The following is a 144,179-nucleotide window of genomic DNA, read 5'->3' on the forward strand; positions in this document are numbered from 1 at the left end:
GGGTTGGAAAAACGTGGTCTGGCGGACATTGATATTTAGTGTTGTTAAGAGTTCATTAAAGGGTATTGATGGTAAATTCATATTGAATTAGATTCTTTACTCTCGCGGCCCGCCCGTCGTGCTCAAAGAGGTCCTGCCGGCAATTTTGCATTCTCCACGTAGTCTCACGATAGTGAGGGTGCCAGAGCGCTGGAATGGGCTGCCCAGGGAGGTTGTGGAGTCTCCTTCTCTGGAAACATTCAAAAGCCACCTAGACACATTCCTGTGTAGCCTCATCTAGGTGTTCCTGCTCTGGCAGGGGGATTGGACTAGGTGATCTTTCGAGGTCCCTTCCAATCCCTGACATTCGGTGATTCTGTGATGAAGTGGATATCTCAAGCTGTATCTGCATGGTGGGATCTGGGAACCTTGCCCAGCCGTTGTGTTGAGAGGGATGAGCTGTGGGCTTTCTACCTCCATGCTGGGATGACAGCCCAGCACACATCCCCTGCATTTGCACACCTTGACTTCAGCAGGGGCTGGCCAGGAGGGAGCTGCCAAGTACCTTTCTGGGTACCTGACCCCAACTATCAGGCACATCAATGGCATACGAGGGTCATCTGACCTGAAGCCTGAATAGATATTTCCTTCCTATTTCTGTGCTCTCTTCCAGCAAGGAGTTAAGTACATGAATGCCTTCAAATAGCTGTGGACTGCTGAACTGGTTTTCTGTATAAACATTCCCCATCCCTTTGTCAGCTGGAACAATGTTGCATGGGGAAGGAAGATAGTGTCCCATGCAGGGGGAAGGAACTAAGGGATGTTATCTGGTTCATGGTGTAAAATTTATAACATGATTTTGATTGGTTTGATTATAAATTGTCAAAAGATTTATTTAACTGGCTTAGGTCTCTTTGTTTTCTTGATCTAAACAAATTGTTTTCTTCTTATTTTAGTGGAAAATATGTGTTGAATAACCACCCATTTTTGTAGACAAAGAACTTATCAATGCTGCTTTATTTTTGGGAAAAGTTTTTAAAAAATCAAACATGGTATTTAATAAAAATATAATATTTAATAATATTATGTTAGAGGAAAACAAAAGCAAACAATACTGATCACCTCTGCTGAGATGTGATTCTTGGTGAGAAGATGAAGTGTTTTTTTCATGAGCATATTTATACTGATAATATTTGAACATAGCTCATTTCATAAAAGCAAACATTGAAGTCAATCATTAAAACTGAGTATCCCTCACCAAAACCCATGTCTGGAAAAAAGATAATCTACTGCAGGATCATTTGGAAGACAGTGTATAATGTAAGGAGTGTCATTCTTGTTACAACAACTCTTTATAGGAATATTTTAAAGATAGTTACTTCTGTTGGTAGTTACTGTGTCCCCTTTCACTACCAGGTGAAAGAGTCAGCTTCAGAAATGTAAAAAGTGGCGTATATATGTATTTATTCATCTTGAGGTTGCAACAGAAGTGGTACATAGCAGCTAGTTTATACTCTTTTGTGGGTGAAATTGATGGAAAGTGTGTTTAATGTGTATAATTGGATTGATTTGACATTTTAAAATATCTTGACTGATTTTTTTAATCTTTGTGGCAATTATAGGAAATAAATGACAAGCTGATATAAAAAATAATGCTTAAGGCAGAACCAAATAAACAATTAAAAGCTTGTTAAAGGAGAAGAAATTTGTTTACAAAACATGCCAGTTTTTTTAATTCAGTTTTTTTTTGCTGTCTGTTCTCTCCTCAAGTGTAATCTAAGTATTGAATTCTGCTCTGCTTCTGTTGCTTTTACAATTGTTTTTTAATGCAGTACCTATAAAGGTACACATTTATCTTACAGGGGATTAACAAAAAATATAACAAAAGGCAAAAAGCAGTAATTTGTGTAGTCATTTCATTTTGCCCAATAGAGCAAAATGGAATTACTCAAAAATCCTATATAATTTGTGGTGTGTATCACAAGAATAGTATGCATCACCATTGCTACATAATAGGTAACGCTCTGGTATTGTCATGTTGTAACTATCAGCTTTTATATAACCCTCAGTTTGTTTAGTCTGTTGCTCCAAGTCATGAATTATTTGTTCTAAAAAAAAAAATTATTTTGTTTTAATTGTCAAAGCAGAGCACACACCAAAAATTGCCTTTTTTTTTTTTTAACTGAGGAAATGGCATAGCAGGAACCAATCTAATACTTATGCAGAACAGCATCTATTTTTAGTAAAGCAGTTTTCACTAGATATAATTTGGGCATTCTGAATAGAATATGTGAACCATTGCAAATTTAACTCCTCTGGGTTAGGAAATAAAGCCCATGATGTGACTAATGTGATTTTCCAAGTTTAGGGTATGATCTTGCTTTCGACCTGTTGTTGCAAGGTCACAAATTATAAGAGACTCCTGTAAAAGCAGCCAAACACAATATTCAGTTATATATCCTGTACAGGATAGATAATAAACTGGGTGACTCAAATTAATGCAAATTCATGTAACTTTTTTTCATTAGGATAGATTGACCCCAAATATCCATGGATGGAGAAGGCATCCCAGTAAAGCACAGGTGATTGTGTGAGTGTTCCATGTATTCCACATCTATTTCTTCCTTCCTCAAATACAGGGTAAAAGAAGTGATTTGTGTTTGTCTGTTTTGAGTGCAGCCTATTAACTCTTATCTATTTATTTTCCTGTATATGTAGATGTTTCATATGAAGCCTGTGGAAGTAGTATCTAAGCAACAGCCTGAACATTGCAGCTTTGTCCTGAGGACTGTATTCAGCATTTGGAATGGAGCATAAATGTAGGCAAGTTGTGATGACTATGAGGAGTTTAACCACTATGTTATCATCTTACCTCGGTTTATGCCAAGCAGCTGTAAGCAGTGTGTTATTTAAATGGTTACTATTTCCTGCTTGAAACAGCACTCTCACTGTTGTTACTACTAATGAAACTACCTCAGAGGTGCTCATCTAGAGAAATGTTCGGAGAAAGCTGAAACTAGAAGCAAAATCACACACACACACACAAAATCAATGCTATACTCCATTATAGTCTCTGCGTCTGGTTGAAGGCATGTGTGGGATTTAGCAGGATTTACTTTTCAGATATTCAAAGTAGACTAATAAATTGAGAGATTATGCTTGTATTTTGATTTTATTTTATTTCTATATATATTTCAAGGACCTGCTGTATTTTTTCATGTAAATGCCAGTGTGTTTCTTGGAAAGCTTCTCTAAGAGTTCCTGTTAAGTATGACCCTTCCCCACCAGTGCCAAGACAGCATGGTCCTCAGTACAGCAGTAGATTTGGTTCTCTCAGCTGGAAGGGTTATGTATGAAACATGAGCTCTTTTGGTTGGCCATATATCATGAGAAACTTGGCAGACCTATCCTGAATTTTCACTAATTGTGATAAAGCATATGGGGAAAAGTTTTTGTGAAAGACATCATGAAAATAACTACTAACTCTGACGTGCAAGACTGTGTTTTCTGTTGGCTGATTCAGTTGCCACTATTTTTGAAGCAAAGAAAAAACCTGCAGTCTCAATTGGACAAGCAGCAAAACAATTCCCTATATGTAGATCTCATCTTTATTAGAAAAATCATACTGATTGTATTGCAACTTTGATAGTGCTTCCACGATTTTTGCTGCAAAATGTGGGGACATCAGATGTGAAATATTTCCAGTTTAGAGAAGATAGAATATAATATAAAATAAAATATAAATAAATAAATAGAATATATAATATAATATAATATAATATAATATAATATAATATAATATAATATAATATAAATATACAGAATATAATATAAAATAAAAACTTGCCTTAAGGTAAAGCAAAGCTGAAGTTTAACAATATTAAAAATGAGGGCATGAACTTAGGGACTTTCTTCTATAAAGAGAGGGCTTTTCTGGTTGAAATGACAGAGTAGTGGAAATACTTGTTTTTCTATTAAATAACTCATTGCGTGCCATCAGATAAATATAAGATGCCAATGTAATACTGCCATAAAAAAGAAATAGAGGATTTATCTAGGAGAGGAATCTAGAAGACTTGGTTTGATGTTTTTGCCTGTAATAATGAGCAACTAGAACTGATGTCCTGGGAATTTTCACCTAACAAATTCCCAGTCACTACAAGCCTCTGGGACATAGGTTCTTTAGAGTCTCCATTTTCGCCCTTATGATACAAATTCTGAGTTTCTATATACCCTACATACGTACTACATTTTGTAGTTTTGTGGTGACAAAGCAGTACAGACGTACATGCCCACTTCTGAACTTAATCTTTATAACAGTTTTTTACAAAATTGTCTGAGAGAAGAAGAAAATTGCTTATGAATAACAAAAATTTTCATGGCCATAATGTCATCCTTGTGTGTGGGAGTACAAAAAACATTTCAACAAAGCAGAGAGAACTTAAGGATACTTAAGAGAAAAAAAGCTTGGAAAATTACTCTTGAATATCTTGACAAAGGTCTACATTTTTACTATACTTAATAATGCCTTTATATATATTGACAATTTTGGATTATAGCTACACACCCCTGTAATAATTAATACTTTTACAGAAGAGGTTTGATTCAGGATTATTGCCCATTTTTGACTGTCGTGTACTTAAATTCCTAGATTAACAAAGTAAACTTTGTTATCATTTCAGATATTGAAAGGCAAGCTAATCACTAGTAATTCTCACTTCATCTGAAATACAGATTGTTATTTTTTTAGTCCTCATGTACTCTTCGAGTTCCTGTTATTATTTGTCATCTCTTTGAACAGGAAAAAATATCACTTTAAAAAAATGATGTATTAAAATTGATGATCATACTAGATAGCCAAATAGGGTGGCTATGGTATAATGAATAAATCACTACACTGATGCATAATAAAGGTTGATGCACTGTATTAAGAAAGTAGTAGTGAGGGGATACCCCAACAGTGTAGAAAAACACTGCTTAAGATACCTGGCTAAAAAGGAAAAAGGAAGTTACTCACACACACACGCACACACACACACACACACACAAAGTGCGGCAAAGAATACCAAGGAATAGAGAAAAAAAGGCTGACCAGCTTTTCTTATCTTTTTGTCTTTCTGGCAATTTTATTCAAACATTACATTACTTTAGGATTAAAAAAAAAAAAAAGAAATCCCCATTTTTTCACCAACAATTTGCATTTTAAGAATTTTTTCTTTTGCTTCCTAATGTCTTATTTATTCTCCTGTGCTCTTGCCATATTTCTTTCCTTCTTTTCTATTTCATTATTTCCTACTTTATTTATCTTCTCAGTTTCTTTCCCTTACTCCCATATATATATATATTTTTTTTTTTTTTGGCTGGCCTCCATAGAAAATACTGCAGTATTTTTTTTTTTTTTTCATATTACTCTTGCCAGTAAAACACTATCCTTGACAAAGAGAAAAAAAAAAAAAAGCTGCTGCTCTGGAGGTGGCTAGAAAACTGGCATAATATCAGTGAACATAATCCAAGCCTGGCATGGGACAGACTAGATGACCTAAAAATTTCCTTAAATCAAACTTCAAGGTTTTTGTGGAAGCACTAAGGGAAAGGGACTGATTCCAAAACACTAACATTTGTCATGATGTTTTAATTGTGAAGGGCTTAATGGGCTCCAGAGAGACTCTGTCCTAAGACAGACATTTCACTCTCAGTGTTTATTTTGTATTTCATCATGCTTTAAATTATAATAAATAATGATAAGATGCCTACTTTAGCTACTTCAGCTCAACCCTTTACTTTTTCTAAGCAGATGAGAAGAGTTTCATGCTAGGCTGGAGATAACCACTCTTAAGTGGGCTGTCCTCAGGAAAAGAGCAGTCTAAGTCCTGGATCAGCACTACAGTGCAATGCACATGGATGAGCCTTCTGGCAACACACCTGAGGTGGAGGGAGGTCAGAATCAAAGATCAAGGCACAGCCCAAAGACGTTAATACCCTGGGGACTATAGCACATCCATAAATTTCTTTCCTTCCTTGTTCGCCTGTTGTTAAGCTTAGCTGCCTATGCCAAGCAACAACTTCAAGATGGTAGGCCTGTGTAGAGGGGTCTGAGGGATTTCTTCTTCTTTTGTTTTCTGGATTCATGATTTGTCTAGCCTTCAAGAAAAAGTACCTATGCATGTTTGGATATGTGTATTTAACGATTTAAATTCTTGTTTCCAATACTTTGAAACTCACACTTCTGAAAGACTGTAGAGATATGCCATAAATATCTTCCATCATCCAAGGTCATACTCTGTCAATCCCACAGGAGACCTCAAGGTCATTTATTAGTACTGGAAGCAGATAAATACATGATGGAAGACACCACTGACACTGGCACGTTAAACACTTGCATGAAAGTTCGACAAACTTTCAGACACAGTAATCCGACATCATATTTTTCTTCCTCCTTGGTCAGCTATTCATCTCTATGTAACTCAAGTATAAAATAATTGTTTTATTAAGAACTCTTATTAAAAGAAAATCAAGACTAGAAACTGCAGAAATAAAACTAACAGCATTTGTAAAAGTGAAGGATTCATCCCAGATTTGGAGCTAGTTTGCATTACAATTTCTAACACATAGGACTTAGCCTTTTATTTTCATATCTTGCTGTAAGTCTTTGCCAGCCTGCTTATATTCCCCAAATAGCTTCTGCTTCACTACATTTCCATCTGTACAGAAAGGGCATGAACATAAACACTGATAAACAGTGAATGAAATCTTCCCTACCTCCCAGCTAAGGCAGGATACTGGCAGGCCATATTTTTCTTTTCAGAAAGTATTATGCTGGGATTGAGTCTTTTATTGTGATTTAAGAGGGATTTTTACCAGGAAGCTGGCAGCATCAAGCATTTTTTGCTAGATGTTGCACTGTGCTATGATATATAGGTGTGTTTCTTTTGGCTGCTGTAACAACCTTCCTCAAACGTAACAAAGTACCATTAACTATATGCTCACCATTTAATATCTGTAGTAGATTAAAGTAGATTTTTGTCTTGCATTTTTTGTCTGAGTTCTCCTCTGATTAAAAACAAGATGGAAGATAGTTTTATATGTGCTTGCATTAAGGAGAGACCAATTCCACCAGGAAGATCTCAGCTGGCTGTGAGTACAAAACAGATCTAATGGAGATGTTATTTCCCATGCTAAATAAGCAAGCAATGCTTGGAAGGTTTGTGTTTGGTGGAATCCTGACTTCCTTTGCCCATACATACCATTACTATACTGGTAACAGCCGGTAGAAACTAATCTAAGCCTCTTCAACAATTTACACAGTTATCCTCCCATCTACAGAAGAAATGGAGCTCCTAAATTAGCAGAATTTTAGGACAACACAGTTACAAAATGTGATTTGGGAGTTATAACTCTGGGTGATAAAATTCGATACAGAGTTTTCAAAATCAGTAGAAATAGATAAGTCACTAAAAAAACACTTTGCATCTGTAGTTCTGTTTCCTATTGGAGGAAATTTTCAATATGAGATAATTCCAGTAATGTACAGGTGTATCACATATTCATAATCAAGCTATTCCAAGTGATAAGAATAACAAGGAATTAAGGATAGTCCATATTGTGTGTTGAAATAAATCTCGTATTTAGCAAGTGTTAGTGCAAAACACAGGAACATCCATTGATGAAAAAAGGTACAAGTGTGTCCTAGAAAACTACAGTTAGATCACTCAGAAAAGAGAAATATTTTTGATAACTAAATTAGCATCATCATAACTAAGCTCACATAATTCTCGTTAATATGAGTAGAAAGCTCATGCCTAGAAAGAAGATAATAGAATTCTCATGCACTTCTAAGAAGCAGTTTTGCAGTTGATTAATTAATAAAAATGATTAAGCTTGCTTTTATCCTCTGATCCTACACAACACGCTTGCAAATGCATATACAGCCTGTGCCTTGTGTTCTCACAAATCAGCATCTATTCCTGGGCGCTGAACCCTCTTGTGACGTAGTCTAATGGTAGAGAACTATGAAGAAGGGCAAATAATATTCTTCTTCATTTAACTGTTTCCCTTTCACGTTCAGCCTGTCCATCAGAGTTGCTCAAGTTTGCAGGTGCTTCCCTACATGTTCTTCAGGGTCATGTTCAGACCAGCCCTCCAAGAGTCCCCATGATGAATGGTGAAGTCAATTGCAGGAACACACACCAGAATGCGCTGAGGGGGTCTGCAAGAATGGGAAGACTGGACAAAACTGCAGTTAAACAGTGATTGAGAAAATTATTCTCTTAGTTACTGTAATGAAGAAAAAACACACTGAGGAGCAAGAAAGAATTGTATCATTTAGTGACAGATGCATGAAACTGAAAAATATCTGGACTTCAACTCTGATTTTGAATGAAAATGAAATTGTAAGTGATTGGAGAGGCTAAGAGTGATAGTTATGGTGAAGGTTTTAAATTGTCTGAAAGACAGATGCCTGAACTATTGCTGCTGTTTGCCATGACCTTATGATGGTATATGAAGGAAAAGACTATAAGCACTTTAGACATATTATCTTAGTACTGTCCATTTTTCAAAACCATGGTGACCATAAATCCCCATACCAAAAATCAATGTGGCTCAACCTATCCTTTGGATGTGATTTGTAGTTATTGGAGGTACCTGAATCGCCTTGAAACAGGGCTCTGGCGTGCAAGCACACATTGCCTCACTTTATCTGAGTGTGATGTCCTTGTGCAGCTGCACAAGAACAGAGTGCACACGATACACATTGCAACATGTCATGTGGTGGCTTGCCCTTGTGAGGAACAGTGTGACAAGATTTTTGTCACATAGCCATGAATCCGCAGACTGTTGAAGCTAAAGAACTCAAGAGTGATCAAAACGCTTCAAGAGATGAAGAAAGTAGAAATCTCCCCACCTCCCATGAAATTTTGCATGCTTCACTCTTTGGTGAAGTGCCAGACAAAGTGATTCCAAAAGTAAGAGCACTGGGAGGTTTCTGTGGAGGTTTTGGCATCTCAGACTTCCTATGCATATGTTGTGAAACAATAGTTTGCGCTAAGAGGGTTTTCTTAATTTTTTCTAGGAAAACTGTCTGTCCTTCTGTGGTTCCTCCTGCTAGGCAGGTCCAAAAGGAGGTGGAGAGACTGAGGAAGAGGAAGGACTTGCCCTTCTTACAAACATTTCCTCCAATTCTTGAAGCAAAGCAGCTGGAAAAATAACATTTTCACCTGTTGCTCCTACAGAAAGTCTACTAACACTCCCATAGAAAAGGGGAAGGTCCTTGAAACTTAAAGAGGGTCAAACAGTAAGGAGGAGGGACAGGAGACAGAAGTGTGGAATTGGAGAACAGGTAAGGCAGGAACCAGAGAAAATGCAGAAAGGATCTTCTTATGCATTATATCATGCATCCTCTTGTAGGTTACAATCTTTCAACATTCATTCATCACTTGCTAATTAATTATTTACTTTACTGATATACTAAACATGCACACAGGGTCTGCTCATTGGACAGAATATATTCAGTTTGTATTATTATCTGTAAGTGCCATATTTGGACTTAAGTTGATTCTCTTTCATACACTACAATATATGTATAATAATTACACATTTTATTTTTAAGAGTTTACAGCAAGCTATATCCTGCACTAGGAAAAATTTAAAAAGATAGGAAGAAATGGACAGAAAGAGGAAACATAAATTGGAATGATTTACTCAAAAAACCTGGAGGACAAATGCTAACCAAAATAGAGATTTAATTGCCAGATAGAAAGCCTGATGGCAAAATTTGTTGACAAAATATACCTGATCAATATTGTTCACATTTCTGTGGAGGAAAGCAGGTGACAGAGTCTGGCCATTTCCGGTAGATGAATAAAGAAATAGTTATTGATGCACACAAAGCAAAGGAAACCTTTTGAAGGCTAATTATATTCAGGTTTTATTTTTTATAAAATCTTTTTCCTATACTATCTTAAAATCTCTCAAAATTCAGGAAATTGCACTGCACTTACAAGAATACCTAAATACAGCTAAGACAATTTTGCTTCCTAGTTTATCATAACATTTGTTTTTGTAACAGCAATAAGGAAGATGGACATATCTGTAGTACTTTTAATCTGATTTTCTAGATTGCTATTTAATTAAATCTGCTAAATAAATTGACTGAAAAGGGCTATTTTTCTGTACAAATGTTGAAGTTCCACACTTCCACTTTTATGAAGAGAATGTAGATTGCCTGTTTGTTTGTTTGTTTTGTTGTTTGGTTGGTTTTTTGGTTGTATTTTTCTTATTTCTTCATGTTTGTTTTTTGTTTTGTTTTTGTTTGGTTGGTTGGTTTGGGGTGGTTTTTTTTTGTTTGTTTATTTTCCTAAATGGCTTTGTAAAAGGAAATTGGGCAAACTGGGTCAAATAGGATTTTGAAATTAAATATCCATGGAAGTACATTACTTTTGTTTCATTTAATTGCTCTTTAGATTAATATTACTGTTTAAAATATCCCCACTGCTTGGTGATATGCTGTTGTTTTAGATGTCTTTGGTTGATAGCATTCTGGACCATGCCTAAATTAATCCTGACTCTGCATTTGTAGTTTTGAGAGCCAGTCTAGGTGTTTTTTGTAATTAGACCCTGCCAGGTAGCAGGAAGCTAGAGCTTTGGTTCCTTGGTTAGCAGCTGTGCTCCCAGCTGGGTGTGTTTATTACCAATGAAAAAGACTCCTCAAATTTCCATTCTCAGCATGACCATGCTTGGCTTCAGTCTCTGTTTCTGGACGTCACTGAAGATAAACATTAAAGGCAGTCTGAATGCTGCCTCATAAAGATTTGGTTGACATAATGTACCATAATGATATATTTCTAATCAGGCTATTTAGTGCTATCAAAGGATCTTTTAAAAAATGAATCATGACTTATCATTTGAATATAAATGTAACCTAACTCAGACAACTCTCTATATAACAAGCCATGCAGTATAGCAACTGAATATGAAATGAAATATTTGCCTAAAGTATGCAGGTGATAACAAAACAATGGGTCATTGTTGACCCACGTTGAGAGTATTTCTCTGCTCATTTGAAGAAAAAATGACTTGTATTTCAATCTCATTATGAAAACTAGAAAATGTGTTCTATGGCATTATTCACAATAGTGCACAGCATTTTATTGTCTCGCTTACACCCTATTGGAAAAGTTTAAGTGAGATTTAAAGAGTAGATAGGCCCAGTACTGGTTCGTGACATGGGAGGATTTCATCATTAATAACTACAGATCAGATATAAGCCTCTATAAAAGCAAGACACGGAAAGACAGCATTTAAGATCAGTTTTCCCTAGCGTCACTAGAATATATTTTGTAGAGTTGGAGGTTTTTGTTTCAGGTGATATTTTTATGTGTTCAAAAAATGATTCCTTTCCTTTCTCCCTTCTATTTAATGCTCTAACAGACAATCTTTTCCTCTGCACCTCCTAGCACTTTCACTGCTCTTTTGCATGATTCATTGAGCTTTTTGTCTCACATACTTCATCCAAGTGTAACAAATCCTCTCAAGCCAGCACTGGGCTAGAAAAGGCTGAGAATGGAAAAGCAAGTTAGTTCATATCAGGGTTAAAGTCTTCAGATTATTATTCAACATTATAAGAACTATGATTTTTTCTACTTAGATTTTTTTTTTTCTTCTAATCAGAGTTTGAGTTGAGTTACACTCTAGAATTCTTAGGCAAAACCCTATCAGGTTAAATGAGAGATTTGCAGATGATTTCAGGGAGGCTAGTTTTTCATACAATTTCTTTGCTTTTCAGGTCTCTGAGAGAGAAATCTCTGTTCTGCTGTCCTGTTCTACTGCATTCTCCTTTTCTGTCGCTGCACTGTTCTTATAGATCAGTGGAACACAGAAGTGTGTCCTTCCAAGGTGATTTCCATGCTATTGAAAGCAATCACTTTCTTCCCTAGAAATAAACCTCCCAATGACCAGATAGTCTCAATCAGCTATTTAGGAAGCATTATTACCCATCAGTATAAAAATGCATCTGATACACTGCTCTATTAGGAATGGATATGGTCCACCACATAATTTATTACCTATCCTCACGAGTAGGCTCCTCTGGCCAGTGTCTGTTCTGATCTATGTCATGAGCCTATTATCACTAAACTAATAGAGGTAACACTAAGCATAAACATGAGAAAACTAAACTGGGAAACTTTCAAGAAGACCAACGGTATTTCGACTTCACCTCTTTCTAAAAATGTAAAGGTGTTGGTCCTTTGGTCATGACACCATTAAAATGTAGAGTTATGTGCTCCTAGGTAGGACACTCTCAACCAGAGATATTATGAGTATGAATTTGACACTATCGACAAATTTTCTTTTAATGCAGTAAAAATGTATGGATATAAGCCAGCCTTCCTATTTCATCTCAAACCAACTTCTATGATTAGCTGTGTAGCAGAAATCTAATTATATGTTACAGCATAATGCCTAAAGAATGAATAAACCAGTTGAGACCATATTCCTTCCACACATGCAAAGTTTGGCCACACTCATTCCTTGCTTAACGTTACTGAAAAAGGTATGCATTTTCTCCCGGAGATAAACATGACCTTGTAGGCCAAATTCTCCTCTGATTAACATGTGATGCAGTCTCTCTGGGCTAAATATTTAGAATATGCTTCTTTATTTTTTTGTGCCTTAGCACAATTCTCTTTTTCTATCATGCATCTTAGAAATAAGATATTCACTTTGGAAAGGTGAAGTTGCTCTTGTGTGTGCCAGCAAAAGCTGTCATCAGCTTCACAGATAGGAATTAGACCAAGAAAAAGCATGTAAGTATTCATGCAGGTCACAGTCTGAAAAATTAATCCACAAAATTATACCCAAGGTATTTTTGCTTCCATTTCAGTTGCAAAGGTGTTTTCAGTAATTTGTTGCACCACACTAAACCACGTGAGAACCCAAGTTAGTTTAGGTTAATGTAGGAAACCACATGACTTTAAACAGCCTCTGGACTACTTTGAATTATGCATAGGGTTCCCACAGTTGTTGGTACAGTACCTTTCGTTACCCAAGTGGTGCAAACATCCCACAGTGTAACTGAGGACCTTACTTGATAATTTTACATTATAAAAAGCTCTGAGATTATAAAAATAGGCCACTTACACCTGTTTTGTGGAAGATGATAAATGTTATATTCAGCTAAGATAGTGATTTCAACTTTTTTATTAACATCCCCTGCAAGGGGGCATGAACTACCATGTAGTAAACTTCAACCTCATAGCATTAATTCTGCTTACCTTAAACAACTTTTGGTGACCCCGAGAGCTGACAGAGCACAGGATGCCCAATACAGGTCTAAGATGCATTTGCAAAATACATAAAGAATAAATAAATAAAGCATTTTAAAAAGTCAGTTTGAAGATTTGAATGTTTTGTGAATTTTAGGAATAAGATACTTCAATTCCTGATTTCCAGCAGATGGAAATATAAGCAACACCTACGATGTTTCATAATTTACAGTATGAAGTGCACTTTGTAAATCTGAAACCAAGGTTAATATAAGGTTTATTAGTCAACTCCAAAATTAGTCGGCCATGTTCTTAATTCTGTGTTAATATTTTATTAATGCTTTATGTACAGGTGTTTATATTACATTTATTACCTTCTTGAAGCACAAAGTACCTTTAGTGTGCACAATAATAATATTGAAATCTCTGTATTCCCTAGTACCTCAGCCCATTGGATTGTAATTATAAGTTCCTGAAACACGCTTGTTTGATGTTTAACAGGATACACCTCTGTTTCACATCTATTTTTTCTTTTAATTTCAGGTTTATGCTTGACATCCTTTATACTTACTTCTCCATATTTCTGGGTTTTGTCATTCTCAGCAGTATTTGTGCTGGAATTATTTCGAAACTTATTATTTAGAAAATAGCATATATATATACATAAATACCACCAGCTTCATTTCTTCCACTTGATTATCTCAAATCTATGACTAGGTTAAGAAAATCTCCCATTACTCCTACAGCTCTCTTGACCTTTCCATATGCCTTTTCAGTTACTCAGTCATTTCACACTTGAGCTGTTGTTTCTGGAGAAGGCTCAGTAGAGAATATTCTTGTAACTAGTTTATTCTTTGGGACTGATTCAAATTCTACCCTGAATGACACTGCAGCCTTAGGAATGACCAGGTTGCCACTGTTCTTTGCTCAAGGAACAAGTAAATTGGTGCCTGTACAAACATCTGCCATGGGAAAACATCCAGAAGGGAACCCTTTGACTCCCCTCTGCCTTTTCTCACAGCATGGAGTGGACCAGCTGGAAGAAAAACCCAAACATCTCTTCTCCATATTGAATTTACTGGCTGATTTAAGCTGGTATTACAACATTATTTTACCTTTCTCCAGGTTCTCTGCCCCAAATAAAGCAATCTCATTCCTAAGGTCTGTTGCTTATAGGGAAGGCACAGGCTTTCCATTTCACAACCTTTCTGTTCCACATTTCTGCTGGCTTAGTCTAATCTATATCTTTTATTGTTAATAGCCCAGTTAAAGCAATAGTAAGCCAGATTTAAGTTAGGCCCATAATATCCTACTTTTCTTCATATGACTAGCTCTCTCATTTTCCTAGCTGCTTTGTTAGACTTCTTTCCATTTGTATATAGATATTGTAAGTCTTTTATTATTGAGCTTACATTATTGTATTTTAATGTCTATAAATTCCCCATTAATCTCTTATATAGCACATTTCCACCACAAAAATACATTTCCCTGCTAGCACTTAATCTATCTTTTTGTTTTCATCTTCTCTATGTACATATTTGTTAGAGAAGCCACATTCAGGAAAGATTTGGGTTTGCTTGAATCGGTTCAGCTGACTATAAGATACTACCTTATTGATCATTAGATGTACATGTAACAATAGAATACAAAAAAAAAACAAACCCTGAGCACTCAGATAATTTCTAGAATTCTTTCCTCCCCTATTCAATATGTTAAATCAAAGGAATTGAAGGAGCAATTCACAGTAGACAGGGAAGTTGAGTGACTTATAATTTCTTATACATATAACATAATTGCCTACTTTGATATAAAGTCCTGGAATGGTGAAGTAGTTATTTACAGATCATCAACAGTATTTTACATCACATACTTTAATGTAAGTAATATATATTTATAAATATATACCTGTTAATTTGGTTGATCCTTAGTCCATCAATCACAACACAGGACAATCAACATGACAGCAAGGGAAAAAACATGCTACAGTGTTTCAACTGAAATATGCCTTTTACAGTGTTATCATCCTCTTATACATGTGTGTTCGTGGGCTTGTTCTTGTCTATTTTCCCCTAGCAGCTGCTGTGAAAAGACTGACTTTTTTTTTTATTGTCTTCTTAGACATGGGGTGCAGCCATTACTAAATCCTGGGCAGTCCACCACTACAAATTTTACTTTATTATTTTTTCCTTTATAGGTTTTATTAATACTGGTTTGATGGTGGCAACAATTTGATTGGCTGCAAAATCAAATGCAGATTGTTATCAGTACTTAATACTGACTTTTTCATTCACATGTGTTAATTTACTGTGCTATTCTTTGGAGCCTTGTAATTTTCATAATTTTTTCTTTTAAAGCTATCATTAATTTATCATTATAATACCTTCTGCAGCTTTCTTTTGTGAATGCAGACCCTGCATGACCAGGAAATTCTGTCTTTACATTCACATTTAGTTCTTCAGTGGAACATCAGGAAGAAAACATAAAATACACAAAGAAAAAAAATATATGGAAATTGCAAACAAATGTTCATATTTCACTATGCTATTTTGTCTCTTGTAGAATGAAATGGGTAGACAGTAAGCTCTAAAGCATTATGAATTATTATTTTATGCTCTATATAAATATTGTTTCATACTAATGAAACGTCAATATAACAGACATAGAAGCAAAGACTTAGTATAATCTCCAATCCTGCATTGCATGTGAATACTTTTACATTGATCAGTACTCTTATCATACCCAATGGGGCTCTTCAAAGACTGCAGAAGTGTTTATGCATCCAGTGCCAAAATTATACTGAAGCACTTACCTCCTGTTTAGGCATTCCACTCATATTAATTTCAGTGAGTCAGGTTAGGTTCTTGTATTATATATCCTATTATAGATCTGGCCATAAGTGTTTTGCAGAATCAAAACCATGCCCGACATTCCCTCTTCCTTTTTCACTCAGCCAACAGAAATGTAGACGTACAATATAGCATGTTAGGATATTACCAGAAACGAGACATTTCTTGGTTTTGTGCATTTGAAGACTCAAGTGTAATCTTATATAGAAAAAAAAAAAAAGTCTATTATGATTTGTTTGATATTTTTTCTCCCTTAATGAAGAAGGAAAAGATCATTATAATAGTCCATTTCAATATTAGATAAACTATAGCAAACAGGAAAAATCTATACTGAGTTTAATGGACCCATAATTTGTACTACTGTAGGGAGTTCCTGAAATAAACACTGCTGCACTAATTTCTGTATGCTAGACTGTAGATATATACCCACTCAGATATTAAGTGCCTACTTATCAGAACTCCTGAATGCCACAAACACAACCTGAAGGTGAAGGGAGCTGTGATTACATAGGATCTATCAAAATACAGTAAAAATCAAAATCTTTATTGACACAACAGTTACAGTCAGACTGCAGCTGCTCCAGCACATGTATGTACGACCACATGGATGTGCTAGCAGTACCTGATGTTTCTGCATTTGATTCTGCTTGGGTTCATAAACAAGCCGTGGCGAGAGAATATGAGATTCCTTGTTCCAATTACAATAAAAAGGAGCATAGTTTCATGGAATCTGTTGCTATAGCAAGTGACCATATTACATTCTTAACTTTCAAGAGCCAGGTGCTAATGAAATATAACCTAACTTCACTATAAAGAAACAATATGGTATCAGATATATGTGCTTATTCTGTTGGGCTGCTGATTTTAGCAGGCTCTGGGAAATTGCTGCTTGAGAATAAGAAAGAAATGAGCAGCTGAGCGGAACATCAATGTGCAGTACTTCTATGGAGATCACTTCACATTGATCCACATTTAAAAGATGTTTTTTAAAAAGATAAATGAATGAAGAAGGAAAAAATAGTACATTCAAATGCTAAGTGCAGCCTACACTGCGAAAAGTGAGAAAAATGTCATTGTCATATTCAGGATACACTTGCATAACTGTTCAAACTATTAGGCCCAATTAAGAGAAAGCTAACAGATTCTTGCTATGGGGGTGTTAATATGCAGGATGTGCTAAATGTAGAGTTTGCTACACCGAAGTTAGAATTTAGTTAGATTTAGGTTAGTGTAAATTCACATAGAAGATGCATTTCTGCTCTGAAAATGAACTATGAGCCTAAGTACTTTGGGAATGTTAATTCAGAGTGCCAATCTTAATTATGAAAAAGAAATTGTGCATTCTTCATGGAACAAATCCAACAACATAAAATATCAAATTATTCTTATGCGTGTTTCAACAAAATAATATAATTGAAATGTTTTAATAAAGCTAGACTGGCTTATAATTCCTGCAGTTGTTATTTTGGTTTTGCTTTGGTATTGTAGCATAGTGTAGGGAATATGCCAAACAGCTACAATATGAAAGCTTTATTTTGACTTTCATAAACTACGTTAGACCTGAAGAACTCATCAGGTAAAGCTAATGCAGCTGTTGCTGTGATCAATTCAAAGAAATCCCTTCAGCCACAATATGACAGAGCTGCCTTCACAGTGGTAACTTCCTGAAATACTGTCAGAAAAGGTACACATTAGCTATTAGGGACCAAAACTTCCAGTCCTTGGGAAGCAAAACTTGCTAAATTATTTCTTGATTAACTCGACTGACAAAACTTGTCATCAAACCCTTTTTCCTGAAAATGCATCACCTGTGAAACTTTAATAACTACTTGCTATGTTTCAAATGCAACTTCAATTAGAGCAACGAGTTACTGTGCACCGTAAAGGAGAAAGTTCCCACATTCTCAATATCAAGCATGCAGGCTAGTTTCTTCTCATTTCAGCCCCAGCAGTGCAACTAAATAATCTATAATACTCATCTAAATGTATGCAATGTTGTTTAGGTCTTGAATGTACAAATTCCCACAGCATTAACTTTACATGTATGAGTGCTTCTGTTTAACTCTGAGAATTAATTAATTACATAAATTACAAAAACATCTCTAAATTCTTGTAGGACAGAGTTCCAATCATTTTGAAATACTGAAGTGTTAGAAACTTTAGAGGTTGAAAAGAGGCGAATTTGAGGACTAGGAGGAAAATATTGTATGGAGAAGAGCTAATATGGAACAAACATAACATATATATTGAAATGACCATTGTTAGGTGGATGGAAAATTGACAAACTAGAGTCTCTAGAAAAGCTGTTTCTTTGGAATGATGCCTTGTGGCCAACAGAGAATAAGATGTAAAGGAACAAGTAAGATCTAAGAACTCTTAACTGGAAAATATTGTAAATGGGAAAATGACAAAAATGACAAGCATAAGGAGGAGAGAATTGTGAAAGTGGCCAAGACTGGCTTATTGAACCAGAGTACAGCAGTGTTAGAAATATGATTCTGCTGTCAGTTTGTCACACTCTTGTCTACAATTTTAATGTCAGTTTTTGGCTAATGACTTTTTGAAAGACAACATAATCATCTTAAATGCTTATTAGGTGATATCTGTAATAATTGCAGACCTGCTCATAGTAATCGCCTGGAACAACTTCTGCATGATGAAGTGCTCTTGCTGCCTGATCCTGCAATTCAGGACAAAGGAACAATTCCCTTTGACTTCACTGAGAATCTTCTCCTTACTATAAAATTCACCTAATTTATTGACTTGATAGGATTACTGAATGTTCATCATTCTCTGAGAAGTTCCAATTAAGTGTCCACTTTCAGTGTTGCTTTTTTTCTCCTGCATGTTATCCTCTACTTTATTTATCATTTTCAGTAGAGAAATAAGAAGTATTTTACAATTTAATTTGAAAGGTAGTTATGTTTCCTTCATTTCATGTTATCCAATAACATTAAACAATAAGACTGTAATGGCAGGAATTACCCTGGATTGTATTAGTGACCACTTTTTTTTTTTTTTTTTTTTTTTTTTTTTAATTAATGCTGAAGTATATCTTTAAAACAAGTCTCTTGTGAAGAAAACTCTCACTTCCACCTCTCTCCTTCTCAGAAACCCTAAACATTTTATTTAACAGGTTTTACTAAATGTGATTTCACAAGAGATTAATTAAACATTTTTAAAATGTAAAAAAATTACTTTTTGCCAGGTATATCAGTTCAAAACCTGACTGACCCAAGTAAATGTCTTTAATTCCTGATATCCTAATTTTAATTTCAGAACTGGTCAGTCTGAGAAGCAGAAAATGCATACTTTTATCTACATGAATTTTTCATAAGGATGACCTGTTTGATCTACATGATGTGGTCTGGATGATCTTCCTGAACCTCCTTTCTGCTGTTCCCCCTTCCTCAGCATGATCTTCTCAGATAAATCTAGATTTATCGTGTAGCGTGGTCATACAAGCACACTGAATAACTCCAGGGCAAGAAGGACTACAGTGAAAAGAAGTTTTTTTTGCTGAGGAACATGTCCTGCTTGTGCCCCGCTAGGCTGTTTCCAAGGGGGCTGGTGAGAATTGCTGCCCGCTGCTTGCACCAGCATGCCTCCCTAAGGGAATCTCCAAAAGAAATTCTCCCTTACATGAAGTCTTCAGCTGTATCGCAAAACATTCCCACAGATAAAGAAACAGATCATGGCATATTTTCACCTGCATTTTTTTTTCTCTGCTTTAAGCATCAAAAGCTCTAGCATATCTGAAGCTTAAGGATATTCACTGATGTACTTGCAGATTTACTTGTTTCCATTGTACTGGCCTTAGACTTCACTCAAATGGCACTGTAGAATGCTGTTGCACTACACATAATGTAAGCATGTAAGAAGATGCTTCTTACCCCACAGAGCACAAATATGTTCTCTCTGCCTGTTCTCATGAAAACTTACCTTTGGAGTTTATATGAGCTTTTTCATCAACTCAGACAAAGATATTGTTTGGCCTGGCATATATTTATCCAGAGGAAACACAAGCTAACCAAATAAGAGGCAATATACAGGGGCTTAATATAAAATTGACTGCAAGCATTTGGTATAAGGATTTTTCAAGTGCTTCATGTGATGGCTGTTGAGCCTAGAAAGGATGAAGCACTGATTCTCCATTCTTTCCCTGATAATCCTGAAAAGAAATTCCTTCTTTCCCTGAGTAATAAGTTAACACTTATTTTATGCATGACTTCTGTGCAACCTGCCAAACTTGAGCAATCCTGTATGGTAAATGACCTCACTCTAACATTCATCAAGCTACATATCCATAGATTACATATCCTTACAAACGCAAGTCACTAGAGAGAAGGTTTTACATAAACATACAGTTCTGCTGTAACCGTAGGCTTCTGAAATTGAGAAAGAAATGCAATTGTCCCCTTGCTAATGGCACTGCACTGGGTATGGCAGAAGCTCAGTACTGCTCATCAGTGCGGTGCTGCAGTGTCACAGCGATGCAGTGCTCTGGCATGAGTTGTCTTAGACTTGGGCAAACTATTATTCTGTATTACACAGAAGAGTGTGGATGTGAAATCTGTCCTCTTAGAAAACAGCAGAAATATTTCAGCTGAATCCTCAGGAGAAACAATATCCCCTGCAGGCAAGAACAAGACAATGAATACTGTTTCCTCTCGTCCCTTAAGGATTTGAGCCTAAAGAAATATATCACAAAATGGCCAATAAACAACTGCTTTCTTGGTGCCTAGCAGTTTGAATTGTTTTTCTGACCTTTAAGAGCATTTCAAACAAAATAACCAAGGAAAGAGAGAGAATTTTGCTTGGTTTCTTACACACCTCCTGATTTTCAAAACTATTAATCAGTTTCAGTGAGTGGTCAAGAAGGAGCACTGCAGAAATGTTTTCTGCACATTTGTTTACTGTTACAAGTTCTTTCACTTCAACAAAATCCTTGTGTTTGAAGCACAACATATCTAGTTTTCTAGAAGTCTTTGCTCTTTCTTTCCAACACTCCCAACCCAATGAGTGGGTGGTGGTTATTCTTCCTCTTGCATAAGCCATGTAAAAGCTAGAAGTTCTCTCTAAACATAGATTTAGAGTTTGTCTATAGCAAATAGGGGGAAGAAGGCAGCACCATAGACAGATTCATCCCACCTTGAAAGAGGTGTCTAAGATAGGTGGGATGAAGTGCAGTAGAGATGCCTGTGTTACTGCTTTCATAGAATCACAGAATCACAGAATATTTTGGGTTGGAATGCAACAATCAGGGACATCTTTAACTAGAGCAGGTTGCTCAGAGCCCTGTCCAGCTTGGCCTTGAATTGCTCCAGGGATGGGGCATCCACCATGTATCTGGGTAATGTTTCAGTATTTTACCACCCTCATTGTAAAAAATTTCTTCCTCATGTCCAGCCTGAATCTCCCCTCCTTTAGTTCAAAACCATTACCCCTTGTCTTGTCATAACATACCCTTCTAAAAAGTCTGTCCCCATCTTTCTTATAGGCTCTTTTTAAACCCGAAAGGCTGCAATAAGGTCTCCCCAGAGCCTTCTCTTCTCCAGACTGCTTTAAAAGTGAGAAGCCTACATGAGTGCTTTAAAGAATGTGACTAAGCTTTGGATGACCAATGAAGGAAACTTTCTTAATCACTGCACACTACTAAGGAGGTAACACCGTAACAGGACTTGCCTGCTAACTGATGTCTTTTACCCGCAGGCATGAAGTGACATTGTTTACATGAAAAATAAGTCTGTCTCTATGTAGCACAATTAAGGGTTTAAACCTTAACTTTAAGGGATCATAAAAACGAAAGCTAAAGTGTTCCCATGCATGAACCATCAGCATAACAGAGTCACTGGAACTGGTAGTCAGAGAAGTGCAGCCAGGTTGAAACCACGAGTTCTACTGGCAAGAGCAATTATACATCTCTCTTCCAACACATGGGCACAAGTCTGTGCTCTAACACATTCCAGCAGCACAGCCTGAAAGTACATGCATCAGAAATCTGGATGCAGGTGACTTGCAGCTCCGCCTAAAAACAAATAAATAAAAATTTAAAAATATAATGCTAAGAGTACAAATGCAGTTGCTACATAACCAAGATTTCAGGCACTAACATGTTCCAAATCAAAATCTGTGTCTGGCATCTGCATTCTAATGGCAGCTGACTTGCTCTTCTGCTCTGAATCACCCCAGTTCCATTGTCAAGCTAGAGAGCACATAAAGCTTCTCTGAAAATCAAGAGCCCAGTGTGCCATGCCCCAGCGAAGCAGCAGGACATCACGTACAGCACTTGTGTCCCATCAGGGCCTGTTAGATTTGTACCACCACCACAGCTGAACTCTGGTTAAATTAAATTCCCCCCCTTCTGTCATGATAAAGGCATGCTGATATAGGGAAGATGATGAAAAATGCTGTCATATGCATCCTCCTGGATGCTGCTCTTGGCAGGACGACCACCATTCTAGCACTCTGCAAGTGCTGACCGGAGCTACAGTGTGAAGGAGGCAGGGGGACCTGGGGGAAGCTGGCAGGTTTTTAAAGGCAGGGCGGGGGGGGCGGGGGGGGGTGGTGGGGGGGGAGGCAATCCAAAGCGAACCAAAACAGCCACCCAGCCGAGACGAGGGGAGGAGCCGCGGTAGGGGCTTGGCTCTTCCCCGGTCCGAGGCTGGCAGCGCGGCAGCGCTTTGCCAAGTGGCAGCCGGCTCCGGCGGCCGCTCGGCTTTGAGGCCAGCGCGGCTGCAGGTCCCCGCGCCCCCACCCCCCCCCGGCTTGGCGGAGCTGGTCGAGGTGGGGCAGGGACAGCGCTCGGACCGGTCCGATCCAGCCCAGCCCAACCCAAGCCAACCCATAGCCCCCAGCTCAGCGCAGCTCGTCCCACTGCCTGGGCAGCGAGAGGGCGCCGCGGGGCAGGTGAGGGCCGGCGCCGCGCCTCGGGGCCGTGCCGCCCGCCGCCGTGCCGGAGGGTGGTGGGAACAGCGGCTCCGTCCAGGCGCTTCCGGGGGCGCCGGTGGAAGGAGGAGGAGGAGAAGGAGGGGTGGGGTGGGTAGAGGGGAGGGAGGCCGCCTTTTTTAGGAGGGAAACCCTCCTTCGCTGCCGCCCGCTCGCAACCATGGCTTTGAAGGAGGCGGGCGGCAGCATCCTGCCCATCAGCGACATGGTATCGGGGCCGTCGAGCTCGCCGTTTCCCGAGGTCGTGGAGCTGAACGTGGGGGGCCAGGTGTACGTGACGAGGCACTCCACGCTGCTCAGCGTCCCGGACAGCACGCTGGCTACCATGTTCTCCCCCGGCCGGGGCGGCCCGGCGGCGGCCCGGCAGTTGCCCAGGGACAGCCGGGCGCGCTTCTTCATCGACCGCGACGGCTTCCTCTTCAGGTATGTGCTGGATTACTTGCGGGACAAGCAGCTGGCGCTGCCCGAGCACTTCCCCGAGAAGGAGCGGCTCCTGCGGGAGGCCGAGTACTTCCAGTTGGGCGACCTGGTGAAGCTGCTCTCGCCCAAGGTCACGAAGCAGAGCTCGCTCAACGACGAGGGCTGCCAGAGCGACCTGGAGGACAGCAACTCGCAGGGCAGCAGCGACCGCCTGCAGCGGGCGGCGCTGGACAAGCGCTCGGGCTTCCTCACCGTGGGCTACCGCGGCTCCTACACCACGGTGCGGGACAACCAGGCGGACGCCAAGTTCCGCCGCGTCGCCCGCATCATGGTGTGCGGCAGGATCGCCCTGGCCAAGGAGGTCTTCGGCGAGACCCTCAACGAGAGCCGCGACCCTGACCGCCCCCCTGAGAAGTACACCTCCCGCTTCTACCTCAAATTCACCTACCTGGAGCAAGCTTTCGACCGGCTCTCTGAGGCGGGCTTCCACATGGTGGCTTGTAACTCCACCGGCACCGCCGCCTTCATCAACCAGTACAGGGACGACAAGATTTGGAGCAGCTACACCGAGTACATCTTCTTCAGTAAGTGTTGCCCGCGTTCCTGCCGCCCCCCCTCATCCCCGGGGAGAGCATGGCAGTGTGCACTTAAAAGTACATCTGCACCCCCCACACTCAAGCTTTGGTGTCCCAAAGCAACACGTAGCTCGAGAGAAACTGGGGCTGTCCCCGTTCCTCTCTCATTCGGCGCTGTCACCGCCACAATTCAAATTGTATTTTGTGCATTGCGGGATAGGGTTGCCTAATGCCCCGTCCGGAGCGCTGCGGGAGAGCAACTCCCCGCACTCCTTGGAGCAATCGGGGCTGGCCCCACATTTTGCTGCCGAGTGTGCCCCGGGAAGGACCAGCTCCCCGCCTGCCCCGTGTCGGGGTCCCCCAGTGGGGCGTCGCACCGATGCCGGGGCGTCCCAGAGCCGCTGGCCGGGCGGGGGTGCGGGCGCCGCACTGGCTCCGCCGCGCAGGGCTGCGGCGCTCCCTACCAGCGAGGCGGTGCGGAGGTTGCAACGGCGGAGCCCGGAGCAAGGAAGGGTTTTAATATTTTATCACTGCTTTTCCTTCCGAAGTGAATGCACTGCGCCTGGGCACGGTCACCGTGAGGGAAGGGGCAGCAAGGGCACAGTAAACTTACCGGGGAGCAAAAAACAGTCTGGTTCCCAGGAGAGGAAAAAAAAAAAGAAAAAAAAAAGAAAATAAACCACTCCCTAGTCAGTACGCCGCTCATAAGCAACTCTGCTAGTTGGCTGTGGATAGCCTTAAGGGTTTCAGGTCACTCGTAAATAGGAAAATTGAGCGATGACGAATGAGTTTCAATCTGGCAAAGTATGTAAGGCACTGGCTGGGCACTGGTTTCAGGTAATGAATCTGCAGCTGGAGGGGGAACACCAGCTCTTGGCAGAAAGCTGTCTTTGAAAGGTAGAGGCAGCCTTAAATGTTACAGACGTGTTTGAGAGCAGGGTAAGCCTGTGGAAGAGAAAAATGTTTTCCACTCACTTCTGCTTCTGCGTGGTCTCACGCTCCCTGAGCGCAGGAGGGATGCTTTGGTAGAGCATCTGCCTGCCTCTGTGGTGAGGTGGGAGATGCAGCCTCTAACTAACTTCACCAGTAGGGCAACTGCACAGAAACAACCTGTTTTGTGTACAAAACTGGACCTAGGTACAGTATTTAATAGAGGAGGGAAATGTGAACGGTTTTCTTCTCAGAGGAGAAATTAAATAGTTTACATTGATGTATATTATAGGTGGTGACCAACCTTTGCTGAGCAGGCTTAAGTACTTCAAGTCAATCTTCAAAATTATATTAAACCAGCTTTTGAAGACTCATTGCATAGCCTATGACCGGTCATATTTCATTAGGAAATGTAAAAACTGAGGTGTAGAGGAGCTCTACATTCTTCTGGGTGGACTTCTATCAAGTATTTTACATGACTATTAAATCTCCTTTCAGAGAAAAATGGAGGTATAATTTTCAAAATAGTAAAAAACTTCATTTTTATTATCAAGACTGTGAAGTAGCCTGTTCTCCTTGCTCACAAATAGATTTTTAGGTGCATAATTATTTGTGTGCATATGTGATGCTTATAAGATGCTCCTAATTTTTTTTTAATGTGTTATGATGAGGTTGCTGTATAGAACAGTGCTCTAATTCAGATCAGTGTTCCAAATTAATCCCTGGTGTAATACCACTGATTTACATGGAATAGTGCCAGGGATGGATTGGATGCTGTACATAATGATTTTTGGTTTGATTTTGAGTCTTTCAGCTTATGATGTTGTGAAAAGTAAAACAGTTAATTACTTAGATTGCTACAGTTAACTGAAAATTTGTGGTTTTGCCTATTTTTGGGGGGTGGTTTTTTGTTTCTTTGTTTTTGTTGGTTTGTTTGTTTGTTTGCAAAAAATGGCTGAGATTAAAGTAGGCTGGAAAGACGGGGAGCATATTTTAATTTTGGTTATTTGTTATGCATTTAGCAACTTTTTGTTTAACAATTTTATACATTTGAGTATGATTAGATAGGTTTTTCTGAAATATAGCAACATGGAAACAAAACTTAAAAAATCAGTGAAATTGGAAGAGAAACAAGCAAAACACAATGCCTGAAGTAATGCTTTAGATTTTTGAATGTTGTTTTTTGTGTGTGTCTGCTTGTTTGTTTGGTTTTTGTTTATTTTTTTTTAAACTGAATACATGTCTAATTGATGGAGACCGTTGATGAAACAATACTTTATTATTATTAAATGCCCTGGATGGACTGGATGCTTGCTATTACTTTGCTGGACTGCTGCACAATAATCCATCAAAGGAAGAGCAAACCTTGGAAGTCTTAGTGCTCTGCACAAGGGGTGAGGAGAGTGATCAGGGTGGAGTCTCCAACAGCATTAGCCAGGACCGTGTTCCTTCCTCACTCACGAACAGAGCCTAATACACTGAGAGAAGAACAGTCACTTTTCAATTTGTTCTTTGCCACATGTCCCCATGAACCCCAGAAAGGAGGCAGTTTTGATTGGGAGGTTGCTGATTTTAAGAGCTCTCATGAAGTATGTCCAACCCTGGACTGTACCTTACAGACAAAAAGAACTTTGGGATTTTTGGCCAGCACCTGAGACTTAAGAAACCTAGTTTTACATTCCACTCTAGCTGCATTTGCATTTGTTCACAACATGAACATCTGCAACCAGCAACTGTATTAGTTGTTCATCTGTGATTCCATAGCAGTCACATAAACTTCTCTTTCACCATTTCTTCTGAGGACCTGTGGACAAGTCTGTTTTCTAGTAATGGTAGATAGCGAAGTGATTGGAAAAATACATAAGGATTTATACATTCTGCCCATTTCCTTAGCTCATGAATACCTGAATGAGTTTCTCACCGAGAGCTATTGAGGAATGTTTGAAGGCTAAGGGTTTAATCTATGGTTTGTGGAACAGATTTCAAGTATGTTTCTACTATCTCTCAAACTTTGGTAGGCATTTTGAGTTGAAATTACCATCTATCACTTTTTTTTTTAAAAAAAAAAGGAAATTACTTCATATTCTTAAACATTTAGGCAGATGAAATTCACCTTGGATACTACACATATATTTAATTAATTTATGAATTGCTTAATATCTAGGGATAGATTAGCTGATGCAGATTAATTCTAATTGGAGACCCAGAAGTTGCTTGAAACTGCTTACCAGGAAATAATGCTTCAGCCTTTGGCAACATGTTCTGACAAGTACAGAAAGAGACTTTCCTTCTTTGTGTGTAATTCCTGTTAAAAACATTAGGTTATTTGCCCATACTGGTGTGCAGGCTATCATGTATGCAATGACAGCTTCATTTGTCTACACAGTTACTACACAGCCAGAATTTAATTCGCACCTTGCATTGGTAGCTTAGTCCTGAACAGCACTCACAGATCTGTTCCATGTGTCCATTGCAAATCCTGTCTCTTAATCATCAATAAAAGGAGTACCTTTTAATATGGCACTGAAGAGTCTCTACCAGAGTGTATCACAAAGTTTTTTTTCCAATAGCTTGGCTCTGTGCTGTTGAAGCTCCCACCTTAGTACAGGTAAGGATGACTTGGGTCAGATAATACAGCATGAAATGAATATACACTTTCGAAAAGAGGCTCGAACTCTTTTGCTGCTTGGTTTCAGGCCACCACAGAGCACCACTGATTAACACCTGTTAGTGTGCAATATGTGACAGTTTCCACAAAAGTTGCTTCTAATTGGAGACAGGAGACCAGAAACCAGGAGACCTTGCTTTGTGTGACTGCAGGCAATGCAACAGACCTTCTGTTAGCTGGTCTTTTTGTGAGGAAAGGGTGCAATTTACACCTTTTGCCTTTTTCTTGTGGTTCACTGTATCTCTCAGTACTGTTGTGTAATGCAGGATTGCCTGTGCATGCTATTACTATTTTTTTTTCTTCTGTAGAATCTAATTGGTCTTAATGGATTTTATATTTAACATCTGCTATGCAATCTGACTTACGGGTGTTGAGAGCATGGTGCTCAGCTGGAAGCTTTCTGTGCTGAACTGACATGTTTATTGTAAGAAGAATGCAGCAATGTTTAATGAAAAAACTTTGACGTGTATTCTATTTCAGCACTCCTGTTTCACATGTGACAATTTCTGTTTCCTTGTCTCTTGTTTTTGTATGTAGTAGGTGGCATTTTCATGAATTTATGGTGCTTATTTTCCACTTGAAGTCACAGCACTCTGAGATTATATTGGTTGCTGTGGAAATTGTCATAAACAAGTGATAATAATTTTGTAATCAGTGGGGAATAAGCAGTTGGAAGCAATGAACTTCAAGGAAATAATATGGTATTTTGAAAAACAATCAAACCAAACACCACCAGAAAACAAACTGAAAATCTGAACCTAAACAATATCACACCATCAAGTTCTTAAAAACCCCCATCCATAACAACAACAACAAAACCTGACATTGTTTGTGTCTTTGCAATAAAAAGGAAAATAAAACAGAAGGTTACACCTGAAACATGGGGAACAAACATGTATGTAAAATACTTTGAGGTGTTAGTTACCCTGTGAATGCCATCACTGCTTATTTGGTGGATTTGGTGGATTTTTTGCTGCATGAAGTGTGTCTGTGCTTTTTTTTAACGTAAAGCTAGACAATTTACTTTGAGCTTGAACCAGAGCCTCAAAGATTAGGGTACAGATTTTTGGTGGTACAGGCTGACATGAAGGATTAAATCAATATCATAAGTAGAATGTAGAAAAGCTTCAGATTTCTGATAGTATCAAGATCTAGGAATGTTGTTTCTGGCAGGACTATTGAGGAAAGAGCCCTGAAGAGAGATGCTGTAGGCAGTCCTGTGACTTTGAACAACTGACATAAGACTTCAGGATATTCTGCCTTATGCTTCCAATTCAACTCTAACCCAGTTTAAAAAAAATAATAATAATAGACTACTCTTGTCATTTTTCCAAAATATATGTCCCCGACAGAAAGGGATGAATCAAACTGCACAGTCATAAATTACTGATATAAGAATATCTTTCTTATGCCACCACTTGACATAATGTGTGATGAAACCGGTATTCTGATTGTAGTCATTATTTCAGCAAAAGAACTCTATTTGATAAAGATTTTAAAATGTGAAAGTAAAAAGAAGATTGAACAAATTAGGCTTTTTAATAAATAAATAATGAAAATAACTTGCATTCTTCTACAGCTGGTGTAAAGACACTGCTGCAGTAAACAGCTGTGCCAGGAACCTTTCGATTTTTTTTCTGACATTCAATAGAAATATGCAAGACTCAGTACAATGATTTGTGATCAGATTTTAATCTTCATATCCAGTTTCTGCTCTTATTACAATAAAATTATATTTTTAAGTACTGTAGAGCCACTTTAATATTTGGAGCTGGGGACTGGAACTGTTGTACATTATTTTACAAGTAAAATTAGAGATTAACTGAGAAAATGAACTAGTATGGATATTATCTACCAAGATCAATACTAGATAAGCAATAAGCACCTTGATACAAACATCTGTTAGTTCTGATGTTGAGAAATGGAAACATACTAGTTTTGATATTATCCCAGACTTGTAGTTCTTGTGGATTACTTGGGAATAAAGTAACAGTGTTGGAGAAGCTGACTTTGCTGGATTTTTAATATCTTGCAGAAAAACTGCTCCTTGGTGTCAGATCACTTTATACATTTCTATGGATTTATGACAGTAGTTGCAGGGAAATATTTACTTTTCCACAGTAGGATGAGCAAATCATATTTTATTTTTTTCTTCATTGTCAACATGAACTTCCAGTTATGTACTGTTAAAGCACAGAATTTATGTGCAAAAACTTCTCCACAAACTACAATTCCAGGCACGATTTAAAATTAAAACGTTATTGCTAATAAAATACATTTTGCAATGTATTTGCTTTCTCAGTATGATATGGCTAGTGTTTCACTAATGCTTTTCTCCTTTGCAGCAAATACTAAATTTGTTATACTATGGGGAGAATTCGAGTGGCCAGCAAAAATTGACTAAGCATTGCACTGAGAGGGAGTTCATTGATTCTCACATTATCCTCTTTCTGCCACAGTTCTGCCTTTGAATGTAGATCTCCAGAAATGAAGCACTGCTCAGGCAGCTCTCACACGTCAGAAGTAATGTGCTATGGCATATGCTATGAAGTGGCAAAAACTCTTCTTGGTTGACCACAACAGCAGCATGGCCCGAACAAAGTGATCACAGAATCATAGAATTAATCATAGAATGTCCTGAGTCGGAAGAGACCCACAAGGATCATGATGTCCAACTCCTGTCCCTGCATATGACAAGCCCACAGTTCACACCATGAGTCTGAGGCTGTTGTCTAGTCTCTTCTTGAATAGTATCAGGCTTGTGGCTGTGACACCTCCCTGGGGAGCCTGTTCCAGTGCTCCACCACCCTCTGAGTGAAGAACCTTTTCCTAAACCTCCCCTGGCACTTCTTCCTGCCATTCCCTTGGAATCTGTCATTGGTCACAAGAGAGAAGAGATCAGTGCCTGTCCTTCCTCCTCCCCTTGTGAGGAAGCTGTAGACCGTGACGAGGTCTGCTCTTAGTCTCCTCTTCACCAGGCTGAACAAACCAAGTGACTTCAGACGTTCCTCATACGACTTGCCATCCAAACCCTTCAACAACTTCATAGCCTTCTTCTGGATAAGAAGTAATCGGTCATGTTTTGGTGTGTTATTAGTTTAAGGGTGACATCTTTGGTGAGGCAAATACCTAGTTGGGCAAAGAAGGAAAGTGTGTAAGGTGGCATGCATCCATCTCATACCTCTCTGGTCCTGGGCTGCTTGAAATCATTGTGGTGCACCATGTAGCTTGCAGCCAGCTCAGCATTGCCCAATCTTGTCCCAGCAACTGGGCATATCCTGGGTGACACTGCAGGAGAAGTGAATAGCACCACCATGTTCTGGACTTTCCCTCTGATTTTCTTTCTCTAGTTTTGGATTGCTCTTCTGCCAGAGTTGTGTAAGAAGTCTGTTACAGAGTTAGGTTGAGCAAGGTCATGTCTGTAGGGCTTTTTCACTCCACAGACTGATTATTAGGTTGGTAGTTGGTTGAATAGGCATAATTATTGAAAAATTGTTGAAGTTACTATACTGGCTAACATTCTAACCTGGCAAGCAGATGTTATTTTTATATTCTAGGATGATTTTATTACATTTCTGCTCACAAGGCCTTTATTTCTTAAAGCAGGTGAAGTACTAACGGCACTCTCAAATCATGGCTCTTTTATAAACTGAGCCACTGGAAGTCCAGTGGAAAACCCTTAAAAAATTACTAGGCAAATTTCATTTTGGTTTAGCAAATCAAATGCTTCATGATGGATTTCCTAGGGAGTTTGTTCACTCCAGCTTGGTAAAACTGCATGGTCTTTTTGAGAAGAGGTAATTTATACTGTACTTAAAATTCATATATTGACTAAATGTTAGGAGAAGAAAGTGCTATGTCTAAAATGAAATTATAATTCTCAGTAGAGTTTAAGTACTTTTATTAAAATGTTTTGTATGATTTGTATTTTTTATTTTTAAACCAGTAATGTGCATTGCACATTTAGCTTTAGCCTCATATAAATTCAGGGCTACTCAGTGATTTTTTTTAATTGACCTATATGGAATTAATCATATAAATAGGAACTAACTGTGTGAAACACTCAAGTCCTATTCCCAGCTGCAAGACAGACCTTCACTGGAAATGAAGCAGCAAATAGTCTTGGGCTAGTCTTTCACGTAAAAGTGAACTTCAAACTACCTGACTGCCTATTTGGTGTCCTAATTGTTTCTATTAACAGTATTAATACACATAATCCTGGCAGGAGGTAAGCAGTGATGCTTTGTAATTTTCATGACACTTGTGGAAACTAATTGCATTCCGTTTTGGTTACATTGTATAAGATGATGGTAACAAAACTTATCATGTTTGTAACATTTTGACACCTTAGCTTTAGAAGACATTTAAGAAAACGTCACATCTCTAAATATTTTCAGGTCTTCACCACACATATGTAAAAATCCCAGTGCTGTTAATTAGAGTTTCACGTTTCTAGCAAAAAGATCAATACAATGCTTTAAAAACATTTATGCAAATATTATTTCTTCTTTGTGGAATGACTTCTATCTTGAAACTGTCTTCCTCAAAGTTGCTCAAGACAGGATTTAGAGCTAAGGAGCAGCATGTTTACCCGTTCTTTGCCCCATGGGGCCTGCCTGGCTGTAAGCAGCATCAGGACTGCTCCCAGTTACAGATGGAGCAATGACTCCTTCATCAACATTTTGCAGCTGAGAGCAGCTGAATCAAAATTTAGTTGTTCCCTTTCTCATTGCTCCTCATGTACCTGAACCCTGTGGCAGGGGCTCTGAGCAAATGGGGAGCAGAGCGAGGGGCCACTGCCTCCAGGCTGTATGTGTCAGGTTTGCTCTGCACTGCTCAAGCTGTGTACCCTGTGCCTGACCTGTTTTCTGCTCCAATGACATCACTTAGTGAATAAAGAAAACTAGAGTAGCTTATGGAATAAGGAAAAAAAAAAAAATAGTACTACTTAAGAAGGGAATACTACAACAGCTTTTAAAAAAATACTGTGAGTAACTCAATCCAGAGACAACTCAGTCACAAGTGCAAGTACACATGGCAAAAATAATGAAGTAGATATGCTGTACATGTCTTTGGGGGGAGAAGGGGTGGGCTGAGAAACTGAGGAGAGAAATCAACACCATCATTGACTTTTATTAATGAAATTAAATATTCTAGGTCTTTCCTTAGCGTACGTTCGATTGTATTACACTTAATACATACAGAGAGGTTCTCTTTGCATTAGCAGAAAGAGGTGATTCAGAAATGAAATCAGTCAGTATATTTTATTTTTTATATAAACAAAGAGCAATAACCTCGAGATGCATTTTTATCTTTTCTCTTTCATCCTTACTGAGTTTTTCCCTTTAGTAACATTAACAAATATTCCCAAAGAGAGTTGAGTCACTGCTCAGGGACTCCTGACACATTTTGTTGTAAACAGTCTCCTGCAACTTACGTTACTTGTGAAACTCCTTTATATTTTATTTAAAGTAGATGTTCAGAGGTTCCTATAAGGATTACAACTATGTCAGAGTATTCCACAGAAGTTTTTAAAAGTGTACCATCTTTCCAAAGGCTTTTTATCAGTGAATATTATATACATTTCTGAGGTATCTGTGGAGCTCTTTACAGTTTTTAAATAGTAGGAAGAAAAAAAGCCACAAATTGCATATATACATGATTATATAAATAAATCGTGTGCAAAACAGTTACTTGCATAACCTTGTACTAGCAGTTAATTGAACCAGATTTTTTTTTCCTGTCTATTAGTCAAATCCCCATTAAAACCACCATATCTGGAAAACTTTGAGAGTAATGACAAATATCTATTTTGTGTATGGAGAAGTACTGTCTAATGCTTCTGCTTCTTAATCGACAATTCTTTCATTCTCATTGAAACCCATGAATATGAAATAATATCAAAATAAACTACAAAAGGTTTAGAAGGCAGATAAAATAAATCAATAAGATAGAGTGCCAACAATTTAATCAGAGTAATGTGTAGATAATATAGTAGAGAAAGACGAAATCTAAACAACAGTTTTTGCTAGTTTTTCTTAATAAACACATATTCTTTCCCTTTCTTTTGTAGTCACCCATTTATAGCCAGTCACTTCTCAGTATTGTTCTCTTCAGACAGCTGTTACTATTTATGTTGTTAATGCGTACTGTGGCTTTTGAGCTGATCTGAAACAAAGCAGAGGCATGGCTACTCTTGCCTTTCCACCTATTTTTGTCACTTTCCAGTACCTGGGAATATAAATATCACTCACTCCGTCCTCCTAAAAATACCAATACACAACCTTATATAAGTGTGATCAATATTGCTGAAGCTATGTGGACTTTAGGGGAAAAAAAATATCACAATAATTCAGCTATTTGTGATGCAAGATAGAACGGGACCATTATTCAAGTAAGGTTGTGTCTGCTCTCTTCCAAAAGTTTGGCTTCAAATCCCACACCTACCTTTCCGAGTGACTAACCCATTCAAAGCACCAATTCTTCTTCAGAGCAGGAACTGTCAGCATCTGTATGTGTAGATAAGCTTTATCATATTAAGAAGTGTAAACCAAAATTACATGAGGAATATAACTAAGACCACTGTAATTCACTATCCTGCTTGGAATTTTTACTTTTCCAGCACCCATAGACTTTAATTTTCTCTTTAAGCAATCCCTCAGAAACCTGTGATTATTTACCTTTTTTAATGTTGTCATAGCTTGCAAATATAAAGTTCTGATAATTTTCTTTTTCCCATGACATTTCTTCACACTGTTGGTCTGTCTCTGGGGATGTGAAAAATGAATGTAATGTTTCTAAATGTCATAGACAGAAATAGACAAAATCTATGTGTTTTTGCTACCCAAAAAACATCTGGAGTAACAGATAGCAACATCTTTTGGCTTCAAAATAATCCTGTAATTATTTAGTAAAGCAGAGGCAAACTTCTCAGAAATGTTTGTTATTCACTATGTGATATTTTGAGGACTACTGAAATTTTTAAAGTTTTATCTCATAACCTGCTAAGTCTATATCTTCCTATGACTTTTAGCTGCCTCGTAATCTAGTCTCCAGTCATAACAATGCTCACATTTTCGTTCCTGTCTTTTCACTATTTACCTTTTCCACCTGCAGCTGAAGCAGTTCAGTGTCTGAATTGGTGGAATTATGCCCCTAAATAATTGCGTCTGTGATCACATTTAATTACAGGAAGAAGAATGTGCTTGTGGTAGAGGAGATTAGGTTAAATGCTGCCTGTCTAATCAGATCCCTGGTGACTGACTTCTGGCAGTGCTTTCTTCCTAAATCCCGTTGCTGTGGATGTGATGAATAAAAGCTGCACAGCCTGTGTGAGTCCACATCTTCAGGGGATGGCTGGCCCTGGGTGAATGGGCTGAAATGGGGTCCTGGGCAGGGTTGGAGGTGCCCAAGAGGTGGGTCAGGGCCAGTACAGCTGCTGGTGTCCCCTTGGGGCCTGGCACTGTGGTGGCCATGCCTGCTTTCTGTGAGTACCAGCAAATAAGCCAAGAGCTGCATCCTCCAAGGACCCTCTTGGCCAGGTGTCATAATCACAGGTCTGTGTCAGGGCCTCAAAATACCAGGGCAATAATTCACAGTGCAGTGTTTTTCCAAAATTCAATTAATTCTTGTAAAATAAAATACATGAGAAGTAACGCCTTGAGTTATTTTTATCCAGGAAAAGCAAGTGGTTTCTGGTCAAAGACACGAGTAAGGCAAGAGCTGCATCTAAATAATATTTATTCAGTCCCAGGGCACGTTATTTGTGTTTCTGTGACCATGCTGCTGAAGCGATGCAAACTTAATAGTAATCTTCAATTTAATACAGTTAATCTGAATATTCTTTACATTTGGCTGCAAAATATGGAGGGGAAAATGCACCTGTTATGAGCAATTGGTAACCTGGAAGGAAATACACCGGAAAAAATGTCTTATTTATAATTAATATTAATGATCTGACTATATTCAAGCCTTTCCATACTGTCATGTCTATGATGCATAAAATATACAAGGGAACTTTGGGGGTCACTTAGCTACTCTCTCTGAAAATGGTAAAAATATTCTGAAGTTTGAGAAGATGCACTATTTTGTTGTTGGTGGTGGTTTTTTTTACTATTTAAATACATGTTTTAGGAATCAGGGTTGTGCTCTATCATCAACAGTGAGACTACTAGCAAAAGTAGTTATGTTTTTTAGTGAACCATGTAACAAATCACATTTGAGAATTATATAAGCCTAAAATTGACCTCCAGATCAATGCTTGCAATCTTGAATGTATTTTCAGAAAATCCAGAGAAGTTCAGTGAGAATTTCCATCTGCACTTTGAGTACCAGGCAAGCAGCAGGGATAAACGAATTTAAATTTAGACTGTTGGTTTGGAAAATTTAGTTCTTATAATCTCTGTGACTGGCAATAAACTGCACTTGTTTAGCATCTTCCTTATCCTGTGGGTATGTTAGAGTTCTAGCAATACAGAAATTGACATTTTACCAAAGTCCACCTTGATTTCTAGCAGCAGTTAGCTCTCAGTCATTTGTTTACCCAATTAAATAAATTTATAACAGTGAAAACAACAGTGGTTAAGGCTATTTACTATATTATCAAGGAATCATAGCAAGAGTATTGCAAGTTACTGGATAATTACAGCTAGTTAAGGTTGGATTGCCGTGATTTCTATGTAAGAAAGAGTACGGTATTAGCCTGTGGATCAATAAATTAAGACTACTAAATGTTACATGTGGTAGTCATATGATGTTCTCAGCTTTCAAGCTTAATAGGTTTACGAGTTCCTTGATAAAAGGAAAAAACATTTCCACCATTGAGGCAGTCAGGCATTGGAACAGGCTGTGCAGTGATGCTGCATGCATTGTGCACCTTTGGAGCTTTTCAAGACTCATCTGGATCAAGGCCCTATAACCTGGTCTGACCTCATAGCTGACCATCCATTTGAGCAGGAGGTTGGACTAGAGACTTGCTAAAATATGCTGCGATTCTCTTCTCTGATGTGATTTAGCTTGGCATTGGCTATTTGATATAACTTCTCAGGAAAGGAAGAGTAAACTGCTGCAAGTAAATGAAATAGATGCTAGAGAGCTATAAATTGTGATTGTTCTGAAAATCACAAGCTTCAAAGCCTTAACTTTATGTTATCTTTTTACTTACTGTTGTGTGTCCTACTTGTAGTCAGAATTGAAACAAATGCTTCAGGAGGAAGTTTCTTACAGCACCTTGTGGCCAAAATTCAAAACCATAGACAGGCCATAGACAAGAAATTATCTGAAAATGTGTTCAAAATTAATTTTGGATAGCACTGCTGTTGTTGATTGCATGTTACCTGAAGAAAGAAATCTCAAAAAATTAACAAATCACTATTATTTGAACCTCTAACCATTGCAGTTCTTTAGATACATTCTATAGGTGCTATCTCTCACAAAGGTGTCAGACTACCTTGGATTTCTTTTTCTTTTTTTTTTTCTCTACACATTTGGATATTTGTTTTCATCAGTATTGAGTATCTTTCATGTGACTTTTTTTTTTTTTCCTTTTCTTGAGCTTGTCAGGCTCTGTTTTAGCCCCAGCTTAGCTTGAATCAATTTATGTAGCAACTGCAAAAATGCTGAATAGGGTTTTTTTGGTAGCCTGTAAAATGTAAAAAAAAAAAAATAAAATCATAAAGCAAACATGAACAATGCTGAATTACTTTATAGTAATTCAATGCTGGATGAATGCAGAATGTAACAGCAAGATAATTAATTCTTAGGATATTTAAACAACTTGGGATTTTTTCTTCTTCAAATTTTAATGTAAGAATAGAACATGGGGCACTAATAACTAGGATTATACAAAAAATGTTGGATGTTCCTCTTGCTTCTCCCACATTACTGACAAGATTGCAGAAGTGATGTGTCTGGAGGCTCTGTTAAAAATCCTCTTATGACAACAAACTAAACCAGAGGTATTGCTTGCATTGGTTGACACCTAATAGATAAATATACATGTCGTAGGGAGGAAGCATAACAGAAAGAACTTACGACAGGTCTTTTGTCAGTTGTATGTTGTCAAAGCACTTTTGATGTCCACAAAATTTTGTCAGTTATACCTGATAATGTGTTTTCTTCTCTAAAGTTATCCTCCTGGGCAAGGCATGTGTTGTTAAGAAATAGCGTGTTTCCGCTGACATTTATGGTGATAGAGCAATTGGGCAGATTGGTGGACTCACCTGCATCCTCTTAGAGAAAGTTCAGATGTCTTGGTGGTGTTAACAAGTCTGTTCCTTTATGTCCACATGAAATATGGTACACCATCTTTTCAGTGAACTCTTTCCACCCTTATTTGTAGACTACCACAGAGAGCTACTTTCACTTTATTGTTTTGTTCTCCAGATTAAGCAGTGTTTCTCCATCATTATTGGAGACGAGAATGACCATATTTTATCAGGATAAAGAACTTGCTCTACAGTCTTTCAGAGTCATCGATATAGCTTGTATTCCAAACAGGGTTTTGTTGTGATGAGGAGGAAAACAGATTATCTGCACCAGCCAAATAGTATCTAACACTATCTTGCTACAGTTCTGGAAAGAAGTAGACTACAGTGTTACCTGAGTACTTAAAAGCCTTGATTAGCACTGTAGTAGAAATAATAAATAATATAAAGTAAAATATTCATTTATCTTCATGACAGCTCTGCAAGTTTTGTAAAATTATCATATCTGTGCTCCATTCGCTCATGTCAAGTGTACTTCATCTCTGCAAAGTTGGTCCAAGCAAAACAGGTCAGATCCTTTGCATGTTGTTGAACAATTGTAAGTGATGGCACAGGCTACAAAACAATGGAAACTTGGGGCTGTATAGACAGGAATGTTATTGGAAGAGGAGAAAATCTTCAGCTAGTACAGATGCAGAGGCAAAACTCAAAAGTTCCTGATTTTCTGGTCCTGCAGACTGTTACGTTGCATTGCTTTTCATATAATGTGAATTAGAGAATAAAGTCTTGAAACTGTAAATTTGAAAAAAAATATGTGGTAATTAAGAAAAAGCTCTTTTCTGCCAAAAGACTCCTCCCATTAAACACTGTACAATTTTATGTTTAGTTTCACAGACTTGCTCCAGATGAGGCTACTGGCATGAAGGGCTCTGCTGAGCTTGTCTGACATGACACAGTACAATCTAATGGAAGCCACTGCAGACTATCTAGTCATGGAGTTTCCTGTAAAATGGAGGATTTAAGTGTGTTTTGATAAAGTAGAATGACTAATGTTCTGAATACGATGTGTAGGTGCTCAAAACGTTTGATGAAAGCCGACACAATTTAATCTGCCATGTTACTTCTTTTTTTCTTTTTTTCTTTTTTTTTTTTCCCCTCCTCTTTCTTTGTCATATTGATTTTCCACACTAGATGGCAGTGCCTTAGCACTAGTGCATGATAGGGGAATTGATTTAATTTGTCCAGGTGAGAAGCAATACTTCTGTTTCATATTTTCTTTTATATACATAGCTCAAAGAATAGCAGATAGATTAGGATTAGCTGCTTATGGATGGGCAAAAGAAAATGCCAATTACTTCCCCTCTTCCTTTGTAGCAATGAAAATCTGTTCAAGCTGATTGAACCAGGCTTGCATTGGCCGTAGGTGAGATGAACTGGCGCTATCTCTCTGTGCTATCCCTAAAGAATTGCTTTCATAGAAACTTCACATGGAACTCTGTATTGAGTTAGAGCTGAGGGTCCATCCAGACTATGAGCAGATTGCCTCACAGTTTTGAGCCATATGTTGTCTATACTGAGAAGTCAGTGAGAGAAAAACACAGCTTCCTTCTCTTTCCAAGAAAACTGGGTACTGGAGAGCTGGGGATGGGAAGCTGAGAGATGATGGGGTGCAGCTAGATATTGCTGTGTGAGAGCTAGGAGACACCTGTGAGCAGGAATACACTCCTGGATTGCATGTTAGGTGAAAGACTGGAAGTTGACTAACTTAAAGTATTTTAACTAGCCAACAAGTCTGTGAAACGCTGGTGAGAATTGAGGGGAGATCACAAATGGGTTCTGGAAGTGTAAATGTGGCAATAACAAGTGAAAACTAAAAGCTTGGTGTTGAACTTCAACATGAAGTTAAGATACAATAGTCAAAATTTATGGAGGAGTTCCTTAAAAACACAGGGTTATTAAAGCAAACAAACAAACAAATCTTCTTTTTTTTTTTTTTTTTTTTTTTTTAATGTCAAGTGTTTGTCTTTTTGATCTTGTGTGTACAAACTTGAAAGAAAACCTCCATCTAATCTTGTGAAAGGAGGAGACAGAAGTTTGAAAAACAGCAAATGTCAATAGACTCTGTAGTTAAAATAAATGAAATCACCACATAACATTATCGGGACAAATTAAATACCTAAAAAGAAAGTAACAGTAGGAAAAAGTATAGAAGCCTGACATAGGAACAACTGATTGTATGAGAAACAGCTGAAAGAAAGAAGGTGTAAGAGAGCCTGAAAAAAAAACCAAAACAACAATGATGTCAGGAAGTCAAGAGCTGCCAAAGAAATAACTTCCTCTACGTAAAATTCCTGAAGAGTCTCTTCATGGTAGAGTTTGCTCAAAAGTAAGATAATTGCTTTAAGTTTCAGTTCAATTTATACTTAACAAGATGTATATTTGATGCAACACCTTTATCTTACTGGAGTTAAAAAAAAAATTAAAATCCAGAAAACTCTTGCCTGAGGCTGGGAAGAACACAGCCATGAATACACTTTCTTGAAAAAAAATTAACTAAACATGGTGTCTCCTGGGACCTCACTGCATGCAGCTTCTGCCTTAGTTATTCAGTTTTATTTTATTTTTTGCTACATCCCTACTGAATGGGCTGGATAAAAACAAATTTAAATATAGGAAAACAAATTTTTTCTCACTCGTTTTTACTGAATCTGCCATAGTAGCTGAAATTTCATTAATACTGCTGGAAGGAAAGCAGGCCAACGGAATGTTTGCCTGTCTTATACCACAACATTCACAGAAATGAAATCTTTTTGCAAAATATGCTGTTGTTATTTGCTGTCATTTTTTGCATATCACAGAAAGTGATAGTCCTGGCTATAATTTATCACATAATTCTGCCAGAGCAGGAGATGCTATGAAAACTCAATGCAAATTATACTTGATGATACCACTCAGATGATTCCTTATTAGTTAGGGGAAGGAGAAAATAGTACTAAGTTGGAATTTGTCAGGAAATTGGTACTAGAGAGTGAGCATTATGCTTGGGGCAGTTAAGTGAGAGGTAGAAGTTGCCAGTTCTTCAAATCACACAGAACAAATGACTTCCCACCTCCCAGATGAATTTTTTAATCACCAGATTAGGTTGTCAAGGGAAATACCTATTCATTTTGCAACAACAATTTTTTTCTTTCTGGATTTGAATATATCTTGCCTTGAAGGTTTGCATGAAACAGAAGCGTGTTTTCCAATTAAGCTTCTTCACATCAATGGGAAGTGTGACACAGAGTTGTTTGAGGAAAAAGGTATGAGGTGTCTTGAGAAAAAATGAGTATTTATATGAACAATATTATGCAGAAATTTGAACTTGAGGAGGTTTGTTGATGGATTCGGAGGGGTTGTTTTTATGTTATGTCTTGGTTTGTTTCTCTTTCATGTTGTGGTTGGATGAGAAACTGGGATTTTCCCTTTGTACTGGAAAGTCTGAGAAAATGAAGTTATATGGAGAGTAAATGAATTCCTTCCAGAGTTTCAGTCTGAGCACACAGTTACACAGCCTGTATGATGTACAGTATTCAGAGATATAGGGTCCCTTTGGGTACCCTAGTGCTAGAATTTCTTTATCATTAATGTAATAGCATTTCAGAGACTCCTCTAATCAATCCACGTAGTATGCGGATCAAATTCCAGTTAAAAAAATGAAAGGTAATTTGTAAACTTTTAATGTAAGTACCGAGGGAACGTGACATCTATATTTTAAAAATAATTGGAGAGTCTCATTAAAAACTGATTATGTCATCAGTAATTCTGTTGCTATTTTCACTTTTTTTAACAACCATGCCCAGCACTTTGGGAAGCAACAGAATACCTCTTCTTTTTGTTCATGCAAGCCAAGAGCAACTCGCTCTAATGGGAGATTTTTATCTTGCTCACATGGCAATTCTGATTATGTCTGAAGAACAAATGAATGACAGGGTGCTTCTAACCACCCAAATGATTTGTCTTTACTCATATTTAGGATTTAATTGTAAGCAGTAGGTTTCCTTCAAAAATCAGGCTTTGTTAGCATAAGAACTACCCTTGTTTTTTAAATGTTAACACCCATAATTCCAACTTTTAATTCCTCAAAAAAGTTATATACTCTTCCAGACTGTTTTTCTTGGGTTTACAGTGGCTGTGTTTTTGAAAAACAAAACCAAATAAAATGTCAAGTCTGTCCAGTTTGAATACTCTGGCATTCAGGAAGAAAATATTCAAGGTGTTATCTTTAGACAAAGTCTTGCTTATGAGTTCGTACTACTGTTTCTCCTTCCCACTATTTTGCTTGCCTCCTTCTGATTCTGAAATGTCATCTCCAAAACAGGAGCACCAGAGTTGCTACTCTTGCTAAATTAATGTTAGCATTCAACATTGCAGCTTTTGTACCATCCAATCACTTATTAGTCAGGTTTTGTCGATTGCACTTGAATTACTCCAACTGTCATCTGGAAGAAACCCTTCTGACTCATTGGACTTGGAAAAAAGCATCCCATCTTAAATTCAGTTTTGATTGACTTTTCTTGTCATAGATACTCTTGCAAAGTACTCATTAAGCACTCTTGTTGTTCTACCAATTTCTGGCTCTTTCTTCCTTACTTCGACCTATATATATTTTTTTTCTCCTTTTGCCATCACCTTTCTCTTGAGAGGATTATAAATTCATTATCCTTTCCACTGTGATACAATTTTTCTTTAACCTTTCTTTTCTCGGTTTCAATTTTTGTGCTCATTTTTTTTTTTTTTTTTCTCTTACTATTAATGTTCACCAATGTTTTGTCCTTACTTTTTTTTTTGTTGTTGTTAATTTCTTTAATTACCTTTTAAGTTTTGGTGTTGTTGTTTTTAAATTTAAAAATCTGTTTCCTTATACAGTGTCTTATAAATGGAATACATTGCCCTACCAGCAATTGAAGACTGTGTATTCATGGATTTTTTTTTTTACATGTAGTCTATGCTATCTCATTTTATTTCATTTCTAGCAAAGTTAAAACCTTTAAAAGACAGCAGGTTTGGTTGTTTCTTAATTGTCTTTGTTTTCTCATCTCCATCCTGCCAGACATATGGAAAACAGCTGGTTCCCTTGTTTCCATTCCTTAACTATTACTTCCTATGGTCACATGCTGCTCCGAATCAGTCAAAGTTCTTTGGGTGGCATAATAGAAATAAGATATTGGTATTTTATTTATAAAGTGCTGTGCTTATTTTTTTTTTAATTATTTTTTAGTTTTTATTTTTCTTTCAATTTGTGTGTATTAAAATAGGGGCTGTAATACATAATTTCACTCTTTAACTCTTTCTTATTTTACTGCATTCATAAGTAGAATTCTGCAACATACTCAAAATCCTTCACTTCCATATACTCCTTTTGGTTGCTGCTGTAGATTCAAACCCTCAGTCTGGCTGAAAAACGAAGTTGGTTCAGATTCAAGCGGAGAAGTGAGAAACTTCTGCTGTAGTCTGTAGAGCTTCTGTGAACATAGAATCGTAGAATGTCCTGAGTTGGAAGGGACCCACAAGGATCATCAAGTCCAACTCCTGTCCCTGCATATCACAAGCCCACAGTTCACACCATTGTCTGAGGGTGTTGTTCTATTGCTTCTTGAATATTGCCAGGCTTGGGGCTGTGACTGTCTCTCTGAGGAGCTTGTTCCAGTGCTCCACCACTGTCTGGGTGAAGAACCTTTTCCTAATGTCCAACCCAAACCTCTCCTGGAACATCTGCTTGCCATTCCCTTGGTTTCTGTCATTGGTCACTAAAGAAAAGAGTTTAGCGCCTGCCCTTCCTCCTCCCCTTGTGAGGAAGCTGTACACCGCAATGAGGTCTCCTCTTCCCCAGGCTGAACAAACCAAGTGACTTTAACACTTTTCATACAGCCTCCCTTCCAGACCCTTCACCAACTTTGTAGCCCTCTTGTGGACACTCTCCAGTAGCTTTACATCCTTTTTATGCTGTGGCACCCAGAACTGCACACAGTGCTCCAGGTGAGGCCACAGTTTACTAGAACCCTTGGAGCCCAGCCTGTCAGCCAATTGCTCACCCACTGCATTGTGTGTTTACCCAGCTGTATGCTGAACATCTTGTACAGGATACTGTGAGAAACAGTATCAAAGGCTTTACTGAAATCCAAAAAGATCACATAAACAGGCTTTCCTTGGTAAACTAGGTGGGTAACCTTGTTGTAGAAAGAAATTGAAAGAAAAAATAGAAAGTTGGTCCAGCAGGACTTTCCCTTCACGAACTCATGCTGTCTGGGACCAATGACTGCGTTGTCATTCAGATGTTTTTCAATAACTCCTAGAATAATCTGCATAATTTTGCTGGGCATAGAAGTGAGACTGGCAGGCCTATAGGTGCCAGGGTCATCCCTGTTGCCATTCTTGAAAATTGGAACCTTTGCCAGGTTCCAATCAACTGGGACCTCTCCAGATTCCCAGGAGTGCTGAAAAATAAGAGAGAGGTCTCACTATGACATCAGCCAGCTCTTTAAAGCACCCTTTTATGATTCCCATCAGGCCTCACTGACTTGTAAGGACCTAGCTGGATTAGCAAATCCTCTACAAGTTCTGGATTGATTGGATTGATTCTGGATTGAACTCCCAGTTTGTCATTCTTGCAGCCATGGTTCTCTAGCTCAGCGTTCTGGAGGCCCCCGAGCCAACCTTCTGTTTTGAAGACCCAAGCTGAAGAAAGTATTAAACATCTCGGCTTTGTTTATGTCCCTGTTTATGCGGTGACTGTGCTCATCAAGTAAAGGGCCAGTGTTAATTCTGGCTTGCCTTTTGCCATTAATGTATTTTAAAAAGTCCTTTTTATTATCGCTCACAGTACTGGCCAACTGCAATTCTAACTGAGCTTTGGCCACACAAATTTCTTCCCTACAGTGGTGAGCAGCATATTGGTAGTCCTCCCGTGATGCCTGACCTTGCTTCTACTGACCATATACTTTCTTTTTACACTGTAACTCAAGAAGAAGATCCCTACTAACCAAGCTGGCTTTTTGCCTTGCCTGCTTGACTTTCAATATTTTGGAATTGCCTGGACCTGTGCTTTTAGTAGGTGATACTTAAAAAGCAACCAACAGTGATGGACTCCAGCACTTTCAAAAACTTCTTCCCAGGGGACCTTACTAAATAGTTCTCTGAACAACCAGAATTACGCTCTCTTTATATCCAGAGTTGAGGTCTTGCTGTCAGTTTTCCTCTTGTTAGCATAGATTTTAAACCTGAATGCCTCATGGTCACTGTGGCTCAGGCAGCCACTAATTGCCACTTCACCCTCAAAACCCTCTGTGTTAGTGAGCAGCAAATCTGGGAAGGCACCTTTCCTGGTCAGTTCCCTTAGTACCTGTACCACGAAGTTACCGCCCAGATGGTTTAGGAATCTTCTTGACCTGTTTGTACCAGCTGTATGATATTCCCAGTTAACATCTTGCAAGTTGAATTCCCCCATAAGGAAAAGGGCAGATGATTTAGATGCTTCCCTTAGTCCCTTAAAGAATAACTCATCAGTGTTGTCATCCTGGCTGGCTGACTTACATGTTCTACAGGAGGGATCTACAACAACAGCCAAATGAGCATTTTTCACATCATCATCTGAACTGAACACTGAGCCAGTACAATTAGTCAGTGACATGTGCAGATCCCTCACTGTGAGCAAAAGGACAATTTCTCATGGGATGCAACCTCTTTTCTATACCATTGAAGAATGGAGCTGATGGGCAGCAAGACTGCTCAAGATGTCTAAATTCCCACCAACCCAACTCTCCAGTGAATGTTTTCCCACTGTATAGGCAGATGCCAGAAGCAGGTCCAGCACGGAGTGTGTTTGTCCTTTTGAGGTCCCACACTTGCTGTGTCTACCCCCGTCATTTGGAAAGCCACTTTTATGTGTCCTTTATTTAGCAAATGACTGTTTCCTTCAGATGGAAAGCAGTTATGTCACCTTTCTGTGTGAAGACCTGAGCACTTATAGGACATGCTGCTCAAAGGCTGGTACACATGCTAAAATTGTGGCTGCTCTTACAGCACACAAGTAGTAAAACTTTATGCATTTTTATTTCTTAAGACAGACAGACAGACAGACACACACACACACACAAAAAAAAAAGAAAACAGGGCAAAAAGATGAAATAACAGCTAGAAAAGTTTTAGAGTCTATATTTGTGTCCATTTTGTTGTTGCAGTTTTTAATCGTTCTGCCTCATTTCAGAGATCCACCACAATTTATGTAAATGTACTATATAATAGTAACAGCTAAGGTAGTGGGACATATTTATGTCCTTCCCACTGTTAGAAGCAATAGCTTATAAAACTGAAATGTAATAATTTCTGTGCTAATATTACTACACAATTATATAATGATTTTTCTTCTCTTTAAAGAAGTCTCTAAGAAATTAAGGGGAAAATGTCTGATTTTACCCAACTTGAAAATTATTTTATTAAAAAAATCAGAAAAGAGCTATCCTAAAAATTAATGTCCATCAACTATTTTTAATCCCCATCCTGTACTCTGTAGATTTGATTTTCCATTTTTAGGTGTGTAATTTTAGCATTGCCTCACTGTCATTTTAACTTTATGAAATTTAATATTAAAGTGAGTGTTTATGGAAAATACTGTTCTCTATGAAGATGTCAAGAGAATCATGAAATATTAAAATTCAAGAGGAATTTTTTGAGTGGGAAGGGAACATCATATTTAATCACACCATTTTTTAAGAAGTCAACAACAAAATCTGGAATGATCACAGGACTGTATGCAGACAGGAGGCAAAACCAGAACTGACATTTTAATTTAAATATACACTATTGTTGGTTCTGTGGATCTCAGTTACCACTATTAAAATTGTTCTTTTTCCTACTTTGGATGCTCATTACTGATGGTCTCCAGTTTGGGATGGTGAGTGGTGTCATTGGCTGCACAGCTCACACCTCACCACTTCTCCATTTCTGACATCCAAATAATGATGGGCAGCTTGTGGCAGCACTGCTTCTCCTGGGGCTGGTATGGGCAAAGTGAGCCTGGTGTTTGCAGGAAGGCAGCTGAGATAGCTTTTAGAGATAAACATTCAGAGCAGACAAGAGGCTGAAAACAAGAGCAAGGCAAGATGAGAGAAAGCTTTTTTTCTAAGTGACTAAGAATGACTTAGTTGATCGACTGGTATTACAAACCCTGGAAAACAATGTATTTACATGTATGTTCCTGTTGGAATTGATGGATGTGCTTAATATTTTATCATTTTGGATCTAAGTGTACTTGGTTTGCTGTTTGATATTTAAAGTATCAGTTGAATTAAATCTCACAAAATGAAACATCTGCCCTAAAACTTTCCACTCTGTTAGCTCCAATCCATACTTTTTAGTACTAATCACTATTTGTTTACTGTATCAGAGAGACCAACTGAAAATCTCTCAAAACAGCTACAGATTTTTGTTTGACACAATGAAGTGACAAAATCCCAATTTCTGCATGTTCTTTCCAAATGATTTCAGTTTTCCTTCCATTTGCAAACCATGTATAGTATATTTTTCCTCCTTTCTGTTTACATGTTTTTAATTTGGGCCAGAGGAGATGTTAATTTTTATTTGAAGTGTTTAACCAAAAATCTTTAGGCAGAAGTTGCTGAACTTGTACTCTGAGTTTGTAATTCTCCTTTCCCTGGCTGGAGGGTCAAACTTATTTCCAAGTATGATGGTTTTAGCAAAAGGAAATCCAAAATGTTACTTCACTCGTCCTTCCAGCTTACAAAAGATTTTGGATCTTACTGAAGGACTTCAAAATATAGTTTTCTGGAAAATGAAAATGGACTGTCTAAAGACAGAAAAAGGAACTGCTTATTAGGTTTCCATAGTAACACCTATAGAATATTTGGAAAAATTTGATTTTATTACATGGTTCTGTTGTCTGGTATGAATACAGTTTGGCATCATGAGTTTTTTTGACATTTTACTGGGTTCTGACTCATCATGGCAATATAAACAACAGTCTGCGTGATGTGCAGATGAAGGCACTAGTGTTCAGTGTCAGTCTGTACAGACAATTCAACTTCTCATTGTCATAAAACTTGTATTCATCTGCTGTATTTCAGAGCCTAGTGCAGAAAGCTGAAGCTTTTAGCTTTGTTTTGTTAGACTCCTTATGAAAAACGTAGCATAGTATATAAGGTTTAAATCCTATTTCTTTTCCTTAATTATTGGTGTTGCATATCTTTATATTTCAACATTGCCAATACATGTTGCCTGTTTGGTGACATAAGGATGTACTTTATTGTTGTTCTGTAATACTTGTGGGCCTGCACTGCAGGAGAAAAGTCAGAGATCACTCAGAGATATCTGACCTAGTAGTTAGTTTATTGTGTTTTAATCAGTAAATTTATGTATATAAAATATTCACTAAGTTGAGTTGGATTGGTGGACAATAGTATTTAGTACTCTTAAAGTTAGTAAGTGATACAAAGATTATTCTTAAGCTTACTATAAGTATCTTTAATGTTACATGCATGCAAAAAATGTCACTTGACAACCCATGGATGTCTGGTGTCAGGTAAAGGATCCCTCAGCCTTGCAGGATAACCTTGAGAGGGGTCCTTGCTCAAGGGGAGTTCACTACCACACAGCCACCTGCTATGGAGGGAGAGCTCAACTGGCCCCGGTGGCTGCAGTTATTTGTGCTTGACTTGTAGTCAGATTTTCTACTTTGTTAATGTAGTTTTGGCCGCTCATCAGCCCAGTCTCCAGCCGAATCATTTGGGCAGGGGGTGTTGGTGCCTCACACGAAAGGATTAATTTAGATTGGGACTACTTGCTGAGCATCTGCCTGGACCAAAATTCAGTTAGTTCAAACAGGAGCACTGCATCCATCACAAGTAATTCCTGGAAAGACAGCAGTGGGCCCCAAACCTGCACATTTGCAATTGCTTAAGGAGTTCTGCTGTGAAGCAGTGTGAAGGACTGGATCCAGCTGAAGTCTGAGGAGGAATCAGTTGCAGTCTGATGCATTTTTTACATACTTTAAAGTGTTTGTAAATTGACGGGGTACAATAATCATACATGGGATACAAAAAATACTGTTGATCACACTTATTATGGTATAGTCTGCAGAGATTAGAGATTCTCAGTTCTTTCTAGTGCAGCTGTGTGGGAGTGGAGTGACAGTGCCTTTATTTCCTCTTGTTGCAGGATTAGTTTTCCTTCCCACAGGTTAGTAGAGAACCTTAACTTTTAGTATATGATCCTGCATCTCCTTTCGTAGGAAAGGTAAGGTAACCCAAATATTATCCAAACATTTCATTAAAGAATAAATATAATTAGTAATCAAATATCACCAAAAAAATTAAATGAAGTTGAATATTTGTTCTCTCAATCTTCATTTAGCAATACATTCTATATGTTAAGAAAAAATAACATATTTCCCCTAGTAACCTAGAGGCACCTTAAGCTTTCTGTTTTATTGCTCTCTCTGTGCAACTTTCAGACATACTGATTGACTTTTAGGAAAGTAGGACGTAAGCCTGAGGGTGACATTCCACATGGTCAGAACTAGTCCTTTGCCTTAATAAGTAAATGTACATCATTCTGTATCTGTATCAGTTTAAAACCTGTCACTGTATCACTACTTTTGTTGGTTAGAAACCACTTTAAAATGTCCAGCTTTAGTCATAGTCAATTTGTTCTTTTGTTATGTGTTGATATGGCTTTAGTGTAAATAGGTCTTGTTCCGTTATAAAGGACAATCATATTTTTCTGTGTGGTGGCTTGCTAGGATGAACAAGATATGATTTTGTAATGTACTATTATTTGATAATGTTGCCATTCCTGTGATATTTCTAGTAGCTTTATTTTCTGCATCTGATCCTGTTTAACTGTACAATTTTTGAAGAAAGATAGAATTGTATAAAGTACATTTGATGAGATTTTATCATTGCTGTGACATTTACACATTTTAGGATAACATTCGTTATTGTCACAAAGCAATATCATGCAGACATTAGTTTACCAGAGTAAGATAGTAATATCTTTTCCTTTGTTGTCTCCAACTGAGAAATTTCTTGTCATTAGCCTAGCAATCACTTTACTGGATAGTATAACGTCTCCCCATTACATTTCACTCTACTTCAGGTCTTCTTTTATGATATTCTGATTTTAGTTTATTGACTTGTCTGAACTCTGAACCCTCTATTGACTGGAAGGGTTTCCTTGACCTCTTCTGTTGTGTCTTTTTGCAACTATGTTGCAACCACACTGCAGCCCTCACAACCTGGAGATCCAATATAGAATGGCCAGAATAAAGGCACAGCTGGCTGTTTGTTTTTTAAATCCTTTCTAGAAAGTATTTCTTCCTAGTTCTAGTAGTTAGTTACATATTGCTTTAAATCCAGTCTTGTTTGTCATACTGTGTAGATGCTTTGACAGTCTTCATTTGTTTCTTGGCTTTATTTTTATAAGAATATAAACCAAACACTTTTGAAAAATATAGGGAACAAATTGGGGAATAGAGGCCTTTAATAATAACTTTTGGAAATGTTTTAAATGTATCTAGCTGATCTCAATGCGTGCTAAGATTACAAAAGGAATTTTGGGAAGAAGGATTCTATAAAAGTCAGCACAAAATCACTGACTGTGGTTTTTTTGTTGTGCAGCAAAACATCAATATGTTACAATACACAGGCTCTACTTTCTGTGGTGTGTTTATTCCATCAGCAAATAATACTGACAGGCAGAACAGCTGACACTCTGATTAATCTCACTTTATGTAGAATTAAAAGCAACTGTAGATAAGAGACGCTGACTGTGGGATTTCATAAGTTTCTTTTAGACTATTCTGATGCATAAACTGCTGAGCACTATGAAATCTCTGTCTTCGAAAGTGCCAAAGACACTTTAGAAACAAGGCACTTTAAAAAATCTAAATACTGTAAAACAAAGTTTCTTACAACATGATCATCATAAGTATCAGAGACAAAATCAGCAGTTTTCAAGGTCTGAGTGTAGTTTTGGTTTTTCTCTGGAAATGTCATTTTCCACTTTTTTCAGTACACTAAACCCCTGATCTTGATCTCAGGTGTTAATAGAAGGGGAAGAGGAGTCATTATGAATGCTAAAATGATGTTTATAGCAGCTTGCTAATTGAAAATGACGTTAGATATGGAAATCGCATTATAAATATGCTTTATTGTTTTTACAAGAGAATTCCTTGTTTATATAATTGGGAGTAATCTAGAAATTGAGCAGAGAGGTCTACTATACATCTGCGTTACATTCGATTTTCAGTCTGTTATCAAATAATGTGCATTGTCACAAAGAAAAGTTCTCATCTTGTTGTGTATTAAAGGTGTAGAGTGGTCATGTCAGGATAAGTGATGTTCAAAAGTGGAAGAAATAGCTGTGTCAGACACCCTTTCCTATTCAAAACAGCATTGTTTCTTGGATTAAAAAAATCCAGAAAGTGCTTAAGATTGTCAGTGATATATATTTTTATAGAGGACTTTGTTTTTAAAAAGTGAGTTATCTATAAGACCATAATATAGCATGAAATTTGACTTATAATCTCAGCATAAACTGAGCTCATACACAAAAATTATTTTTTTGGGGTTTTTTGCCTTTTTTCCCCCCCTCCTCAATTTTTATATGCTTATTTGTATATTACTGCCAGCTAAGAATCTTGCATCATACCATTACGTGTGGCTTGGATAATTTGCAACATTTATGCTTTTTGTAATTTAATATTTGCCGCTCTGTGGATTGTTTGTACTTTAGATTAATATAATAATTACTTTAATTGTATCTTGAACTCCACTTGTTCCTCTTATTTGAAGCAAAAGATATCCATTAGCAAGGAATGTTATATTTTCAACAAAAATTGAGCAACAAATTTGATACCTGCTGTGAGTGTTCAGAGAACTGCTCCCAACTGTGATATTAATATTGTATTGTTTATCAGGAAGGTAACTTGCTGAGTTATTTCAAGTTAAAGGCCAGGGTTATCTCCCACAGAGATAATAACAGCATATTTCTTTGTACAAAACTATTGGTCTAATTACATTTTTAACTGTGTTACTAACTATGGTACCATACAGCTACATACATTAGGGTTAAAATGTCTTTACATTGTACTTTTGGCCCTAAATGATCATGTTTTTAAAATATGTTTGTAAATTTTGACAAAGTAACTTGTTGCCTTGTTTTTCAATTTTATTGTTACTGAACTTCAATGTAGGGATTCAAGAAAATTTGCTGCATAGAATTCTTAAGCACTTGAACATTTTAAAAGTAAAGTCTATATCTATATCTATATCTATCTATCTGTCTATCTATATATATATATATGATGGGTGTTAAGGAATAGTACTAATTGTATAAATTTTTACACATTAATAATTTTAAGGTAAAGTTACAAATTTAGCATGTGCAAGAGTCAAAAGAGCATTCTTGATTGTATTCTACCAGAATTCTACAATTTTCAGGAGTAAATAAAAAGTAACATTAAAGCAATATTCATTCAACTAGGCAGTAAATTCAGCAGCACCCTTCAGTCATATGGTATGTTTGACAGCTGCTCTCAAAGTTTGTAGTAAAAATGTTTCTAGATCCTTTAACTGAAGGTAAACAAATGTTTTGCCAACATAGTTTGTCCTCCACCAGAGACAATGGCAGTATAATATTAGGAAGAGTTATAACAATTAGTCTTATGTACCTTTGTGAGTATTTGTAATAATATTTTAAACTTCTGTATTTCCTCTCACCTAGAGATTTTCGTGCACTTTAAATATATGATTTACTGGTCACATTTACTGCTAGGATATATGGGATTACCATTTCTTTTAAATATGCAATCAAAGAAAATATGAATCTGCAAGGCATATACAATGACTACACAAGCATATGAGTAACTAGAGATTGTAGTGCCTTGCAGAATTAAAACTATGGTGAGGAATTAAATGAATAAATTTAAGTATTTGAGATAGAAAGGAAGAAAATGAGAACAGAAAGAAAATACTTTTTGTCAATTCAGTGCAAACTACTCCATGCTGAGCTTATGTAAAAAATTAATAACTAATAGTAGCAAAATGACAGACTGAAGCAGCATCCATAATACTGGGTGAAAGTTTGTTATGTTAAATGTTAACTTAGTCTTTAAATTGAAGAAGCAGCTAATGCTCTGAAGATCTGAATATTTGAACCCCATTCAAGAGACAGCATATGGTAAGGGAAAACTTCCCTTTGCATGTTGTAGCCATGTTACTGATGACATTTAATAGATGGACTCAGATCATCCAGATACAGTTAACTCTTGATTGTCCGAGGGATGAATTATTGAATCTTGGGGCTAAGTGTGCTGGTGATGTGGACACACAGGAGGTGGCTGATTCCAGTGCAGCACGAGTGCTGGCGTGCCCAGGCTGAGCCCGCAGCGCTGTACCGATTGCTTGCCGGGCACCAGCTGAGGGATTTCCCTGCTCCACAATCAGCAGCAGCGCTGCCCTTTTCTCACTGCACCCTTGCTGTGTGTTCATATGGCCAAATTTCATGTGTATCTTGTAGTATGTGTGGTTTTGGGTTATCCAGGTTATCCAACCCCTTCAGAGTCTGAGAGCATATAATCCAGAGTTGATTGTTGCCTGCTTTTTTCTCTTTATATTTTTAATGTATCAATTTGCTAAGAAATCATATTAAAAGTAGGAATAAAGTTAAAAATGTTAATTTAAAAGTTATAACTTATATTTGACTTCAAAATTAGGCTTACTGCTGCCTTTTAGTAATAGGATTCATTATCTCTTCTACTGGCAAAAAGACATTCCTACTACTAACTTAGACATTTTGCTTGGCTTGAGCTTTTGGTGCAAAGTGAATTTAAGCCATTCCTGCAACATAATTCTTCTGCACAGAACTGATAAGACCACCCGCTCCAGAACTTTGTGTGAAGTAGATGCACTGTACAATAAAGAAGAAGTAGCATGAGATTTCAGTTTCACACGGTTTTATTTCAGATCCTTTTCGCAATAAGTATTAATTAATTCCCACTTTATGGTATTTTCACATCTACATGCAGAAGTTTAAAATTCACATTGGTTGTTTTAACTTCTTTGCCATAACATGACGCGTTTTAGAGTGACAGTTATACACATATATTCACATATGTAATTTTTGGCTGTGAACTTTATTTTATTCTAACAGAAGGCATCATTGACATTGTCAGGCCCATTGATTCTCAACCACGAAGTCAATCTGTGTCTTGTGAGCTGGCTTTTTATTTATGGACTATATTAGACACAGTCATTAGGGAATACTACTACATGATGGAAAAACACTCTGCCCAGGATGACTTTACCAACCTGGTTAAAACTTAGAAATCTTTCAGATTCTCTCTGTGAAGCCTGTAATTGAATTCTTGATCAATCAGTGGCATTACCTCTGTAATCATAAGATGCCATTTGTTTCATCAACATCATCAACTGCCTCACAAAGAAATATGACAGTGTAATATTATACTCAGGGAAATCATGTGAAGTCTGAAAGGTTAAAATCTACATTTTCACCATTTCTGCCAGGGAGTATCTGAGTAAGAAAAAAAAGAGAATTTTGAATAGTAATCTTTTCCTCTGGCCTTTAGTTCCACATAATATGCTAAAATGATAGCTACTTTTCAAATACCAAGCAACTTTTTCTTTGAAAGATTTCCAACTTTTTCATCTAATATGTAATATCAGGCTCTTGTTTAACTGGAAATAAGCTGGTATCAGTATTTTTGCCTATTAGTCTACCGGTAATGCAATCCACCTGTAATTCAACCCACCTGCATATGTCCCTCTGGACTTGGCTATAATGCGTAAGCTGCTCTTTTTGTTACAAGGCCAGGGCATTTTCTTATTATAATGTGTAACTGTGCTTGTGATATATTCCCAAAGACTTTGAAGAGCCTTTGTGGAAAATGTAAGACTTCCACAAAAATTTCAAAAGCTTTGATGTTGCTAGGAAGACCATAGGTAGCATTTGGTTTTGGAACATATGGCAATAAAGATAAGGAGGTGTTTCATATTTAAAGTGTAGTTTTCAGGGTTCCTCATTACCAGCACACAATTACCAGTATAGTCAGTAAAGTTTTTGCTTTTAAAATGAATGTTTTGTGTTCTATTTCCCAGACACTTTCAGTGTAATCTTAGTAAATGATTATATATAAAAGAAGAATGAAGGGAGGATATGTATACTCATTTCTGTTATGAGAACACTTCTCTAGTAATTCACACTCATACATCTGCTCAGATTTTAAACTTCTGACTCCTTGCGTCTCAGCAGAACGTGGTCTGCTTGCCTTTCCCATGCTATTTTGGGCTGTTGCCATTGTGACCTATTTTGGCACACTTGTTTCAAGCAACTTTTGTACAAATAATAAGTTCATTTGAGCTGTGTATTCACAAAGATTGTGTCTTGCTGAGGAATTCTCAGTCTTTGAATCATCGTCCTTCCCAAACGTAACCAGCTGCCTTTCATCTATGCTCATTTGTTTAATCTGCCTTTTTCATCCCTCCTTACAGCCTGTCAGAATTAGTGACTGCTCTTCAAACCTCAGCCTTCCCATGAACTGTTAGTAAAAAATATTGTTTTACTACATTTTATGTCTTCCTGTGCCCTTCCCTCCCATTAAGGTCAATCTACTATCACATCAACAGTACCCATCCAGCATGAGTATTTGCAACTCCTTATTGACTGTGTGTTGTAAGAGTTCCTCTATGTTCATTTTAAGAAGGTTTAAGTTGCTTCAGTCCAAAGGCAGAGAGCTAAGTGACTACATTTGATCATTGTGCAGCTGCTTCATGCTAGACGGGCTCGTTTCACAATATACAAGATGTACTTGAGAGACCCAGGCATCCACCTCAAGTAATACCACTTCCTTTAGGCTCACCAAAATGCACAAGCATCTACGAGCCTGTAAAGTGTGCACAAAACACACTTATTCCTGTGATGATCTCCTGCCTGCCAACAGCTGGTAGAGAGGTGTGCATTATACTCTACTCATCCCTCCTGGTTCCGAAACTTTATGAGGCTGAAATGTGTGTACCTCTCATCAGTGCAAGTTGGGCAGAGGCCACTTACTGAAAGAAAAAGTGGGTGGGAATTGGAAGAGATGGCATTCCCTCCTCACTTGCCCCAAGTATTCCCATGCTTAACACCGTAAGCACAGAAGAAGAGTATAAATGGTCTGGACAGTCTTTGGTTCCTCTAAACCAGAAAGAGTCACAATCTCTGTTTTCTAAATTTTTGGCCTGTGCTCCCAGATTCTTTGAAACCTGTGGTGTACACGCTAACAGGTTTCCTGCAGTAGTGTGAATGAAATCTCCCCATCTCTAGTCTCTCGTATCTTAGCTAGGACTTTGGCCATCCTGACCGGAGTGGCTCCACTGCAGATTCACAGAGCTGCTTTATTAGAGCAACTTGGTGATTAAATCACATGTGATGAAGCTCAAACATCTGCACAGGTTAATTCAATACATAGACAACCCTATACCACCACTGACATGTTCAGTAGTTGCACAATTGCCCACAGCAAGCAAAACTGGACATACTAGATATGTATGACTTCTGGTTTCCTGCATCTACTGCCTAGTCAATCTCAGTTTCTAGGACACTCTTTAAATCCAGTTTTACTGCTTCCATCTGCATTTTTATTATCTTCATACATGCTATGTAAACTTTCATTCTATCAACCAAAATTATAGTCTCTCTTGTACATAAATATTCCTCCTCTTCATATGAAATACCCATCTCTACAACATGGACATACAACACATATATGCTATGCTTCTACCTCCTTCAACTGGGCACATTTCTGGGTAGACTGCAATTCCCCATATACCCCAAGCACAGTAGCAGTGTGTCTCTTGAGTAGAGTAAGTAGAATAAGGAAAGTAGGGCTGTGAATCAGATCTGCTCAGTGGTACATTTAACAGTGATATAGATAGAGTCTGCCTTGTAGCACTGCTGCTCAGAGATTGTTCTTGCCCAGCTGTGGACATGAGCTGCTGTGGGTGAGGGATCTGACAAGCCTTCTTGGCTTGTTTCCCTCAGAAGTTCTTTATAAGGCAGTTTTAACTCTCTGCATCATTTATTCAGCCAGATTGTTTGATGGTGATATCTTAAATGAGTGAGGTTTTTGGCAAAGTCCTCAAATCATTAGAAATGTAGGTCTGTTACTAGATATGACAGGACCTGGTAACTCATTAGTCACACCTGACAGGGAAGAAAGTGCTACAGTAGGTGTTTGTGATCTTGACTCATTTTAAGAGTCTGCTGCAGGCTGGTGGTTCTTTTTTGAAAACCACAGGGGCATCAACACAGATCTGAGACAACAGCTTCTTGGATGGCATCTCGCACGCCACACAGGATAATCTGTCTAGTCATACACTCATTTCTTTCTGGATATGCTTTAGAACTTTTTGGATGTACTGCAACATGGCTAAGATTGCTCAACAATCTTCTTCAAGAATAACGATGTGATTTTTTCCTTCTGAATAATTTTTCACAGTTCTTCCCCTTAGCATTCAGAGAGAACATGTTCTGGTGGTGGATGTGTCGTGATCATTTCTAGAACTTTGTTGGCCAAGGAACAAAGTGAATATCTAGACTTGCTACAGGTAGAGTGGCATGACATGGCAGCATGTTGCAGTGGTGCATCACAAGGACAGCGATGAAGTACTGCTTAGATGAAGCAGAGATTTCACAACATCCAGTTGCAGGAATGGCCAATGTTGTAGCATTCAGAGGTTCATCAGAGCTGAGTGGTGGGGGTAGCAGTACTCTCATCAGTTTGCTGAATTTATGGAACAGTAATATCCAATCAACGACAGATGATGTAGACAGGAACGTAACTGGCTATGATGTCATCTAATATCTTGTTCTTCAGCACAGCAGGCACAATAAATGCCTATAATGGAGAACATGGGCAGTTAAAAGAACAGCATATTTTAGTTTGTTGTTTCAAAATTATTCTGAATTCAGAGAATTCTGAAACAAAATCCCATGATGCGGAACATCTTATATTGAGTTTCTCAATGCATCCCAGTTATGCTGATCCAGGCAAGCACACTATGCTAGTTGACTGTGCTTCCATCTCTGAGGAGCAGCACCACACTCCTCCTGGTTGTTTTCATTCCTCCACAGGACTCTACTCTTCCTGTCAGAGCCCCAGGGTTGTGTTTGTGGAGTGAGACACATCTTGCAGAAGAAGCCAGCAGCAAATAACTATGACTTTTTCTGGTTAGCAATATGAACAAAACCACAGCAGCTGCATCTTCACAGGGAGGAACTGTGCATGACATTATTTCCTCATAGGCCTTTTGTGCTGTGAGTGCTGCATGCTTGTCGTCAGGAGCACAGCTTCCATCTCTGAGGAGCAGCACCACACTCCTCCTGGTTTTATTCATACATCACATTTTCTGCCTCCTGATTTCATTTCACTGTCTGTGTAGGAGCCTGCTGTCTTTTTCAGAGGGGAAATGAGCAAGTCCAACATTACCAATATTGCTATTGCATTTATCAATACTTAGATTTCTCTTCAACTTTCCTTCTTTAGTCCTTGCATCTCTTCAGGAACCCATCAACAGCCTGACATGGCAAACAAACACTGAATTGGGCTGTTAAAACATTGTCCTCTTTATTATTGACTTACCCAGTTGCCAGCTAGCAGCCTGTCTGGTTGTGTTCGTATGCCGTGTCTTGACTGGCACTGAAAAGAGCAAATTGTTTGTGATGGTTATATTTGCTGCTTACTAATTGCCTTTTGTAATTATTTGAAACTTGACTGGGTTTTTTTGTTTGTTTTTTTAAATAAATTCATGAAAAAATATATTAGTGCTGTTAATATTACTGATTCTGCTTTTTTTTTAATGGTTAGCTAACAAGAGTAGTAAATCATTACTAGAGCTGGGCACATGCTCTACATTAAAAGTAACTTTATTAAATCAAACAAAACACAAAATATAGATAAGGTAATACACTACATCACCATATCACCAACAGTGATCCATAGTAAAGTATGTAGATGTCAAGTCTTGCTACTGGTGTTTGAAAACTACACCGTATTCGTAAAAAGCATTTCTGGAAGATGCTAGATGTGCTTTGTTGCATTGTTGCGACAGAAAGCTGATTATTCCACATTCCGTATTATGTGGTCATGGCTGTTTGGAAATGCTCTGAAATAAACTTGGTAGCTTTTTCCTTTTAGAATACTGTAAAATTTAAGAAACATGGGTGATTTTAGTTGTTTATATACAAAATTAAAGTCCTAGTTAGGAATAGGTAATGGGTGGTGTTTCCAAGAGGTCCGTAATTCTGTGGTTCTGTGATAATGAATAAAAGGAAAAGTTCTCATATGAAAAGTATGGGATTCTTGGAGAGACTTGCAAAACATCAAGGCTCAGTAATTGAAGTCCACTTGAAAATTAATTTGACTCATATGGTTTAGAAAACTGGAATGCCAAGAGCATTTCATTTAGTAGCTTTTGAGATGTAAGCTTTAGTGACAACAGCGTCACTAAAGAACAATTTACTAAATTGTTTCAACAATGGTCTCTGTTGCCTTCATGAACTATGTTTTTGAAGATCTACTTTTCAGTCTGTTTACTCCAACACTGTGTTGTTTTCAGTGCTGCTAGAGCTGTCTTTTTTACTTGTGACCTTTTTGCTATAACTTTCAATATGTAAGTGTGAACTAACAGAATAGGGAGGCAAATGAAAAGTACAAAGGTAATTGAAAGTTCAAAGCTTTCACAGAATGCCTTCAGGTTTTTGGAGTCTTTCAAGTAGAAAAGTATGATGAAAATTAATTACTTGCTCGTGCTGCAACATAATTAACAAAAAATAATGGATAGCACAATATACAAAATTTAAATGATAGTCATAATATATTATTAATATCTAAAATATTTATCAAGAAGCAATTTTTTTAACCTCATGCCAGTATTTTGTTTTTCAGATACATAGATATTATTTAAATTATCTGAAATAAAGGCTTGCTAGTTATAGTTGATTGCTTTGATGCTATGATTGTTCCTTTTAGGTTCCTTTTCAGGCCATTAGAAGCTGAATATCTTTATTATAAATACCTACAACTGTATTGGAGCAAAGGTCAGACATACTTTTGGCTTGAGTGTGCTCATGGTGAATCTTCACACTGTAGACTACGTTTAAGTGTCCACCCTAGGAAAGGTTTAAAGCACCTATGCTAATTTTTTTATAGTTGATGGAGAGAGATACCTCCAGAGGATGCTGGAAGGATTGAAGTTGCATGTGTACTTTGAGATAATGAAATTCCCTTCTTTAGTGTTAGTTTCAATTCAACTGGGAGTAAGTTCTTGCTCTCAGGTGTAAAACTTCATCTCAACAAAACTGAAATACTAAGAAGTCTTAAATATTTTTAAGAGGTGATATGAAACTAATCATAGTGTTGTAATATAAAATGAGCTGTTTAGCTATTTAGAAGAAATAGAGATTAGAAGTATTAAAAGAGAGATCTGATGGCAGAAAATGTCATGTAGGAAAAGGAAGTACAATCCCCTTTTTTGGGGATGGAGAGGGTACTTAATCAGAGAGACATGTGCATGGCAATGGTATTTAGTTAGAAAGAGGCATGGAGAACGGGTAAGTTCAATGTCAAATAGCAAATGCCCAGATAAGTGCATGAGTACTGGTGGTCCTCTAGTGATACTTCTTCTACATTATATATAAAGATAGAAAAATATTTTACTGGCACACACCAAAGCATGACACCTGGAAATAGATGTCTGAGTACATTTTGAGAAATAATTTTGCAAACTATGCATTTTCCATAGAATTTAATGCATCCTGCCCAAAAGAAAATGTCTCACCAACAAAAGTTAAAGGATTTTGTTGGGAAATTATAAACTACTTATTTTAAAGCCAACATTAAACTTTACCTTCCTAAAATACTCTTGATGTAACTATTGTTCACAGATTCTTTGTAATGTCTTTATGACTTTTTCATTAAATTTTAAAATATGATAATGTTTTATGTTTAAAGCAGAGAAAACTTTGAGACACCAAAGCACATCACCTGGTGTCCTGAAAAGAGCTAAGAAAATAATTAATAATTTATACGCAGGATTTTTTTTTTCCCCTCCTTCAAGAATATTTCATATAGAACAGTTTCCCAGTATCAAATTTTTAGATGTTGAGAACTGGGTTAGTTTTAAGTTCATAATTTTTAGTCAATAGTTCTTTTTTTAAAGAGTCATTGAACTTACAAATGCTTGCCATGTGTGGACTGGTAGGCTATTTTTGTCCCTTAGCTGTAACTCTGTATACCACCCTTCTAGTAGAAATGAGAATAAATAATGATTTTTTTGGTAGACATTAACATCTCAGACTTCAGGTGTCTCCGTGATATCCTGTATGGAGTTCTGAGGTCCATGGCAGATGATATGGAAATTTTTCATTGCAGAATATTTATTAAAAACAGAATATATCTTTTCACCTAAACATGAGTAAGCATTATAATGTTTGTGACAGAGAAAAATAGTGTTAAGTGTAGATGTTTATAAACTTCGAACAGGTTTGTTATGGGATCAATGACAACATTGTAGAAGAAAAAAAAAATATATATAATAAAATAATAGAGACCAGTAACAGGGTAATACAAGTGCTTTTATGGAATTCAGGAGAGATGGAATTTCCCACCTTCATGTTTTCTTAATAGTATGAAACAGAATCCACAGTCTGAGACGTTTGTTTGCACAGAGCAGTGGCACTGATTAAATCTAGTTTGTTGTAGATAAGTATCTGACCTTGAGAATGATAAATACTCTCCTGATTTGAAATAATATTACTATGTGCTTGAAAGTTTTAAATGCCAATAAGATGGTGAAGGATATTAACATAGTCTGCATAAGAAAAAAATTATATCCCCTTCTGAATATGATTGTAAAAATATTTGTAAGCTCTAGCCTTACATACATATTTAAATGGTATGTATCTTTTTTTTTTTTCCCAAACACTTTTACTTAGAAAACTAGGCACATATTGTTTGTTCCTGTGCAGTGTTTCCACTAGCACTGAGAATTTCTTTTTTCACTACCAATGACAGATTTATTTCATTTATTTGTTTAGCTCTAAATGCTCAGGAGCAAAGCGGGAAATAATTGTTTCTTGCTTCAGATTGTTGAAAATCTCTGACTTCAGGGGCAGCCCACCTGTGCTAGAAGGCTTGCCCAAACCAACAGTTTGCACTTTATACCTTGATGATGATTACAGTAACACCTCCTGCAAGAATCATTTCTGACATAAACTAACCCTAATGTTCTTGAACATGTGTGCTCTTACAACACCAAATTTCCTGTATTAATGGTGATCTGAAATGACAGTTCCTTTGTTGAAGTGCACTTACTTAAAAACTAAATGTATTTTGAAAAAAACAGCTTTTGAAATAGAAGTAGTAATGGACAAAGTGACTTGTAAAGAATTAGTTGTATGAAACAAGTTTTGCATGGTTCTCCCTCTCACAGTTTAGAAAACATTTGTCCAGGAAAAATGAATACCTTCACAACTTGATTCAGCTGACAAGGTATTAAATGCAGAGCAGTATAAACAAACCCAAAGTAACATCTGCTTTTGCAGTTTTTGAAAGAATGAATTTCTGAAAGCTGTATAAATTCTTTACCAGATTAAAAACTGAGTACCCTTAGAAAATATTAAAAATTTGGGCTTTAATGCTGGGTAGCAAATTTTTTTTCAGCTAGAACTCCCTGTTTAAAGAGCTTTTCTGAGATAAATTGGCCTTGGAAAAAATAAATATGGATGTATCTAAAACATAAAATTGCAATTGATTTCTTGGCAGACACAGGTAAAGATGTTAAAAATTTCCTTTAGGGTAGATAGCTGAAAAAGCTGAAGCGGCTTTTCCTTCTCTTCTTATCAGGGTCATGTTTACGAGTGTGATGAAGACGGTAGGAATTTTGTTTTCCCAGCTCACTGTTGCAGGCGGTTCCTTTGGGATCTCTGCATTTCTGTAACGCACCACAGCTAGGTCTGTGGGTATTTGTCTAACTATTGAAAACTTGATGTTTCTGAGTATTTCTCTCATGAGATCATGTGCAAAAGCCCCACTTATGACTTGAATTCTGTGGCGCTTTGCACCATTGCATTTGTACACTTTGTTTGCGTGCTTGCTTCTTTGCATATGCTGCTTTATTACTGGCAGAACAATGCACTCTTTAACCCAAACCTTTTCTTTGCTGTAGGTGACAGAGAGTATTCCATCATTAAAGAAGTGTTGAGGATGGAAAGAAACACAGTGCTTTATATACCTTGTTTCTTTTTTTCAGCTGCTTTTTTTTTATGGCTTTGCCCCGTTTAACTAAAAGCATGGTGTTGTCAGCATAATTATTCTATACACCTCCTTCCATTTTCTGTAATTTGAAAATTAAAGCATATTAAAACTTTCCTTTTGTGGGATTTCATGACACCTCATTTCTTACGCTGAGAGCCAAATTCACCATTTTAAACATGCTTATCCGCAAGGGTGAATTGTCTGCCAGAGCCTTTCTATCTATGTTTCCTAGCCTAATTGCTGTGAGTCAGCAGTAGCAAATTAGAAACATGCTCCACAATGGACAGAAGCTGTCTGTGAATACTGTCTTTCTAAAGTATGGGTGAGTCTTTATAAGTATAAGCTGATTTTTATGCTTTGTGGTTTTTTTGGGGCCATACTTCCATTCAGATGTTTTTTCACTTTCAGACCATAACCTCTTTTCATAGGTGACAGGTCATAACTAGGCAAGAGTTGTAACCTGTAAACAATCAGCCAAATTATTTTATATTTCCAAATCTCTGAGATTTGTAAACCTTGAGCTGCAATTCTGAAAATTCTGGTTATTCTGATGTCCAGCTTTTCCTGTGTGACGTGTTCTTTCTTATGTGACTTTGGAAATGTTGCCTTGTCAGCCCATGTGGTCAAAGTGAGCTTCCAAGACAAAATTCCCATTCCAAAACTAATGACAGTGATACATTACTTCATATAGTGACACATTGTTTTATATCAGAAGGACTAAATGCATGACTCAGACATGACTCCAAAGGTTTATGCACAGTAACTTTAAGCATTTGAGTAAATTTAAACTTACACATAAATCTTCTCAGGATTATGTCATAACATTTAGATGCTGATTACCAAATATTTACACTAAATACCAACAAAGTGTTTTATTTGTTAAACTCTACTTGAATAAACTTCAGTGTTACGCCATCCCTTGATTTTTTTCCATCACTTAGGGCAAAGACAATGAAATCATATTGTATCGCGTTGCTAAACTAGCAAAAAATGTTCTGTGTCTGGATCTTCTGATGATTTAAAGTTTTACTCTGTCCTGGTGATAAATGAATAATGAATCTAATGATTACCTTGAAATTATCCTTTGCACTTTTCCATTCTCTTTTTATACTTTGCCCTTACTTAATTTTTTGAGTGTTGAAGGCACACAAAGATATTAGAATTTGGTTGTGTTTTCGCTCAGATTTAGGTCCTGAAAGTTATACAAAATCAGAAAAACAATATGAATAGGTATTTATATGTAGAACAGGTCTGAAGCTTGGAGAAAATTATTCTTATCAAGTGGTTATACTAAACATTGAAACAAGATATTTAGAAAAAATGTACAGCAAATTGCAAGATACTGCACATAATAACAAGCTGCCTTTTATTTGACTTGAACAGTTTATGAGTAAAATCCATAAGTGCAGAGATGCCTCTTTTGGGATAGTATTGGGTAAGGAATACTTCTGTGGGATTTTTGAGATATAAAGTCAATATAAGGGTGCTTCTGGATGGCCCTTTTGTCAAGTTATTTTAGTCCTTTTTGTCCTAATTTTTCCATCTGTAGAGTAGCTGTATGGATTCTGATTACTTTAATTAAGTGATTTGACATCTATTTATAAATCAATGTCATTAAGAGCTACATACAATTAGTACATACATCTTTTTATTAATTAAAAAAAGTAACATTTTGCCCACCTCAGATTTTGTGACATGTCCCACAATTGATTTACCAAGACACACTCGCCTCACTCTCATTTTGGTCCTGTTCCTCCAAAAATCAAAACGAAGTTCCTGGGTTAATCTGATTACTCAGAATGTAAGCCTTATTTATTATATTTTAAAATGAGCACTGGCTTTTGTACAAAGATTGTCAAGCACACTTCAGTGGGATGAAAAAAAAAGAAGTAAAATCCTATTCCTTTCCTCCTATCAAGACTTTGAAGCCAATGTTGTGACTGTAGACTTACCTTTTGAATTTGGATACCTGGAATTCAATTTCTAATTTTTCACTGAGAGGGTGATCAGTCACTGGAACAGGCTCCCCAGGGAAATGGTCATGGCACCAATCCAGTCAGAGTTGAAGGAGCATCTGGACAACACACTTAGTCATATGGTTTAGTTTTAGATAATCCTGTGGGAAGTAGGGATTAGGACTTGGTGATCCTTATGGGTCTCTTCCAACTTGAGATATTCTATGATTCTATACTTCCATGAATTAATATAATTTGTTTAAAAATCCTCTGTCTACAGAGGCTAGTCATTAAGCACATGATTGCCAAATATGGTTCAGTTTTGTTAACTTACGTCCTCTTAATGTCTCATAGATGAGATAGAACCCGAAAGTTCACCTATTAAGTAAGTTTATCTGTTAAAAATATACCAAGATAAATAAATCACATATGGACGGTGTATGGAGAACTGAAATATTCCATAATGTTTTCATAAGCCAAAATGGTTACACTGCTGTGGAAGAACAATAATTTTCAGGAAGTAAATACACTTTTAGGGATAAAGACACTTTCAGACTACTAGAACTAATAAAAAGCTGTATGTTTCATGTTATATTCTGTATTCAGTCACATGTCTTTTTCTGCTGGATTGACAAACTCTGCATTAAATTGTAAAAAGGTTCTTAATAACTCACAACTCTGTTTTCATTGTTTCAAAAAACTATCAGGTAATTAACCTTTCTGGGTGCTGCAGTTTTGTTGCTTTCAGTCTCATCCCCCTTTTTTTGGCAACGTGGTGAGCTCTGAGTGGTATCAGCTACCTACTGCCCATTGTGCTGAGTTGCTTCAATGTGTTTGTTCAGGTGCAGGCAAAGTGCAGCTGCAGGCATCTTGTTTTCTTTTATTTCTCTTCCTTCTCTTTTAGCTTCTGGATTTCACTCAATAAAGGCATGAGGGACTCTAATTGTGGTTTGTTATTTGTCCAGAAGGCAAATATCAGAAACTTCAAGCAGCCTGGCCCAAGCTGAAACAGCAAAACCAGCTGTGAAGTTCTGTAATTATTACTGAACTGAGACTTGCTTGAAAAGCAACCATATTCATATGGCTTATGAAACTGGGGTTTCAAGAAGACTTGTGTACACATGGGAACAGGACTGGATACATATACTATATATACTATAAAAAAAGTTGTTGAAAAGGAAACCTAAAACTGAAAATAAGCCATTCCAGAAAACCTACTTAAGATAAAGGCCATTGCATTATAAAAGAGCACAGAGAAAAACAAGTCATTGCAAACTCCCATGATGAGTGAAATTTGCAGTAAACCAGCAGCTTCTGAAGTTATCAGCTTCTGAAGTTACAGAAGGGCTTTTTCAATTTTAGTAAAATTTCTTTGATTATTCCATTAATGTGAGAATATGAGCTCACTTCATTCTAAAGATAGAGGTGAAAAAATCTTGAACTGGCACAATTCTTTTCCTCACATTTTTACCAAGTTGGATGGAACCCAGTCTCTTTTTCTCGGCAACTGTTAAATGCCAGATTCAGTGCTTTGTAATGAGGTTTCATTAATGTGCCCTCGTACTTGGGGTGGGGTTCAGATCAAAGCATTTACTCTTTCACAATCTGCCCTTGTCTGTGTCAAAATGTGTCCATTTGGCTGTTGTCATCTTAATTTGCTCTCTTGAGTCTCAGTTGCCTGGATGTACCACAAATATAACCTTTTATGGTGAATATGTGGAAGTCTGAGGCATTAAAAAAGGCCTGGTTTCATTTGCTGGCAATTAAGATAAGGTTGTTCATGCATGTAATAGATTGCTTTTTTCCCTTCTTCTAACTATCAAAGGTCAGTTTTAGCGTCAAAGTCTTGAATATCTCCATAGTCACTGACTTTCCACAAAGTCAAAGAAGTTCACATCCACACCGGCACCATTCAGCAGTGCTGAATGAGTTGTCTTAAAGCTTCTTTTGAACCTTTCGGAAGAATAAGTGTTTCCTGAAAAAGGAATATATTGAATTCCATTTCTGCATAGGTTTGTTTCTAACTTGAGAACTACTCAGAGTACATCAGAAATGAGTGCTGAAAAAGAGTAAAGTTGGCCCTCCTCATGCATTCATCTGTTCCATCTACTATCCACTCATAGCAGGCCTTTGGGATTTGTTTTAGAATGAAATATTAGCATAATGAATGTATGTATCTGCTTGAATGTATCATAAAGAAGTATGATTTACTTCTTTAGAAAAATTATAGCAAAAGGAAATGACTGTATTATCATACAGTGATGTTAATAATAACAGTAAGTATAATAAGATTAAAAGATATATGAGACTTGTCTTTTGTAACTATCAACAAAATGTTTGGCTTGTGTTGAGGAATTCTACAGTGGCACAGTGGGGCACAATTTGATAGGCATTAGTGGCTGGTACTATCACATATGTTTTTTCCAATTTCTTCTTAATGTATAGTTTTCTATCTTTGGAAGACATCTGCTATTTGTTACTAAACTTTGCCCTGCATCTTACAAATTAAATAAAAATCTGTTTCAGTGGAATGATCCATGTACGGGAAAATGTATGTTCTTTCTTACACACTTTTTCTAATGCATACTTGTAATTTCATGATCTATAGAAATACTGCAAAGGACTTGTAACAACCCTAACTGAAAACAGCAAAGTCTGTGGCCATTTCAGATAGTTCAGTTATCCTAAGTGGGAAACTAAGGATCCTCTCTAAGAGGTTCCCAATCTGATAGGGAAATGACTGTGGTACAAAATTAAATCTCAAGTGTTGTAAAAAAGAATTAACCATAAAATAACATGCACTTCATAGGTTTTTTTTCTTATTTTTTTTAGAATGCATTACAAATATCTGTATTCATTTACAACAGACTGAAAACAATCCTGTCTGTTTGTACTTTCATATATATGTATTTTAGCAGCTGTTTCTCCATGCATGTGGAGACAATGAAAATTATCAATGAAAAGAGTTGATTATGCACTTTCTTGTCACTATGACCTACAATAATTTTCTGTTTCTTCAGATAGTGAGTTCATTTTTCTTCTTCTAGTTCCAGTGAACGTGTAGTGTCTTGCATTCAGAAGACTTTTCCTTTAGTGTGCAGTTTCACCATTTCATTGGAACAGAGCTATTCTAGAAAGTCACCGTGCTTGGGAAGGGAAGAAGGGAAAAGGTGGGAAGAGTCCTAGAGGAGAGCTCAAGTGCTGGGTAACAGCAGATGACTGAGAGACAGTTCAGTGAAGACAACACACAGGGAGCAGATAATTATCATAGTATCTTCATAGTCTTGTGTTACAATACAAAGTTTGTACATGAATTAGAATAACTAGGTCTGCAGCCCACAGCTATGGTTGATCGCTATCTCTAGTAGATGATGTGGTAAAGTATTTGTTACCTGAGCTATCATGTCTATAAATGAGCACTTTTTTTTCCTGTCATGGATGTTTAGAAGTCTTGTTAGCAACCTGGAATTCAGAAAACTGAACTGATTGAAGCGGAAATATCAGTCAAAATATATGAATGATTATACTCTGTTTAAACCAGTTTTGCTATGGAAGTATACAGTTGTGTTAGAAATTAATAGGAATGATAATTTTTTTCTTTTTTATATAGCACACTAAAAAAAAAGATGTATTTTATACCTACCCTAGAACCTTATAGAAAAAAACTACTGATTGATTAATTACGGGGTAGTTACAGTAGACTGGTAGTAGTATAACTGAGGCCATAAACTGGTCATAAGATTTCTTAAAACGTTGCATTTAATTATCAGTTAGTTTATTAGTGTACTAGATTGTTAACTCTGTAGCAGGAAGTATTAATATATCCTCTTCTCTGTTTACAAGATCCCCAGAACTGTATAACCTGGTTTGTGGGTTTCAGAGCCATTGCTATTCAGCGCTGTGGTGGCATATTATCAATTTAATGCTGTTTCAGTGGTCATAAAGGCATGATGCTTTCACAGGTGACAGAATACCAGTCTGACACCCCATTTGTGCTTCTAACTTCAAGAATGCTGAAGGCTTTCCTATACCTCATTAACTGTGAATAATTTAAAGTTGCTGGCAGCTATCATAATTTAGAGGGGTGAACCCAGTTCACACCAAAGCAAATACTGGGAGAGTTCAAGGAAACCTTTGCAGATGCTCTGTGAAAGATTAACTAGATTTAATGTATCGAGTGAGTGACAAAATGTTATATTTAATATTATCTTCATGTCTTTCTGTTGTAATTATGCAAATGTTCCTTTGTATCAAGACATTGTTAAACTTTTAATCATATATATTATATTATTGCAAAAAATTATTCATGCTAGCACTGCAAGATGTTTCATCCATAAGGAAAAAAAAGATCTGAGAAAAAGCTTGTTTCAGTGGGAGAAGACTATTGTATATACTTACAGGTTGCTTCCAGGAGTAATATTTAAGTCAGGCTTCTTTTATTTTCTTCTGCATCTCAGTGAATATTATACAACAGCTCATGGGAGGCATTTTTTTATGGCTTTATCCCTTGGCAGATGCGGCTAAGATGCATTTTGTACTGAGTAGTGTTGGCCTGTTGGGCAAACACACTGATCATGTTTCTGGGCACAATCTCTCCTGAGACATGGTGATTTGCTAGTGTCTGCTTACTAGCATCTGTGGGCCCAGGATAATTGTTGAGTTTATAATGATTTTATAAGATGGGAAAGAGGAAATATAGAAAGGATGTGATATAATATGAAGAAATTTAAAGACATATGAGAACCTCCTTTTACTTCCTTGGCTTCACAGCTTCAGTCACAGCACTTGATAACCTGCTTTGACTTATACTGCTGGCTGAACAAATGCTAGAAGAAAAGAGACATATGCCAAAGGACATGTAAACACCTAGGCAAAGAGGGAAGTATGCAGTTGGAAACTGTCCACTACAATGCTGGCTTTCAATTGGAATGCAAAACTAGTATTGTTTTTTCCTGGGAAATAAAAAATAAACCTGACTTTTAGAGATAAAATGCACACAAAATATTTAATTCCAGTGTCATTAGATAAACCATGTTAATAACCGAAGTGCACATTAGCATCACATTTTTAAATTCCTCGGGCACAATTAGGGGAAATTCATAAGCTTTGTAAGTATTTGAGGCCAAGACAATAAAAACAACTTCAGTTTTAATAATTGATTTGAGGTTGTTAAGGGAACATTTTTCCCCATGTTTTGATCTCCAATGTATAATTATATTAGAGGATAAAGATACAGAGTAGAAATATGGACATAAAATAACTGGTTTTAATGAGCAGAAAGGAAAAGATGAGTGAATTCTGCAGTCCCAATTCACAACTATATTGCTGCGGGGTTAGTCTGTGGAAGTAAGAATTTTTGTGGTTGTATCAGCAACCACACAGCAGTTACTCAGATTTAGAACTGCTTTACTGCAACTCCTTTTTAAGAACGCATTGGAACTTTTCAGTTTCTTGTCTTCTTCAGTCAGCAGTGGTGCTGTATATTTTAGTGGTACAATATCAATCTGCAATATAACTGGCAGTGGAAACCTGTCTGGCAAGGTACTATGAATACACTTATCACCAAAACATATGGCTATGGTATCAGCTGAAGGAGATTGCTATCTGGCTATTCTGGCAAAAGAAGTGCACAGAATATGAAAAGGCAGCGTTAACCTTGTCTGTAATTCATAACAAATGAGAAATGGTTAAAGGGTGCTATATAGAGAGCTCTGGGATACCAAGGGGATAGTTATATGGTTAGAGATATAAGTAAATTTTAAAACACCTCCATGAATGGAAGTTAAAGCTATACCTCTGGTGATTTATACATTAAAATATTCATTAATTGTGATTGCACACACACTTTCCAGTGGCATGTGCAAATTCTTGGGACTTAAAGCTTTACTGATTACTAGTTAACATCACATTACTTGTATCTGTTATTCACTATCCAAAGCTTGTACAGGGAAAAATGCATGTCTTAAATCTTAATCTCAGAATCTGTGCATTTTGGTAGGTATTTCTTGAAAAAGAGTTACATAGTTTCATTCTCTGTTTTCTGCTCATTTTCTTTATTGAAAAGTAATTCCAAAAATGTGCCAAAAATAAGGAATAAAACCAGTCCAGGTAGGCTGTTCATGATTTTTTTTTCCAGTAAAAATATACTTAGCTAAACTGTCTGAATCATGAAAAAACGAAGACATTTGGAAAATGTACACCTACAGATGCTTTATTGTCTCAGAAAGGGCTTATCTACATTTTTAATGCATTTATTCTCTAATGAACATCTAGCTCTGTAGTTTCAGCCACTCAAAAGTGTCAATCCACACTGCTCATGAGAATATAAGTACAAGGTACCTTTTTTCCCTTGACTCAACCAGATGTGGCTGTGTTCATTTCCAACACAGGCTATATGAACATGTTTACTTTGTTTCTCATATAATACACTCTGCTGTTCTTCTGAGGGTCTACAGGAGATGATTATGAACTCATTATGAACTAGTTTTTTTCTATAGTACAATCTTTCATTCATTCTTCCTCAGTGCCATAGCTGACAGATGCTCTGTGATTGTGAGCTTAATTAATAAAAACATTGCACTAAAACAGCATCCAAAAGTGACTTAGTCTCCCCTTGCTTGCTGTTTTTCATACTTTACTATGTTTTCTTATTGTCTTTAAAGTCTTTCTCTTAATTTTTCAATTTCTAATCACAAAAATATTTTTGACATAGAGGATGGTATAGATGCAACAGTCCATTCAGAAAAATATTGATGAAAATTGTTGCTTTCTTAGAAGGTTTTAGCATTTATGGGTTTTCATTGTAGTCTTATTTGAGGAAAAAAGCTGCCGTACTTCCCAGCTTCAGTACATTTTTGATAGGCCTTTTGGGCAGGCAGTCCCAGAACCTCTGTCCTAAGAGTGGTGAACCTGTATTTACTGGTGGCTATTGGGGTTTTCATTGTCAATCTGAGCTGTCTCATTTGCCTTGAGGGTAAAAGACTATGCTAATATTTGTTGCTTATTTACAAGTGTTGAGTTGTCCTTTCATTTAGTTATGGGACAAAAAATTGCCACTTTTCTTCTCGATTTCCTTCCTCTTTTTTAGTGTAGCTGGAGAATTACTTTTCTCCAGATTCTTTAACAGAGGAACATCTGAAAGGGGGAATGTCAGGTGTATTTACACTTGCCTGGTAAAAGAAACAATATTTCAGCAAACCCAGCATGCCAATTTACTTCTCTTTCTTCTTTTGAATTCTTCAGAAAAATCCATGTCCTTTCAATGACCTCCCAAAGGCACAGCATGCAGATTATGTGCACCTCAAGCAACATCTGCTAAAAGAGACCAGAAAATTTGCTTCCTTCTGCCTTCCCAAGGATTGTCCAAGCAGTCTGGAGACTTCTCTCAGAGTAAAAAAAGCAGAAAGAACAGCTATTTCATTCAGTATCAGAGCTGCTGTTCTTTCCAGGTGGGTGCATAAGAGAAGATTCAGAGGATTTATTCCTTTCTGCAGCTCTATGCAGCTTCACAGAAGCCAAGCACCACCTGACCCATAATTGCTTTTTGAAAGATATATGTAATATAAATTTCTAAGAAGCTGCCACATTTTTATTTGAAATGTTCATGTATGTCTCCTGAAACATCTAAAAGCAACAGACAGTTCTGCATTAAAATATATATATATATATAAACAATAAAACGTTTTCATTATCGATACATCTTTCCCCACAAATTTTCTGATTATTTATAACAACTAGCAAGTCAGGCAGGCAGCCTTGGCCTCAGATTGATCCTAGTCCTTAAAATGGGAGGAATCTTTCGTATCTATCTATGAAATTATTCATGTGATTAACACTTTGTGGGACTTTACATTTTGTCTCACTGTATGTAATAGTCATCTTTTCTGCTTGAGAGGTCATAAAACTGGACAGAGACCTTGCCAGATTGAAAATGCAGAACATACCACCCACTGGGTGCCTAAGTTTTCAAAAATTAATTGAGTTTCAGATATTTATTATTTAAATAAGTACTGTTAAGAGAGTAGCACAACAAAGCTGTTTCCTGAGTAGACATCAGTGTGGTAGCATCATTACAGCTACAAATAATTTTATCCTGTCTCTCTAACATCTTGGTATTTTATATGTTCCCAAATCTCCCCAAATACCTATTGGCTTATCCATTCAAGAACAACAGGCAAACTTCTACTGTGTTCCAATACAGCATTTCAGAAGGACTGATTAAATGCAAATTCATAAAAATACAAAGATTGCTCTGAGGTGAGCTGAGAATATGAAATCTCCTAGGTATTTCTGACAAGTCTTTGCTTCGGCAAAACATGAGTATGAATAAAGACATAATGCATAGGTTCCAAAATAGCTTTATAGGAAGAATTACTGAGGCTTAAAATTATTTGATTATTGTCTCTGCTTATATACTTCTAATCAGAAGAGAGAATAATGTTTCACATAAACAGAGTAATCATAGCAACTTTTTCTAGTATATTATTGACAGAATAGAAGTTAATGGACCTCAAATGAAGTCTCAGTAATAATTGCATTGCAGTCCAACTTCCTGAACTTTCGGATGCTACGTACTTACATAGCATTTTCTGGAAGGGATGAGATACTTATTGGCAGTTTTATTTATGGAAAGAGAATAATTTCAGAGATTCTTTTGAAAATACTTCTCTTGTAAAGAATTTTCTAAGTAGATAAAAGAAAACTCATACATTGAAATCAGCTGAATTGCAAGCAAAATCATCACTTGGAAAAATTCACCATCCAACCTGAGTGCGTTCCTGCAGATTTTCTTCCAGTCTAAAGGAGCTCTGTCCATTTTTGACTCTTTACTTGAACAAAGATTTCTGTAAGAACTACAGAAGAGGTAATCCTTTATTAATTAAATTCAAGTAGTTGTTCCTTGGATGGATGCTGGATCTTGTACATGTTCAAATCTCCAAAGTGGCATAAAATAGTAATTTTTGTAATGCTGTCTGTTGGGTTGATTGCTGTCCCATAAGACTAAGTTATTACTTTAATGTTTTGTTTGTTCGTTTGTTTGGTTGGTTGGTTGGTTTTTTAATTAATAAGACAGTCAGAAAAGTGGCTTATAATTGATGCTTATGTCCTGAAGAGTTTCTTCAAATTCAGCACCAGTATTTTCGTATTTTAGGAAAACCAAAATGGTGAATTAGGACTAAGATTTGGCTCTAAGTACACAAAAAAGTCACTATTGTATAGAAATACATTTAAATATCTGTCATGTTAATTTCAAAACAGAGTTCAAACATAAAATTTAATTGAAGTTATATCCTTTTGGATATGTATTCATTTTTTAACTTAACTTTATGTGACTTTTCTTATTTTTGCAGGTTATTTTCTAAGCATTGTTTTTATGAAAAACTCTTTAAACTTACACATTACTATTTAAAAATGCTGATATATGTCCTATAATATTATGTATATTTGAGATGAAAGAATGTTCTTTTTTATTCTCATTTATGTTGCTAGATCTGTAATTTAGTTCAGACATGACATTTTAATCATCTGACAGAACATAAAATTTATTTTAATTAAAGTGTTACTCATCAGCAAATTGACTAAATCCTTTATTGACCTTTCCTTTTGAGATTTTGGAAGCTGTAAAGAGTTGCTCTTCATCATCCTGATCTTCCAAGATCAGATTCATCTGACCTTTACTCTGTGTTTAACATTAATTCTTTGATTCAAAGAATCCCATATTGTGAAATACTGCTTTAACTTTTTCTTCTCCTGTCAGTCAAAGGTAATATCTACAAACTATATTGATAAGAACGCAGAAGTCTTTCACAGAATTAATCTATTAATCTGTTGTTCATACTGTTATTATGTTAAGATGCTTCAGTGCAATGGTTCTCTTTCTGCTTATACAGATTGAACTGGGGTTTGAAATAGTTATGTCCTGAAATAACCTGACATCCAAGAGTTACTCGTTCTTCTCTTACATTGGTAAGACAGTCTGACATTAGATTACTGATGTTAATTTTTCAATTTACTGCCCACAGTTAAATTTCTTGATTGTTTTACAAAGGATAATGAATTCTGTCAGTATTTTGATGAATCTTCAGTTGAAAACTGCAGTCTACTGGCATAACAGTGAAGTCCATTCCAAAGTGTGTTGTTCCCTCTATAGCTTTTGACATGAGAATCAAATCAGTCTGAATTTTATATAAGTATTTACTCATCCACCTTCTCTTTTTATCAGTAAAAAAGTGGATAATACAGAGTGAACAAAAGGATTTGGGGTGAACAAATTCCTCTAGTGTTTGTTGTTCTCCATCCTGACTATCAGGCATTAATTTCACTGCAGTCACCACTTCTACTGTTACCTATTGCAGTAACTCTGAGTGAACCTGCACAGAGCAGTAACTCTGATGAGTCTTTATTTCTAGCCAGTAACCTCCTTGTGGTTTTTGTCATTAGTTCAGTTCTCATTCTGCATTACAATTTTGTTTCCGGGTCAGGAAAAAAAATATATTTTCAAACTCCTCTGTCTGGGCATCTATAGCCATTCTTTCAAAGAGCTCTTGCAGGACAATTATATTATTATTATCCATCCTTTGATGAAATGCAGAAACAGTAGTCAGTCTCCCATGACCACCTCTGGTGTGCTTGAGTCCTATTCTAGATACCTAGTTTCACAAGGCAGAAAAACTCCAGAAGCCAGTCCAGCTCTATCACTATGTATGTATAAGCACACATTAAAATGTTCTACTCGCAATTCAGAAACAAGTATGACCAATCAACGACCCACCAGAAGAGGGGAAGTGGCAAACAGCAGAACAGGCTTCTTGAGGATTTCTGAGAATGATTATTGTGACTGTCTTCTGAACCCTCCACATCTGAAGCTCTCTGGAATATAGAGCTGCAGTGTCCTCGGGTTTGTTCCCAAATGTCCTTAAGGTGTACCTTGACATTGCTATTTCTGCAGGTGACCTTAGATCACTCCCTAGCTTCCGTTCTCTTGCAGAAGCTAATTTTCTGTGGTAAAGAGAATTTATCTAGATATTGGCCAGGTATGATCACAGCCCAAATTAATCTGATTATGGGCCGCCTTCTCCACATTCCTTACCATACCTACCTGCTTCTAGATATTGTTGACTCTAGTATCCATTAAGCTACATGTTAAATTGGGAGTGGGAAAGGATTAACTGTAGAAGGCCATTTCAGTTCATTTGTAACATTAATGCAACAGCAGTGCTTTTAGAGTGTAATGCAATGCTTTCAGACATAGCTTTAAAAATTGCTTAATGGAAGTCCTGGGAATTGTTTAAAAAACAATCACAAATCATCTGTTTTGTTTTAAAAGCAGAATTGATGATTTTTTTTTTTAATCTTTAAAATTCAACCTCATGATTCCTGGAATTACTTGCAAATGAACTCCACTGTGGTTTAGTATCATCAGCGGGAAGAGGAGTGTGAAGCTGAGCGAATCTCTTGCCATCTGGAATGTAACCCAAGCACCTGATAGTTCCATTCTGAGCCCCCTCAGGAAGCTTACAATTATATAAAATGTTTAATCAAAGCTGTTATGCCAAGTATAACTGCAAAGCTGACATCAACATAGGAAAAGAAAAATTAAATGGCTCCACATGAGCTGTTCTTTTCACTAGAATTTTTAAAAGATGGGAAGAAGAGATAATCCCAACTTTGCTTCCTTTATCTGTGAGTTATTAAAATAACTCTTTTAGTAAAGTGTCCTTTGGCTAGTCTACTTTGTTATGGTCGCTTGTGTTTATTATAGAATTAATGCCAATACATATGTGTCCCCATCTCAACAGATGGAATGAGGGATGAGTTAACTCTGAACGCAACACAGGCCCTGACTCAACAGATGAGACCAGGTGTGAGTTAACTGTGGGTTAATTCTGTGCAGTTATGTGAAATGAATGACAGACAATTACTCCAGGGGTCCAATTCAATTATGAGTTTTACTAAAAGTATGTGTTGGAATACCAGTTACAGCGAATAGTGGCTTGGCAAAAGTATTTTATGATATCACGGAACTTATAAATACATTTTCTACTACAAGCGATGTATTGGTAACCAAGACTTAACAAGAATCCAACAGCAAAGCTTAAGATAATATTACTCTTATATGTTCAAAAGGAAAACAGAGAAAGAAAGTGGTAGAGAGGGAAGGAAAACTAATGTATAAGAGAGAGTAATATATCATGGAAGGAGAGACAAAGTAATAGGGATATAGAAAAAAGGAGAGAAGGAGAGAGCAGAGAAAAAGGAAGAAAGGAGTGAGGGATTCAGTCACTCTTATGGCCCGGCAGTGTGGACGATGATGTATGGCCTCCGGTGTCCTGCAGCGAGGATGCTGGGGTTTGTAGTTCAGAAGCGCAGCGTCCTCTGATGTCTGGTCTAGTTCCCACAGTGAGGCTGGTGGGCTGAAGGTCCTCAGGGTGGTGGATTCCCTTTGGCGAGGCTGGTGGGCTGAAGGTCCTCAGGGTGGTGGATTCCCTTTGGCGAGGCTGGTGGGCTGAGGGTCCTCAGGGTGGTGGATTCCCTACCAACGCTCTTTTTGGTGAGCTTTTTTATAGCTTTATGAGTAGAGAAAAGTCTGGGGGAGAAAGGGGTGATTGTGAAAGATCGACAAGTCTCCGCAAGTCCCAGGCCACGTTGAAGAGTCTCAGCTTTTCCCTTTGTGCCATGCAGAAATCTGGGGGGAAGGGGTGATTGTGAAAGATTGACACGTCTCGGGCCATGTTAAAGGGTCTCAGCTTTTCCTCTTTTGTGTGCCAAGCTGGGCACATCAGAAGATGGGGCTATGTGCCCTCCAGCACATCTTCCACCTGTGGTATCGGTCAGCCGGCCTGATCTGTGGCTTGTTAGCTTGTTGTTGATATGTAAAATCGCAGTTCTCCCTATACTGAATGTGTCATCTCCTGTGGCTGGATGGACTAGTTGCACCATAGTGTTTTCAGCCATGATCCTTATCAATACACAACGATATGTGGCTCTGTTTCACGAAGACTGAATGATTACTCAGTCGCTGACAAGCATGCTAATTTCTCTATTCTAACAGTTAATCACACAGAGTAGACTTAAACCCAACTGTTTTAAAAGTGCATATTTTTATTCTTTTGTCATTTCACTTCTTAAACAGAAAAGACAGGAACATTAGAAGCATTGACTAAAAAATGAACACATCTGTTGAGCAATCTTCATGTAACACGTATTTTTAATAGAAAATTGATACTGAGGTGTTACAAACATGTTATCAGATTGGGGCAGGAGGAGAAAAAGAAAACACTTATTGAGAGAGTTCTATGTAAAACCTACTTAAAAATGTTTCCTAAAATATTTTGTTGGGATTTATGTCCACTTAGGGTGCATTTTCATTTGTGAAAATGTTGGAATGTAGTCTTGTCAGATTTGGACATAGCATTTTTTTTCATAAAAACCTTGAAAAGTGTGCAAAAGTAAGTGGTATTTTGAATAGATTTAGTTGGGAATTTGTTTGCATAAATCATCTTTCACTAAAAATTAGTTTAAAATTTGTTTACAAGAAAGAATCTGTTACTTTTTTTTGCATTGTAAAACACTCTGTCATTGACAATGATTTTTAAAACATGAGAAAGTAAAGCAGATCTCATGTTCTCAAGCTCACCAAGGGACCTTCAGATTCCTTAAGGCTAAAGCTTTATTATGCTAACAAACTTAATAGTCCATTTTGACTGTTTGATGAATATCAGGACATACTTGAAGGACCTAGTTAGAAGTAAATCCATAATCTCAAAGGTCCCACAGGTAAGGAACGGATTCAAATGATTCTATACCATCTGACAGTTCTACAAATATGGTTCCACTTGTTGCCTTAAGGCATCCAGCTTGGCCTCTGTAAGTCTGTAATGCTCACAAAATGTTAGTAGAAGTATTGGTTAGAAGGAACCTTTCAAGGTCACCTAGCTCAACCTGCTGCCTGAAGCAGGACTGTCACCAACCTCATATGAGATCAGCCTGTCATTGTCTAACTGAGTCTTGAAAACTGCAAAGTTTGGCAATGTATGCCAAAGTTGTACTGCCTTCCTGGTGCAGAAGTTCATCCTAATGTGCAACCTGAACCTGCAAAGCTGCAACATGTTGCTACAAGTTACATAATCTTATTATATTATCTATCAGGAGGAGTTTTGTTCCATCACATGTGAACCTAATCTTAAAATAGCTGTGGGGTCAATCAATCTTCTCTGTATCAAAAATAGCATGGTCAGCAGGACAACAGAAGTGATTCTTCCCCTGTACTCTGCATTGGTGAGGCCACACCTGGAGTACTGTGTTCAGTTCTGGGCCCCTCAGTTCAGGAAAGATACTGAAGTGCTGAAGGGGGTCCAGAGAAGAGCAACAAGACTGGTGAAGGGACTTGAGCACAAGAGCTATGGGGAGAGGTTGAAGGAGCTGGGGTTGTTTAGTCTGGAGAAGAGGAGGCTTAGAGGTGACATCATCACCCTCTATAACTACCTGAAGGGAAGTTATAGCCAGGTGGGGATTGGTCTCTTCTCCCAGGCAGTCAGCAATAGGACAAGGGGGCATGGGCTTAAACTCTGCCAGGGGAAATTTAGGCTGGATATTAGAAAGAATTTCTTTACAGAGGGAGTGATCAGGCATTGGAACGGCCTGCCCAGGGAGGTGGTGGACTCACCGTCCCTGGAGGTTTTTAAACTGAGATTGGACATGGCACTTAGTGCTATGATCTAGTAAATGGACTGGAGTTGGACCAAGTGTTGGACTTGATGATCTCTGAGGTCTCTTCCAACTCAGTCGATTCTGTGATTCTGTGAATCCCCTCTTCTCCTTTACAGGTGTTGGAGAAGATGTCAGGCATTGCTAAAATCCTTTCCTCAGACTAGCAGTGAAGGCATAGCACTATGACTTACTTTTATAATTACTTGTAGGAAGGCAGAGAAGGAACTCATACAGAATTAGGAGAGGATGCAGCAGTGATTCTGGTTTCGTGGGATGTCCTTTTTTACATCAGGCAAAATTCAGTTGTCCCAGGCATCAAGGAAATCTTCACTTTCATCCAAGCAGTTTGGTTCAGAGGTGAGGGAGCATGGTTAGATCTCACCATGCAGTGGATGGAGTGCACTTTCTGTGCTCATTTTGAACAGGAGACTGACTTGAAATTTTCTAAGCCCATACATATCCCTGGCAAATTACGTCGGCCTGATTTGAGCTGTACAAGAATTTCAACTACCACTGTTTCTTTCTACCTACCATAATTTCTTTTTTAATAAGCAGGGTGCAATTTCCATTCGGCTAGTCTAATAGCAGGTTTATCCTGCTGCTATAAGTATTGCTTGCATTTCAGTTAGTATGAACTCTGAAGACAAACTAAAAGTTTCAGGTCAGCTGGAGAAGGTACATTAGGTACATCTGTCCTAAATAGGAAGCAGACTGCTTTAACGGACTTTCAAAGAAACTTATACATACTGAATGTATTTAGGTTAGCACTTACTGGTCGTGAAGCTGTATTTGAGAGTTACTAATAAAAAATTTATATAGTTCTCCTTTTGTTGCCACCTACAATTTTAAACAGGAAACTGATTAATTAGAAAACAAACAAACAAACAAAAAAACCCCTCATTAGTGCTTTTTGAAACTTTGGGCAAGAAAAGTGAAAAATCTCAAAGAACTTAAGTGGTTCCCTCTGTTATTTTTAAAATGTAAGGCACCTGATTCCCATGCCAGTAAATACCCATTAAATGGTGCAGAAGCTAAGTGCTATAATTTCTCTCTTTCATGTCTCTCTGCCCTTTCAGAAACTCTCCAAGGAGTTGTGAAGTGGCCCATTCATCTTAATGAGATACTGCCAGGCAAATGAGAACATCTCAGGGACGTGGATACAGATAGAAACCATCCCTGGGATGTCTGCACTGCTGCATTCATTTCAGCAGCTCTTCTCATTTCACCTACTTTAGTTTCATCTCTTGTCAGTTTGCTGGTAATTAGAGCATAAAGCTTTATATTTAGATAAACAATTTTGCAGCATTTTGATATTTCTTTTGCTGTTTTGATGTTTTATAAGACTGCTATGTGCATGCATTGGAGAGAGGAAAAGCAGTTTGATTTATTTACCATTAGCAGATTAAATAAAATACCTGAGACAATGTTCTATAGTATCACACAAAAAAATCCTGAAGAAGTTGGAATTCGTGTTACTCCATTTTCACTTGCACAATGTTTTCATTTATTGCTGACACTTGCACAAACCCACCCACTCCATGTTTTCATCACTAAGAGAACTTCACCCAGTACAAGAACCTCAACTTACAATTGCTGCCTCATAGTATTTTCTAAGTCTTTTGCTTCTTCTAGTTTCTGCCTTTCAATATTCTTTTTTTTTTATTATACTGTTAACCATTTCTCCTAATTGGCAATTATTTTTAATTTGTAAAATACTAGAAATGTGCTAAGCACTAGAGTGATTTTGCATCTATCTCTAACTGATTTCATTTCCGTTGCCCTTTCTTTCACCTAGGATTTTAATCCTTCTCATTTGCCTCCACTGACTGCATTAGATTCCTTAAATTCTATTCAGTTTACTTCACAGCCTTGTCATATTCCTTGACAGTCCTTTGTATAAAACATGCTGTCATTTAAATTATGAATCCTTCTATTGCTTCTTTGTAGTGCTTACTCATTTGAGTTTTACAGGGTAGGTACACCTTCAGGTAAAATAAATTCAACCTTGTTTATTGTGATCAAAGAGCAGGCAAAGCTTTAACTGGAATTAAGATCAGCTTCATCTCTAATGCTGCCGACAGCAAGGTTAGACCATCTGGATTGTTCCCTGCAAAATAAGGTCAAAGAAGTCAGCTTCTGAGTCCAACACTGAAACCTTCTATCTGCTAAAAATCTGAGGTAATCATAGCAATTAGAAGGAATTGTATATTTCAAATATATATATATTTAGGGAAATAAGATCAAAAAAACTGAACATATCTGCCAGACATTCATGTCCACCTAATCCTACCATTTTATGGTGGTAGGACTCAAGTCTTTTCTAAACCTGCTAGATTCAGTCCTGCAAAGACATATAACTAAGGCTGTAGGATCAATTCAGTTTTTTAGGCACTTAAACCCTCTGGTCATCTGAAATGGACATCTATTCCTAGCTGAGGAAGCAGTTGTTAAACGCTAGTATAACAGGACTTGAAAGTTAGAGTTCATTTATGAGTATTTTGCTGTCATTAGCTTCAGACCCTGGTCAGAACTTGAATTAATTTAAACATTTTGGAGGAGTTTATTGAAATCCAGAGCCAAATTATAGGGATTGAAAAGCCTGAAAATCTTTAGGCCAGGATTTTTAAGCAGCATATAGCTTTCTTAAAAAAATATTGCACTGTTGTATTCCATTCTGTTGATGATCAGTTGTCTCTCTCAAGCTTATAGCTGGACAAAGAAAACTGCTGCCTTGTTTTATCTTTTGCCTCTGTCAGCTATTGTGTAGATTTCTCAGGGAAAATCCTGAATTTTCAAGGTTGTATCTTGCCTTGTCTTCATGAAATATTTTGTGATTTTAAGGCTACATCTCCAAAAGGAAGAACATGAAAAGAAATTATATAGAAAATCTTACCAAAATGAAATGCAACTCTAACAAAGGCTGTCAGACTTGTTTTGTTTTGTTTTGTTTTGTTTTGTTTTAAATACAATGAAGTATTGTTAGTCCTCATCCTGCAGAAATGTTTTAAGTAAAATGTTCTCCCAATTTAGCTTGTAAATACTTGAAAATACATTACAGCCTGCACTGAACACAGTGTAAAGAAAAACACCAGAAGTAGTTCTCACATTAAAAATATAACTCTTTAGGCCAAATACTTATAGAAACTGATTTTTTTTTTTTTTTTCTGTGTGAAGGATTAAGAGATTTTGCACTCTGTGAAAGAATTCTTTATGCCAGGCCATATGCCCCTATTACTTTTTGGTTTTGATTCTATGTCTAGACTTGTATTTCTTCTCTTGTAATTAGGATTCTAAAATTAATTTGTCTTCTGGTTCCAGTAGATAAAGATAAAATTTATCAGAAAATTATATTGTTTCTTCAAGGGTCCTTGTAAATCTTCTTATAAAATAAAACAAAATATATTAAGTCTTGAGTGACATAAAACATATGGAGTCTTTAGGGTTAGTATCTTGGGCTCCTTCTGTAGCTTTTGCTGCTGTTTGGTTGGACTTTTTCTTCTATGGAGAAATACTTGCATAACTGTTTTGACAGAAGAATCTTTACCAGTATGTGTTTTCATACTGAAAATTGCACAGGTAGAGTTGCTGATTTTCAGAAGTCATTAAAAAGCCCCTAGTCTGAGCATCCCTGTAACAGGTGATCTCTGTTCCCAGGTAATTTTCCTGCTTAGACGAGAGGTGGTAGATTTCAGGCTGATGCAGATGAAACCTGCCTAAGTACTGAGTAAGCTTCGATCCAAACATTGCTCAGCATTTGGCATTGCAACATGTGCTGAGTCTGGTTTAACAGAAATGCACACTCTCTCAGCAAAGCTCATTATCTTGGACATTTGTTCCTTTCACGCCACCATTTCCCATCTGGTTTTGGCTCAAAACACAGATGACAAGTGCAGTGTCTGTGTGCGCTGTGTTTCAGTAGGAAATCTCCCAGTCTTACCGTTACTGGTTGTCAATCTTTTACAGGGACGCTTTACATGAGAAAAAAGACAAAATTGTATAGTGCACTGGAAATCAATATCTAATACTGTATTTCTATATCTAGCAATTTATACTGCTTTGACTTTTCTGGAGGTCTGCTTGCTAAGTGTCATTCAAGTTTAGCCAACACTTGAATAATAAGATGCCAATAGATTTTTGCCTCCTTCACAGGCAATAATCTCCAGAATTGTCCATTTAAGAGTTATGAGCACAATCCCATCCAAGTTCTGTTTTGAGGCCTGTTTTATGCTGTTGGTTTGGTTTGGGTTTTTTTGTTAGGGTTTTTGCTCCTTCTGTCCAGCGAATTCTTTCCTTGTGTCTATATATTGTTCCTTCAAAATGTTTTTGCATCTCATGCTACAGCAGAAGATGTGAAATATTTCTCATTCCATTTGAAGTACAGATTATTTTCAACTCCATAGACTCTCCCATTTTAACAAAATCATATTATGTTAATCTTCCTTCTTGCAACAACGTGGCTAGAAAACTAACAAAATATTATTTGTTTACAAAACCAAAAGGGTCATTATTAAGCTTTATTATAAAACACCTGTAACCATGGAGGTGTTTAACTGTATAAATAAAAAAATATAAACCCTTTCCTGAAGTTTGCCACTTAATTTCTATTTCTATACTTTCTTTAAAGAAGGATACTGATAATCATATAATGGATTATAGAAAGATGTAAGATACATTTATTGTGCTGGTAAAATGACATAACTGCTTGTTTATGGCAATATTGGCTTGGAAATAAAAAAATTTTAAAATAATTTTAGTTCACTGATTTCTTAAAGTGGAAGTGAAGCTTCTGGTTTAGGGGAGAAATGCCAGAGACGTGTTGCTGAAAGACTGTTGTGTGTTTGGAGCTGCGGGACATTGGGGAAAAAGAAGTGGAGAGAGAAACCCTGGAAACATTGTTTCTGAGCTGTTTACCAAGTACTTGTTCATTTTGGGTTATAAATTATACTTCATAATTCCTCTGTTTAGCATATTGTATAGAAAAGAAAAAGGCTCTCCCATTTTAATAAAATCATATTATGTTAATCTTCCTTCTTGCAACAACGTGGCTAGAAAACTAACAAAATATTATTTGTTTACAAAACCAAAAGGGTCATTATTAAGCTTTATTATAAAAACACCTGTAACCATGGAGGTGTTTAACTGTATAAATAAAAAAATGGAAACCCTTTCCTGAAGTTTGCCACTTAATTTCTCTATCATTTATATTTCATCATATATATTTCTCTCTATCATCTGCTCTTTAAAACTTGCCGGTCTAAGCTAAAACTAATTAAATATATTTCTTTCATAAGACAGTTGATTATACTACCTGATCTGAGAGGATGCTTCCGTATTATTTGAACAGCAAAAGCCAGTTTCAGTAGTACTGGGATGGAGTGAACAAATAACTGTCCTTCCTGAATTAGTTCTCAAGAGAAGCACAGTCTGAAGCATTCATGAAAGTGAATTACTCCTCTTTTATGTTTTTTATTTATTTACAATGATTTAAACATTCTTGATCCATCAATTTTCATTCCTAAAGTGTAAATCTGTTTTGAATTACTGTGTTTTGATAAGAATGCAAAACTTAACACATGCTCCTGCCAAACACTGCTCCTTGAGAGTTAAATCCCTCTGACAGCTATTTTGCTTCTGACTGCGCACAAGTTGGGATTTACTTCAGAAAGTTCAGAGACCTCAACCAAAGTACTCATTCATTTATCAGCACTGTTAAGTCAAATGTTGTCTCATGCACCAGAAAGCAGAGTAGGAGGAATTTCAGGGTGAGTTAATAGTTTTTCATGCCTCTTGAACTGAAGATGTTGAGATGATGCTCCAAGATTTATATACCTCTTCATTAGTCTAGTAAACTTAACACTTGCAGTGCATTTTTCCAGGAACAGGGTTTATTTCTTTTGTATTGTGCTGTTCTTTGCCCTGACTGCAATACAGGGTTTGTAGCTGTGAGGTTCACAGCATTGCTCAAGGAACAGAATAAATTCTTTGATGTGCGGCTGGACTGAGCTCTGTGCTAATGTAATTAGATACCTAATAGAATATGATCTCAGTAGCTTAAAGTTACCTGAGGCTGAAATATGTGCTTCTGCACTACAGTGCCGTCACCATGGACTTTCTTATTGATCTCTAAGGTGGCTTTTCCGTACCCTTGCAATGTTTATCATCAGTGTATACTACACAGAGTTCCTTAGGTCATCCTGGTTAGCTCAATCTGGGTCACATGTTTGCTATTAGGTTACATTAGGTAGAAAGTTATTTATATTTTTGATCTGATGGATGTAGAGTTACAAATATAGTTAAGGAAGTGTGTTTTCTTGTATTCTGAAGAGAATGTTCCATGCCTGGAGTTCATGGGATTCACAAAACAGAGAACTGAGAATTTGAAGGTATGTGCAGCAAATTCAAACTCTCTCTCAGGATCTGTGTTTACAGTCTGATTTTGAAGAAGTCAAAGTAGCATTTGGTCTCACTTGTAGCCACTATTTGGGAAGAGACTCCATACTCAAATAATCCATTTCAACTTTTTTTTTTTTTCCATTTGTGTTCTTGTCTCCTGATGTCTTAGCTTACCTGCTTCAGGCGAGACAACTGTGGCAAGTGGTGGGATAGTGGGGAGAAACAGGGGATCTAGGATTAAGCATTTTAGTGACTGCGGAAAGCTTGAGATTATTGTGCTTCAGTCCCCCATCACTGCTGTAGCTTAGCAGGTGGCTGGTATTCTCTGACTCCTCATTAATAAAGTCTTTTGTGTCCATGTGCTTTCAAGGCCAAAGAATGTATTTTTTTCTTGAGAAGGCAAAAGAGCTTCGCCTCTGTTTGGATGACATGGTTGTCAGGTGAGAAAAGGGTTTTATTTGAAACAATCTCATCATACAGGCTGAAAATCCTTCTGCATCTAAACGGAAATAGGAAAATATGATTGCTGCTGCTGATTACTGGCACAATCTAGTGGCAGGCCTAAAGTAGATGAGTGTGTATAAGTGAGATCACTTGAACATGATTTTTAATTGCTCTGTTTTGTATAAAAGGGAAATATTTTTTACCAAAATATGTCTTCAGGATATGCTAGTGCTTCTCATGCTATAGAATGCAGGTGTTATAATAAAGGACTTAGCATTCTTGCCTTTCAGTCCAATTAAATCATGTTATTTTGCTGTTTTCAGCATCCAGAATATAATCACAGTAACTGTAAAATTCCTGAGGAGGATACCAGGTTATTATTACTAGACACTAGATTTTTCATAGTATTCACTGTAAAGTTCATTAAAGTAGGATTCTTTCTACAAGTTTCTATTAGCAGACAGTTTATCAGCCCCTTAGGGGAGACTTAGTTATTGGCATTAATAATTTGTTTGAAAAAAACAAAACAAACAAGAAAAATACAAGCAAACAATTTTAACACATCATCTTAGAGTATCAGTTTTTCTCAGCCTTCACTGAGGAGATGGAAGCTTCTTTTTTCCTCAGTTCAGCAGTTTTTTAAGCAAACAGTCTGCAGCAGAGACCTAAGGAGTACACGTGTGGTATGGCCCTACCCATCACAATTGGGAAGGGTGGCATCTGGCTCAATGAACAATTATAATTAATTTTCTGTAAATATTTATAAGCAATCTTTGTGTATTACATTTTCACTTTTCAAATGCTGGGATGTTTAGGTAGAACATAACCTGTACAGTTTTGATATAACAAAGTCTTTAGCTTTTTGAATAATCAAAGAAGTTTATCCACAACAGAGAAATTCCAGCTCACATTTTTCCACACAATTGAGTTAATACTAAGTCAGTCAGTCTGTCTATGCATACTTAGTGAGAAGGGAATAAACACTCATTTCACCAAAGCAGTGCTTATTTTCTGGTGTTTATTCTGCACTAGTTGTTGATAAAATTTGGATTGAAGTCCTAAAAATCAGAGTGTTTATACCCTAGTCCTTTGACTCCTTCAGTCTATAGTCACTGGGGTAAGTTCTGTAAACTGGAACATTTTTGCTAAATAATCTTTTTCCTTCAAGAGAGGGATTTCTAAATTTTTCTAAATATTTAGAAATATTTTGCATGTCCAAAGAAGAGCTATGATGCTGGTGAAGGGTCCAGAGAGCATGTCCTATGAGGAGCATCTGAGGGAACTGGGGCTGTTTAGCCTTGAGAAAGGGAGGCTGAGGGGATACAGCATCACTGTCTACAACTACCTGAAAGGAGGTTGTAGTGGGGTGGATGTCAGTCTCATCTCCCAAGTAATAAGCAACAGGATGAGAGGAAGTTGTGCCAGGGGAGGTTTAGATTGGATATTAGGAAAAAATTATTTATAGAAAGGATTGTCAGGAATTGGAACAGGCTCCCCAGAGAAGTGGTTGAGTCACCATCCCTGGAGGTGTTTAAAACATGTGTAGATGTGTCACATGGGGACATGGTTTAGTGTTGAAGTTGGCAGTGCTAGTTTTATGATTGGAATTGATAATCTTAAAGGTCTTTTCCAACCTAAATGATTCTATGATTCTATAAAACTATTTTCTCATTAACCTTGTTGCCCTTTTTACTTGTAATCTTCTCTATAGAATTCAGTCTATTAGATTTAGGAAAATATACCTATATATTGAGTTTGTGTACTTGATTACATGTTTATTCTTAATGTTTTCTCATTTGTTTAAAAGACATGAGAAACTGAGACTTTTATAAAGTCTGTATTTGACGAAGAGATTAAATGAAAATATCCCCAAACTATAATGATTTATCGTCAAAGGGTATAGCTATCAACCTTTTTTTATTCATATATGGTTATGTGATTCAAAATGTTTAAAAAAATGAAAGTATAAAGAGCAAACCTCAAAGATTTCAAAATGCTACTCTTTATTTTGTACATATAACTTTGAAGTCATGGTCTGCACCCTACTTCATGTCATCCAGCCTAAAAAAAAAATGCAACTCCTTCAGGCTTCCTCTACCTTGCAAATTCTTATTAAAAATTTCTTTAAGCTTTAAAACTTTCAGAACTTCAGAAAGTACTAACCTTCAGAATTCTTCAGCTTCTTATAGAAGCATCACTACTAGGAAATTGATGCCTCATCTAAAAAGAAACAATAGTCAGTCACAAATTACAAACTTTGCACCACACATGGATAATAGCATTTTTTATCATGGAATTTGTCTGGATGCTGATACTTGTTAGGTAGAACAAATGAATGAATACATGCCTCAAAGGAAAAGCATTATCTTTCTGAATATTTTTAGGTGTTAAATTTAATTTTATTAGAACACATGCATATTATTTGGATGAACAGTCAATGAATAAAAGAAATGAACTGTTATGTGTAACATTCAAAATACTGAGGCACTGAATTCAGAATAATTTATTTTCCATTTTCTAAATAGATTATTATTGCCCATGTTCCTCTATTAGTAAATTAAACACTCTCTTTACATTACAGTAGTGATGCCATGTAAGCAGTGGTACAGTGACACATGGATGCCATAGGCAGCAAAAAAAGGTACCTAAGACAGGGTTACTTTGAACTCTTTTCTGAAGCTCACATTTCTGATTAACACATGTAGGGTTAGAGAAATACATAATATTTTGAAAGAAATAATGCTGGGTATGAAGGGTGTCCACATGCACACACTGTTCCTCATCTTTGTATTTATCAGGTATGGATGTTAGATATGGCTTAATATTTTGACACAAATGACAACTTGACAGAACTTTTCCTCTCTTATAAGTATTAGTTTTTAGAAATATCAAAACATTTTACTTCTTTATCTGAAAGAAAGGTTAAGGAAAGCATAGGTGACGAAGAATAGAAAGCTTTCAAACAAACACAGTAACTGCGACAATTTATTAAGTTGTAAAGTTTCAGGTTCAAAAGAGTCAGATTAGTTGTGAAGTTACCAGATTCAAAAGATCAGGCTAGGTGCAGGGGCAGTGTGTACCCTTCTTTCACAGCAAAAAGGCTATTTTTTAGGAATTTCAGTAAGTCACATTCCAAACCAGGGGGTGATAGGGAAGCATTAACTGGGATTGCGTGTTCCACATGGTGCCTGGGTGACTTTGATAGCTCTTCCTTGAGTTCCTTCTGGTTTTCCACATGGTTCTCTCCATTAGGATCTCATGCAAAATTATTGATAGAGAAAATGTAATTAGAAGTTATTTATCAATTACAAGAAGTCATTTGCATGATACTTTTAGATGATTCCCATTCTGTGTAAGAAAAGTAGTGCCCCCCTGTGCTTTTACTCCTTAGTTCAGAAGATCTGAAGTTTCCTGCCAGTGTGATACAGAATTCTGGTAACACAAGTAAAAGCAATATCATATGCTTTTCAACCATTTAGTTTGAAATTAATTAAATCAAGTTGCATAAATCTAATAGTCAAATCTATTAATGACTGCATCTTCATACTTCTGTGTTAAGCATAGTTTCATGGTCTCCCATGATCCACCTATCGTCACATCTAATATAAAGAGATTCAAGAATATCCACAAGTAGCAAGCTTTTTTCATCCATTATTGCCCAGGATACATACTGAACATTTCTCAGCTGTTCATCCCTGGTGAGGCACATCTGGAGTGCTGTCTCCTGTGATGGGTTCCCCCAACAAGAGAGGAATGGACTTACTGAAGAGAGTCCAGCTGCAAAGATGATTTAAGACTTAGAGCATCTGTCACATAGGAAGAGGCAGAGGGACTTGGGACTGTTTAGCCTGGAAAAGAAAAGGCTCAGAGAGGATCTTATCAGTATCTGAGATATCTGGTGCGAGAGAGTAAAAAGGATGGAGCCAGACCCTTCCAAGTAATGCGCAGTGATGGGATAAGGGCAATGAGCACAAGAGGGAACACAGGCAATTCCATTTAAACATATGAAAAAAGCCTTGTTTGAACAGTGATACAGATTGCTCAGAGAGGTTGTGGAGTCTCCATCCTGGAGATATTCAAAACCTGACTAGACACGGCTCTGGGCAGCCTGCTGTAGTTGACCTTGCTTTGAGCAGGAGTTTGGACTAGATGATTCCCAGAGGTCCCTTCCAACCTCAGCAGTCCTGTAAATTTACTTTAGTCTTGCTGAAGATTATCCAGGTAACCCCTAAGGGTTACCTAAAGAGCTCTGGATCATATAGACACACTTTGCGTTCAGATTTTAGTTTTTATGGGCTAAATAGCTTTTCTTCCATTACCAGCAAATGCTTCAGAGGTGCCACTAGAGGTGATTCGGGTGGTATATCCTGTTCATTGTTTGAATAGAGACTCAGTTTCAGAAAACACCAAATAAACTTTCTTTTGTGGTAGTTTCTATTGTTATTAAAGAGCCCAGATATGCATCAACAGAAATGTATGAACAATTTTCAGTAACCACCACCAAAGTGCTTCCTTAGCTGGGTCACTCTATCATGTATTGATCAGATCTAATGGTGCTGTTTGTTTTAATTTTTTTTCTTCTATGTAAACAGGTTGAAATAGAATTTAAATCCCAAATTCTTCCTTAAGTAGTTGATTCCCACTAGGCAAATAATTTGTAATGATTAAATTATTTAATTAATGTATAGGATGGTTTGCAAGTATCATTGTTGTTCTGTAACTTCTTCAATAAAAGTTCAGCGCAAGGTTTTTTGGGAGAAACAAAGACCAATTTAGATGAGAATTTAATGTCCTTTTATGTCTCAAAAGTTATAAACCAAAGTATTTATTTCACAATATGTGACAGTATTAGTAGGATTTAATAAAACACTAATGGAAACACATCACCAAACCTAGGCTACTGTACCTAATTTTAAACTGAACAAATATAAAGCACTCTATCACAGCAAGGTCAAATCAGCAAATTATTCTCTACTGAATTGGAATTAGGTAATAAAACTAATTACATCCTCCAGGTAATATCAAAAATATCCTATCTTTATATGTATTCTAAGTGAGTCTAAGGAAGTGGCTGCATGTGTGGGTTGAAGATCCTAACTAAAGAATTTTCACAAAGTTGTTTCACTGAATAATTTGAATAGATAAGTGCTTCAATACTGCCAGAATGATATGTTCTAACATCTAAATTACATTCTTAAAGGTAATAATAATAATAAAAAAAATCCAATAAGTAAACTTACGTGGAGATTTAAACCTTTCCCATATATTTATCCAACAGGAAGAACCACCAACTTCACCAGGAGCCTTATTGAAAAATAGAAGTTTAGCAAACCTGATTTATCATAAAGTGCCAGGTGACAAGCTTCCAAAAGCTGCACAATACTGAAGTAATCATTGAGCAAATTTTCCCACTCTATGTGGATACACTGATTGCTGACATAATAGTAATGCATATAAAACATAGTAACCATGCAGAGCTTGCATGGACAGAGCTCCATTTCTATAAATTGAAACTATAAAGGACATCTCCAAATTAATAAAAACAAAATGAAGAAGAATGAGCTGCCTAAAGCATAGTGGAGCTTGGATACTTTCTCTCCTATAGGACAGGTCTACACAGTGCAGTGGAGCACATCTGCAGGCAAGTGCTGATGAAGCTTGTCCAGTGCCAGAAGTGATACACTTGATGCATGTTAACACTGCCCTGATACTCAGGTGTAGCACTGAAAATATGTCAGAGATAATTCTTGATGTAATGTGTTAGCTGTCAGAAACTTGGATAGTCTCAAATGGAAGCCAGTTGTTATAATGGTGAACGAGTTTTATACATAACGAAAATGGGCCCCTATGAAAATAGGCCCCTACTCCTGGCTAGAGCACATTACATGAAACCCTACTTTTGTTCTTAGAGTAGTGTTGTAGACTCCGTGATCTGTATGGTTTTAACTTCTGGGTTTGAGGTATGGCACTCACTATATGAAGGAATGAAGCACGTGTGGAAAACCAGCATCCACAGGAACCTGTATAGAAGGATCTTCCTCCTGTGAACAGAATGTATTCTTATGAAGTCACACATCCTGCCATTCAAGAAGCTTCTGGATACTTCTTCCTCGTGTCCACACTTGGCCATCCCTGGGATGTGCAAAAAAGAAGATTGCATCGGCTTCTGGTGATTGTCATCTGACAGCTGCGGTTTGGACCCGTTTGCCTCAGAAAGAGACCTGGAGAAGCTGAGGTGGGAGGACTTGATGACAGCTGATGGCTTTGTACATTGAAACTGCCTGAATCCAGAATCACCTTATCAACAAGGTCGCCTTGAAAGCAAGACTGTGGTGGTTTTAATCAATGGGTGAAGTGTAGTTTGAAGTCAGCAGCAAGACCATATACTTTGTAAAGCACGGAATGAAGAGTTCAGACCTGCCTAAGATATGGGATACCCAATCCACATCTATACTAAACTCTCCAGGACCACGTTTTTCTCAGTAAATATGGCTTGAGAGGTCAGACTTTCACAGAGGAAATCATACTAATGTTCAACAGGGAGAGATGTATGTTTGCAGGAAACAGATGAAGATCAGTTAATGAATTAAAAAACAGAGTACAATATTTCTCTTCCTTAATTGATTTTATGAAGACCTCAAACAGAACTGTTAAAAAGGCAAATATTCAACTTATTTTTACAGTAGCTAAAGAAAGTTAATAGAGATGGGTTCTTAACCTTCGATTTTAAATATTTTTTATGTATTAAGGCAATCTCACACAGAGACACACAAATTGGGAGTTTAAAAGATTACAAATGAAAAGCTTATTTGCTGCTGCTTTTCTCCATTATTCATTGCTAGTCACTGTTCCAGTTAGTATTTTTACCACTGAGCTAATTTCATAGACTATTAATATACAGTTAAACAAAGGCAAACACAAAGTAATAGTAAAATCCACAAACACTTGTAGAACTTTGCCTCTCACTTTCTCTCCCCCCTATAATTTCACAGAGGGCACATTAGGACCAGAAGTTTAAAAGGATATAGAATTTTTCCTGAAAGCAAAAAACCCCAGAAACTTATCTTCAACTCCCCCCTCTCACCAGTCCCATCCTATTTGTAATGTGCAGACTGAATGCTTGTCTCAGTGCTTAATGCAAACTGTCATAGCATCACTTTTGAAAAAATGAAGACTATTTATTGTGCTTTGCACATGACTGGAGCAGGTCTAGCTTGTGGGAAATGGCACTCAGTGTCAGTTTTCTCATAGCCCATTTCATCAGATTCACTTAAAATAAAATGGAAATGGTTACTATTGTGATTAGTTTGCAAAAGAAAAAAAAATCAGTTCTTATTTTCAGATTTGGTCAGAAAGCATGTTTTTTTTGTATTCACTTATTCCTATCACACCTTGGCCTCCACCAATCAGTAACAGAAAACATCCCTTTCTTTTGCTTCCTTGAGGACTTTCAAAGCTTTTTTAAATATCATGTGCTTCTTTTCAGATATCTTTCTAATGAAGAGCTGAGAAGAACCATGGAAGTATGAAATCACATCATTTCTCTCAAACTAAAAGTGTAATTTTATCTCAGATGTCTGTATGAAATTCTATGGGCTGTTCACTCTTCGGTGTTGCAGTAATCCAAGAAATACTGCTTTTATTTTCTCATAGTCGTATCCCCTCTGTCTACTTGGTTTTGTGTGTTTAGCCAGTACGTGTTGCACTTGCTACTCTTCTGCCCTCATTCTGCAAATGAGGCCGCTGATTCATTTGCATTTCATTTTCCATTCATGCCCTGTGAGCTATAAATTTTAATCCAGTTGATGGGGTGTACAAAGGCAGCTACATGGAGCTCTGCTGAACAGAGGCTGAAACTCCAGCAGCCACTTGCTGCACACTAATTATTATCAGTTTCCAGAACGAGGCTGTGCGTAAGCAGCCCAGTTTTCCAGTCTAGTGCTTCCCTACATTTGAATCTTTCTTAATACTTTTTTATTATATCAATAATTGAGATCATAATTAAAACCTGAGCAGATCAACAGTGGCTTTAGATTTTCATGTGTAATCTCTTAATCCTGTACTAATATTAGACATCGGTCTTTTTTTCAAATCCTCTGTTTAACATGTCTGTGCTAGTTCTTAATTTACCCAAAGATTAGCTTTGGTAAACCAAACCATGACTGTTTCACAGCAGTCAGCTGATTTCCTTTTCAATTAATCTTTTACATGATTTATTGCTTGCTGAGAGAACCTAATTAAATCTAATGGACTGCTGGTATACATCTATTGGAATATTGACATTTTATCACCAGTTAGACTGCATTCCTTATCTTATTATGCTGTGAGCTGGCTTTTTATCACTTTACCTTATAGAATTAGGAAATGCTTCTTCCTCTGTTTTTCAACATATTTGTTTTCAATTAAGGTGTTGAAGCTTTTATTTGGAAAATAGAAGCTTTACATGTCAGAAGATAAGTGTACAGCCTGTGAAGATGTATATAACTGGAAGGGATAATCATCTTAAATATCCTTCTCTTTTTCTCCACCTGTATTCTCTCTCTTTCCAAAATATATCCCGCAGTTTGTTAAATTAAGCTCCTGTATCCAAATCTCCTTTCAAGCTAGAATTACTTTCTTTCTTCCAAACCATTTTGCAACAAGAAACTTATAATGATTTCAACTGTAATGTCTTGCTAAACTGTAATGCATACTTGTGTCATTTGGGTGTAGCTCTGTCTCCTCACTTCTCATCCTGAGTGCCTTGTACCAGTAGGTATCTTTAGACTTCAGAAAAGTGACTATGTGGGAAGATCCAGTGTTAAAGGCATGGGGAGCTATTAGGGAAAGCTTAACACGAAGCAATGGTTGTGAGTATCAGAGCTGCTGTAGTGTTATTTAAGGCCTGTTGATGGTCTCTGCAGCTAGTCATCAGAGAAAAGCAACATCAAAGCAGATATGGAAAGATGTGTGTGTACACCACCATTTAGATTGTATGGTTTTGATCCCTCCTGAAGTATTTCTTAGGCTCCTTGACAAAGGTAATGGAAGAAAACAAAAACTGAGTGCTAAGTCAGTCTTGGATATCTGGACTGTGTTCATCATACCAACAACAAAAATGTAATAACTGTGCCTGAGACCAGAAGTCTCTATTTATACATCAAAAATCTCTTCACCCAAACCCACTGTGTCCATGTGCAACCAGCATAGTGGGAACAGACTCTTTCCAAAGCCATGTCCAAACATTGTCTGCAAAAATGCTCATTGGCATTGAGTATAACTGCTCAAAGAAGACTGCTAGCAGTTATACACTCTGGCTAATCCTTGACCAGTAGATGAGTTTTCTTACATTTATCTGTAAAGATTTTCTTTATACAATTCTTTATACAATTCAGCCTTATGCTACAGTCCAAATATTTCATTGTATTTCATTAATTTATGTTATATGGTGAAGAAAATGAACTGTGAAATGTCTGTACAGAGTAGTAAAAGTGGGACAGTGTTACATAAAAATTTGAAAAAAAAATAAGACCAAATGGATTTCTGTAAGAAACAGTTATAACAGCACTTATATCTGTAAAACTGAATTATTTTACATAGGCACTCTCCAATATTTAGTGTCCCAATACAAGTAACAGTACATAATTTTCACAATATGTTTCTATAATATACAATATTTTGCATTATATGGGGGTTTTTTTGCACACACTGTGATGCTATGTACATTTTCTCTTGATCTTCAGTAAGTGTTACAATATGAAGCCATTATATTAAATATATACTGTATGGGTAAAGTATTTGCTATTTATCAGAAGACTTTCTCACCAGGAATATTATCTATAGACTATAGGATTATTGAGCAAAACAGCCTGTAAAAAGTAAGTTAACAGACTGTACTGTTTTTGACATTAAAAATACATGGTATCTCAGTGATAAAAGGAACACCTCTGATGTACAATGATGGAACCAAACAAGAATTATATCAGTGATTATCACTTTAAACCAACGCTGAATTTGGTTTTTATTAATATATTTGGTTATTGGGCTGTGATCTGAGGCAGCTGGGGTGCCAGCAGATTATTTTCTTTACTATTTCAGGAAGCAAAAGCTCTTCCAGAGCTACACAGAGAACAAGAGAGAGTTTCAGCTTTAGATCTTCTGTTCCACTTCAGCAAGATCTACCAGAGGATGTCTGTCCTTGCTACTTTTTTATGTCCCTTGAATGCTCCCCCTGTTGAATACCCCTTGTTTTGATGTATGCTGGTATCTGCCCTACAAATACACTACAAAGAAGAGAAAAAATTGCTTTGGCTTTCAGAGAGATTGGGAAGTCTAAGTTTTTCCCCTCCAGAGCCATAACACTGGTGGGTAAACTTAAGGTATTCAGGATGAATATGAAAGAAACCTTTAAGGTTCCTCTCCTATGAGCAAATATTTAGGGTTCAGTGGCAGTGAATATTGTATTCTGCTCAGTTGCTGCTGAGACCTTCAAAGAAGTGAAATATCTTACGTTTTGCCCCAGAAGCGGACACAGTATACTATTTTTTTTTGAAAGAGAGTAACTGAAACCTAATGCAGATAAACTAGGGAAACATACAGGTAATTGCCATAACCCCAAGAGAGTTACCTTACTGAATTGTAAGAAAGATTTTCACATGTGTTTATAAATTTACTTCAAAACCTGTAGTACTAATGACACTGGAATACAAATATTTGGGTTTGTTCTAGACCTATAGCCGGCTCTATGCAGACTGTAGTGATGATGACGGGAAATTAAATGTACAATAAAAATACCATTACTGAATAGTTCTTATATAAGAGACTGCCTCATTATTATTATTCTCATGATTATTTCAGAACTTGTATCACAGATGCATTAGATGAAGTAGCAACAGCAGCAGAGATAGTAGCATAAACATCATGATCCACTGCCTGCCCTGTGCAAAAGAAATTAAGAGTGTGGGAGGAAGAAGAATAACATTGTGAGTGCTGAGACTGACAGCCATGGAAGTGATGAAGTCTTATGAAATCGACAGCTTGTAGGATACATACTCACCAATTATGATGAAAGGGTTTCACTAAAAGGTGGACCCACAATCATAACACTGAAACAAAACTATTAAGACAGTTTCCAAAAGATTAAGGCCAGCATATATAGTTATAAATAGATCGTAAAAGTTGGTTGAATCCAGGAGCTCTTCTAATTCCATCTCATCCTGCCTCCTATCAGTATGAAGTTTGAACTGTGAAATACTTTTTCCATTCTGGGTTTAGATTTTTATTGTCATCTGGCTTCAAAATACTCTGTAGCAACTTCATGTTGGGGATGGCACACCATCTTGGTCTCACACGCTGTACTGAGAGCTTGGCCAATATCACCCAGTTCATAGCACCATTCATGTAATACATGTGCTGCTGCCAACTGCAGAGTAAATTCTCAGCAAGACCTGTTGTGTGTGGGTTTGTTTGTTCGTTAGTTTTTCTGAGCAGAACGCAGGATTTATAAAAATTATTTTGTGTACAACTGACCAACTTCATTGTGTTGCATGACAAAAAGCATCTTGCATTTATTAATATTTGTCCTTAAGCTGGTACACTGCACTCTTTTATGTAGGCTGGGAGAAGGGAGGAAAGATTATTTCTGCTTGGTGCCCTCACTGGCTGAACTGAGGGTGGAAAAGGTCTGCAAAACTGCAAGAACTGCAATTCCCAGAAAAAAAAATTGGTAGCCCACAGCACAAGCAATTCAAGGAAAATCTGGATTTCTGGATTTATATATGTTTTTTTCCTCTCATTTATCAAAAGCCTTTGAGAAGTACCTATAAGGAAATTATCTAGCCAGATCCATCCCAAAGCTGTAGCTGATTTGGAGGTCTCATCATAGATTTGGCTGGAAGACAATTCCCAGTTTACTGAATTTGTACTATCACAAGCAACTACACATAATCCTGTTTATAAAACCCATTAAACTACACAACCTTGTTGTCTTGTTTGTTAAAAAACCCCTGAATTCATAAATCCACTTATCTTTGTACCAAGCCTGTCATTTCTGTTTGCATTGCCTTTTTCTCCTTTTGGGCTTTAAAATAAAAAAAAAAAAAAAAAAAGAAAAAAAAAAAGAAAAAAAAGAAAAAGCACTTTCTTTAGTTTGAAATTTTCTTTCTTAAGTGTGGGAAGTCATAATTAAACACAGTATTCTGGGTCAGGTCTTACCTTTACCTTGTAGAGCAGCACAATATTTCCTTCTGGGTATGCCTTACCTGTCATGTTCTGGAATCACATACAACTTTTTCTTTAATGACTGTGTTACTTTGTTCAGAGGAACTGTGATCAATTAGCATAACCAATTCTTTCCTCTCCTTTTGTTTCTGCTCAGATGCTGAAAGAAGAAATTCTTGCTAATAATGTGTAAGATGTACCATTCGTACCATTATTTTTCATCCTGTTTCTATAATTTGGGTCTTCAGCATCAATTCGTTTCTCCAGTATGATATCCTGATCTTCCCTCTCAACAGTAATACCTGCCAGCTTTGTGTCACCACCACATTTTAACATCATGCTTTTGTGCAGAGTTCATTACTACAAATATTAAATGAAATGCATCTCAAGATCAAGAACAATTCTTAACAAAAAACACTTGTCACTTTTCTCTAGCTCAACAATTCAATTTTCAGTGCCTCTTCACTTCCTGTTTACTCAAGTCTGTAGCCATCACTGTATTCCTGTATCATTCCTCTTGTCTGGCTTTTTGCTGATCATTGCTGCACAAGTTTCACAATACTCCTCAAATGAGTGAGAAGTACTGATGTCTTAGCAAAATACTTATTGCTCAGAATTAATCTTTTCATGCAGCTGCGGATTCTATTCCTATAAAAGTATTTATACCATGCCCATCACCAACAGCCAAGAAACCCATAGCAAGCAGAAAGAAACTGTATATTTACATAAAGCCCAGTCAGAGGATTGCTGCATTTAAACACCGAAGGTTTGTTCTCCATGTATATAATTTTACAAAGCACTTAAGGATTCTTCATACTTAAATGCTTAAGGGATTGTTTATATTAATTCTCGTGTAAAACAATAAGAAAATGCAGTGAAATCCTGGAATATCTCAAGTAGCTTTGTTTAATGCTTGTTTATACCAAGCCACACATATGAAGTCAAATTCATTTTATGATCCCAGATAAAATGAGTTAATTTGAAGACCACCTTAATAATAACATGAAGGGGAAAAAAAAAGAAAAAAAAAAAAGAGTTCAAATTTTTAGATCTATCTTGTATTTTTAAGCTCCATGACAAAACTGGTTGGTACCATTTTATATTACAGAGAATAATGCTGCCACAGTTTTATGTACAGTCCCAACTGAGAAGCAGCCTTTTCCCCTTTACTTGGTGACATTTTCTTTTTGGTTATTAAAAATAGAAAAGGACAGCTGCATACTTAGATGTGCACTAACTTCATAAATTGTTAATCCTGAAAAGACATGCCGCTCGCAGGGGGGGTTAGTTTAATGCTGTGGCCTGCCATTCAGTGCCTATCACTGTTTCTTATGTCTGAAATTGTGCACATCAGGCAATATTTGCCTTTCCATAAATTGAGCCTATTCTCAGGGTGTTTCTTGATGCAAGCAAGACAAGAAGTTTCATTTATTTCTCAAAAAAAAGCTCAGGTAAAAGCCATAGATTTAACCGAAGTAGTTATTTAGCTTGTGTCCCTGAGCAGAAGTGAGCGGGAAGCAGGTCTGCAGCACATCTGGAAGGTCAGCACCAATGCTCCTCCTCAGAAAGCATTACCTCCTGGCTTGGCCCTGAGAGGGCTCTTGCCTTGGGTGTTCCTGTCTCAACAGTGGGACTGGGTGAGCGTCAGGGCATCCAGCCACCTGTTGATCATGCTGAGCAGAACTGGCCCTGTTGCCCATGTGGCCAGCACTGCAGTGAACCTCTCTGTGGGAGGCAGGCACTTTTTCTTTATGTGAATGCTTCAAAGCAGGGTTGGACAAACAACAGACAATGTTAAGAACCTGCAGTGATGGGCAGGATGGGAAAGGAGCATGGAGCATTCTTGTGAATACTTATGTCTCCGTTAAGAGCAGGATTTTATGATGGATTTCGTCCCATGTTACTTTTGTTAGCCTTGTTTCTGCTCAGCTACTGCATATACTACCATTTCCAAACATTCTTCACTCATTCACTTCCCAGCCATAAGCTTTTGCTTGTATTTTTGTTACACTAAAATGCTCAGTGTGCTCATAGCAAAGGAACGGTATGGCAGGAAATCCTTGAAATTGTTCATTGCTTACATGACAGGAGAGTAGCAAATATCTCTACACTGTGTTCCAGTTAGTAGAAAACTGAAAGCTGCATCAAAAAACCAAGATTCAGGTATATATGCTGGAACTTAGACACCTAAGTCCACAATGTCATCCTAGCAAACCTGACTCAGATGTCATTTTGCTCTGGAAACACTTGCAATCTCTGATAGAGTTTCCCATTTTCCAGTCTTTTAGCTTTCCATGTGCATGTGCCCAGACCGCCTACTGAGATTGTTCCACAAGGCAGAAAATAATTCATCATCTAAAAGTGATGAATCCTTTCCTAGCAGCTATATTTTGAAAAATATATCTGAATACACAAGCTATAAAAAAACTAACCGCAAGAGCAACACAATGGTTCCAATGCAAAACATAATCCTAACAGTGGTGTTTGATGATGATGACAATTAAAATATTCATGACTCTTTGGAAATCAAGAGGTTTTAGAACATGCTAAAAATAAGAGAAGCTGCGAACCTGCAGGTACAACTGTAATATTGCTCAATATAGGAGTGTGGTTCCCTTGCACATATTCAGGTTAATGCATGAGAATAAAGGAGACGCACTCACTGAGCCTAATTCCTCTTCTGTTGTGAACATGGTGAAAGACCAGAGCACCTCCGTCAGCACTGCAAACGTGAAGTGGATTCACAGCGGTGTAACTCTGCTCATAATCTGAGCCATGCTATCAGAAATGTATCCATATGAATGTGCCAGAATTGAAATTCTCATTATTGAGAACAACAATAGCAGTAGGAAGCAAAGGAGAAGATGATTGTAAAATAATTGCTTGCCTCCACCTGCTGAGGAAAAAAAGTGTCATTTTTTGTGTTATATGGATCTATTATATAATGTCTTGCCATTAGTAGAAATGTATTCCTATAATATATCTATATTTTTAGTCATATATCTGCATTATCCATAGGCACTGCATAACGTGGAGATACTCTTATTCTAATTACTTCACCATACATGTCAAAATTATTCTTACTCTTTGTCCCTTTCTCTCATATATTCTTGCACGTAAAGACATTAAGTAGCTTCAGTAAATATATCATAAAAGTGATCTGCGGAACTATTGGTTCACTTGTGTCACAGATAGGACGTATTTATAGCACTGATTGTGAAAAATACAGGCTTTATCAAAAACTACAATATTTTAAGCACATGGATTTAAGTTATTTTTTTCCTAGAAAAAGTAATTTTAAGAAAAAAACCAGATGATTTCCAAAAGCATTGGAAGTTAATTTACTAACTTTGAATTCTGTATTTTACGTATGCGAATTTCCCCACTTTCATTACATTATTGTACAAAAATGCAACAAGCATCCTACTTGCTGAAATGGAATAACTTATGTCTTAGAGCAAGAGACAAAATTCAAAAACCACCCTGAGTAAGATGAGAAGTAATTCCATTCTAGATGCTTATATATTTTTAAAAATGCAATACCTCCACTATGAATAGATATTAGAAATATCTGTGTATTCTGTTTTCTTATTATGAGGATCCGCTGAGGGGGATAAATTACAAACAAACAATATCATTGACAATGTTGAAAAGTCAAAGAAGTGTGAAGAATGTGTTTTAATTTTATTTTGTTTTTTATACAAGTAATGGTGGAAAGCATCTCATGGCTGTTTTAAAGAATCTAGTTTAAAGACTTTCACTAAAGAAATAGAACATATAGCCAAGATTGTGCCTCTTGCTTCATGTTAGCATAATTAGAACATATCCAGCTAGGATAGTGAAATACCACTGTATTGCAGTCACCGTTCCCAGTTTGTTAAGTCCCTAAGTTGTGGTTGTGGGTAAATGGAAGGACACAGCAGGAAAGGGAGTTCACTCTACACATATCCTTATTTTGTTCTGTTTCATTTTAAATTGACAGGCTCTTTCAGAGGAAATCTAAAAGTTTTTGTTCTGTCAATAACATTCCCCGCCAGTGTTCATCTCTCATCTGCAACCTCTCCTGGGACACAGGCAGCTCTAAAACTCTGCCATTCATGCACACTGTGGATAACACAAAAGCTGAATCTTAAGTATCTTATCTGATGTGAGGAATGTTGGGTTCCATATCAGCACATTTTTCTTCCTCTTTTCCACATTTGCTTATAGTGTTTAAGACTAATAAAAAACAAATAAGAAGGGATAATTTTGTAAACTTTTGACTGCAGAATGAAAATCAGACAAAGTCAACCAGCAGTGGCCAGAAGAACCAATGTTGCAATCACTGGATCTTTATTCATCTTTTCCACTAATTTGTTAAACCACAGTACTACTATGACATACCATGCATCAGCAGACCAGCAACACTAGTAAGAATGTAAAAGAGAGACTTCTTCTAGAGTCTCATGAAATAAACCTGTTATCTGGTTTACAGTCTTGATTTTACTTTCTCTTGCCCAGCTGTACTTTATTTTGTAACCCCAAAATAAATCTGGATTTTTTTTTTTTTTTTTGTAAGAAATCAGTGGGATTTATTGTAGTGTATTTTTATTATCCAGTTGTCATAGAATACTTTCACCAGTAGATGTCGAAGCATTTTTGAGAAGGAACGACTCACATTTCACAGATGGAGAAACTCAGGCACTGAGACAAAAGCACCCTGATTTTCATATTGACATTGAAAAGTAGAAGAAATTTACATTATCAGGCACAAAACAAATTTGTTCAGGGTAACTGCCTTGTTGCACCTGAAAGCTCAACGTACAGCTGAATAGGAAAGATATACTACCATTGGTAAAGCTTGCATAAATTACACTACCATCTAAGGGAATTAAAATAGTAATACTAAGAGAAACAAGTATGTAGGAAGCAAAATATTTCACTATAAGAAGCCTGAGACCAATGAATGTAATGACAGAAGAGTATTTTGAACCTGGGTTCCTTTCTGGGGAAAACAAAAAGTGAGAAGAAAGGGCACACGCTGCCCTTTCCCTGATTAATAACTGTACAGATTGCACATGGAAACTGGAGTCACTGAAGTTGCATCATTGGCCCCTGGCAGTTCTTATGTATATAGACTGGTCTTTTCTGCCAGCTCAGGTTGGTCACAGAGAAGAAGCACCATTTCAGCTGTCATCAGAAGCAGGTTTCAGTTTGGGCTGCTGTTGGAAACTTCCAAATGCAGAACTGCAATGCTTATTATTGACTCATGTTGACCTCTGTAAGGCAATAAATGAGTCTTGTATTCTGAAAGAGTAAATATTCTCAAGCCTTATGGCTATTAGAAGAAAGATGTGTTTTCGTATCCCTGCCATTTATGCTTTTCTTAATTTTCACATTTTCTGTGTTTTAGTTTTTTGTACAACTAAGATATGATAGCTCTTACATGAATGCAATGAAAATGCCGACTACTATTAAATAATATTATATTTATTATAAATGATCGCTTACTAAAAACATTGAATGTTACTTCTCTACCTCAGTGACTTTTTTTTCTGTGATAGTATTCCAAAGTAATTTTTCCACCTGCTGGTCAATCCTCTGTTGAGCCAAGGGTGAGAAAATAAAATAAGATAAAGTAAATTAGTTATCTTTAACAAAACTCTAGTAAAACCACTATTGACTGTACCTTTGGTCAAACTGAGGTAGAGCTATAAGTGATAATCACAGTGAGGTTACCACTTTCTCTATGATGGTTTTACTATAAGGTAGGTTACTATTGACAAAATTAATGGGTTTTTTTGACAAATTAAATTTGATGTAAAAAATTTTCAACAATGTTTTCTGTCTACCCTCCCAAGATAAATTTTAATGTATTTTTTCTTTCTGTTCTTATGCTTTTTGTTACTATGCAAACCTACAAAAGCCACTTAGCTCCCAATTTAAACATTCTTCAGGGAATTTACGGGAATATAGGACGGTGGTGAAATGTGTAAATAAATGTGTCTTTCTTCTCTAAAATTCTCTTGCATTTTCTTGTAGGACTTTTTTTGTTGTTTTCTTTGCCTTCATTAGGGCTAAATCAGACATTGACTAATAATAACTATCTTCTGATACTTCTAAGAAATGTTTGGTGAATATCTCAAGACTTGGTATCTTTATTTAAAAAAATCTAAGAATAATGTAAGAAATGAATTTTTCACTCAAGAACACTGTCACTTTCTTTAGATAGACTTCTGTACTCAGTTGTCATTCAATTTGCAGGACAGTAGAAAATCAGTCCATGTTTTATTATTTAACATTGTTATTATTAAAAAACTTTGCAAATATAGTCAATATTTCAAGAAAAAATAGTTTAAACAAACACATTTCAGTCTGAGCTGGGCATAATTTATTCACTGCAAACTGTAGCAAGTGACTAAATGTCTCAGTGATGTATTTCCTGGTAGATATCTGAAACATTTGGAATAAGAGGAGGATGAGTTCTTTATACCCTTTCTAATGCTCGTTTCACCTGGGAGAGGAATTAGAGCCTTTTTCACTTGATCTGGAATGGAAGTCTGGCATGTAAATGCAATTATTGGATGCAACTAGCAGTCACTGCACAGAAGGTATTTCTGTAAGGGATGAGGGATTTAAGGAATAAATAAATATTGCAGGGAAGATTTCACCACTAAGAAATTACACATCACGTTGAACATGTAACCAAATTATATAGTTTCTGCAGGGCGAATTTACAAGCCTAAAGCTCAAAACAGTCCTGTTGCTGCTTATCCCTTGAGCTGCAAGAGATGGGAGGAATTCGTTAGTAAGATCTAAGATGAGGCAAGAAAGTGTTGTAGAAAGTCTTGAGGAGAGCATGGAAGAGTCAACTAGGACCTGTCTGTTTCATAGACGTTAACTGCTGCTTAACCAAGAACAGAGGAAAGTCTTCTGGCAAATGGTATTTTCAACAGAAATGAATTATGCATGCTCTTGTTTATATTAAAAGCAACATGGATTTTTAGCTTTACATGGACTTGCTTAGAAATATGAAGAAATATGAAGAATTAAATTGTATTTCTAAGTAAGACTTCGTTTTCCACCTCTCCCATCCTAACTTTAAGTATCTAGCTGTGGAAAATACTACTGTATCTGCTGCCAGAGCATCTGCTTTGTGTTGTTTAAAAAACCCCTTTTTTTGCAGTTTATTGCTTTTGTCTTTGTTTCTCACTCTCTACATTAAATCTCTCAGTTTTGTGTCAGATTTGAGTTGCTTGTCCTTCACACTTAAGGCCTTTGGTTGCCTTTCCTCACACAGACCCTACCATTTGCTGTTGCAGTGGTAACTCAGCCTCAAGCATACTATGGTGATGTCATTGCTCACGTTCATGTCAACTCTGACTTGAGTGAGACAATATCACTAGCATCTGCAAAACTGTTATGTTATTTTACTTCAAAATCCTCCTTAAAAGTCTCTGTTTCTGTGCTGCTCATATAAATTATGACAAAAGATGAGACAACAGGAGTTATGAGAAAACGAGCCTATCGTGCTGACCAATACTGCATTTTTTGGTACTTTCCCATCTGTCTGTCTCTTCCCATCTGTTGTATCTTGTCTTGTGCTTAGATTTTAACCTGTTCAGGGCAAAGGTCATCGATTAATTAATGATGATGCAGCCCAACCACATTATGCACAGTGTAGCCCATTACTAGAACATCAAATCTGCAAGGAAAATAGAATTAGTATTAATAAAAATAATCACCTCAGTAATAGCAGTAAATAATTTTTAGACTTTCCTTTTTGTTACTTTTATAGGATTAAAAGATGACAAAACATTTAGGTTAGTTCAGGATACATAACATTGTTTTTATCTTCAAGTATTATCTAAGAAGTGTATGAGGAAATTTTACAACATTTCAAATATTACTGCTAAGAATCCCTGTATGTTTTGAATTTTTAAGTATGACTAGTGCAGTCCTGTCCCTTAAATGCTGTCAGATCTGTGTTGTCAAAATCACAATTTCTTCTGCAAATACTCAGGATTTCTTTTAAGAACTTCCTATTGTCTTTGCTTCACTGTAGTGTTAATCTGTGTCATTTCACTGGTTCCCAAGAAGAATTCATTTAATGAATTCAGCCTTCAGTCTTTTAATCTGTTTTTGGGTTCACATCATATAGTCAATATTTTGTTTGTGTGAGTATGGATATATAATATTTTTAGATGCAAATGATTTGCAAACTATTCTTTTTTTTCCAGAGGACAAGATGTGTACAGAGAGAATTTATTATCTTTTACATATTCAATAACTTTTATTTTACTTAAATATATGCCATATAAAGATGATTGTGTTTCTGCATATATATTGTGTAGTTATTTAGTTGGGGTGAATGCTGTGAATGTTCTGTAAGGCTCATCTGGGAATTTGGATCTAAAGATAGTGAGTTATTGTCAGCATGTGGTTTTATATTTTATGATGCAATGATCCAATTTTGTATTGTTTTACTTTATTTTTCATGTACCAGACCTTAATTATAAAATACATGAATGGCACTGCTGCAGTTGAAATGTTAGTCTGAAATGTACTTCATGCTGTGTACATAGGGTGAGAAAGACCTCGTAGATGACCATCACTTTTACTTAGGGAAAGCTTTCCATAAACATTCCTGGTCTTCTCACAGAATTCTTGCAGATTGAGACATTTCAGTTATCCTGAGGACCAGTAAGGAAAGGCATAAAACTATACAAATTTAATCTGAGTATATTCTGAATTGCTGCCCTCTTAATTCTTGAACGAGTAAGATAATTCACTGTGGGCTCTTACCTGGTTCATTTAATTCACTGCCCATTCTCAGTAATCAAAAATGCTGACTTGATTCTCATGTGCATTTCCCATTGTTTTGCACTTGCTTACCACCTAAAGTGTGATTGGAAGTATCGTGTAAGCCTGCAAGATTGCTGGTGTCTGAAATGCTTCTTTAATGTGAGACTTTTTTTATTGCCAAATCCAGTGCATGGTTTTTTGACTTTCTGCTAGCATTCTGTAAATTCACATTAATATTAATTTATTTTACATGCCAGTAGGAAAGAAACCTGTAAAATTGAAAGAGCTGGAAGGAAGAAATGAAGATTACACGTTTTATTTAAAGCATTTGACAACATAATTAACAAAGCAATGTGAGATGACACTATACAAACAGCAATAGAAATTATGAATGAAAAAAAAATTGGTTTAGTATCTGAAATCAAATGGAGAAGTAAGCCACAAAGTTGAAAGATTACTATATCCCCTGTTGTTACTTGTTTCTTTTCTGTTGCTCATACTGATTAAACAATATAACCAAGGCTAAGGACACCATCAGTCTCCAAAGAAGAGAGTTCTTACCCATCAATTGTGAATGAACTTTTCTTAAAAGAAAATATCAAAACAAAGATTACTGAAATTGCTTTGTTAATCACTCTTCCTCTGCTTTAAATTCATGTTGGAGTGTGTAAGAGAGAAGCACTGATTTTGGAAATGAGCAAATCCCTGAAGTCCCACTGAAATAAGCTTCTGACTGATAGACTTTATTTGATATGGCTTCTTTTTATGTTTCCTGTATACTTTTATTGAAAGTAAACTATATTTATAGTTTATATAGTTTTCATTATTTTATAATGAGGACATTATTAAGTCAATATAGGTAATGTATGTGTGTGTCACGAGAAGGCAAGTAATTGCTTTACATAGGTTTCAGATTCCTATAAGCCATCACTAGGAAGTGCAGTCCGTTCTGGAATATTCTTTCCTGTCCCTCTGGTGCCTTTTGTTCTGGCACAAGCATTTATGTGGCCACACAGGGAGCCACATCTGACAGCTGAGAACTTAAAACTGATATAGGACAAACAAAATGTGAATGATTCAAAGAATAATGTTGCTTATCTGAGTGGAAAGAGACTCAGCTTCACATTGCCTAAAACTCTGATTAGGGCTTTGCCAAACACAGACCCAGTGGCTAAAAGACTATTTCACAGCTGAGCAGATGCCCAACCAATATTAATATTTACAAAGCAGAAGGCAGCTGCCAGCAAGGTGGTTGAAAATAGACAGAAATTCCTGATTGACTTTCAAATAAATATGTCCTTAGAAGTAACTGGAAGGGAACAAGAAAGGGGAATGATAATATCTGGCAACTGTAGAAGGAGCCCCAAGGATCAGGAAGCTGTATCAGGGATAAATAGGGATTTAAAAGTCAGCGTTCTTCCCCAGTCCAACAGCTGTTTCCTCTGACAGCAGTCAGAGGACACCAAATAGGATATAGAACTGAGCCTCTAAACCCACAGGGCACAGGATAAGCAGTTATTTACAGTTTGACCTAGGAGTCTGGGAGGGAAACGTGTCAGGGATGTGTTTCTGCAGTATGAAGATGGAGTGAGTGTGTTTCTTTTTTGTCACTTCTGCATTTATAAAGCTTTTTTAAGTGCGTTGTCAGCTTTTTTTTTTCTTAATTCTGCTTGTAACTTAATCCTGTGTTAGAGATAATTTCAAGAAAATGTTGAAGAAAGAACAACTTAAAATACATTTGCATCCTTGATGCTGAGATTCTCTTGTAGTGCCCAGTATCCTGGTGTTGAAAGAATAAGAATGGACTTGTCCTTATAACCAGAAGGACTACAGTTGGAGCTTGAAGACTGGAGTCTGGGTCACCCTTCCAGTGATCAGCATTAATGAAGTAAACTTTCTGTCAGCACCACTTAGGGGAAAGAAACACTGAAGTCTTAAAGGAGTTTATAAGAGCAACATGTTAAAATGTCCTACTTTTGATACTATTCTCCTGATTCCTTTTTGTGGTAAATTGAGAATATCACTCTAGATAACTCTTATTAACTTTCAGATGCCAAATTAATACTTTGAAGATAATTTGGTGGATTTTAATATCGATTAACTATTTCATTAAGGGAAAACATTGCATCTAATAAGTAACTAATAAGCATTTTTCATGGACAGAATAAAAAATTTTAGCTCTTAACTGATAGCCACTAAAAAATAACCAGTCAAAAAAGTCAAATAACATTAGCACACAGAGCTGAGCACAAACCTACTTGACAGTTTGGAAATGAATGGCAAGCTCATATACCAGATGTTGCTGAGATATACAAACAGTATGAACTGCTTACTGTAGGAAGCAAAGTTGTGGAAGAGGTGCTTTTTATGAGAGTTGTTCTCATTTGTCAGGTATAGCGCTGCATCCATTTCTGAAATATTCTTCAAGCATCAACATTATTTTAAGTACTGACATTTTCAGATTTGGGGCAAAAGTAAAGTATTTCTATGGGTGGAGAAACAACAAATTTTCCATTCTACATGTAAAACGCATTTGTTTCAAAATAATTAATTTCTAAAAAACCAAAACCCTTCAACCTCAAGGTCACACTCAGTCTTACTGCTACTGGTATAATGTTTGCCTTTTTTTGTTATTACTCCTCTGTCAGTGGAGGTTAATATAGTATGTGACCATAATGGAAAAATTTGATGACTTATCTGGGGCTTCCTTCAGGAAGAAAATTCTTTACTGCTTCATTGAGTCCTCTTACTCCGAATAACTTACATACAAAATGTGAAGCATCTGGTGGAGTCTGGAAGTTTGTGTTGTCTGTTAGGAACTTGTCAGATACTTTTACAATATTCCTTTTGCTGTGAACCTTGTGGAAACTTGTTAAAATTTGCTTCTGGGATTTTGCAAAAGGTCTTGCAATCTGTTTGCTAAACAGTTGTCTCTTCAAGAATAATCGGGAGGGTTGACATCTTTGGCTGTGAAGTATTGACTCAGAACTGTAGTCTTGAAATTGATAAAATCTGCCATGCATACAGTGGATGGATATTGGTGGTTTTCTGACTTTCGATGTTGATTCAGCTTGTATCTTACCTATTCTAAACATTTCATTTAATTCTTGTATCTCCAGCAGAGCATCAATGCAGTAGCCATCTCTGACTCCACAAAATAAAAATATCCTCTTCAGTATTTGACTTTGTCTGTAGTTGGACATGGAAAAATATGAATCTTTCCTGTTATCTTTAGCTTATCTGCCAAGAAAAGACACTTCTCAGAATGATGACAATTTTTTCAGACTAATATATTTAATAAAAAGCTATGGATTCTTCATTGGTTTTACTGAAATGCAACAAATTGTCTGTGTCAGAATTTCACTGGAAGTCCCCTATTTAAGTGCTGTTGCCTACCACAAAATCCAGTTGGAAAAGTAACAAATGAAAGTAGTACAGTTTTGTTATTTGTTCAAAACAAGGTTAAGGTGAAGTACCTAAGGAAATCAAGCAGGGCATATCTTTGCATATCTTCTTATTGCATATCTTCTCTCATTCCAAATATAAAAAAGAATAGTTCCTTTTCTATATATTAATTAGTCTTTTTATATTGTGAATAATCTCAATATTTAAAATACAGCCTGACTGGAAATAAACAAATATATTTTCTTCATTGATTTATTTAACTCATTCTACTGTACCCTTTCTGGAAGTTAGTTCAACATCAGGTGGTAGTAAATGTGACAGAAAAATATTTTTATGTTGTTCTGTCAGTTGTTTGATTGGTTGGTTTTGGTTTGTTTTTGGTTTTTTGTTTTGTTTTTGAGACAAAGCATATCACTTTCAGGCATGCAGTCCTAATCTGAAAGATGAATTGGTTCATTCACCTCAAGTACCATATAACCATTCACACACCATCGAGCTTAACACTATTAAAGGGTAATTTCCCCTGTGGGAGCTATGCCCAATACAGCTGCAATCTCTACACAGTGTCTTTTTATCTTTCCATGGCAGGTAAGGAGATCTAAATAAACGGCTTCATCAAGAGTGCAATCACAGACACATTCTTCTTAATGAAATATCCATGAAATACCAAATAAACACTCCTAAAAGTCTTCTACTACTAAACAGTCTTAATACTCCTGAATTCCAAGAAGACTTCAGTGTACAGTTCCCTCTTTGAAATTTTGTGTTGGAATCGAAACATGTAAGATACCTCATGGTCTTGGCAGTGGAGGACAAGAAATATTATGGGAAAAAAATGTATTTTCTAATGTAGCAAAATGTTTCAGAATAATCAAGGAGTATATTTTGACTTCATCTCATAATCACTATGATTTTTTAAAAATTTCTCATAATTTCTTTAGCTTCTCTACAATGACTCATTGAACATTCTATTATTATTGGTTCTATATTCTAGCAAAGATGATGATTAAATTGATGGTGAAGTTTGATTTAGAACATAGTATTTTCACATGTTCTTGCTCAAATATTTAGGGGCTAAAGTATTATCTGCCATAATTTTGTTTGGTTTCACCTAAAGATGAATTTTCCAGGGATGTCAGTAAAAACATGCTTTCTGAGTAAAGTCCTGAAAAGTTATAGAAATCATTCTAACTTCCTTATTTTTTTTTTTCCCTGTAATAAAAGACAGCATTGTTCCATCATTTCTGCTTTCACCATTAAATTGCTTTCCTTTTAAGACTTTTTTTTTTTTTTTTTGCATTCTCACTAGAAAGAACAGGCTTTATTTTTGAATTAAGTTTTTTGTAACTGGAGGTCGCAGAGTGTGTTGTCTTTGACTTGAATGGCATCAACATTTAAGTCTAAAACCTTTTTTTGAAATGAGTGCAGTTTTGGACCCAGAATCACAGCTCAGAATCAGCTTGTTAGTAGAGCCAAACGTTTATATAGCCTGTAGATAAGAATTAGAAGCTTTGTCAGAGCAAAGGGTGTATTTGCAATAATGTTTTGGTAACATGTGAGTAACCCGGGTGCTGTTCTTCATGTTAGGAAAGCCCTGATGAGATTTGCAAGACCTCTCTGTGGCAGTCTCATCTGAAAGCTGACTTCCTTGGCTTTCTTAGGTCACATAAAATTCAGATTCTGCTCAAATTACTGAATTTAATGTGTCAACAGTGCTGGCCTTTTGCCCAGTAAATCAAAGCCTCCCAGATACTAATCCTCTTTTGTGCCTGAGGGAAGTTAACTCACTTCTTCCAAATGAATGTTACCCTGAAGTAGCTGAAGGTGAAGGTAATGTTCTCTTTACTTTATTGAAGTTATTCTACCTTGCATTGACTAAAGCCACACCTGCATTGGGTCAAAGAAGATGGAAGTGTGAATATTTGGCTATCCATAGCAATTTATTACTCAACTGAAAAGATGAAGAATGTAAGGAAATGCTGAGTTTCAGTCCTCCTTTCTGAAAAATGCTTTACTATTACACACTAAGCTTAAGGGCCTTTTATCCAAAAAGTCGTACGAAATTTTGTACCAGATGAGACCCAAACTGGAAAATGAATATATACATATATATACACATACCTATATATATATTTATTTTTTTTTTACTTGAAGTGATTTGAAACCACACAGCGTAAAGTCTCCCACACGAAGTTTTATTCCACTGAAATTTCTATGCTGGACTCTTCAATTCTTCCTGTAAATGCAACCTGTCAAGCTCAGAGCTTGTCAAAAGCACTCAGATATTTCTCAACATAGTATTACTATTGTTTGCGTAGGATGTTCAGAATGGATAAATTTCATCCACAGGCACAGGGGCTGCTAAGGACTGCATACCATTTAATTCCTGTATAGGCCTTCCTATTAGTCTTAAAACAGAAATTAGGTGAGGCATGGCCTCCCCTCTCCTCCCTTTCCCAGCAGGACTAAGTTAGATGTAAATTGCAATACCTAAAATAAGGACACCATTTTCCTTGACAAACTATATGGAATTAAAAAAAAACCTACATAAATTCTTACTGCTAAATCCAACCAGTGGATTTAGCTTGATTCTGCAGTGCATTAAAGAAGACAGGGTGCAGTGGTCAGGAAGTCCTTTGTAAATTTACCTCCCATAAGGCTTTTTGTAACCTACAGATCTAGTCGTAAGAGGCAAGCTGAATGAATTCCTTGTTGCTCTCAGGGAGTGAACACATCTGTTGAGCTATACCCTACGAATAGGATTTTGCTTCTAAAACTGGAAATATCATTAACATGCCACAGAAAATGTCAGGGGTTTAGAGCTATCCTTTTATAATTCTTAAAAATAATCTTTTTGAAAATAAAATCAAAGTTAAATTAGACATAAAAGATAATCATTTACCATTGAAGTGTGATATTAAGTACTCAAAAGTCTGGTAATGAAAATGTTCCCACAGTAGCCATAACCTGTCATCAGATTTCACAGGTGACTTCTCTCTAAGGATTCCATTCAGTTTAATAATTTGAAAGTTGGTTAAAGATAATAAAAAAAACCTAGATACTTAAGATGGTAAATCCATCATAATGTGAGATTTAATGAGTATTTTTTCTGTTATTGTATATTAATTATAGCTATTTTTACTTAGATTCTTAAGATTAAATCTTAAAACGCAATCTTATACTCACTCTGAATATAATGTAATTTTGAGATAGTAACTAGAAGAAGAGTTCACTCAGGGGCTTAACATAGTTCTGTACCAGACTGAAGGTCTTGTGTAGCCTATAAAAATAAGGATTTTTCTCTATTCAAAACAACGTGGAAAAAAATTGCATTTCATGCAAAATCATGTGTGGATCACATACTGCAAATATTCTCAAGCATGCAAAAATTATGAATCAAACTGCAAATAGTATTATTGAATTACATTTGTTTTACAGATACGAATAAAAATAACTTTTGTTGCTTTATTATTGTGTTTCTGAGCCTTCCAGTACAATCAGTCAGTTAAAAACCATGTGGTCCTGTTTTCATATTCGATTAAATCAGTTAAAAAAAGGAAACAATTCACATCAGGTTTTTGTTAACAATTCTGCTGCAATGTATTTAACATGCATTCTCAATAAAGTTTTTGCTAAAAAAAAATTTAGTATATGAAGACTTAGTTCTGTTTATAGCTATATCTGTTCAAAGGAACTTTTAATTGGGTTATTTGATTAGTATCTAGTATATGTAATAGATTTTTTTAAAATTACATTTGAAGCAACAGAAAATTATGAAGATAAAATACCCCCAAGAACCTTTTTTTTTTCACTAAAATTGCATCATAGAAAAAGTCAAGATTTTGGGCTTTTTTGCTTGGTCTTTTTTAATGGTTTAGCTTTTTTATTTAATTCAATAAACAGGCTTAGTTTTTTTTAGTGTGGTAAGGGGACTGATAAACTCAAATAATTTAACTTTTTCATGTGTATTTTCTGGACATACATTAAAAGTAGCGACTCTTCAACAGATTCCATTCTTCTTGATTTAGGTACTGCATATAGAACACATTTAAAATGTTGGATTTATTTCGTTTCTTAATGACTATTTTTATATCAGCTTAAACTCTTATCTATATGTCTTACATCCAGCTATAACTGTTTTACTCCAAAACTAAGATTTTACATCCTTCACATCAATACAATTGTTATTAAAATAGCTAACTTCGGCAATTTAAGCATATGTTCACAAGTTCGTTTACATTCCACAGTAAAAATAAACTGATTTATAAAAACAAATGATCTTTGAGACACTGTAGGAATAAAGTAGCTGAGTGAGGAAGAAGTTCATTCGTGCATCTGCCACTGCACATACAATGAACTGGACATCTGACCTATGGAGAGAGGAGAACAGAGCAGGCAGGTTAATTGGATTTGAATATGATTTCCTTTATTTTAAGCTTGATGTACTACTATTTAAGAAAATAAGTGTATACAAGAACTGCAATATAGATAAGCAGAATATCATTATTTTATGCTTTTAATTATTCCAGTGTGGTATTTTTGTCTGCTGCAGGAGACAGAGCTAAGGAAATCTTCAAATTCAGTTTGCGCTTTATGAACATCCATAAACAATCTAGTCTTATCTAAGGTTTATTTGACTTCCACAAGTTCATGGCTACAATTTTCAACCAATAGTTACTGGACAGTGGATGGTTTGCTGTAGTATTTGTTGTGTTCTGTTCCTGACTGGAGCTCTTATGCTTAGTTATTGTTTGACATGGAAGTCAGAGCAGTCTTCTTCTGGTTCTTGTGTTGGTTGTTGTAATTTTCCCTGAAGAGAATTAGGTTTATAAGTTTCTAGTTCATTTTCCATGAATACTTTGTAGTAATTGCTTGAAACTGATCATATTTTCAGTCAGTTTTGGCAGGTGATATTTGCTAAAATATATGCAGAGAGCACTAAATATAGTCAAAGTAAATGTAATATGGCTTCCAGATTAGATAAATGTTGTTGAGATACTCTCTAAGGTCTGCTAGACTTGGGAGCCTTATAGCTGCTGTGGTAGAAGTGGTAAGTCCAGTTAAATGGAGAGATTACTTTCTGACTTTCTTGAAGAATGGAAGCCATTTAAAAGCAATAAAGGAAAAAGAAAAATTGGGAAATCCAGTGTCTACTGGAACTGCATGGAGAAGCTGGAGAACCAGCAACAGATGGGAGATCCTAGAAAGGACAGGAGCAGGAGGGACAGGTAATAAGTCAGTGAAGTTTTGTAGTGTTATATGCACAGTGGAGCAAATACACTTTCTCTGAGATTTTAAGAAGTGTTCTGCGCTCCTGGGAATAAGTAGTTTCAGGTAGAGTGAACTATCTGAAGGTATTTGGTGCTATTCTGGAAGGGCTGAGGAAGTACAGCAGACACAGAATCCCATCACACAATCCCAGCCACAGAGGAATGTGCCAACATAGAGGGTAACAAGGATATATTTTCTGAATTAGAGATGTAGCTAAATTTATCTTATAATTCTTGATGTTGAAAATCAAATATCTTCTGAGGATTCTTTCTTACAAATTCTTTTGGGTTTCAGCAGGCGGAAAATATTGCTAGAAAAGCCTCCTCTCTAGCAGAACTGTCACTTCTGTTAATAACACACTATTGAGCGAGAAGTGCAGGAGCATATAAAAAATTCTTTGTGAGGGAGGATTTGTTAATTTTTAAAAGTAGAGGTGTGGGAGAAACCTGTGTTTGGATTAAAGTCATTGTGAATTTAGGCAATCCAGTGAAGCATACAGAGTTCAGTGCTGTAAGGTACTGAACCTTAGGGCTCTGATCCAAAAAGTCATTTAAATACCTGCCTATTGTCAGACGCCTGAATAGTCTTGTAGCAGGAAATGGATTTTTTTATATTGCTGAAGTTGTATTTCAGTGTTGTTGTTTGTTTGGTTGGTTGGTTGTTTTTTTTAAATAGATACTTAGCATATTGCAGGTTTGAGCCCTTGGAAAGCAAGGCATACCAATAAAGAAGTAAGTATAAAGAGACCAACTAGAAATACTGTCTTGATTTATGAGGTTACAGCAAAAAAAATGTACAGGACAGAGTTAAAGACTACGGAGTGTTGATAACAGAAAACTTTAGTTTCTTAGTCATAGATAGTGTTGTAACATTTGAAGCAAAGACTGTAAACTAGATTAGATATTGATGTTAATCATGTTAGTGAAAATCGGAGTAACAAGACTGATTAACAACCTGGTTTTATAATCACATACTGCAAAACCAGAGTAATTCCTTAATGCCAGATGACTCTCTAGATTCAGCATAATCATACAATCATTTTGAGGCATGAAATGTCAGATACAACAAGTAAAGGAAGTTACATAAATGTATTTAAGGAGGTGAACATATTTCTGGAAAAGGAAGTGAAGTTGCTGCACCCACACACTAAGTATTTGAGTTCAATATAATGAAGTAGAAAATTGCTTGTGATTTTCACTCAGAATAATGTAAGTACAAGTCCTGATGGATTGTTGTCTCTTCAGATCTTGATTATTCATGGGTTTCTCTAGGCAGGCTACAGGAATGTGACACAGCATCCTGGGATGCTGGCTAAAACAAAAGAGAAACAGACTATTGAGTGCTGCTGTTGTTCTATTACTATTTATTGGCTTTTGTGTTTTCCTTTGTTTTGTTTTCCCCTGTGTCTCATATAAAATATTGAAATCTTCTTAGATTCTTTTGAATCATAGAACTGCACTGTCAAAAAAGATACTAAGAGTATTCATATTGCTTCTGCATTCTTTATAATTGTAATTCTATTTCTAATTTGTAATTTTGAAAAACAGAATACTAAGTGGCTCGAAAATATATTTGCAAATCTGTCCCAGTAACTCAAGGCTGAGATGTCATACCCTGAGTTTTGGCATTTGCAAAGGCAGTTACTCGATGCTAGTGGTGTTTGGGTAAACTGTAAGGTTGATCTAGTTTTGTAAGATATTTAGTTACTTAAACTCTTTGGATTCTTTCAGGATTTGTAGCAGATACACAACTGCCAGTGAAGTTCCACTCTTCATTTCCATTTTGGTGCTTAAACATCTTTAAAATTTTTCTCTTTGGTCTCATCCAATGCTTCTTGAACTCTGTAGATATTTCTGTCAGCTTTAGATAGTGTCCTAAATTAAGATTGTGACGTTTATATGATGCCATCATAGCACCATTTCACTTCCCAGCTGAAGTTTTGAAATAAGGCTTCAGAAATGAAAATGCTTGTACAGATTTAGCAGCTACCACTTAATTTTCACATTCATATTCTGTTTAAAACTTCAAAGCAAAAGTGATATCTGGAGAGAATAACAGCCTAGATCCGATTTTCAGTTGTATGAAGTGGGGAGCAGTGTCTGCTGATGGGCCATCAGAGCTTTCTCCCTGCCATTGCAGTGAGCCTCTTTACCCATAACTTCATAACCTGCTTCTCCCTGCCATTTCATACAGTCAGAGATGTGTAACTGAACTCTGAGCTTGTGCTGAGGCAAGTGTAGGATAATAACTGACAGCAGGAAGTGTAGTGAAATCACTATGGGATAAAATATAAAAAGCCTGGACCCTGTCAGTAGTGAGCAATCTCTCTGTTATCCCCAGATTAATACACCTTTTCCTGTCCAGGGCTTCTGCAGAGTTGACATCTGCAGAGCATGGTATCAGTAGAGTGTTCTGGGAAGGCGAATTAAGAGCTTCCAAAAAAACCTGAAGCCCTTGGAATATTTCTATTGAAGTAAAGAGTTTGCAAATTTTATGGTAGTATTTTCCTAATACTACAAAATCTGATTTATCGTAATTAACTTCTTGGGCTGTAATGGCAAATGAGCTCATTTAAACTTGCATGCAGGGATTTCTGGTGCAGATAATCTGTGAGTGTGGTGGGTTGACCCTGGCTGGACGCCAGGTGCCCACCAAAGCCACTTGATCACTCACCTCCTCAGCTGGAGAGGTGACAGAAAACACAACTAAAGGTTCGTGGGTCGATATAAGGACAGGAAAATCATTCAGCAGTTACCACCATGGGCAAACCAGAATTGACTCTGAGAGGTTAGTTTAATTTATTACCAATAAAATCAGAGTAGGATAATGAAAAAAAAAAAACAAATCTTAAAAACACCTTCCCCCCACTCCTCCTTTTTTCCAGGGCTCAACTTCACTCCTGATTTTCTCTACCTCTGCCCCACCAGCAGTGGGGCATTGCACGTTGCATCTGCCGCTCCTTCCTCCTCAGGGGAAGGACTCCTCACACTCTTTCCCTGCTCCAGTGTGGGGTCACTCCCATGAGAGACATTCGTCCGTGAACTTCTCCAATGTGAGTCCTTCTCATGGGCTGCAGTTCTTCACAAACTGCTCCAGTGTGGGTCCCTTCCACAGGGTGCAGACCTTCAGGAACAGACTGCTGCAGCATGAGTCCCACACGGGGTCATGAGTCCTGCCAGCAAACCTGTTTCTGTGGGGGCTCCTCTCTCCAAGGGCCCACAGGTCCTGCCAGGAGCCTGGTCCAACACAGGCTTCCCATGGGGTCACAGCCTCCTTTGGTCACATCTACCTACTCCGATGTGGGGTCCTCCCTGGGCTGCAGGTGGGTCTCTGCTTCACTGTGGACCTCTATGGGCTGCCAGGGGACAGCCAGCCTCACCATGGTCTGCACCTCAGGCTGCAGGGGAATCTCTGCTCCAGCGCCTGGACCACATCCTGCCCTTCCTTATTCACTGACCTTGGTGTCTGTGGAGCTCTTTCTTTTACATATTCTCACTCCTCTCTCCTGGCTGCTGTTACACAGCAACTTTTCCCCATTCTTAACTGCATTATCCCAGAGGCAATGCCACCATCGCTGATGGGCTCAGCCTTGGCCAGCAGCAGGACCATCTTGGAGCTGTCTGACATTGGTTCTGTTGGATATACAGGAATCTTCTGGTGGCCTCTCACAGGAGCCAGCTCTGTAGCCTCCCCTGCTACCAAATCCCTGCGATGTAAACCCAATACAGTGAGCATTATGCACATTTCATTATCTGGATTCTTAGACAGGCAGTAAAGTTTTCCTTGCTGTAAACATTTTCAGGAGTGAGAATTTTGACAGTTGAACACACATGTAGGACCAGCTCTTCAAACTGTGTACCAGTCTGGTATAGTTCTTTAGACTGAAAGGAAACACCATCAAATCATCCCATTTGAGACTGAGTCGCTTTTTTCCAAATAGTAGCTGATCAATTTTCTGTGTAAACCAGTGCTTGCTTAATACTTTTTCTTTCCTGCCTTGTATTAGGGCCTCCCCAGCGAACTGTTTCACCCAAGCAAGACCATGAAGAAAGGAAGCATGACAAAGTCTTGGACAAGGGCAGTGAAAGTGGGACTTCCTGTAATGAGTTGTCCACCTCAAGCTGTGACAGCCACTCAGAAGCGAGCACCCCCCAAGAAAACGCCAGCAGCACTCAGCCATCCACAGCGCACCAGCCAAATACTCTGACTTTGGATCGTCCATCTAAGAAAGCCCCAGTGCAGTGGATGCCACCACCAGACAAACGCAGGAACAGTGAACTCTTTCAAACTCTCATTAGCAAGTCCAGAGAAACAAATCTTTCCAAAAAGAAGGTATGTGAGAAGCTAAGTGTTGAGGAAGAAATGAGAAAATGTATCCAAGATTTTAAAAAAATCCACATTCCAGATTACTTTCCAGAGCGCAAACGTCCCTGGCAGTCTGAACTCTTACAGAAATATGGGTTATAGTAATTAACTCTTTAATGACATATCTCTGGGGCATTTGATGTTTATTAAGTTACCACTAACTTACTGATGTTCTCCTTCTGGCCAACTCTGCCACCAGAGCTATTTCTGCTGCTTATTTATTTCAGTGAACAGTGGATGTTGGATAGTACATGGTTTCCTTAAAAATATATATAAAAAGATAGAAACTTTAAAAATACAAAAGGCGTCTCATCTAAACCACCTCTTAATAGAAAAGAAAAATGTGCATGGTCAAGAAAGATGGTTTTGAACTGTAGTCTGTTGAGCTTCATTATTGTTTTGGAACTAACCAAATAAAAGTCTCAATCATCAGTTAATGCCTTGTTTTATGTCACCAATAAAAATGACTCAGACTTTCTATGAATGAAGAGAAACAGGGTTTAAAATTCAATAGAACTGGTTTCAGAACTAATTCCCAAGGTTCTTTCAATGTTAATGCAATAAAGCAAATACCTATTTTGCATGAGCACAATATTACAAACAAATCACACAAGAACAAAGAGGTTGTCTGTTGCTTGGAGAATTATTTGTTTGATGCCAAGCCTATAAATGTAAAATGTCTAAGGGATTGAATTTACTATGTTCTCGATCTGTGATTTTTCTGTGTGTACAGTGTTCTGTATGTAAAGATGGTGTAAATATGCCTTATACTGTTTTATTATTGCACCAACAATGTTCATCTATTAGTGCTTGTCAGGATTATTTCTGTGAAATGCAAACTTATGGCAGATTGTGAAAACTGGTTTGATGGTCTGAAAGTTTCTGTTATGTTAGTCACTAAAATTGGAGAAAAATAAAAGAGACTTTAATGTATTTATTAAAAGAACCATCTGGTAGATTCTCTTGGCTGTTATCTCCTCTCTTTTCTAAAAATAGAATCAAGCAAATTTTTACTTTTTGTTTAATGTTTTCATGACTACCCTTCTGAAAAAACAAAACAAAACAAAACAACAAAACCCCACGTGTTTCAAGGATGGGTGAAAAATATTTATGGTAGTACCATCTAATTGGAACCACCATACAGACTTTCCAAGAGGAAGAGAGTTACAATAAGAAGCAGCAGTGAATGAACTAAAAAAACTTTAAAACCCGAGTGGTTTTACTAACAGAGCTGAAAGCAGTTCCAGTTTGACAAGTTCACAAAAATCAGCTTAGAAATGGAAGATTTAAAATATCACAACAGAGTGTGCTATGTTTACAAATGAAAAGTTTTCTATGAATAGTCAACTGTATATGACAAACCTATTTTCTCAGAACAGATGCAGGAAAATCAGTACCTTTCTCATTGCAACACCACCAAGAAAATGCCTGTGATTCAGCCAGCCGTAGTTAGAACGGGTAAGGAGCTCTGTAGCTTGCATGAGAGCTGCTGAGTTCTTGCAGACTTGCAATTATTACTGTGTGCACACACACGCACATTTAGAAGGCTCCATCACTGTATATATTATACAGCACGAACTGTACAATTGTGTCAGAAGAGATGCTTTATATCTGGTGGTAATTTTAACTGTTTAGCTAAAGAGGTCTTCTTGTGTGGTAATTTCTAGGGTTATTCCTGATGTCTGTATTATTTGTTAGTCCTTGAACAGACCAGCTTAAGAAAAGACTGCATACTTTTATAGTAGCTCAGCAACTTCATTCACTTTTTTTTTTTTTTACCTATCTAGAGCTAGTTACTCTCATATTCAGTTAATCATTTGGCTTCAACATTTCATCTTTAGCAAACAATTTTATAATTTGAAAGAGTCTATCTGGGATAAGTGGTGCAGTTTAGTGTGAAATCATTTGCCTTCTCAGATCTACCCTTATGTTTCCTGCTTGCTTCTTTCTCTGAGGTCCAAAAGACTCATTCCTCCTTTTGAAAGTTCCTTGCTTCTTAGGCATATTTAGCATTTGATTTCTCTCTCTGTTTAAATCTTTGGCTTCCTAGTCTTTACCAGATGAAATTTCCAACTATTTAACCATGACTTACTAATGCTAGTAAGTCATGTTTACAGTGGATAAAATTCTGTTTTGTTTAGTCCAAATTTAGACTATTTTTGAGAGCTCTTGAAAATCTTACACTGAGTCTTCACCTAGCCTTTTGAATCTGTCTTCATTGTACTTCTCACACCTTCTGCTGTTTTCTGTTACCTTTGTTTAGGCTAGGTTTCCATCTGGGATGATACCTTTTAAGTTCAGACAGCCCCTTGAACCTCCTCATAAAATCTTGCCAATGAGTTTGGATATTGGTTTGCCTTCCAAGTTAGTACTCCAGTCAGTACCTGTTTATGGTATGCTTAGGTGTTTGACCTCTCCATCCATTTTAATTTGTCTGTATATAGATGTTTTTATGAGCTTCATATTTTTTTTCTTTTAACATACTAGCTAAAATTTCTCAGATCATTTTTAATTTATTCTTGACCAGAAATGAATATTATCTTAATACATATCTTAATACATGGACAGCATAAAATTTATGATAACCTTAACCTCTTTCCATGTGTTCATGAGGCATGTGAGTGATGTGACAGATAAACTACATTGCTGTTACTTAGCAACCACACTGGCTTCTTAAGTGTTTTGGGTTTGGAATTGCATGGTGTACACTGTTCTGCTTTCAGAGTGAAAAACTGGAATGTGTTACAGTCAGAGAGAAAGTGGGAGAAAACCATGGCTCCTATGAATCCTTTAGTCATGTTCTCTAATTCTCATTGCACTTTTCATCCAACTCACACAGTGGTAGCTCCAACCCTATCTATGTGGTTATTAATCTAGTTTTCAGATTGCAGCCTGTGATTAGGTAGAAAGCAAAATGAGAGGCTTGGTGGAAGAGAAGATCTTGTGGATGGTTGGATGGATAAGGTTGGTAAGAAATTCCCTGGTGTTAAAAGAAAACTGTACTAGAGGCAGGAAAGGGTAAAGGCTGGGGGATTTAATTGTAACCCTTCATCTTCTGTTTTTCTTACTTTCCTGTGATAGCTGCTTTTTCTTTTTTTCCATTTCAGTCCCATTTTTCTCTTCTTTCTGTCTAATCACTTTGTTACACGAAGGCACAGTCTGCCATGGGGATCTGTGCCTTTTATTGGACTTCTGTGGAGGTGGTCAGTTAATTAAAATTTCACTGCATAAGAATTTTATTATTTTAAAATGGAATGCTTTTCTGGAAATGAAAGAGAGATTGAGATATTGACATTTGTCGATCTTAAATTAAAAAAAGGAATGTAAATACTAAAGTTTGTGTTTTTCTTTTAATATTTCAATTATGATTTATATCTTAATTTCAAGTTTTATAAGGTTGTGTTTTACTATTATATTTATGATAGATTCATAGAATAGTTTAGGTTGGAAGGAACCCCTAAAGGTCATCTAGTGCAACCCCCTCTGCAATGAGCAGTAACATCTTCAATTAGATCAGGTTATTCAGAGCCCAGTCCTGCCTGGCCTTGAACACTTCCAGGGATGGGGCATCCACAGGTTCTCTGGGCAGCCTTTTCCAGTGCCTCATCACACCTATGGTGAAGAATTGCTTCCTTATATCGAATCTAAGTCTACCCTCTTTTAGTTTAAAACCATTGCCCCTTATCCTATCATAATAGGCTCTATGAAACAGTTTGTTTCCATTTGTCTTATAAGCCCCCTTTATGTATGGAAAGACCACAATGAGGTCTTCCTGGAGTCTCCTGTTCTCCAGGCTGAACTTGATCTCCTGTCCTCCATGTGACTTAGTGTATCTTCTAGGAGGATCTGTTCCATGATAGAGGTGAGGTGAGGTGAGGCTGACGGGTCACTGCTTCCCATGGTCCCGTTTTCTACCCTTTTTAAAAACAAGTGCAACAGGTGCAATTTTAGTTTAGTGTCATTAAGGGCCAAGTAGTTTTTAGTCAGCAGTTGTTATTATAAACTGTAACTGACAATTGCTTTGATAAAATCTATTAAAAAATTTAAAAAGAGCACAAAGAAGTAATATAACGTAAATTAAGTATGTTTCTATAAGGAATGTAATTCTTATAAAAAATGAATTCTTTATTTTTGATAATTTTTTTATAAATCAACACAATCCCTTAAATCATGGTCTTATTGGGAATTCAACATGCTTTTCAGCTTTTAGTTTAATTGTTAATTTTTAATATGTTCAGCAATATAGAAAGCTATATTCTAGACTATGTTTAAAGACTTGGAACTGATAAAAACAAAACAAATCTTCCTTCACAAGCAGTCTCACAGTTAAGCTAATATTTCACAGGATTAACATATGAGAATCTGCTGCAAAAATACTGTTATCATTGCCCTTCTTTATTCATTATGAAAGTTAATTTCAGGACCTCACAATTGATGCTATATGTACCAATTTTGATATATTTTATTGTTCTAACTGAACAGATGAGGAATAGAGATACATTTTTGCCATACATTGATGTTCACACCTTTAAAATATGTGAATAAAGATCAGAATCACAGAATCTGTTGTTGAAGGAATATTTCTGAGCCCTTCTTTCACTAACAGAAATTTAGAAGTCTTAGAATAATTGAAATTAATTCTGAAACAGAATTTTAGAATTCATTTTGATTCACTTTGAACTAATAAAAAAAATGCTAAATAGTATAAAAAGCATAATTTTATGTCGTTCTTTAAAAGAAAACTACTTACGCAAAACCATTTGACTTGCAAATTCTGTCTTTGTTCAAGCAATTATATTCAAAAATATACTTCCTACTAGAGGTGGAAAATCCAATTTAGTATACTTGGTAATGGGAGGGCAATGTTGGGTTCCCTCTATGAGAGTCTCACGTCCTGAACCAAGCTCTTTGGAGTGCTCAGAAATTCTCAAGAAACCTTTAACTTTTCCAGAATCACACTGCTGGTATGGCTCACCATAAAAATAGCATGTACACTTCAGTTTATATATGGCAGGCTGTAAAGTAGTTTCTTCTTTTCCAGAATCTGTTATCTAGAAGTAATTTTCAACCTGTTTCATGTTTTCTGCTCTACCCTTCTCTTTTTGCATTATTACTATGGACATTCTTATAATCACTTTTTTTTTAAGAAGTTGTCCATTCCTTACTTGAAGTCATATATCTGAATTCAGAAGCGACTCCTGCAGTCTTCACACTGGAAGGTGATGAGGCAAGCTGGGCACGCTGGGAGTGCTGCTGGTTTGAATAACCTCAGCAACGCTGGCAGAAGATGCCGTAAAGCACAAGCTGGAAGGCAAAGTCATATCACCCTACAGCTCGTGCTCTCTTGCAGACTGTCAGGCATCAAAGGTTTCCAGAGCTGCCCAGTCACCCAGTGAAGTGAGCCACAAAGACATTATTCACTGATAATTGAGCCACTAGTCTTACCAGCATCCAGTTTGCCATCCACAACTGCTGTGTGTTGGTACTGCAGCAAAATCAGCCACCCCAGTTCAGATATGATCATGCTGGGTTGCACAAGGCTGCTGTAGATAGGAGCTACTCACACAGTATGTCTCTTCATGGAGATATACTACTTATTGCAGGCTGCTGCAGTGGCTACCTGCCTTTACAGAGGTATGCCCTGCGTCACTGCATCTGAACGGGGATCATTGTTTTATTCTGCTGGGTCATCACCGCACAGAAAACGGCTGTCCTGTGGGACCAAAACCTGACGTCCTTACATTCCCAGCAGAAGATCTCTTTTGCTGTAGCATACTGTTCCTTCAAAACTGAGCTTATGACAGTGTGAAATGGGATGCTGGGAAAACAGAGTACAAATGGTGCCCAGAAGAGAAACTCAGCACTGACTGCACTCCCATCTGTTTGCACCCTGGCACCCTAGCAATCCTCAGCTGCAGGCATTAGATTGTATAAGACACATTGGGGAAAAGAATAAATGGAGTGAGTGCAATCAATGATAAATATAAAAGAATAACTACTTGGGATTTTTCTCCTCTCCTAAGGGCTCCTATTCTTGCTGGGCCATCTCTTCTCCTCAGATAATAAGAAAGGAAAGGGGATTGTGAAAAACAATAACAGAACAGATGGAGGTAGTGGGAATTTCTGTGTCTCTGTGTTGCACTGCCTTTTAAATTCCTATATTTCTTCACAATGTTACTTTATGTTCATTTATATACAGAAAAAGGGACTGTAGGAATAGCTTGATGGGATTGGTTCTGAGATTCTAGTTCATATAATCTTTCATACACATATTAGATGAAATTCTAGTATTGAGCATGCTACATGTTTCTTACAATGCAGTATAATTCTTACCAAGAATTCACCCCAGAACAGATGAGTGCCAGTAACAAGAAGTAAATTAAATTAACATAAAAGGAAGGGAGAGCACAAATAGATAATAAATAATCTTTCCAGATTCTGAAGCAGCACTTCATGATGAAATACTACCACTTTATATATTATCGGTTTAACATCTGTGCAATTAGTTTCATATTGATCAATTCATAATGCACCTAACACTTAGATTCCTCATGATAAATTTCTGTAACATTGTTTTCTTCATAGATGTATATTGTACATCTTAAATGGAAATTTTGACAGCGGGCAACATCTGATGGAATATTTGTCATCCCTTCTAGATTGCTAGTTTGGCCAAGGATGAAGTGTGGAAACCATCAATCAATGACCCAATAAAGCTTTTTTTCTGTTTCTCTTCCTATTTAGTGAATTGTGTGTTACATGTGGTATCATTTTTCTGTCAAAGGTAGCATTAGATTCAATGCAGCACGAAACAGTCACTGACACTTTGGCCCTGAATTGTTCTGATTTATACCTACCTTTAATTTAATTTACATTAGTAAGTTTCTGACATCAGCTGTTGAGATGACTACTGAGTGATTGAACACGTGCCATACAGTCCAGAAATTAGCTTAAACAAGACAGGGTTGAAAACACTGTGGATTTGAAGGCATCCCCAAGGGTTAGAAGCCTCCAGGGCATGGCATGTGATGCTTCCATCTCCAGACAGGAAGGGATGGGAAGCCCTTGTTTACCGTTCCCCAAGGGAAAGGTTGATTTCACTAAGCCTGGTCTTTGGGAAAAAAAAAGCAGTTGCTTCTTCACAGGTTTTATGATGTTAGTCCAGAATGTCCTTGTGTAAAAATAAAGCAGCACCCTCTTGGTCCTTGAAGAGAAAGGAGGCTTGGCTTCTATTTTTGTGACTACAGTCATTAAATATATGTGAATGTTTGCCTGGAACTTCCCTGGCAAATATCTCTGCTGATATGAGGTATAAATGTGCCTTTTTGAACATGTCTTGTTGGTCTCCTTGAACTTCTTCCAACTGTTCAATACTCTTTTGGGAAAGAGGTACACACAAATGCACATATTTTAGTTTTAGTCAGGAATGGAAGGGCAGAGATAGGAAAAAAAGATTGTTCCCTTCCTGCACTGTGATGTTTCCATATAAAGAATTAATTATTACATGCTCTTTTTTACTGCCTCTTTATATTGCAAACTTATGTCTGGTCCAAATCACTTCTCTTGACTTGTTTAACATCTCTTTCTCCTGGTTATTTAAGCCTTCTGGAAATACACAGCACAGATTTTCAATTATTTCTAACCAGACCACTTTCTTCAAAAGTTCAGTCACATTTTACCATTCTCTATGTTTCTAATTACTCTTGAGTCTTTATTTTTTTTTTTTTAACTAAACTTCATGAACTTCCTACTTACTTTAGCTTAGATAATTAGAGAAGATGGCAAATAAAACATGAGAGAGATTTTCAAAGGCACACAGGTGAGAGATCCCCAATTCCCTGTGGCATTTACTGAGACTTGGGCACATTTTTTTTCCCCGTCTCTAAAAAACTCATATTATCTCTGCAGTGATCTTTATGCCCTTCCCCTCATTTCATTAGGATCTGTCAATCATCTTTAACTGTAGCCTTCTACTTCCACTCCAAGTCAATTTGAATTAATTTTACAAGTAAGGTTTCTTGAAATTGAAATCAGGAATCATTATACTGTCCCATTCCCTTCATCCACTAATTCTGTAGTGCTTACTGAAAAGAATAATCAAGTTTATTTGACAAGAGCTATTTTTTTAATACTCTTTGTGAGTCTGTCTCATTCTCACACTGTGGTAAACAGCAATTGCCTGAACCAGCCTGTGATAGGCATCTCAGCAGGAAGCAAGTAATGGTGCTGCTCTGTGGGGTACAGAAATGAGAAGAACTCTTATGCATTCAAGCTTCTAATAAATTAGTTGTACATCAGTGTTTCTGAAAATCTACAGAAGATTTCTGTGTTCCTTTGTAAATCTAAACACAGTGAAGTTGTCATGGAGGGAAAGAAAGGGTAAAAAAGAAATAAAATAGAAGACTGAGAACAGGACAAAAAGCTTCTCCGTGGCTTTGAAAGTGATTCAGGTGGTTTTCTCCAGGCTCCAAGAACTTAGGGAGCACTGAGATCTTTAGGTGCTTTAAATTCATCCTCTCCACATGATTATCTTGTTTGTCTGCTGAGGGACATGCTGTGGAGGGAGGCCGCCAGATTATTGAATAGTTCCTAGGTTGTGTTCAGGAGCTGAGTGCCTGCTTGACTTCATAGCAGCCACCATGTGCCTCGTTTCCCAAACACTGTCAATACCCCATCTTGGAAAACAGGAAAGTAATAGATCATGCTTTAAAAATGGTGCAAGTACCGAATACTACTCTGAAGAACTATGTTTTTCAATATGTGCCACATCCCATTATGATCTTGACTTCAGGGCAGTAAAACCGCAATATTATGCAGGACCTCTGTCCAGAATTATTATGTCTTGTTTTTACTGCAACTGTTAAAGGATTATTTTCAGCTGGTAAGATACCAGACTTTTAAGCTGTACACCTACTTATGTGATTATCTGGTTGATGCTTCCTCACAGTTCTGAAGATGTGTTATTTCTTTTTCCTCTTCCCTGCTGGTCTCTCAGTCACCCAAAGATATTCAGTAAAATGATTATTGATGCAGTAGGTGTGTGCTGATTTATTTAATATCCTGGAATGCTGATTGTTATTAATTTTTTATTTATTTTGCATTAGATGCATGCTTAGTACTGTACAGTTAGGCATCGAGACTTGTCTCCTGCCCCAAGACAATTGAAAATAACAAAACAGGAACTGATACTGTTGAAATGAATGTAACATAAATGCAAAGAGATTGCTTGCTCTCTGTAATTTCTATTAATATTCCTTAGAAATGTTCTGGTTAAACTTTATTACAGTATGGGGTAAGATCACAATCTCTTCATACTCTTTTGCTTTTAAATCAATGCATCTCCCTGTAAGTTAAATCAAGTCCTGTCTAGACCATGCTTTCCTGCACCAAATCTTCCTAATTACCTGTCTTCCTCTTTGACACTTTCATATTTTTAAGAGTTATCAAATTACTTTGCTCTATTGTTTGCTCATCAGCTGTGTGATGAACTTAGAAATCATATCACACAAATACAAAATAGAGGAATAAAGCACTTATGTACAACTTTTTCCCTTACTGAGCATTCTGGTTGGTGTGCCATAGTTGAAAAGTTTTATCATATGTCACTAGGCAGGAAAGCTCCTTAGTGGATGAAGATGGTTTTTCATAGGCCTCGGTCATGTAGACTAATGTTTAAGCAAGACCCTCTTGTAGGGCAAAGATCTGTTTTTATGAAGAGGGTTCTTGACATTTGCAGGATTAATGCCTCAAAATTGAGTCTTTAAGCTTCCCATCTGCTCAAGTCCTATCAGTGCAGAGCAATATTCTGATGTAACCAACAGCCATGAGATCTTACCTCATTGAAGACTGATAGCTGGAAGAACATCATGTTCCTCAGAAAAACTGGTAAACAGATAAAACACTAACATTTATCAGTTTTGCAAACTCAGTAACCTGAAATAATGGAGACCTGCCATAGACTCAGGGCAGGGTCTCTTCTGCTTAGTGCCACACAGCTGAATTCTTCAAGTAACCCCTTCCACCAGGCAGAAGCACTGGGGTAAGTGGCTAAAGGGCACTTTTCTGCTCACTGTGTAGGACCTTCCACCCAAAGTTCCCCAAAGGCAAACTTGGAAAGAGGCTGCTCAGCCTCCATGGAAGACAATTGTCTGAAACAAGTGTTTGACCAATCACTGCCTTTAATAGTTGCAACTCTTAACATCTACAAGTCCATGTCTATTACCCAAATGCAATGCTGAATGGTAGAAAAGGTAAGTTTGCTTCCTTGTGGAATCACTCTTTCTATACTTTCTGTGCTCTGCTGTTTTGTATACAGTCCAGGTGGGAAAACAAGCTCCATTTTTGACTATTTTTTCTTTTTTTTTTGAAAAAGAGAGCTATTTATTTCTGGCAGTGGAGATATTTTCTCGCAGTGGCATAGAGTATTCTTTGTAAGCTATCAACAGTAAATTCCTGTTTTCTTCCTTCTCCTTTTTGAGGCTGTAACTCCTGGACTGCACAGCAGAGCCATGTAACTAAAAGCATTGCTCCCACCTGAGATTCTGAGTTTATTGGACACCACTAGAAGAGAGAGATGACTGCTACTGTCCCTGCCAGAGGAGAAAGTAGTTATAGCCTTAACTTCCTTTTCTGTCTCCAATGTCTTATATGGCTGAATGATGCCAACTGCATAGTCTGTGAATTCAGCATGGAATTTGGGTTATTTTGTTTATTGGTCTGTGTTTTTTTTCCCTTCTGTAAGCTTTCTTCTAGAGACACCAGCTGCAAATCTGGGCCCTCAGCCAACTTCATCTCTCCTTGAATAAAAATAAGATGGAGCTAGTGTGAAATGCAGAGAGGGCAGCGGAAGATCACACAGCTACTTGTATCAACCACATGACATTTGCCCAAGCCACAGCAAAATGCTGACGTCCTGCCCCAGAGAAGGAGTCTTAAACAATGTCCTTATAGACAGATAAGCACCTGCAGATGCATGGCCCCTGGCTGAGCAGAGCACAGGTGGTGATGGCAATAAGCTGATCTCAGCTTCTGTTGGACGTGCAGGGTGCAGAGCTGCAGGAGGAGAGAGCTTACAGCCCCCTGCACCAGCTGCACCTGAGGTCTCCTTGTGCTGGCATGACACCCGCGTGGAAAAGTGGCCCTGGAGGGTCCTGGAGGGAGCAGAGGCAGGTGCAGTGTGCTCAGAGAGAGTGATTTTCCTAGGCTGAGGTGGAAATCATCAGCATATTCACTGGGGGGTAGTCAGGAGCACCTCTGTGCTCTTGGAAGAGGTTGTGAGAGGGGGATTAAGGCTGGAGTCAAGGGCATGAAAATAAGCAGCCACTGCTCAGTAGGTGGATGATGAGGGTGGAATGGGAACCAAACTGCAATTTCTTCCCTTGCAAGCTGCAGAGGGTAGAAACGTGCCTCCAGCAGGAAATAAGGTTGAATAGTAGGAAAAAGAAGAGAGGCATTTCTGAGTTCTGCCAACCTTGTCTAGCCCAGAAAACTTTCTCTCTTATCAATCCACCCTTTCACTGAATTGATAACTGCCTCCCAGTGCAGCCTTTTGCTACCCCCTCCTTACCCATCTACACATGGCTCTTTCTTCACCAGCTGCATTTCAACCGATTGCATTGCAGCAGTGCTGCATCTCAGACACAGATCTGTGATGGTAAATGACTGCTCAGCTCCAGTATCACTAACTGAGCCTTCCCCAACAGCACGACAGGTGTGTCCCTCACTTCATTAAAAAAAATTAGACTTTTGGGGAAATCCAGAGAAGCAAAGGGGTTCTGAGAGGCAGCAGATGTGGCTGTCCAGATGTTCTGCTGGATGTGCTGGAGACTGTTCCTGGATACAAGCCCTGGGGTGTAACCATTTGGTGTGTACTCAGGCTGCAGCCATTTGGGTAGTTAGGTGATGATGGATGGGCAGATACCTGGACATTTAGGTAACAGATGAGTTACAGTTTATCAAATGTCTGGGATGCCTGGTTTGTAAGCAAAGCTGCCAGTCTGCCTCTTTATGAACCCCTACCCATGGGCTGATGTCCTGGTCCCTGTCCATCCACATCCTCAGGAGGGCTGAAGCTGCCCCTGGTGCCCTGGTTGCCCTGCTCCCAGCCTGGGCTGGTGGGACCAGCCCTGCTGCCAGGCCCTGCCTTGCTGCTCCTGAGGGAGCCCCCATGGCCCCTGATAACAGATATGCATACAGGAGCTGTTCAGCTAGACATCTTCTTAGGAAGAAAAATAAGACTGGAATATTAAAGTAAAAAAAAAAAAAGTCACAAAAATGCAGGAATGGCAACAATGCCTCTGTCATATTACAATTGTGGTTGATTAAAAGCAATCAGTTTCCTGTAATTTTTCTGTATTTTTCAGGTCAAGGAATAAAAGCTGTGCGAACACCTGCTTGGACAGTTCTGCTCACTGCTCATTTCCTCTTCCTTGCATTCAAAACAGCTCATGATAATTTCATTCAGGAAAAAAAGGCTATGTGCTTAAACTAATACAGGACAGGAATGAAGCCGTAACTCTGTGTATTGGAAGCAATCATCCACAAAATATAGCCCTTCTTCCAGAACAAAAGAGTCCAGAGAATGATGAAATGTCAGCATGCCTGTTTGTCAGAGAAACAGAAAAAAATAACTCCATTCTCTGTCCCCTCCCTTCAATTTATGTAACTACTAAGACTGACTTTTAAAAACAATGGAGCTGGTAGAAGAAAAAATACAAATGTTAAAAAGTCTTATCAACAGGGAGAGATTTAGACATGTCTCTAGGGATACTGAGAAAATATCTCATCCTGTTGTAATATATGAACAGTGTAGCAAACAAAAAATGGTGTATATAAATGTAATGGGTTCTAAATCCTAACATTTGTCATTCTTTGTCTATTTGCCTCTCCACTCACAAAATCTTAGGTCTTTGTTTATTTAGACACCGTCAAAATAACTGTCCATTGTATCAGTAGCGAGAGGTCTTTAAAAGTGGAAAGCAAGCATCTTACTCCCCTTTTAGGCCCCTTTTACTGTTGTTTCTTGTGAAGAGCCTAAGTACAAAAAAGAATCTGGCACGCTCCTCTTCATAAACACTGCCATTTATTAGCAGGTTAAGACAGGAAAAGAAGAGTCCTTTTGATGCGTAACACAGATAATTACTTAGACTTGTAGTTCAACAGAAAAGTGTTAAATTTAAACTTCTGAAGAATTATAAAACTTAATGAATTGACCTGGAATGTGCTGAAAATTCTAGCAACTTACTTAATTGCCCTAAATTAAGTGACCTAAAATAATCATTGGACATTAAAAATTGAATTGGTCAACCTGACCTATGAGCAGGTAGTAAATAACAAACTGAGGAGGAACTGATAACTAATGTATATTCTGAGAGGAAAAGAATGCATGTCTATAGGAAAATACAGTTCATTTGTATAATAATTCCTGGCCCATTAAGATTACCATTTTAAATGTTTTCATTCATTTCTAGGAAGATCCAAAGGCTTCAGCAGGGGCACTTCAAATAATATTTTGAATGAAGGAGTTCCCAATATAAGCATTTAAAGCAGCAGATGCCAAATGGACAATTTTCTTTGTGTTTTCCTGCCTCACTGAACTCCTGTCTCCGTTGTGCTGTGAGCGCCCAGAAAGAAGCCTGTCAGCTTTCACAGGTGTTTGAAGACATGGATTGATGAAGATGCTCTACATACACTATCTCTGCTCTTCAGATTTTAATGTGTTTCCTAGGTATTTAGAAGAGTTGCCTATCCCTTACACCACATCTATAAAATTAGCAAAAATGGCAGGGATGTTTAACTCAATGGACTATGAAGCTGGTACAGCTTAATCTGAGGGCACATGCAGAAATATTACACATTATTCTCAAAAAACCAAAACAAAACAAAACAAGTTCATAATAAAAAAAGTTTATTAAAACAGAACCACAAACATAAAAATTAAAATAAAGAGTCTCTGTAGTTCAGCTTTGAGGAGCTAACTTCACTCTCCATTTACATGGCAATAAACTCTGATGTCATCATGCACCAGAAGAGAATTTAGGCCAGCATGTAAGTACTGAGGCAGACTTAATCATGCCATATGTTTGTTTATTTTATCAATTCCTCCTCCACATATGACTAACGTATGGTATTCAGGTCTTTCAGGAGACGAAAAGAGCTGCATCCACGCATTCCCTGCGGATGTTATTCCCACTGGATCTAATGCAACAGGTTGATTTAATTGCTGTCCTCCTGATGTAAGGTGTCCTGTAGCCAGCCATGAGCCATTTTGGGAAGGTTCACAACCATTGCCATTGGAGATGTTGGATGATATTTACTGAAATAACTTTCAACAGCTAAGTGTCTGTTTCCTCACACTGATCAAATATAAGCTGACTGCTGCTGGAATGCCAGCGTTTTCCCTTTTTGTTGCCTTTCTCATTCTGCTGAAATCATAATGTGTTTATCATAGCACTGAGTGCTGCCAAATAGCTTAAGATCGCTTGCGCTACAGGAATAAAACTGTATGCAAATCTAAGAGATTGGAAAAGCTACTCAGAGGCTCAGGTGGTTTTATTCCATAAAGCTAAAGCAAACAGGCCTTGAAGTATTGCTTGGTAGGGACCTGTGCACACTAAGGCAGAAATACTGCTAAAGCTGTGAGTCAGCACTGAAGTTCTGGGCACATTTCTGTGTTTGTCGGAATCAGAAAGTCATCCACCTAATGAAGGATTGATTTTAAACTTATACTGCCCCTTCATTATTATGCATTGCAAGAGCACACTACAAACATTAGTATCCCATTATTGGTTCATAATGTGGTGCCATTACTCTGTCCCAGCTCAAATTACCACTGTAATGGCTACTGGCTTCCAATAACCTACCCCAATGTGAGATTCCACAAGGGAGACACAGTTTATGTGAGGCACCACTATAAATGTCTCATAATATGCATAAAAGACCAAATTGCACATAAAAGATTGAACATCTTCGGAATGCAAAGCCTCTGTGCTCTCTGCAACAGATGTTTTCTTTCATATTGCCCAGAAAGGATATATCTTGGGGATTGTTTTAATGCAAATATATATCATTGTCTGTATAAACAGTTGTCAGTGCCACCTGTGGCATCTAATTCCCTTCTACTTTCCCACTGGTTTCTCTCTCTTTGTAGTTTAGACTGGGATGCAATACTTGAAATAATGTAGCACTCACCCCTTAGAGTTCAAGGACATGCAGATATCATCCTCCACAGAGCTGCTCTCCACTCTCCTGTCACACATTGTTAATCAGTGTGATTTCAGTTACCTGTACTGCAATTAAATTCAGTTCACATTGCCCACAATTTCTTGTTTGTCTCACTGCCACACATTAGAGTTCCCTCCTGTTCACTGCTCACATCAGTCTTTACAACAGACATGCTCTGCTAAATAAACACTACACAGACTTCGTTCCCCATCCAGCCCCTCTAAGGCTAGCATTCTTTATTTATTTTCAACATTGCATTTTTTCAAAATACTTTAATTATAATTCTCTGCTCCTATTTTTCTCTATTTGCAGTTGCTATCATGCATTAACGAAACTTTGATTGAACAATCTTTGAACTATATCCTTTGGAGTAAGCAATATTTCAAAACAAAAGATAACATATCACTCTACCAGGGATGCACAATTCAGACTACCATTTCTTTTCACACACAATTTATTTATGCATATATAAAATGTAGACAACTACCCAATCTATCAAGGGAAATTCTCCAGTTAATTTTTCTTTCATCTCTCTCCCCCTGTGATGTTCATCTTACAGTCAATAACTCTTTTCCTCCCACATCATAGATCCTGTCAGCTTTATTTTCTATGATTTTAAATGAAAAATGCAAGTGTGTGGTTGTTTTTTTTTTTTAAATCCATGCATGAGTTTTTGAATTTGTTGATGGAAGAACCTACAGCATTTTTTATTTTGCTTTTTAGAAAACTAGTTCTCTCTCATTAAACATCCACTTCTTTGCCATCCATCATATTAAAAAAACCCAACAACTTGCATACTTGATAGCATTAAGTAATACCTTTTCCAGTTTCAGCAGTAACCTGCAGTCAGACTCTTTTTTTTCTTGCTTATTCCTAAGCAAGGAAAGATTGAAAAGTGTGCTATTAAAAGTCTCTGATAAGGATTGGGGACCATTCCCACCTAATTCACTGACAATAAATTTCTAAATTTTCACTTGAAGTTAGACTGTGGACATATGAATGAAGACGCATAAGCAGCCTACAATGCAAATTATTTTATCCATTTCTTAAAAGGATTAAGGATTCACTTTCCTCTGAGCCCATCCTAAATCACCAAATTTGGCAAGTATTTTATTTTGACTGTAAGTCTTCTTGATTTTTCATTACCTCTGGGACTGTAATAGGCAAACAGATATCTAAGATATTTGTGTGGAAAGTTATTGTTTTCCTCCTTTTTTAGCAATAATATCTGAATTTGGTGATTCTCTTACTTGTCAATTTTATCATAATCAAAATTATTTTGATTATATTTTATATATTTGATTATATATTATATATCAAAAATATTTCCTTATTTCTTTGACAAATTTCTAATAATGTAATACGAAACAGTGACATGAAATAAAGATTTTATGTTGTTGCATTCAGGAAGTGCTGGGAAAAGGAAGCTGCCTATTTCCATCAAGTAATTAAAAGATTTTAATGTTTCCATGTATAGGGCAAGCAGACTCTCTGACTGGAATAACAATTTCTGTTTCAGTGAACAATTATGTAGCTTGCCCCATATTAAAATCGGAAGAAAATAAATAGAATATTAATATAGCAGAAATACAAACCATATATCATAGTAAAATAATGTTATTGTTTTAAAAGAACTTTCATCTGGAATCATATTATATTATATTAAAATTAAATTTTATTTCTCATTATATGGAGCATATTTATGTTAGAAATGATCTAACTTTCAAAGTCTGTAAAAAGATCTCAGGAAGTAAACAAAACAGTTGAGGGGGTACATTTGTTTATTCTTGCTTTGTAATTAACAGTCATTAATGACTTAAAATCAATCTGATTAATGGGGCATTGTCTTTGCAAATTTGTTTTCTGTACTGTAAGGAAAAGACCGAGGAAGAAATGTGAGAAAGGTTATTAAGACAGCACCATTTTCAGTAATGAGTCTAAGCAAACTCTGTATCAGTTCTGGTGGAACAAATTAACAATGAACAAAACAAGAAAACAAACACAAAACAACAAGAAAACAATCAAAAAACAACAAGCAAACGAAACACACTACTTTGTAAAAAACATTTACCAAAAACAAGCAGTAGACTACAATTTCAAACTAAGAATTTTAGGAATGAAATCTGATCTCTAGACACCAAATGTGACCCAGAGATCCTGGGAATATTCTTTTGTTCCTTTCAAATTACAAATTTATCCAAATACATTCTAAGCTGAAATTTCTTGCTGCCAGTTGAAACTACTGGGGACATGCAGAATGGCTTTAGTAGGTTTTAGCTCAGATCTTAGTTTTCTAACAAGACTTGGCTGATTTAGGTAACAAGTACTGGGGAAACAACAACAGCTTTAGAGTGGGGAGCTCCAGCTTCTACTTTGGCAATAACTTGCAACACAAAGCTAGTCGAGTTTCTCTCTTTATTAATTCTGTGTGGAGAAAGCCTGATTGAAACTGGTGTCCTGATTTGATATGACAGTATTTGAGCTCTTATTTTCTCTGTAGGATTCATATCTGCAGGTATATTCTGAAAACAGAATAACAGAATTATTAGTACAGTGGATCTGCTTTTGACCTGGTCCTGGTCCTTTGTCAAATCAGCTAGGAAACTAGCCAGGTATTCACAGCTAAGACTGTGACCAGGCCCCTGTTAGCTCTGTTGATTTCCATCTACTCATAATTTGAAAAGTCAGTTACTGAAACTGGACATCTTCAAGAATTGAGGCCTCTGATTGTTTGAGCTTTTTGAAATACTTCATCTTCTGCCTGAGCTTTCTCTTCTTCCTATCCTAAGACAGAGCTTATTTCATAAGAAGCATTTAATTATAATCTATTATTTCTCAGAGATGCACAAGAAAACATTTCTTTTACCTCAGATGGCTCTGCTGAATATTATCAAAAATTTTCCATCTGCCATGACATAAGAAAAACTTAAAGTGTTCTACTGCACATGATGAGCATCTGCTCTGTTGGCAGCTATTTCCAGTATCAGATACTTAAATACATTTAGATTTGAGAAATAGTAACTTTCTTGATTGTAAACATTTGCAAAGGCTAAGAAATATTGTCTTCTTGAAATGCTGGAAAAGACTTAAGCTGAAAACAAAAAAAAGTGGGTTATAATGATTTAAAATCACTGTAAAATGTTGATGAAACAATGCAGCAACAAACAAACAGATTTTCTGTAGACACAAACAGCCACAGATCTGAGTGTTATTTGCTTTGCCATAAGAGTTTCTCCCCCCACCTCCCATAAATCATTTGCTTAGGATGTCAGAAAGGTGCTTAGATTGCATCACTGAACACTTAAAGCCCAAGCATTTCTGCAAACCTTGAGAATACCTTATTTGGTGGTGGTTTTGTTTGTTTTGTTTTGTTTTTTGTTTGTTTCTTTCTTTGTTTGTTTTGTTTTATTTTCCTAGGGAGCCATCTTATATGAGATTAAAATAAAATGTTTACTTATACAGAGCCCAGAGTGCAATAGGAAAATTCAGTTTAAGAAAGTCTTGCAGGTGAAAGCTTTGTTTTTGTTAACCTGAATGAAATTTTTATGGATGAACATTACAGTAAAAAGGAGAGGCAGGAGTGGGAATTAAGGCACAACACATATGTAATGCTTAATTCTTCAAACTGTTTCTGATGTAAAATTTGCATGCTTGAGAGCAAGAACTAGAAGTTGCCGATGTTCCTGTCTTTATGGGATCAAGATACAATGTTTTCATCGTGGTTATGTTAGCAAAATGAGAATATGAGCTAGAAACAAAAAAGTTTCTGTTTCATGATCTATCAGTAGAAGAAAAAAAAACTCCATTCAAGTTTAAAGCCACAGAAAGTAATTCAAAATAAAATATTTTAAGTAGTGCTTTTAAGGTGAAGAAAAATAGCAAGACACTAAAACTAAAGCAGGTAAAACAAGATGCAAATTCTTTGCATCTAGGTACAAGGCTGATTTTAGTCTAGATTATTTTGTCTATAATATTCTGTTAGACTATTCTATTTTTATTATTATTGTTAAGAAGTCTCCAGTTTAAACAGATGGTGAACATATGAATTTCATTCATTTATCATGATTTTTCTAGTATGGGCCATTTTTTGTAATACAGACATTGTACATAAGCATAAAATTATTTCTCTGTGAAAGACTTCTTGTGAAACTTTCCATTTTATATATTGTTGGTATAATAATTCTTTGGATATAATACTATACCTAACTCTTGCGTGAAGAAAAGTGATAAATGCAACAGTAATACTGGAAGAAGAATGAGATGGTAGTTTGTGTTAAAAATAGTCCATCTTATGCAATTAATTCACTTGAGATCTCTGGGACTAGTCTTTAGTAAAAGCAAATATGTTGTAAATAAATAGCAACAAATAAAGATAAGTTTAAAACTCTGTTCCAGAGGTCTATTAAGGACACGCCACAGAACTCGCCTATTACTTTATCCATCAAAGTGATTGTATTGGAAAAATGTTGGTAAAAGTTTCAAGGTCAGTACTTGCAAAGCTAGGAAACTTTGGTTTCACCTGGTATTTAAAAAATACACAAACACCTTTGATAGTCTTATCTAGATGCACACTGTTTTATTTTTTTTTCTTAGGATTGATGTCACACTCAAGGAACTAAATAAAAAAATCCTAAATTCTGAGCAAATATTCATCATGACCAAATTTTGTAAATTTTGAAATGAAAATCTGTTTTTGAGGGGAGCTTTCTTCCTCCTGAGCTTGAACTGTGGCTTTTTCCCACTCTCCCCACTCCCTCCATCATGCACATGTGCACTCGCTTTCTCATAGGATAACACAGGAACCTCTGACACTAGCTTTTTCTATATATATCTTCTGTAAAAACATGTGAAATATACTATATAGAATTCCCTGTATGCTTTTCATTATCTCTTGAATTTCTCCTGGTTTCTGTGTCCCTATTTATTATTTTTAATGTCTTTAGAAGGACTAAGAGGCTAAATCACTTCCAAGAGCCTGAGTTCCATGGTGCAGTATTTAATTTACTGATAAAAAATGGGTTTAAAGCAAATGTTTTAATTACCTAACATTTAGACAAATGGACTATAATCATCCAAAAATAAGACACATGAAAAACCTGACAGGCTGAAATAGATGGCATGAAAAGATGCTCTAAAGAAAGAAAAGCATCTTTATGGTCTAAAGGTATTCAGAGAGCAGTAGGGGTCAATATCCGCCAGATCTGTGCTAACATACCCAAGCATCTGCTCTCAGTTCCCAAGATCAAAGTGATTTTTCATGGGAGATGCTACAGCAGCCTGTAGGAAGGACTGGACACTATTAATTTGCAGGTACCCAGTGGAGTGCAACTTGCTGCTACTCGGATTGGAGATGCTGGACTGTTTGAATCAGAAGTGTTTCCAACTGATAGGACTGATCTAGGCATGGGATACAGTGAAAAAATGATATTGTGGTAGAGGTGCAGGATACAGTCCTTTGTGGTCTGTCCTAATGAGGAACAAAGAGCAAGCCTTGCTCTCTAAAAAGTGTTCAAATAGAGGAAGGGACAAGGGGATGCATTCTCACCTGTGGCATTTTTTGAGCACTCATCAGCTCTGAACTGAGAGACAAACCTTTCTTGTTATATTTGTAGAAGCTGACATGCCAAGATGATACACTCTGTTATTCTTCTGTTTCTGTGCACAAAACTGAGAAATCAGTGCCAACACGGAAGGTGGCAGAGATGTACAAGGGACAGCAAGATTTCAGCAGAGGGATGTTCTGTTGCAAAATGAACCAGCTTTACTACTTCAGGTTTTTCTAGGAAATACAGGGACAAGAAAGAACAAGAGGCAGGTTCGGGTATGGTGATCTGTTTAAGTCAAGAGCTCTTAAAAGAAACAACATGCCATTTTGTACCTAATAGACCTGAGGAGGGCACAACATGTTCTGAGAAATAAATTATCATGTCATACTTGGCTACCTCCTCTAATGAGTGAGAGGTCTTCCAGAAAGAATTCTGTTGAGGCCACCTTTGAAGGACAGTTTTGAGTTTTGGCTGCTCAGGACACTGTCTTGTCATCCAGGGAGAACTTTGCACACCCACTGCAGAGAGTATAATGCTACTTCTTTTAATTTTCTAGGAGAGCAGCTTGCAAATCCTCTTTTAGGGCTAGCCCAAGGAAGACATTGGAGAATATATTTGAAATATATATATATATATATATATATATATATATATATATATATATATATATATATAAATGTATTTCCTTTTGTTTCAGTCAGTAGTATGCGTTAGTCATTCACAGTGCTACTGTTTGATATCAGGAATTCCAAATTATCTCTCCTTTTCATGCCATTCTCCTCTAGGATGACCACCATCTGCCTACCTATGTGCTTGGACAACCTCCCTCCCATGTCCTCAGCCACTTGCGGAAAAGGTAAATAGAGTGATCTGTTTGGGAGCTGGAAGACAGATGCTTTCATCCAGGTGGTGAAAGCTCACTTAACCATGTATAATCTTTTCTTGTAGGCAGGTGAAGGGTTATTACAGCCCTGCTACTTTCTGGGAGCCTGTGTTTGTCCTGCCAAAGGTAATTTAGAAATCTTCCAATGGAGGACTCTCCACTAAGCAGATTTTTGAAAATTGAAGCACATATTTTTGTGAATCTAGGGATTTTTTTTTCCCATTTATTTTGCTAGCTTGAACAAATTTAGTAGTCTGAGACTCAAGAGATGAAGATCAAACGAACATTTCCTGAACACTATTCCTGCAATGTATTTATTTAAAAATCAGTGGCCTAGCATTTGTGAGCAATGCGATACATGGCTACTGGGAATACCCTCCTTTTTGAAATGGCTCTGACATTGCAGCAACGGTAATCTGGTGTGAACTGAGGTCACTAAAAATGTCAAGAAAGCAACTGTCTTTGGAAGGTTATGAGGGTAGATTTACTTTATCAGGTTTCTGCAAGACAAATCAGAAGGAAAAAAAAACGTCACCAACTCGAGGAAGATTCATGGGATAAAAGTGGCTCAGTGTATTTGCAGAATTGCTAATATTGGCAAAAAATAATGAAAGCCACTGTTTAAAGAGTATTTTCTTTTTCTTCTTCTTCTTTTTTTTTTTTTTTCTTAGCTGTAAATCCTCAGCATCAACACTTCATCTCTTAATATATTCACAGTTTTAATCTGCAGAAATACACACAGACATGTCTGCATTGGCTTAACTTCAGTTGTTATTATTGTAGATTTCTGATACAAATAGCTTAAGCTTTTTAATGTAGAGTTCACTGAGACAAAAAGATTAATTTATGTCCTGAGGAAACCTTGTTATCTAAAAAACTAATTGCTACTAATTCTCTCCTTTACTCTAGGATAGTATTTATGATACAAATTTATATCTCTGTACTGACTATTCTCCTTTTAGACATCTATGGTTATTAATTCACTACTTACATATTTGAATATATTCTGGCATCCTGGGTATCTTAAGTCCAGACATATCTTAATCTAAACATCTACACTGTGTGTGAACGACCCTACAGGATCACAACAAAACCCATCCATTCTGGTGCCCAGTACTGGAAAGTGATTAGTAATAAATAGCTCAGGAAACAGTGTAGGAAACAGAACATCCTTGTCCCCGTAAACCCCTCCCACAACCACGAGTCAGTAGCTGGAGGATTTTCTGACTTAAGTGAAGGATCATGAAGTTTAACAGGTTCTCAAGCACCTGTTCTCTAAGACAGCCCATTAACCCATTTATATGTTTAGTTCCACAACATCCCATAGCAACACATTTCCAAACTTGGATAAGTCAAGTTGGCACCTAGAAGCAGGACCTATGGCCCTGATTTAGGGACCTTGGCTTCCTTTTGCAAAATAGAGAGAAAGAACTGCAGCCCAGAGCCAACTGAAAAGAGGACTCTGAGCAGCAAGCACCTGAGCTTGCCAATAGGAAAACTGGGTGAAGGATGCATCTGAAGTTTAAGCAGTTAGCCTTTTTTTTGGCTTTCTGTGTCCCTCTGCATCTTCTGTCAAATGGGGAGGAACAGTTTCTCTCTCAATACTAAGGAACTGGGCTAACAGGAAGGGAGAGGTACCTAAACACCTTAAGCTAGGAGACAGCTGAGATCTCTTCATGCTTATGACACTATGAGGAGTTTCTTGACAGTTTTGTTACAATGTCCAAGAGTTTCTGAGGCCCTAAAAGAAACCCGCTGGCTTCTATAACAAGGAGAAGGAGAAAGATGATGCCTGCAAATAA

The 144,179-nt window shown here is 37.0% G+C and overlaps 1 protein-coding gene across 1 annotated transcript; it reads left to right on the plus strand.

The window, feature by feature from the left end:
* Nucleotides 1-23,195: 23,195 nt before the first annotated feature.
* On the plus strand, nucleotides 23,196-120,828 carry KCTD8 (potassium channel tetramerization domain containing 8; the record flags this gene model as incomplete). The annotated part of the gene is made up of 2 exons (XM_080343556.1): nucleotides 23,196-24,039; nucleotides 120,368-120,828. The coding sequence occupies 2 exons, from the start codon at nucleotides 23,196-23,198 to the stop codon at nucleotides 120,826-120,828; spliced, it is 1,305 nt and encodes a 434-aa protein (XP_080199682.1).
* Between the last annotated feature and the right edge of the window lie 23,351 nt (nucleotides 120,829-144,179).

Source organism: Nesoenas mayeri (assembly GCF_963082525.1).
Source record: "Nesoenas mayeri genome assembly, chromosome: 4".
NCBI lineage: Eukaryota > Metazoa > Chordata > Aves > Columbiformes > Columbidae > Nesoenas > Nesoenas mayeri.